The 144179-nt window shown below is 37.0% G+C and overlaps 1 protein-coding gene and 1 pseudogene across 5 annotated transcripts; one reads left to right on the top strand and one right to left on the bottom strand.

Annotated features, from left to right (window-relative positions):
* Positions 1 to 26559: 26559 nt before the first annotated feature.
* LOC110193817 (large ribosomal subunit protein eL36 pseudogene) lies at positions 26560 to 27133 on the bottom strand (annotated as a pseudogene).
* Positions 27134 to 30791: 3658 nt separating this feature from the next.
* On the top strand, positions 30792 to 128167 carry ZFAND6 (zinc finger AN1-type containing 6). 5 transcript variants are annotated; one of them, XM_078151116.1, is made up of 8 exons: positions 30792 to 30806; positions 57062 to 57108; positions 100073 to 100206; positions 110429 to 110599; positions 112472 to 112580; positions 114098 to 114198; positions 125516 to 125629; positions 127232 to 128167. In XM_078151116.1, exons 4-8 carry the CDS (start codon positions 110446 to 110448, stop codon positions 127378 to 127380), a joined length of 627 nt encoding a protein of 208 aa, XP_078007242.1. In that variant the 5' UTR covers positions 30792 to 30806; positions 57062 to 57108; positions 100073 to 100206; positions 110429 to 110445; the 3' UTR covers positions 127381 to 128167. The 5 variants fall into 5 exon arrangements, with proteins under 5 accessions (XP_078007242.1, XP_078007243.1, XP_078007244.1 ...); XM_020965817.2 differs by lacking the exon at positions 30792 to 30806 and adding an exon at positions 83132 to 83292 and having other exon boundaries at positions 57078 to 57108; XM_078151117.1 differs by lacking the exons at positions 30792 to 30806; positions 57062 to 57108 and adding an exon at positions 33918 to 34062.
* The last annotated feature ends 16012 nt before the right edge of the window (positions 128168 to 144179 follow it).

Here is a 144179-nt window from a genome sequence, read left to right as displayed (position 1 = left end):
TTTTTCAGTAATTTTCTCCAATTTAGCCTCCAGTTGGTAATCAACTACTATTTTAAGTAAGAACAAGTTTCCCCTTATAAACATACCCTCATATACCAAATCTTATAAACCTCATAGTACATAAAGCATTGTCGCTGATACTGTATAACTGTAAGGCAATCACTTAAGTAATCTCAGCCTGTTTCCTTATAAAGGAGGGAAATGGGGTAAATTGTACCTACTATATAAGGTTGTTTGAAGCTCAATTAACGTAATATATGTAAAGCACTTTATAATTTGATAATCCATGGATGTCTGCAAGGGTAGAAGTATCTATGGGCCACATAATGGTGAAATTGTCTCTGCTGATAGAACAGAAGGATGCAGGGATAGCTTAAGATCATAGAATTTAGAGCTGGACCTAAAGGATTATCTAGATTTACCACTTCATTTTACATGTGAAGAAACAATTGTCTAAAGTTATGCCATGTTTTATTATGAGACAGATCAAAACACAAAACAATAAAATATATCAACTATCAACTTGTGTGGTGCAAACTAGCAGTAGTGTAGAATTTCAGAGGAGAAAATAACAGAATGTTAAGCTCCTTGAGGTCAGGGATTATTTTGTTTTTGTCTTTATACAATAAGTACGACATAAGTACAATATAAGCCCTTATTCATATTTGTTGAATTGAATTGGATTCAAAGAAGCTAGAGTATTTAGGAAAACCTAATAGAAGAGTGAGGCATTATGAGGAGACTTGAACAATAGCCTGGATTTGGGTAGGCAGGAAATAGGTAGGGAACAATGTGAACCAAGTCATGAAGACGGGAACAAACAACCATTATCAATGGGAAGAGAGAATGAGGAGGCCTGTCTGGGGACCACAGAGGGTGAGTTTGGGGAAGAAGCACGAAGCAAGTTTGGATGATCAGAGTGAGTTAATTATTGTGGAGGGCCTGGAAAACCAGACAAAAGCATTTTAGCCAGACTCTAGGAAATGGGAAACCACTGAACGGTTTTGTAGAAAGGAATGGCATGATGAAAGAGGCACATAAAGCGTATCTGATTCATGAAGGGAAATTGTTTAGCTTGAGCTGATCCTTGGATAACCAGAAGGAAATGGGAAAAAAGACGCGCAGGCAGGGGCGACAGTCTCAGCCAAGAGAAGGCTACACGTAAAACCATTAGACTTAAGGTCTTTAAACTAAAGTGTGTCTGGTATATTCCTATTTATCTGTAACCCTCACTGGAGTAAAAGTTGTCATAGGGCTCTGGGTATCTTCAGGCAAATGACACTGTCATTTATTCTTTTAGTTCTGGCTGTGGTTCAATATGTAGCCTGAGTGACTTCTATTGAATAATGCCAGGGCCAAAGGAGCACAAGCAGATACAAGAATATATATGAGAATATATACCAGACAATACAGAGTAAAGAAACTCTCCTATTAGGAACAAGGTAACCCAGCTCAATGGAGAGAAAGGATTCCAGATGTCACCAAAGTGGAAATTCCCTGAAGTCTCTAGTGTTAACAAGCTGGGTATAGGGACATGATGGAGACTGTCAGCTCCTCTCATGTCAGTTTCTTCTTATAATCTTTTCCTTCATCAGCTTGGAGTGAGGTTGGCATCTTCCATCTTCTCTCTTGAAGCCAGAAACATCCAGTTTGTTAAAACTTCTTTTGAGTATGTCAAGTACAAACCTCCCCCCCAAAAAACAAAAAAAGTTCCTCATGAGAATCATAGTACTGGGACCTCACAGATCATCTCATTCAACCCCCCTCATTTTATGGATGAGGAAACTGAGCTCTGGGCAGAAACTTGCTAAACGACTTGCCCAAGGTCACATAGCTAGCCACAAAGAATCAGGACTGGGTTAGAATTCTGGTCTCCTGACTTCCAGTCCAGTGGATTTTCTGCTATAGCACACACAAGTTCACCTCAGAATGAATGCTGTAATATGGTGGCAGAGAAAAGGTATGGAGAAGAGACAGTGTGATGTAGCAGTAAGGTTACTTGACTTTGGAATCATCAGAGACCTGGGTTCAAACTTTGTCCCTAATACTGTGTAACTGTAAGGCAATCACTTAACTAATCTCAGCCTGGAGGGAAATGGGGTAAATTGTACCTACTGTATAGGGTTGTTTGAAGCTCTGTTAACATAATGTATGAAAGCACTTTGTAAACTTCAAAGTGCTACATAAATGTCAGCTCTTCTAGAGTGAAGTCCTAGAAGAAGAGGGATGTATTGACTATCAGTCAATCAACAAGAATTTATTAAGCACCTACTATGTGGCAGACACTGGCCTAAGCACAGGGCATATAAAGAAAGGCAAAAGAGAGTCCTTGCCCTGGAGGAGCTCACTATCTAATGGGGAAGTAAACACGTAAACAACCATGCACAAACAATATGTATGTGAGTGTGTGTTTAGAATAAATTGGAGACATTCAACAGAGGGAAGACACTAGAATTAAGACAGATGAGGAACAACTTCTTCTAGGAGGTGGGATTTTAACTGGGCTTTGAAGAAAGATGGGGAAGCCAGGAGGCATAGGATATTTCGATATTTCAAATGGTTCATCTGTGTGGGCATTCTTTCCATTAATGAAGATTGAAAATCTTTTTACACCAAGTTGAATTGTGTCATAAGTTGCTAGAGCCAAAAAAATTCATTGCCTGTTGGCCAACCTCCTGGCAATGAGCCTTTCAGTACTTGGCTAGGCAGACATAGAGTCTGTTGCAAGCCCATCTGTACTCAAAGCCTTTCTTTCCAGCCTGGTAAGAATGGGCAGAACTTAGACAGGGTCACCTTCACGCTGTGATGAGACATGAGGGTAGGTACTTCAGTGGAGAATAGTGAGTATTATCACTGAGGAAGAATTATACTGACATCTTGCTAGAATTCCTTTTTCAATAATATATATTAAGTATAGGGTAAGTTTATGTTGAATTCAAATTGTTTTTGAGGCAGCAAGGTGATATAGTGGATAGAATACTGGGTTTGGAGTTGGGAAGAATGGAATTCAAATCCTGCCTTAAACAGTTATAACCTCCATGACCCTGGGCAAGGAATTTAATATGTGTCTGCCCCACGTTCATCTGTAAAATGGGAATGATAATAGCACCTATCTCTCAAGGTTGTTGTAAAGATAAAATAACATATGTGAAGCATTTTGCAAACCTTAAAGCACTATAAAAATTTTAGCTATATTTGCCTTCCTGAAAGCAACAGTACTCAACCCATTTTACTCCTGTTCACAGTAGTACATATATCCCATAAGTTACTTGTGCAGCTTTTGGATTCAACCAGCAGAAGTCAAATTACAAGGCACTGTGGTGCTTCCTATCCCAATTTTAAACTCAAGACTGGGAAATTTCAACATATTTTTATTGTCCTTTGCTCTGAAAGCTCAATGTAGAATTATTGTCCATTGAATAGACTTCCCTGCAAAACAGGTTTGTTTTGTACCTTCATTTAAAGGAGTTTAGCCATTAAAGAGGGATTGGGAGTTAGGGAATCTAGATTCTGGTCCAAGTTCTGCCTTGAATAAACTGTTTGACTTTGCATAAGTCAGTTTATCAATCTGAGCCTCAGTTTCAGGCCCTATAAAATGAGGAGTTGAGTTAGATGATCTCTAAGGTTCCTTCAAGTATGTCTGCTACATAATAGCCAGCATTACAAATATATCTCATATTTCCTCACAATCACCCTGAAAGGGGGGTGCTATTGTTGTCCCCATTTTACAGATGAAGAAATTGGGACAGACAGAGAGAAGTGACAGCTAATAAGTATCTGAGGCTGGATTTGAACTCAGATTTCCTGACTCCAGGTTCAGCATTCTATCCATTGTACCACCTAGCTATCCCCCCTCTAGTGGATAATAATAGCACCTACCTCTGAGGGTAATTGTGAGAATAAAGTGAGATAAGATTTGTAAAGTGCTTTGTAAACCTTAAAGTGCTATAAAAATGCTATTATTACATAGTCAGATTCACTGCCAAAATAATCTTCCTGTAAAGCATTTTCACTTCAGTGTTGCAGAATGGAGAGAGTTCGAGGCCTGGAATCAGAAAGACCTGGAACCAAATTCACCCTCAGACATTTACTAGCTGTGTAATTGCCACCTAATCTCTCTGAGCCTTACTTTCCTCTGTAAAATGAAGATAATAGTAAAGGTATGTGAGGCTCAAATATACATAAAGTGCTTTGCAAAGATATAAGTGCCATGTAAATGTCAGTTATTATTATTAAAAGATGATTCTACATTATGTACCCCTCACTGTGGTAGGGTATCATTTATACTTTGACGTCAAAGGAAGAATTAAGAAAGCTTTTGGGCATCTTAAAATAACTTGGAATAGTATCATTTTAGAGCAGTATGGCAGGGAAGGGAGAAACCAGTTGAGGAAAGTATGACATGCTCCTTTAACTGCATCTTCTCCAATTGTGTCTTCTAGATGATACGAATGTAAGTTCCTTGAGGGCAAGAACTATTGCATTTTTATCTTTGTGTCTTCAGTACCTAAAATAATGTCTGATGCAAAGTTAGCATTTAATAAATGTTTATCGAACTGGATCAAATTGACATACTGCTTTTCTAGTTAAGTGATTCTCTGAATTAAAAGCATCTGATGAAAGGATGTTGAAGGAGGCTATGATATCTCTAAATGGCGTCTTGAGGAGGAAAGAATAGGAATAGGGATCTTATTATTTTAGTCCTAATTAAAGTTGGATATGGGGGCAGCTAGGTGGTGTAGTGGATAGAGCACTGGTCCTGAAGTCAGGAGGACCTGAGTTCAAATACGGCTCAGAACAAACACTTGACATTTATTAGCTGTGTGACCCTGGGCAAGGCACTTAACCCCAATTGCCTAAAAAATAAAAAAATTTTTTTAATAAAGTTGGATATGAATTGATTGGAAAAAGCATCTATGTTTAATGGTCTCTATATAATAATAAGAAGATACTGTAATACTGAAGGATGATTTGGGAATTAACCAATGTTTAAGGCTTCATAAGTCACTGCTTTTCTCTGCCCTTAACAGGCTACAGCAGTACTAATGCATCAATTGAACTCAGACTGTTGGCATTCTTGCAGTAAAGTCACTGTTCCTTGCTGCTACCACCACATTTATTTATGGAGGACAGTTCTTTGGAAAACTGAAAAGCACTTACAAAAGTTAAATCCTAGAACTGGCAATAAGCGTCATACAACCATCACTATATCTAGCTGACTTTGGAACCAAGCTATTGGTAATTAAGGCATAATAAAGCAAAAAGAGGAAGGATCTGGAGCCAGAGGACCTGGGTTTTGTTAGAAACGGGGGTTCAGACACTCCTTGGTAGAGATAGGGAGGTACAAGCGAGCTGTCGCAGCCCATTGCTTCCCTAGCTGCAAACCGCCAGAGTTCTGTTCTCCTTCAAGAAACAAAACTTAAACTGAAGTAAGTGAAGGAAACATTTATTTAAGGTTCAGTTCTGCAAGAAGCTGGTGTATGGGTGCCCCGAGGGACAGGAGCCAGAGCAAGCCTTTTATGCAGGTAGTTCCTTCTTGTCCCTCCCTTCAGAGCCAGAATTGGTCCCTGCTCTTCTGGGTTACAATCTTCCTGATACTCCCACTTCATATTACTCCTTAATATGTTTCTCCTCCTGTTAACATATGAAATGTGCCTAGTTTTGTGCTATAGCCCCCCCCCCAAGTTAGTATTAATAAGCCCATTATTCATGCACACTCTAAGTAAAGCTTAACCTTTGTCCTACTTCTGGCCTCTTTAACCAAACAACCAGTTTCAGCCACTTTTAGCTGGTTCTAGAACCTCTGACCTAGAGCTACCTTTTCTCTCAATTTCCTTACGTGGAAATATAATCGTTTCCTACCTCTCACAATTCCCCATCTTTCTTTTTCTTAGTTTTCATGTTTCCATAGCTTGCAAACTTCTCTAGGCAGAGCACAAGCCTCCTCTCATTGGTCTTGTTCCTTCATTAGGAATAGATTATTCTGCTTGTACTGAATTAGCATTTGTTTGGTAGGGGTAGTCTTTGCACCAGGGCCCTTACACACTTACACTTACACTGCCATTCAAACTCCAGCTACCACAATTAGGGAAGTCATGATGGAGACCACCATTCCCTTTCATTTGCCAAACCATGATTCTGTGTGGGACAGCGACCCCAACCCAAATTAAACTCAGAGACTTCTCAAAGTGGAAAGCAAAGGTTACCTTTATTACAATCTCGGGAGATGGCTGTCTGCTCCTCCGATACACGTGGGGGGAGGGAGAGGGAGGGAGGGAGGGAGGAGAGGGAGAGGGAGAGGGAGAGGGAGGGAGGGAGGGAGAGAGGAGAGGGAGGGAGGGAGGAGAGAGAGGGAGGAGGGAGGGAGGGGAGAGAGGGAGAGAGGAGGAGAGAGAGAGAGAGAGAGAGAGAGAGAGAAGAGAGAGAGAGAGAGAGAGAGAAGAGAGAGAGAAGAGAGAGAGAGAGAGAGAGAGAGAGAGAGAGAGAGAGAGAGAGAGACCACCTAACGGGGGCCGCCTTATAAAAGCAAGTCTCTGCCCACCATGAAAACAAGTCTCCACCCACCACTATCCCTTACCCCTTTAACTGGGGGTGGGCTCACATTCTAAGCTTGAAAGTTTCTTCCTATCACCTTAACTGGGAGGTGGGGCTTACATTCCAGGCGTGAAATTCAAAGCCAAGGACAAATGGCTCAGGTTGGGGGTGGGGCAGGGCTTATTCTGTCTGTTAAGTGCTTAAAAACAGGGTCTGAGTGGGGGAGGATTTTGAAAGTAGTAATCGAGAATTATTTGACCCTTTGAGGAACCTTCACTTCTGAGAGTTCATTTCTCACACTACCTTCTGAACTCATTACCTTAATTACACTGAGAAGTCTTCACTGGGACATCCCATTCAATTCTAACCATCCCTTTAATTAATTATCTATCCCACAATTCTCTGCCAATTCCTCAGCGAAAGTGGTTAAACCTTGCAATGCCTTAGTTCTATCTGGGGCTGTGCTACTGGGCAACATTTCATCAAGGGATTTTGGGGACTTATAAAAATATGGGAGGAGGAAGGGAGAAATTGACCAATGCATTGACAAATTAAAAAGGGGGCAGTCCCCTTATTAAGTGCAGATAGAGAGATCCAAAAGTAATGATAAATTGTCCATTTAAGGTTTCTGAAGTCTCTTCTCATACAGCTCTCTGGTGCTCTGGATATCATCTGTTGAAGTTTTCTGGTCTAAGTGCTATTCAAGCAGTGTCCAGCAGACTGTCTTCTTGTAGAGATCCTCCTTCTTGTCACTTACTATTTGTATATTCTTTGGAAAATAATTTAACTTTGTTGCACCTCAGTTTCCTCATCTGTAAAATAAAAGTGTTGGACTAGAGAACATTTAAGGATCTTTCCAGTTCTAAATATATGATCCATTTAGAGTGAATCATAATGTTTGCAAAGCTAAGAAACAGAATTGGAAGCAAGTTATTAAAGATGGGTTTTTTTTCCCCTTCAAAATAATACAATTTAAAAACCAGTTAAACTGTTCAAAATTTCTTTTTTTTCCCCCTAGGCAATAGGGTTAAGTGACTTGCCCAGGGTCACACAGCTAGTAAGTATTATGTGTCTGAGGCCAAATTTGAACTCAAGTCCTCTTGAATCCAGGGCTGGTGCTCTATCCACTGCACTATCTAGCTGCCCCTAAAATTTCTAATAAAAAAAGAGAATGAAAATTAAAGCAATCCTGAATGAACAACTCACAAATATCATGCCAGCAAATATGGGAAAATCCATGGGAAAGATTATGAGAAGAAAAGTATAGTAATTCACAACCAATATAGCTACAAATTGTTTCAACAGTTTTGAAAAAATAATTTGGAATTATGTAAGCTACTGGATTTTTCCTAATTTTTGACCCAGAGATCCTACTTCTAGGATTATTTCCTAAGGAAGTTACTTATATTAAGAAAAGACATATTTATATGTGTATATACGTATATGTATGTATTACGTATACATATGTAGTATAAGTACATATTCTAAATGATTTGTATGATATTAATGCATAATTAATGAAACAGACTTTACATATTAAATATTTTCTGGATTAATCCCCATCCATATCACCTAGACTATCATTGAACCTAGTGAAAGAATTTACAAGGTAATGAGCCAGTAACAGATGACTGATGAGAGTAAGGTGGGTTTCTCCTTCAGAGCACCTGAGAGGTATTCACATCTGCAACTCATACCCATACATCAAAAAGATTTCTACCTATGGGATCTTATTAATGGGCTTTTTTTTTATGTGAGTAAGCAAAAACCCTGCTACATATACAAAGAAAAAATCTCATAGCAGCATATTTAGGTTAAAAAAAGGTGGAAACTAAATATGAACCCAAAGATTAATGGCTGAACAAATTCTGTCATAAAAATGTAATGGAATATTATTGAATCATAAGAAAGGACATATGTGAAAAATTTAGAGAAACATAAGAAGATTCCTACGAAGTCAGGAGGACCTGAGTTCAAATCTGACCTTAGGTACTTGATACTAGCTGTGTGACCCTAGGCAAGTCACTGAACCCCAATTGCCTTACCAAAGAGAGAGAAAAAAAAAAGGAGGGCCAAAACAGAAACAATTGCTATTTACATTCACTCTGAGCTAATTAAGGCCCAAATAATGACCAAATTGGGGCCTGGCCTGGGACCTATGGTTGGCCAATCAATAGAAGCCTGAGTGGGTTTAAGGTGGGGTCCTTAAGAAAAAAAGGTTTCAGCAATCAAAATTTACATTCCTTTGGCAAAAGCACCACCAGGTAAGGATATGATATGCTATGTGGACCAAGGGAAAAGGAAGAAAAGGAAAGGAAGGAGGAAAGCAGGGAGGGAGGGAGGGAGAAAGAGCTATGAAAAATGATTTCTCTAGGTAATCTGTATCTTGGAGACTCAGAGTTCCATCCTGCCAGCCTTCTGTCCAAAGTTGTTCAGAAGGACATCTCTGATAATGAGATTGTATTGAATCTTCTTATCTTGGTCAAACTCCAACTCAGGCCTGAATTGATTTTATTCTACTCAGGTTTGGGTAGAGATAGACTTTCAAGACTGAGAGTGGCAGCTGATATTGGCCCCTGTGGACTGAGTGATTTCAGGCACATACTCAAGACTTCATTTTGTTATGACCCACCTTCTATTGACCAATCACAGTTGATTGGCACCCCTTGGAAACACCTAGTCTTCAAAGGGAATATAAGGTGGTACCCCCTAATCACAAACTGAGCCAGTTCTGAACTGTCTCCCTTAGGGGGGCCCAGTTTTGGACTGAACTCCCATGCATGTCAAGCCTGCTTGAGAGAAAATTAAACTGTGGACACATGCACCCAATTTCTTTTGTCTCTTTCTTAGAATAAATAAATCGGGGTTCACAATTTGAAGAGCTGTGTTGCCCAACTGGCCAATTCCGGTTGGGTCCCCAGTGAGGAATTCATAGATTGTTGTTTGTCCTTTGTTCTTGAAGAGGACCATGATATCAAGGTGGTGATGCCATTTCATGTAAGTGAATTATAAAGTCTGGATTTAAACTCAAGTGTTCCTTACTTTTATGATATCCCTCTATTCATTAAAATATACTGTCTAAATATTTGTGACTATAAATTAAAAAGCACATATTCACATAGGTGGTATTTTCTTCTAAGCTACATGTTCAACCCTGATGTCCCTATTCAAATATTTATTCAGTGGCCCTAGGAATTTCTGCCCTAAGTAAGTTTTACAAACTGGCTAGTTTCTAGTGCTTCTGAAGCAATCAGCCTGTGATTATTTATTTTAAATTGGCTTATATAAATTACTTCTTTGAAAGAAACCAGCTTCATGGTATAACTTTAAGAGAACCATCAATAAAGATATTTTTATAGCAAAATTAGATTCAATCACTATCTACAAAACTGATTTAAACAATCCTCACCGTAAAACTTTTCTCTTTTAGATAAATGAAATAATTTTCTTGAAAGGGTCATAAAAAGTCTAGAATAGTTATGTTGAGGTTTAGGGGTGCTGGGATTCCAATATCACAACACTCAGGTCCTGTCAGCAAGAATTCAACCCAAGCCTTCTTTCAGCCAAAGACAAGGTTTATTACAACATCTGTCACACTGGGCAGACTCTTAAGGAGTCTGAATGTTCCGCTAGATTGTAAGAATCTAAGCACCTTAATGGGGACAAATGGATCTTATATACAGAAGGACTATGGGAGGGATCTAGGAGTGGCCAAGTACTCTATGAGGTAATAGAACTCCAGGGACCTGGACCACATGGCCAAGAGAAAATGGAGCCTAGATAGGATTAAGGGTGGGAAGTGGCCTGGGGCCATAGGAAGGTCTAGGCTAGGTTAAATAGAGAATTAGGAGGTTGGGTGTAGGCAATAAGAAAAGGCCAGTTGATGAGATTATAGCCTTAGGCAAATGCCAGAGATTTGGCCATGTGGGAAAGTTTTTCCTTTTTTGGGGTTTAGATTCCATCCTCATGAGCTATATCTAGAGTTTCATAAAAATTCATGTCATATAGTATAAACAATTGTTGTTCAGTCACCTGACTTTTCATGACCCCATTTGGAGTTTTCTTGGCACAGATACTGGAATGGTTTGCCATTTCCTTCTCAAGCTCATTTTACAGATGAGAAAACTGAAGCAAATAAGGTTAAGTGACTTGCCCAAGGTCACATAGCTAGTAAGTTTCTGAGGCTAGATTTGCACTCTTTAGATTTGGTCTCCCTGACTATAGGCCAAGCACTCTATCCACTGCACCACCTTGCTAGGACCTGAGTTCAAATCCTGAATGTGACGCTTCTTGCCTGTGTTACCTTTGGAAAATCAACTTCTCTAGGCCTCAGTTCCTTCATCTGTAAAATGAGTAGGTGCAGCAATTACTCAATAAATACTTAATAATTCAGGATGGAGTACATAGTAACATATAAAGACACAAATTCTAAATCCATGATCCTAAGTACGGAACTTTTATCTTTAAATTATTTTCCACTTTACCTCACTTGCTTCATTCTGATTTGGTGCTCTCCTAAGTCTTCAAAGCGTATAGCTGATCTTATTTATTGGGGGGGATTGGGGCTATAGGATATAAAGAGAAAAGACATTCACAAACTTTGAAAACTTCTAACATTGGGGAAAAAAAGGTTCTTTGCCTGATTTTGGGGATGCTGAATTGGCCTTATATTTATTTGTAAACAAGTCTTTCTTATGTACCCAACTAGATTGTAAGCTCTTTGGAAACAGGATCTCTGACATCTCTTCTCATATTCCTTACAGTGCCTTGTACAAACAGGGATGGGGCTGGACTTGTGATCACATTGGTATTGGAATACCATTACCAATACCAGGGGAACCTCCACAACTGAAACAAGTTGGCATCTCTGCAATTTATAATCTTAGAGAGGTTCCTATAATACTGAAAACTGAAGTGATTTGTCTAGGGTCACACAGTCAGTCTATTCTGCAGATAAGACTTGAATACAGGTCTTCTTCGCTTTGAGGCTCACTATCCACTGTGCCACACTGCTTCACCACACTAATAGGCATTTAAATATTTACTGAATTGAAATCAGTAAATTAAATACCATGGGTACACTGTTTTAAAACTTACTGATAACAGATCTCATAATGAAGCATGCTTCTTACCTCCTGACAGAAGGAAAAAGACTCAGGGTGTAGAGTGAAACATATATATTTTTGGACATCACCAATGTGGGTGTTTGTTTTGCTTGACTTTACATTTCTATTACAAATTTGTTTTTCTTTCTTTTCCAGTTGAGGAAGGTGAAGGAGGTGAGAAGGAGAAAAGGCTAGACTATAACTTTAAAAAATTAAAATTTAATTGAAAAAATTAAATCTTGTCACAGGATTGTTATAGGAGTATTGAAGTCTTCCTGGGCCTCAGTTTCTTCAACTGTAAAATGAGAGGGTAGATTAGATGGCCTCTGAGGTCTCTTCCATTTCTAGATCTATGCTTCTGAATAAGTTATACCCACCCTCTGAACCAATGATTCCATTAATTTAGAAGGGATAAAAAATTAGTATATATGGTTCACTGAGATAAATGAATCCCTGGCATCTGTCTTTTGTGCTTTTCTGATAGTCCCCTGTCCACACTTCTTCTACATAAGCTGCTCTCTTCTGTTCCCCTCCTCTGATTTCACATTGTACGTATGCCCTATAAAGACAGAGCTAAAGCTACTAATTATCTGACCCACTTTCCATAAGAAATCCATTTGACCTGACCACTATGATGCCTTTTTTCATCTTCTGAAAACTTTCTCCTTCTCTTCCCATAGTTCCCTACTTAGGTTCCCTTTGTCTTCTCTGTTGTGCTTAGTATGGGCATTCTTTCCTTGTTTATTTCCATGGTTTTTTTTTTTGTCTTGGGTTCATGCTTATTTCAATCTCAAAACTGAGTAAAACCCTTCAGGGGAAAAATGGATATTTAATGATATAGAGGACGTTCAGGCTTTCCTGATGAAGAGACCAGAGATGAATAGAAAATTTGACTTTCAAACACAAGACTGAAGAGAAGTATAAAAAAGGCAAAAATGAAAGAGAAATCATAAGGGATTCAGAAAGTTAAACTGTTTACATTTCTATATGGGGATGATGCTTGTAATTCCTAGGAACCTTATCATTCTTAGGGCAGTTAGAAGGAGTACACATAGACAGATGGCACGTTGGCATGTTGTTGACTTTGTATAGAATTCACTGTTGATTGGGGTGTTGACTGTGATGGGTGATTTAAAAAAATAAAATTAAAGGATGAGAAAGAGAGATGCACTGAGAGAAGGGGAAAGGGAATGGAAGAATAGGAAAAATTATCTCACATAAAACAGTATCTAAGGAAGAGCTTTTATAGTGGAGGAGAAGATGAGAGGTGGTAGGCAAACATGAATCTTATTCTCAACAGAACTGGCTCAGAGGGAATAACATATATACTCATTTGGGCATAGAAAATTATCTTTCACTTTAGGGAGGTGGGGGGAAGGGGATAAGAGAAGGCACTGGGAACACTGATAGAAGGTACAGCAAATTAAGTGAGACAGTAGTTAGAAGCAAAACAAACTTTTCAGAAGGGAAGAGAGAGAGAGAGAGAGAGAGAGAGAGAGAGAGAGAGAGAGAGAGAGAGAGAGAGAGAGAGAGAGAGAGAGAGAGAGAGAAATAGGAAAAAAATAGATAGGACAGAGTGAAATGCACAGTTGGTAATCCTAATGGGATGAACTCACCCATAAAATGGAAGCAGATAGCAGAATTGATTAAAAACCAGAATCCAACAATATGCTGTTTACAAGAAACATACTTGAGGGGCAGCTAGGTGGCACAGTGGATAGAGCACCAGCCCTGGATTCAGGAAGACCTGAGTTCAAATCCGGCCTCAGACACATAACACTTACCAGCTGTGTGACCCTGGGCAAGTCACTTAACCCCACTGCCCAGCCAAAAAAAAAAAGAAGAAGAAGAAGAAGAAGAAACACACTTGAAACAAAGAGACATACAGAGGAAAAATAAGGGGCTGGAGCAGAATCTATTTTTACTTCAGCTGAAGTAAAAAAAAAAAGGTAGGGATAATATCATGATCTCAGACAAAGCAGAACCAAAAATAGAGCTAATTGAAAGGGATAAGCAGTGAAACTACATTTTGCTAAAAGGTACCATAGACAATGAAGTAATATTAACATTAAACACAAATGCACCAAATGGTGTAGCACCCAAATTCTTAAAGGAAAAGTTAAATTAGTTACAGGAGGAAATAGACAGTAAAACTATACCATTAGGGAAACCTCAACTTTCCCTTCTTAGAACCAGATAAATCAAACCAAAAAATAAAGAAGAAAGGAGTCAAGGAGATGAATAGAATTTTAGAAACATTAGAAATGACAGACCTCTGTAATAATTACATGGGAATAGAGTACACCCTTTCCCTAGCGGTACATGTTACCTCTACAAAAACTAACCATACATTAAGGCATAAAAATCTCACAACCAAATGCAGAAAAATTAAATGCACCCTTTTTAGACAATAATGAAATAAGAATTACATTTAATAAAGGGCTGTGAAAGCACAGATTAAAAGTTAATTGGATACTAATAATCTAATCCTAAAGAATGAATGAGTCAAAGAACAAATCATAGAAGCAATCAATAATTTCATTAAACAGAATGATAACAACAGGACAACATACCAAAATTTATGGAATGATGTGAAAACAGTACTCAGGGAAAATTTGTATCTCTAAGTGCTTACATCAATAAAATATAGAAAGAGCAGGTTAATTAATTGGGCATGAAACTACAAAAAAAAATTAGAAAAAGAACAAATTAAAAATCCTCAATTAAAAACAAAATTGGAAATCCTTAAAATCAAAGAGATTAATGAAAATGAAATTGGACAAGCCACAAATGAGCTCCCTAAGAAGAAAAACTCGGGACAAAAATCAATTCACAAGTGAATTCTACCAAACATTTAAAGAACAACTAATTCCAAATACATCTATTTGGGAAAACAGGCAAAGAAGAAGTCCTACCAAATTCCTTCTACAACACAAATATGATGCTATACCTAAACCAGAAAGAGCAAATATAGAGGAAGAAAACTATTAACCAGTTTCACTAATGAATATGCTAAAATTTTAATAAAATACTAGCAAGGAGATTACAGCAGTAGATCACAAAGATCATACACTATGACCAAGTAGGATTTATACCAGGAATCCAAGGCTGGTTCAGTATTAGGAAAACTATTAGCATAATTGACCATATCAATAATAAAAATAACAAAAATCATTATTATCTCAATAAATGCAGAAAAAACTTTTGATAAAATACAACACTCATTCCTATTAAAAACTCTAGAAAACATTGGAATAAATGGAAAATTCCTTAAAATAGTAAGTAGCATCTATCTAAAATCATCAGCTAGCATTATCTGTAACAGGGATAAGCTAGAAACCTTCCCAGTAAGATGGCAGGTGAAACAAGAACATCCATTATCTTCATTGTTATTCAATACTGTACTAGAAATGCTAGCTATAGCAATAAGAGAAGAGAAATAAATTGAAGATATTAGAATAGGCAATGAGGAAACAAAATTATCACTCTTTTCAGATGACATTAAAGTATACTTCAAGAAAACTAGAGAATAAATTAGAAAACTAGTTGAAACAATTAGCAACTTCAGCAAAGTTGCAGGATATAAAATAAACCCACACAAATCATCAGCATTTTTGCTGATGTCCAGCAGTAAAAGACAAAAAGAGAAATTACATTTAAGATGAAACACTTGGGAGTCTACCTGCCAAGACAAATCCAGGAAGTATATGAACACTTTTCACACAGATAAAGTCACAGCTAAACAATTGGAGAAATAATAATTGCTTATGGGTAGGCTGAGCCAATATAATAAAAATGACAATTCTACCTAAATTAATTTGCTTTTTCAGTGCCATACCAATAAAACTACCAAAACACTTTTCATAGAGCTAAAAAAAATAGAAACAAAATTCAACTGGAAGAACAAGAGGTCAAGAATATCAAGGGAATCACTGGAAAAAAAATTGTATTACAAAGTGGTAATCATCAAAACAATCTGGTTCTGGCTAAGAAATAGAGTGAAGGATCAGAGGGCTAAATTAGATACATAATACACAGCAATAAATGACCATAATAATCTAGTATTTGATAAATCCAAGGTTCTAAGAACTCACTATTTGACAAGAATTACTGGGAAAACTAGAAAGCAATTTGGCAGAAAAGAAGCATAGGTCAACATCTCACACCATATACCAAGATAAGGTCAAAATGCATACACGGTTTACAAATAAAAGGTAATACCATAAGCAAATTAGGGGAGTAAGGAATACTTTACCTGTCAGATCTATAGATAAGGGAAGAATTTGTGACCAAACAAGAGATAGAGATCATTACAGTATATAAAATGGATAATTTTTATTACATTACATTAAAAAGTTTTTGTACAAACAAAACCAATGCAGCCAAGATTAGAAGGAAAGCAGGAAACTGGGGCAAATTTTTTATAGCAAGCTTCTCTGATAAAGGCCCAATTTCTCACATATATAGAGAACTGAGTCAAATTTGTAAGAATACAAATCATTCCCCAATTGACAAATGGTCAAAAGATATGATATGATATGGTAGTTTTCAGAAGAAGAAATAAAAATTATTTATAGTCATATAAAAATGCTCTAAATCTCTATCGATTAAAGAAATGCAAATTAAAACAACTCTAAGATGCCACCTCACACTTATCCCATTGGCTAGTATGACAGAAAAGGAAAACTACAAATGTCAGAGGGAGCGTGGAAAAATACGGGATATTAATTCACTCTTGCAGGAGTTGGGAACTGATCCAACCATTTTGGAGAGCAATTTGAAACTATGCCCAAAGGGCTATAAAATTGTGCATACCCTTTGACTTAGCAATACCATTACTATGTCTATATACCACAGAGATGAAAACAAAAAGTCCTATGTGTAAAACAATATTTATAGCAGGTCTTTTTGTAGTGGCAAAGAATTGGAAATTGAAGGGATACTCATCAATTGGGGAATGGCTGCAAAAGTTGTGACATGTGACTGTGATGAAATACTATTGTGCTATAAGAAATGATGAACAGGATAGTTTCAGAAAAACCTAGGAAGACTTATATAAACTGATGCAAAGTTAGATGAGCAGAGCCAGATCATTGTACACAGTACTACCAATAGTAGATAATGATCAACTGTGAATGACTTAGTTATTCTCAGCAATACAACAATCTAAATCAATTTCAAAGGACTTATGATGAAAAATGCTATCTACCTCCAGAGAAAGTACTAATAAAGTCTGAAATGTAGATCAAAGCATACTTCTTTTTAACTTTCTTTACTTTTCTTTTTCTTTTTCTCTCTTCTTTTTTTTTTTTTTGGTCTGTATTCTCTTTTGCAACATGGCCAATATGGAAATTTGTTTTGCATGGCTATACATGTATAATTTATATTAGAGTGATTGTCCTTTCAAGAACGGAAGAAGGGAAGGATTTGGAAAAGTATAACAATTATAAAAAATGGATGTTAAAATTAGTTTTTACATGTAATTGAGAAAAATCAAAATACTCTTTTAAAAATGTTTAATTCAAAGATATTTTTCAAAGTAGAAAATACCAAGAAATTCTTATATAAAGCTATAGTCTCATAACAAATGGGTACAAATTGGGGTATATATGTGTAACTGCTGTAACATAAGAAATAATGAACATGAAAAATTAAAGGAGGCACAAGAAGACTTACATGAACTGAATCAGAGTGAAATAAGCAGAACCAAGCAGGAAAGCCATATGCACAGTGACTTGACCAATGTAACTGGAAAGCACAAAAATAAAATGAAACTGAACACTTCGTAATTATAAAGACCTCACTTAGCTCTAAAGAAGCAATGAGAAAATCAACCTTCTATATTTCTTCTTACAGGTGAAGGATCATGAGTGTGGAAAATTGCAAATACTTTTAGATTTGGCTGATATTTTGTTAAGTTTTGCTGAATTCCTACCCAAGTTGCGGGATGGCTTCTGTGTTTTCTCCTGACACTGAGAGGGTATTGGTGGAACATTATGGACATATATCTGTCACTCCTCACCATCTGACCAGCCCATCTTCTCATTCTATTTTACATTCCTTGATGACAGCTTTTATTCCTGTTCTTCATTAGTAATATGGTACAGGCTGCTACTATTCACCATGTTCTTCTCTATTACCCTCTGTGTGATAGCTATTTTTAATTCTTCAAACACTGCTGTATTCTATATTTTAATTATACATAATAACACTGGTATAATGTTGGTATTAAAAATATGAGCCTTTGTTTTCATGGGAATCTTGGGATCATTAAAAGAGAATTACAATTTCCTGAAGACAAGTCCATCTTCTTCCTCCTGTTTAATTCCAACTCATTGTCCACTTGCACTCTCTGTTCAGAGACACTAACAGACAAGTTCTGTGGATTATCTATCTCAATGCATGTTGCCATCTGGACAACAGGCATTTTTCACTTGGCCTTTCTTGTATGAATGGGCAGGCCAAATTCCTTTCAGTTATTACAGATTCCTTCTAAGAGGTTCTGCAGTGTTTTGTGGTTTGATACAATCAAGCAGAATGTGGTCCACAAACAGGAGCATCTTGAGGACTGCACCGTCCACAGGGAATCTCTCTTCAGTTTGGACTCTGTGTTGGATCTCCTCTATCACAATGGTTCACAACTTTGGCGAACATACATCTTCCTATTTTATGCCTGATGAGATCATTGAAGAGGGTCATTTCTGTTACAGCTAGGTGGTGCAGTGGGTAGGATGCTGGGCCTGGAGTCAGAAAGATTCATTCATAAGTTCAAATCTGGCCTCAGACACTTACTAGCTGTGTGACCCTGGTCAAGTCACTTAAGCCTGTTTGTCTCAGTTTCCTCATCTATAAAATGAGCTGGAGAAGGAAAAGACAAACCATTCTTATATCATTATGAAGAAAAACCCCAAATGAGGCCACAGAGAATTGGACAAGACTGAAACAACTAAACAATTTCTGTTGCTGTACCTCTTAAGAAAACCTCAATAACTTTGACACATGTCTAGGAGAAACCTTGTTGTAAAGAGCTTACAAGGTAGTATTTTGTTCTACTATATCAAATACTTTTTTCATAATCCACAAAAAATAAATATAGTTATATCTTATATTTCCCATATTTTTGTTTAAAGTGCATTATTGTGCAATGGTAAAGATGTCCATTGTTGAATATTGCTTGCAAAAGCCTGTTTATTTCCTACTAATACCCACAACTAATATGCTCTCTTTTTGCATATAGATGATTCTCATAAAATTTTGTATAGATGGGAGAGTAGGCATATATGTCAGTTGTGAATGATATTCTCTCGATTGCTTTTTTAAAATCATATTAAGGTCTGAGATTTTCCCCATGATGTTATTATCTTCCCCTCCTTGAATATTTTGAATATCAGTCCTTCAGTACTCTCACAATTGTGTCATTTGCAGCATGAATTTCCTCTATGTGTCTTTTGTTTAATCTGACTACCTTTCTTGTCTTTGTTCTTTTTTTAGTCAGGGTCATTTCTACTTCCTCTCTAAACACATCTAGGATTGTGATATTATCATCCAAGTATGATGGTTCTATTGTTGTGGGTGTTGTTATAATGATTACAAATCTTTCCTTCTTTTCTTCTATTTGTTGTCCTCCTTCCATTTTCATCCATAAATGCCCTTGGTATGACTTTGTAGAGTCAGATACTTTGCCAAGGTTTCTTTAAACTGGTTTTTCTCTCCTTTGCTTCTCTCTGCTTTATGAGACAAAAATGCTCATAATCATCCATCATCCTTCTTTGTAGGATTTTACAAACGAGTTTATATTCTAACCCTGTGTTGCCTTTGGCAGCCATCTCTCTGTTTGGCAAGTAAGTCAGATACTTGCTGACTTAGGTGCTTCCTAGGTACTTTTGGTCTGCTGTTGTGACAATTCTTTTACCTTTATCAAACTTCTGGATAAAATTATTGTTCTACAATAATTTCCCTTACATCAAGCTAAAATTTTCTTCTTTAAAACTTACCCATGGCTCTTAATTCTGCCTTCTGGGACCAAACAGAATAAATATAAATTTTTCTTATGCCAGATTTTCAACACAGCTATCACTCCCATCTTCTCTTCTCCAGAAAAACACCTTTACCTATTTCCTTCCACCATTCTTTTTATAGCATCATCTCAAGAACCTTCTCATCCTAGTAGAACAAGTTAAAAAGTAGAAAACAGAGATAATATTTTTCAGGATTCCAAAGCAGATTACTTACAGGTGAGGACTGGGGATGAGAGGGATGGAACAAGACTTCATGGAGAAAACAGCATTTGTGTGAGGTCTTAAATCAGCAGTCCTTAACCTATGGCCCATAAAATTATTTAAAAATATTACGATAACTATATTTTCATATAACTGTTTTCCTTCCTAATCCTCTGTATTTTATTGTATGCATTTAAAAACATTAGTCTGGCAAGGGGTCCATAAGCTTCACCAGAGAGCCAAAGAGGCCAATGACACAAAAAAGCTTAAGAACCCCTACTTATGACTAAGATTTTAACAGGTAGTCATGGGTAGAATTTCTAGCAAAGGGAATAATGTAAACAAAGGCATAAAAATGTGGGTGTTACTGTTAATAATCCCAGAGAATGGATGGATAGTGTCCAACAGTGATGGCATCACAGATGAAGACCTAGGCAAGAAGGAACTAGTATTTTAGACTCAGTTTATCCTGGAAGATTGGTCCCCAGGCAACGTAGCCTCATTAGACATTATTACAACATAAGACACCCTAGTGAAGAGCTCAACATTTACATCTTTCCTGGCCACCTTTCCTGGCACTAGACTTGGGGGTGGAGTATAATGCACTAACATATTTATGTATCAGACAGTTCTTCCAGAGATCCTAACACTCATCCCAAACCCTGGAACTCACTCGAGTCTAAATCACCTTCTAAAAGCAACTTATACTATGCCATAATAGCCAATCTATAACTATTAGCAGTTTCATCCATTCTTCTTGCTTAAAATCTCCAGTACTCAACACCCTGGCACACTCCTAATGGTGAAGGAATGCACTTAGAATGTTTACAGGGGCATGGTGCTGTCCTCTGCAAAGTGCTGACTCCCCTTACAATTCCCAGGCACCCCATTACCCCTGGCCATGGTGCTGACAGTGAGACACATCTAAGAAACGGTGTGTAACCAGGTAGGTTAGAGTATAGATTGAGTAAAAAGAGAGCACAACAAGATAAAGCTGGAAATACAGGTTATATACTAGAGGGTACTGAAAGTCAGGTTAAGGAGCATGAATTTTTTTTTTTCAGCAGGTAATAGGGAGCCAGTGATGGACTTCGACTAGGGGAATGGCATATTCAAAACTATTCATGAATATGAGTAATCTGATTTTGGATTGCAGAATGGATGGGGGGGTAGAGAATGGTAATTAAGAGACTACTATTTTTACCCTTTAGTAAGTGACACTGAAGGGAAGAGAATATGGTACTGTTACTCTAATACAAGTTCAGTGACCTTTTAACTTATTCAACTATTATCTCAATGCTAAAAAAAAAAGAGACTGAACTGATTTATTTGGACCCCAAACCTTTGTCACATTCCTATGCCTATTGCTGTGCACTTCTCACTAGAGAAAGGAGAATAAATTCAGTTTGCAGAATTATATACAATTGCTTGTCAGCTGAATCTGTGCCCTAGAGGTTACCTCCTGTATCTGGTGTACATAGAGACTGGGTCCTAAAGCAGTGTAAATGTGGAGTCATGGACCAATGCAGACACCGGGAAGTGCATATAAACTGTATACTAGTATTTATATAGCACTTCAAGGTTTGCTATTCCAGTTAAGGTTTACCTTCACAAAAATCTTACTCCAGTGCAACATTATGATGTCATTCCTGAAGGCTATGACAATGGAATGGCAGTTTCCACTGTGCTGAAAAAGGCTTAAAGTATAACCCCAACAAAAGATTGTGTCTGTTTTCCTAGAACCAGCCTAGCTAAGTGTAAAGAGGCCCATCAGCAATATGCTGACCACCAGATGATGAATTATTTGATCATGGCAATCCATGGAAAAGGAGGGAAAAGGAAAGGAACAAACATTTTTTTACCACTATTATTTAATTTGATTCTCACAACAACCCTGTGAGGTAGGTGCAATATAAAAAAGAAAACATACAATGTTTCTCAGGTTCTCTAACTCCAAATTAAGCATCCCACAGACTTTACTCATTTTCAGTTAATGTCTCGGATAGTCTAAAAACTATAAAATTCTAAGCAGCCCCTCCCCTTGTTTCAATCAACATGCCACCCTCAGTATAGAAGTGGAAGGGGACCCTATGGGATGAGGATCATTTTGTATTTTTGGTTATTTCCTTCCCTAGGTTGTCAAGGCCAAAGAATCACCAAGAGGACCGCCTACTGGTGATTAGGTACTCCACAGTTAACTAGTCTAGTCCTTGAAAAGCAGATACAGTCTGTTCCCAGGACTACACTTGAGTAACATCTGCCAGTTCTCTGAAAGGCACTAGGGACTGAACTAAGCTTCTCACATATTTTGCAAGGAAAAATAGGTAGACATCCTCAGCAGGTCAGGAAAGACACAGCATTATCAACAGCTGCTTTCAGCTTCCCTTACCTCTGTTTAGAGATGACTTGGCTGAAGTATCATGAGGACCTGTTATAAAAACAGGATATGTCACACCTTGTGGGCCTGCTTGTGTCAAAACTCTCTGTCACTCAGTGGGTAACTCAAATGTGAATGCTGCCTTTTACATGAAAATAAATCCCTGGGTGTTTCTGTGAAAGGTATGGCTACTAAACATTTTGTCTTTACAGCAAAATCCAAGGCCTACTCAGAAACCTTTTGCATTTTTGTTATTTTTTAACAAAGATGGGTGAAGTGCCAAGATGAACAACACCCAGCCTATTTAAAGCATCAAATGATATCTCAATAAATTCTGGCCCCTGATGATTGACTTGTATCCCACTGCTGGGCAGGAATAGATACCTTTAACAAAAACTCAAATTTACACAGCTCTTTGCAACTTACAAAGCACCTTCCTCACAACATTGTAAGGTACGTCGTTTTACTGCCTCCAAGTTGGAGATGAGGAAGCTAAGGTTCAAATAAGTTAAGTCACTTGCCAAAGTACTTAATTTGTAAATGGAAAAGCAAAAACTTAAATTCATGCCCTCTGACACCCCAGATTATAAGTGGTACAAGGGCTTGAACCAACTGAGAATTTTCAAGGTTTTTTTTAAACAAATTTTATTTATATTTAAGTAAAAACATTAATCCAAAGGAGTAAGTTATTACAGATTTGTGAAATCAGCATTATTTACAGGTGCTTTATCTGCATCAAGATGAAGGCTGACTTCTTTCATTCATGCAATTGCTGGCGGGGAGGGGACAGAAAAGTAGAGAGGAAGGAAAGAAAGGAAATTTATTAATCTAAGAATAAGGTTTTAAAAAGTTTAACTAAAATAGGGAATCACAACTACTCATTTCCTTTTAAAACTTTCCATTAATTCAAAATGCTCAACATATATATATATATATATATATATAATACATAATGGCCAGCCCAGTGTGCTGAATCAGTCAGTCAGTCAAGTAGCATTTAGCATAAATAGCATAATGCTGGGGATACCAAAAAAAAGGGCAGAAACCAGTACCTGCTCTTAAGGAGCTCAAAGTCTAATGGGGGAGATGACATGCAAAGAACTGTGTGTGAACAAGATAACATACAAAGTAAATTGGGGGTAATCTCAAGGGAAGGTGAGAATATCAAGGAGGATTGGGTAAGGCCTCTTGCAGAAGGTGGGACTTTAGCTGGAACTTGAAGGAAGAAGCCAGGCAAAGCCAGAGTCAAAGGAGGAGGGAGAGAATTTCAGGCATGGGGGATGGGATGGCCCGTGAAAACACTTGAAGTTAGGAGATGGAGCACCACATTCTAAAAATAGCAAGGAGGCCAGCGCCATTGGATCCCAGGAAATATGGAGGGGCACAAGGTGGAAGACTGGAAAAGTAGGGAGGGGCCAGGTTATGTAGGGCTTTAACAGCCAGAGGATGTTATATTTGATTCTGGGGATAATAGAGAGTAAATGGAGTTTATTGAATGGGGGCTAGAGGGAAGTCCTAAAGTCAGACCTGCATTTTAGTAATACCAATATGGAGAGAGACTTGGGGTAAGGAGATAAACCACTAAGCCATTACAGTAGTCTAGGTGTGAGGTGATGAGGGCCTGGACCAGAATAGTGGAAGTATCAGAAGAGAAACCATAGGACTTGACAATGGGATGGATAGCAGGAGTGAGAGAAAAGGTAAGGATAACACCTAGGTTGTGAGCCTGGGTGACTGGGAAGATGATGGTACCCTTGATGGCAACAGGAAAGTTAGGAAGAGGGAAGAGTTTCAGGGGGAAGAAGGAGAGTTCAGTTCTGGACATTGTTGAGTTTAAGATAGCTATGTAACATCCAGTTCAAGATGTCCAAAAGGCAGTTGGAGGTAGGAGACTGGAGGTCAGTAGAGAGGTTGGGGCTAGATAATTAGATTTGAGAATCATTTGCCTAGAGATGATAATTGAAACCATGGGAACTGATGAGATCACCAAGTGAAATATTCTAGGGGAAGAAGAGAAGAAAGTTCAGGACAGAGTTATAGAGGACTCCTACAGTTAGCAGGTATGAGGTGGATGCAGATCCAGAAAGGAGACAGAGAAGGAATAGTCAAACAGGTAGGAGGAGAAGGGGAAAGAGTAGAGACACAAAAATCTAGAGATGGTCTTTCTATTGCACTGCTGTTGCTTCTCACCTTTCCCAATCTTCCCAATTCACTATCAAGACTGTGTTCTTTTTTTTTTTTAATAGACTTTGGCCTCCTTCATTAACTGACCCATATGTCAACTTTCTCATCCCTATAAAATATTTATAAAATAATCCAAACACAAATTGAAGGTATCCTTGATGAAAAGATTTGAAAGAATTAGGGATATTTTTACAGATGTATTTCTATAGCAGATCATATCTTCATAGTATATAATAGAGAACATCATCCTTTTTTTAAATTACAAAAAAGCATCTGATCTGGTAGAGCAAAACACAAACTTAAAGGAACTCTGACAACATGATGTCTTCCATTCAACTGGGATTTCTTTGAAGGTACAACCACAAAGATAATCTTGTTCAATGATTTCTTTGAGTATTAATGTCAAGTGAGGCATTTGAAAGGGGGTTAAGTATGCTAACTAAAGCTATCAGCCACTGTTATATAGTCTATGTAACCTTGTACTGAAACATTCCTCAACCTTTTTGGCCCCTTTCCCACATTGGCAAACTTCTTCCAGGACCTCCATTTTGAAGAAGGGTCCAGACAATCTATGCTTCATTCCTTTCCCATTCCTGTTTCTGATTCTCTGGACTTTACTGCTTTCCTCAGGCTAGCTCCCTCAAGCTCCTTTTATATATCGTCATTCCCCCAAGACAAAGTAAAATCCTCAAAGGTGGGAACCCTTTCTTTTCTCTTGTATGTGTGATCCCAACATTTAACACAGTGCCTGGCACATAATAAACATATAATTTAATAAATGCTTCTTGACTTAACCTGACTTGACAATCTGTACAGAGTCTAAATGGAAGAAGAGGTCTTTTAGCTACTTTTGTTTGTAGAGGACATTGTGTTGAACGATTCAAGTCACAAAATGCTATAGGGCTTTTTCAATAAGGTCCACAGACACTCTAAAGAGAGTGGTCTAGAAATCCACATAAGAAAAATCAAGTAGATAAAAAATAGCAACAGTCTAAATTATGACCTGTAATTAGATGGGCAGGCAATTTATCTATCTATCTATATATCTGTCTATCTATCTATCTATCTATCTATCTATCTATCTATCTATCTATCTATCTATCAGGGATCTATACTCAGAATTGAATAGGAGTCTGGATTATATCTCAGAAACTATTCTAAATTTCTCCCTGGTAAATACTAGTCCCTGGACATGCCTGGTGGTTAAGGCAGGGGTCAGTGGGGTCCTGGATGAATTGAGAGAAGTATGAAATATTTGCCCTCAAACCACCAGCATTGCTAGTCCTTGTGGTTGAAAGATCCTATGGACAACCTACTAATGAGCCCTGTTGAATTTAGCTAGACTAGCCCTTGGAAACTCAACATAGAAACCATCATCAGGCCTTTGCTGAATTCCTTAGGGGGAAAATTTTTTGTATTTCAAGACAAGAAGCCTTATATATTAGAGTCACTTCTTAATTCTGGGGGATAGTTTTTTAAAAATGAGATTCCTATAGACTATTCAAAAGTCATTATGATTTGAGGATGTTTTTGCTTTGTTTTTGAGGAATCAGTAGCAAGGCTAATTCTGTTGAGAGTATCTGGCAGAACCATTTCCTGGTAAGAGGGAATAGCATGCCAGCCCTAAATCACCCATGGAATACTGCAATTTTATGAAAGTGTGAAATTAGAGTTCAAGGTTAGATTATGGTATGACCTTGGCATGTTGAATTACTTGCTTCAGACTATTAGTCATTGGTAGATTATGCATTGGCTACTTCCTGATGACATAGATAAGCACCAGGCATATCATCAGTAAAGTATCTCTAAATCTTGCTGTAGAATGGGTACTTCCACATTTGCTCAAAATGATAGTTATTAAATGTCTAGTGGCAGCGAAGTGGAGCCATGGTGCTTAAAGCCCTGGACCTGGAGTTGTGAAGACCTGAGTTCAAATGTGGCCTCAGACAACTCAGTAGCTTTGTGACCCTAGGTAAATTACTTAACCTCTACCTGGTTCAGTTTCTTTATTCTTAAAGTGAAGATAATAATAGCATCTACCTACTAGTGTTGTTTGTGAGGATAAAATGAGATAATGTTGGTAAAGTGCTATATAAAAATAGTAGATATTACTGTTATGCCTGCTGCTGGTCTGTTGGTGAATATAAAACACAAAGATGAACAAAACATATGGTCCTTGCCTGCATGGAGCTTATAGAGCCAGGGAAATAAATCAATTATAAATATAGCTATTGGTATAACACAAGGTAATTAATATAAGATGTAGAGTCACACAGTGATCTGTTAGTTTAGCAGAGAGAGCATTTACATTGCGTTTGGGAGCAGGAAAGGAAGACTTTTTTTTTTCTATTTGTCAAATCTTTATTGGATAAGTGGGGAAGGTTGGCAGGGTCCAGCTTAGTCCTTCTTGGCAGCAGCCTTCCTCATGGCAGCTAGGACTTTGCTGAGCTCCTCTCTCTTCCTCTAGGCCCAGATTTGAGTTCCCACCCTTTTTTTTGATGAATTTAAGAGCTCGCTTATCCTTGGAGACTTTTAACAATTCCATGGCCCACCTCTCATAAGGGGCAAATCCACACACCTCCTGAATTATATCTGTCACAAACTTGGTGTGTTTGGTTAAGAGCCCATGGTGGCAGTGTTGCTGCTTGAAAAGTTTTTTTGGTAACTTTGGGACCTTTGTTGAGACCTACGGCCATGGGGTATCAGATGGCCATGGCTGCGACACTACTGTATAGCCCCAATGGCAGCCACAGCAGAAGGTGAAAGGAAGACTTCTTGAAAGAGATGATATTTGAACAGTCTAGAAGGATGGGCAGGTTTTCAGTAGGAGATGTGGTCTTGGCAGGGCAGGTAGGACCTTAGAGACATGCTGAGGGAATAAACAACTAGTTCTGTTTGGTCTGTGTATCTGGGGCATGAAGAAGTGCTGTAAGTCAGTCAGTTGAGGTCAAATTAGAGAGATTCTTGAATATTACTTTTATGAGTTTGATCTTTATTTGCTGGCAATGGAGAATATCATGTTTGTTTGGTTTTTTAAAGAAGGGAATGACATTACCAGAACTGTGCTTTAGAAAAATGTACACACACAAAACACACACACACACACACACACAATAGATTAGAGGGTAAGGGTGTGAGGAGAGAATTGAGGGAAGACCAGTCAAAAGACTATTTTACGATTTTATTGATAACTTTTCTTTTTATATCACCTTCATTTCTCAATCTATCCCTTTCCTGTCCCACCCAGAAAACTATCTCTTTAAAATAACTAAAAGAAAAAAATTAATAAGCAGTTTAGCAAAATTGATCAATGTCACCAGCCCCTTTATTTTGATAAAGAAGAATGGTGGATTGGGGGGTATACTCCTGCATTGGTCATTATAATTACACAAGTTCAGCATTAGTTTTATTGTTATGCTTTCCTTTTACATTGCAGTAGTTGTCATGCATATTGTTTTCCTGGTTCTGCTTACTTCACCTTACTTCCATTCACATACCAATCAAGAGGCTATTATAATTCTAGGTGAGCCAGGAGGACCTAGCCTTGGGTGGAGGAAGTGCAATTAGAGAGAAGAGGGGGTGATTCACTGGGAAGGGTTTGAGCTGAGGCTGGATGACCACTAGCCAAGAATGTTATAGAGTTGGTTCCTATTTGCGTACAGGTTGAACTAGTTGACCTACGAGGTCTGTGAGATCTAGGGTGATTCTGTGATTGGGAAAGAAATTGAAAAGTTGGATATAGGGCTTAGTGAATGACTGCGCGTTGGAGGGAGAGGAAAAGGACAGTCAGAGATGACGCTGAAGTTTTGATCCTGGGTTACTGAGAGGAAGATGGATCTACAGAAATGGGTGGAAGGGAAGGGGATAAATAAGTACTTGTACAGAACCTACTATGTGCCAGGCACTGAGCTAAATTGCTTTACAGATATTATCTCATTTGATCCCTATTTGAAATTGGGAGGAAGAGGGGAATGTTTTGTGGGAAAATGATTTAAATTTCAGATATGCTGAGTTTGTAGAGCAAAACAGTTGAAAAATGGAAGTCTAGCTCAGAAAAGAAATTGGGACTGATTATATTAATTTTTGGGTCATCTTTATGTACTAATAACCAGTTGAAACCTAGGGTAGATGAGCTCAATCAATCAACAAGTATTTATTAAGCATTCCAAAGTGCCAGGCTCTAGGCCAGGTGATAGGGATAAGCAAGTAACTTAAGGAAAAGAGAGGTAAACTGGAAGAGTGGATAAAGAGTTTTCCTTGAAGACAGGCCCAACTAGTGGATTCTAATACTGCCCCTGATACATACTGATTATAAGAACCTGGATAAATCATTTAACTTCACAGTGCCCTCAGGCAACTCTATAAGACTAAAAGTTTCAGATCTAGTTTGGTAGAGGATTTTCCTCACTAAAGAGCTCCCTACACCAACAAAATCAAAGATCTGAACAAAAACAAATAAAAAAACAAAAAACTGTTGTAAAGTACTTTTTATCTCAAAAAGTGGAGGGGAGGGAGGATTATTCCCATTTTACAGATGAGAAAACTAAGGTCAAAGAAATTAACTGACTTGTAAAAAATCAAAACTAATAAGTCAAAGAAAGACCATATCTGAACATAAAGTCTTCTGACTCCAGGGACTTTTCCTTTTTATATTGTTGTCAATGGAGAATGTAGAGGGAGAACTTAATTTTCTTTAAATAGACCAATCTGAAGACGTGTACAATTGCTCATTGCAATCATTAAGGGTGGGAATTTACTGACTTGGTCTCTAGATTTAGCCTTCCCTCTTACTTTTGAGCCTAGAGACCTCTTTGTCTATGATGACAGTTTGATTCTCAGTAATACTTAGGCCCTGTGTAGTCATGCAGTCAAGTTTCACCAATATAGCCACAGCTAGGAATCAATCTCAGGAGTATATTTTAAAATAATGTATAAATTTCTATTAAACTAAAAACCTGTAAAATGTTGATTGGTTATTCCAGTTTCACAGATGAGAAAACAGGATTAGAGTTTTGTGGTGACTTGCCCAAGGGTCACTTGGATGAACTTGGTGGCAAATCAATTTCAAAAGGCACTGGATTTGTTATTAGAAAGCTGCAAAATGGACAAGATACAGATTAGAGGGCAACTAGGAAGTTACCTTATCTCAGCCATTCATTCAATCATATCCAGGTACTGACTCAAGCTAGAAGTATGGATCTAGGCTTGAAGTGTGAACAAAAAAAAGTCGGGGAGGGGGGCTTTCTTTGCCTTCAATATGGGCAGAAACACTCTCCTTAAAGTGAGTATTCCAGAATTTAGGAAGAGCGGACTCCGACTTGCAAAATATCCTACCTCCCTATGCAAAGTAGTTTTGATCTAGACTCTAGAGTTTGTCCAAAGGCCCATCCGCCTCCGCACACACACGTGTGGGTGGGGTTTGTCACCAGCAACTCCTGCCCAGCTGGGGACAAACTGCAAGCATCTGGAGACAGTGTGGAAAGAAAAGCATCCCCTGACTTTACACTTCAACCCGTAAACTAGTATAAAAATTTGTTTTCGGACAGAATCCCCACTTGGGGATCCCTGGTGCTATTCTGCCCTTGCCCTTATAGATTTGGAGTAAGTAGGCACTGGAGAAAGGTGATTGCTCAGCAGCCGTGCTCGCAGGTGCAACTTCGGCAAGCTCCCGGCACTTTATTCTTTGCGTGACCCAGGGAAAGAAACGCCCCGCCCACCTCGCACCGGCTGGGTGGGAGGTGGAAGGTGGTGCCTCTGCTGCGCCTGTCCCTTTAAATTTTCACCTCGCCTGGGAAAGCCCAGCGCGTCACGGCCACGCCCCTCTCCGTGCCCGAAACTATTAGGTGCCTGGAACGCAGCTGCGAGTGGGGGAAGGAGTAGGACGTGAGGGTGAGGAAGGAGTGTGGAGGGAGGAGCTGAAGGGAAGAGGGACCGGAGAGGGGGTGGGGACAAACAGGGAGGGGGTGGAGACGAAGAGGGGGAGGGAAAACGGAAGAGGGAGGGCGGGGGAGCGACGCTCCGCAGGTTCGGCCCAATGACCGCGCTCTCCGAGCCGTCGCCCCACCCCCAACGCCCGTCCCCCGTCTCCCGGCTCCGCCTCCGCCGGTAATAATTAGGCTGCGGGAGGGGGGCGCCGCGTCAGCGCCGAGCGTCGGCCAATCCCAGGGCTCCTCCCGGCGGTCGCGTCACGGGCCGAACAACCAAACAGAAAAGTTTAATAAACAGCGGACGGAGGGGCCGGCGGTGGTGGCGGCAGCGGCGGGGCCGGAGCCGGAGCCGGAGCGAGCGGGGGGTTGGACGGCCTCACCTGTTCCCATTCACCCGCGGCGGGGGCGGCGGCGGCAGCGGTTGTGGCGGGCCGTGTCCGGCGGAGGGAGCCGCCGCCAGGTGAGAGTGGCCGGGAGCCCTAGTCGGCTAAAGCTGTCCCCTCCCCCCGTTTGGGTCGGCCGGCCGGCAGGCTGAGAGGCTGGCGGGCGGCTCTCGAGCTCAGAGTTAGGCGCCTCCCTCTGCCCCTCCCGGCTCTGGCGGGGAGGGGGGAGCCGGAAGCGCCCACGCAGCAGGTGGTGGTGCCGGACCTCCCCCCGCCTTGTGGGTCTCGCACTCTTGGGGGGTGGGGAGGGAGAAAGAAGAGGAGGGAGCGAGAAGAGGGGACGTTTGTGGGGGAGGGGATTCCTGGCCGAAGAGATAATGGGGGGAGGGGAGAGCAGAGGCGGGGGTGGGGGCGGGATGGTGGGCGGAGACTTGGGGAGGCCGCGTGTGTGTGGGGTGTCCGGGGGCGGGGCGAGCTGTGGGGTGGGAAGATTAGGTTGGGGCGTGCTGTGGCCTCTGGGGTGGGAGAGGAGGGGAAGGAGACTCGGGGCCGGGCCCGGTTAGGGTGGGGTTGGAGTGTACTTTGTTTTCTGAAAGCTAGATCAGGTCCAGGGCTTTGGATTCTGAGGGTCGGGCCCTTCTAGGATACACAGGCCCTGGGCAGCGTTTCCCCCGGGGGGGGCGGGGTAAGAGTAGGCTTCCATTGGACAACTGATCCCTAATCGACCTGTTTACCTTTTTAGGTCGCTGGGTAACTACTTTCTGGCCCGGGATGTTCCCCGACCTCTTGTTGCCCTATTAACCCCAATTTTTATGTTACTGTTGGTGGTGTTGGGAGTTTCTTTAGACGCTTGGCGTGTGTACCACGTTTTAAGCACCTTTAAAACTGATCCTGTACTGTTCACGACTGTTCCTGTATAACATCCCGAACTATTTAGTGTTGTAAAAGTTATCCTTTTGGGGTGTCTAGTCTAAAGCTTTGGTAACATCTCTTTCTAGAGGATGGGAGAGGACACATTTTTATATCCTCTGGCATAGAAGTCTTCGGTATTTGATGATTCCCTCTTGGTTATCCTCTTCGGGAGGTAGTAACTTTGGCATAGAATGTGAATTTGGTAGATCGATCGTGTAGTTCCTTAGACACAACTGCTCTTTTAGCTAGTCTACTAGGAATTTTCTGATGCTAGTATTAAAATACTGTTTTTCCAGGTCACAACATTATTTTAGGCCTCTGATTCTAGTTGGATAGGTTTAGTATTTTCCTCTCTTGGGAGAAGCAAGGCTTTTGACTTAAACATTGATCAAGATAAAGTTTCGAAAATTTCACTATTAAATATTGTCTAGATCAAAATTGAACTTGTAATGGAAAGGATGTTGTTTCTGTAAGAAACTCAAGATTCTCCCACCACATACGTCCTAATAAGTAACCGTTATTGTAATCCACATAGTTACCATAGTTTGAAAATGTTAATAGCTGGAATTCAAACATTGATTCCAGATGAAAAGTAAATTGAGTTAACAAATTAACTGTAAAAAGTCGTTTCTAATAATACTACAGATTTAGTCTTGGGTGCTTTAAACTAAATGGGTACAAAAATGATTTTTAAAACAATTGTATTCTAGGGGCAGCTAGGTGGCACAGTGCATAGACCACCAGCCCTTGAAGTCAGGAGGACCTAAGTTCAAATCAGGCCTCAGAGCAGACACTTGACACTTACTAGCAGTGTGACCTTGAGCAAGTCACTTAACTCCAGTTGCCTTTAAAAAAATTGTATTTTGAAAAGGAATTTTAGCTTGGGTGTTTTTAGTAGCCAGGAGTAAAATGGAGTTAGCATATAATCTTTTCTGAATTTTAAAAAATAAGAATAAGAATTTTTTTTATTTGCATCTTTAGAAGAAAGCATCATAGTATGGAAAGGATACTTGAAGACATATAGAAAACTATATTAACTGTTGTGATCTTGGCAAGTGTGCTGCCTTGTTAATTTTTTCAGTATATAAAATGGAAATAACCCTTCCCCCACCTCCACCCCCAGGCAACATGAGTATTAAGTAAGGGTCTGTAACTTGAGGGAAAAACTTGAAATAGAGTCAACAAGGTGACTTCTGCAAAATTTCCTAGTTACTGCTGGAATTTTTTTGTAAGGAAAGCTAGCTACAATGACAGATATGATAGGTAAAAGAATAACACTGCAGCTTGATTTAAAAAAAATGTTACTTTTAAGATAAGAGGCGGTATCTAAATAAGGAAGTCTTCTTGACATACTGGACTGTGACCTTGAGCTAAAAACACTTAATCTAGGCCACTTTCCAAAGCATAAATTACAGAAAACCTGCGTTGGTAGAGGTAGTTTACTTACCTGGCAATTTCCCTATACTATTGAAATCCATAGGTCCAATCTCTGGCCATATTCATAAGGTAGAAATAGCCTAAACCGTTGTCAAGACTAAGAATTGCCTTTCTGTTCCACCCTTATTTTTCTACCACATGGGGGTTGAGGGGGGAATGATAGTGGAAAATTGCTCAAATTCATAAAGATAACATGTACGTGTAAAATAACCCACTTTTGTCTTTGATTAAACCAAATAACATAAAAGTAGAGAGAAGACTTTTAACTTATAATTTTTGAAAGGAAAGAAATCCCGGGAGTACACTTGTAACATTATGTTTTTTAACTTTTAAAAAACTTTTTTAAACATCCCATATCCCCTTGCAGGTTCATTCAAGAAGTGATTTGCCATAATGTTATAAATAATGTAGAAAATTAATTTTATATCCTTTTTCTCTTAAGCCTGATACTGTTTGTGGGCAGTGGAGGTGGTTCTTCAGCTTTGTTTTTATTAATGAACTCATTGAGAGAGCTTTTTTTTTGTAAAGTGTCTCCTTTCCATAATTACCCTTCCTAGTAATGATTTTTTTGGTTCCAACATGATGATCTAGTAAGGTCTGTCTAGGCTCTCTTGTGATTCTGAATAATTTTAAGAAGTGTTTTTGGCAGACCTGTGTCTTCTGGGAAGTGGATTCTTTAGAAAAATCTGAGTGACTTTAAGTCTCTTCTTCAGCCATAGAAATTGTACAAAAGTTCTCTTTGCTCCATTTATAAATTAAAGTACTTTAAATTTAGTGTTATCAATATATTTGCTCCTATTTTTCTTGTTAGGATCTTGATCAGCAGAAAAACTGGATGTGGCTTATTCTCAGATTCTTTCTAAAATGATCATATGGGAAAACCTCTTGGATATACGGGGTGAAATATGCATTCTTAGGATGTGAAAATTTTGTTCTTCCGGAGATAACGTCACATCAGATTGGAGACCTGATTTCCTTGTTCTGGTAAATGTCTTCCACATTGTTGGTTAGTGGTTTGTTTACTAATAATGGATTTCTTCGTGTGTTCCCATTTAGTTTTCCCTGCAGCTTTCTAAATTGACCTTTCTGAAGGAGATTTCCATACTGGGATAATCAGCTTTTTATGCCTGGGAGAACTTTTGGCGTACAAAGCATTTTTCTTTCTTTCTTTTTTTTTTTAGAAAAATAAATATTTGGATTTTTATTTTATGAAATTGAGTTTATCTTTATTGAATTTGATGTCCTACTTTTCTTTAGTCTTTGTTTTCTAACTACTGGTTGCAGGTGTGTTGATGACATCCTGGTTGTGCAGGATTGCTGAATTGTAACCTATATCTTATGTTGCTTGTGTCTGTTTCATACCAATAATTAACTTTTGTGGGTGAAGGCTTGTGGTCAGATCAAAGGTTGTTTTGTTGTGTAACTGCAGCTATTTGCTTCCAATTTCATGCCTACCAAATTTGGTGTTTTAAAATCTTCTTGTGACCTCTAAAATTGACTAGTCACATACACACACTATACCACATCTGCTGTATTAGTTTTCTGTTTATTGCTTCTGTTGTGTACCTGCTACTTTGGTGGCTTTACTTTTTTCCAAGAACAAATGGGAAGTTAGGGGAGGAAGAAAACCTGATGAACTTTACTGTTGTAGTGCTGTGCATTCAAAGCACTGAGTTCTTGCAAAGCATCTTGGGACTAGAACTCTGTGAATTAGCTCTTTCAATTTGTACACTTAAACAGCATAATAGATTATGCAGCTGTCTGGGCTTCTTGGGTTTAGCTTTTTTCGCCTTTTATTGCCTCATGTTTGATCCTTAGAGACAAATATGTGAATTTAATTTAATTTTTTAAAAAAGGCCGTCACTTCATATTCAAAGCACCTTTTATGTGTTTCTTTAAAATTTCATACTATCACAAAAGAATTGTCTTGCAATGGCATGATTACAGGAATCATGTATATAATTTAGTTCCTTGAACCATTAAAAAGAATGTTTGGTGAACTGTTAAGTAGCAATCATTGAAAACTTTATAAGACAATTTTCAACATTGATAAATTATATAAAATTTTAAAACTTACTCTAAAGACTCTTTGTTGACAAGCCCATTTAGCAATATTTTCTGAGTGTAATTCCTTTAGCTGTCTTTAGGACCCAGAGATATATAGTACCTTAAAGGAGGAATTTTTGAAAGGACTAAAAACTTTCTATTGATCAGACAAAAAAAATAAACTTGGTTACTTAGGTTATTAGGAACTCGGTCTTTGTTTACAGTAGATGCAGTAACTTTAGATAGAATAACTTTATAAAAATGACATATAATGTCAGGCAGACTTCTTAAGGTATAATATGGAACTACTGTTACTCTCTATAACATTTTCTTCTGCAATTGAAAAAAATGCAGTTGAAAACCTTATGATAATTTTGTGATATTGTTGGCAAACTTGTCAAAAAATGTTAAGAGATATCCCAGAAACAAATTTTTAGTACCTTATGATGAATGATAATTACAAGTTTTAGCGGATCTTCAGGATGACTTTCTGCACAGTGGAAACCGATTTAAGGGTATCCAAATTAGTTAAAAGGCATGAACGCTAAGAATGTTGCTGAATCATTTCCGAAGTTAGTAGACTGAAACTAGTTGAAACTTTTCAAAATAGCATAACCTACCTGTTATTCACCACCATTTCAAGTGAGCATCATCAGTTTTTAATTTCAAGTTAGTATCTTATTTGTGTGATATTAATTCTCCCTTTTAAAAGTTCTGACAGCAAGAATTGATGGGGGAAGGGGAAGGTACATCTTAATTTTTAGACAAAGTGAAATCCAGTGAAATCACAGTTAAAAAAAAAAAAACTAACCTCTTTTCCAGGGCTGATTCCAGCCACAGTTAAAGCATTGTATTCTGAATGGTTTGATAGCATGAAGTTGCATCAAGTAAGTTTTCGGTCCTGCATGATCTTAATTGATAGGCCATGCAGTTTTATTTTCTGAATAGGTAGAAAACAAATTCGATAGGTTGGAGGATACTGAACACTCATTACAGACTGTTTCTTTAAGGAGGCAGCTTTTTCAGGGTGTTTTAACATGCTTAACCTAACCTGCTAGCTGGGAAAAGTTCTTTAAAATAATGGATATTAGCCTTAACCAATCAAAACGAAGAATTTGTTAAAAGAGGTGGAGATCTGACTCTTCAGCCACTAACCTCAAGGAAGGCGGGGTTTGGTGTTCAGGGTTGGTTGCTTTGGAGTACTGCTTCAAGTGAAGTTAATCTGAGGTGAAGCAAACAGAAAATTGGGGAGGTTTTGGTAGGATTTTTGTTCTCATCTCATAATGTTCCTCTGTTTCACACTCGTGCACCTTTAGGTTTCTGTGTATGCCAGATTTTGCCATTGTTTTTTTTCCATTGTTAGCTGAACACTAGAATTAAGCAGGGAAGCAGAACAAAAGGGCTGTTTGGACAGGAAATAGGGTGCAGAGAATCCAACTTGACTTTCTGTGACGATTTAATTTGGTGTAGTGTCTGTCTTTTATTTAAAACTAGACCCCCTCCATATGAGAATCTTGTCGTGTATTGCTTATGTGAAGAATAATTCTTGAATAAAAAATGAGAACTTTAGGAGGTCTGCTTGATTTTTAAAAATGCTAATTTTTTGAAGAGATTAAGTAGCTGAATGAGTATCGAATAGGTTCTACCTGAAAGTATTGAGATATTGTAGTTGCATTTGTATTCTAACATCATCTTTAACTTTTAATTACATGTAAATACTAAAATGGGAAATTTAGATTTTAAAAAATATATACGTGGTATAATTTGATCGTCTTGAAAAGGGTCATTTATTTCCTTTTGAACAAAAGCGAAGCGAAACAAAACTGCTTTCACCTTGATTCATTTAAACATCTTTATTTCTTTGAAAGGTAGAGATTGAAACGGAATTTTTTTTAAGCCTTGCAAGCATATGATTCAAACTTGAGTTACATTTCAAAAAACATTTTTATTAGGAAATGATACAGTAGTCTTTTATTTAAAAATTATAGTATGTTTTGGTTATTTGGCATTTCTTTGTTAAAGGAAAAAAAATTTTTTTTAAAAGATTGTTGCTGCATTACAACTGTGAATCCAGGGGCCTATTTACTTTAAAAAGAATGGCTCCCTTGCTTTTAAAGTAACACCTACCCAGGGGGCTTAAATTCTTAAGTAGTTTGCGGACTCAGATTTGTTAAGGTACCTCAGTAAAATTTCACTGCTTTTAAAACTTTTAATTTGGAAGTTAGAAATTGAATATTTTGGGGGATATAAAAAGAATTAGGAAGACTGAATTAAGTGTGAGACTACTTTGACTGGATTTGTTTTCTGTAGTTAATGCTCTTGGTCTAAAGTTCCCTTTCTGTGTTTTTAAATAGTTTTCTTGCCATGTCCACCTGAAGGAAACTGAGAAAATACTTTCTGAAAACCAAGAAACATCTCCACTATACATTTTTCAGTAGTAGTAGGTCATTTATACTTAAATTAACTTTGCTTTTATTTAGGCCTTATCTTTGTATGCTTTTAAATATAGAACTATTTAGGACTTTAAGATATTTTTATTCTAAGTAACTGGAAGTATCACTAAAGGAGTCTAAAGAAGCAGTGTCAGTAACCTTCCATTTGTTTATCTAACAATCCACTCTACATATTATAGTTCTCATGTAGCTACTGGGAGTGTTTTTTATATGGACTTCAAGAACAGCCAAAATAATGTTTAGTTTAAGTAAATGATAATATTAGGTCTAGGTTTAAAAGTGATATCAGTACCCTTCAGTGTTTTATTGGTTTTAAGGACCCTGGCTTACCCTTAATTGTATATACTATATATAGACAAGTAGTATATATCTCTTTGCCTTTAATAGCATTCTTTGTTTCCTGATGACTTGCTGATTATATGTATTTATCACTACTAGACTTTCTGTGCTAAATGAGCTAGACTAGAAACAATTTGGATTCTTAGTCTAGACGCTTAATATTGATTCTTCTTCCGACCCTGTCCCCCCACACCCCCAAAGCAAAATGCAAAACAAATGTAAGTAGTATTTTTAAAATGCTAGTTTTACCAGTGAAGGTCCAGTGATACAATATTTGTGAATAGGAATTAATTATCCTTAAGCCAAATATTTTATTAAAACATTCTAATCCATTTTGTAAGTCAAATACTATAACTAGTCATTCTGAAAAGATTATTAATTAGTTGCAATAATTCTCACTTTATACTACTTGCAGCTTTTAGACTTCATAGTAGTGATTGTGTATTTTGTATTTGATGGTTTTATAGGTGGAAATTTTTTCTGTCACGACTGAAAAGTTCTATTTTCCTCAATATTTGAACTTAAGTTCAATTTTTATACCAGAGGATAGAAATTTAGCTTTCATTATTGAAAATGTTACTCAGTCATTTTTACTTAGTGAACTAATTTCTTTGAGGATCTGTTGTACACTTGTATTTTAAGTTGTTTCTTAATGTGTAAGAATATGAGTACTTTCTACCTTTTTATGAATAGAATGGTTAATTGACTTTTCATTTGAATAACTGAATCCAAATTTTGATTTAGTCTTTTACCTATCATATGAAATATTTACCTCATTCAAAATTTATGAGAAAATGAATTTGATTTTCATTGATTTTCATTTCTTTAACTTTTAGACAGGATTATTTTATAGCTCTTTACAGTTTGTTTTGTATATGGAATCCCGAGTAAGGACTGCCAACTTTCTCTTACACTATAGGAAAATCCAAATTGGTGATTCTTGGTCAGTCTCTTCAGATTACCTGGTTACAGTCTCTTGTAGACATATTGTACAAAATAAAGGTTTATGGTTGAGTCTGGAAGCAAAATATGAATAATTTTGTTTTCTTAGGGAAGAGGTCTTAGGAATAAGACTCTAAAAGTTTCTTAGTTTTTTTATGGATGTCAGATGTATTTATTAGTAACTTTTTTGATGCTTTTTAAATGAATGGATCAAGGAACATAAGTAACCTTTTAATAGTGCCAGTTTCATATTAGGTGCTTAATAAGTGCTAGGTGACCAGTGTATGAGATGAATATTTGTCACTTTTTATAATCCTGTAGATATGGCATGCAGTATGGAATTAGAGATTTAGAGCTGAAAGAGAACGAAGAGGTTTTAGAGTCTAACTGCCTCATTTTACAGTTGAAGAAACTGAGGCATAGAAAGGGGAAATTGATGTGTCGTAAGGATAGATAGCTAATTAGTGCCTTGACTAAAAATCTGAACTCGGGTCTTCTTGGCTCCCAAGTCCAGTGGCCCCATGCAATACAGTATAGTTTGCTATCCTAAAGTCCTTTACTGACTAGGAATTGAACCCAGGAGTTAATAAGTAGGGAAAGCACAGAATCCTAACCAGTAGACCATGGGGAAAAGAATCACAAATTACTAGTATATTTTCTTCCTATTTCCTACTGACAATCATTTTGGAGGCCAGCCATCGCTTTGGATTGTGACTATCATAATTCAGGATTTAAAAAAATAGCTATTATATTATTATGTTACAAAGTAGTCATGTAGGTTGCCTTTCCTGTTTGTATTCTCTGTGAGAGCCGGTAAATGGTTTAGTATAGGTAACTTTTGTTCCTAATTCTTGAGAAGTGTATATACCCAAACCTGTTTTTGAATGAATCTGTGTTTTCCTATATTCTAACCATTAAAAACGAACTGAAAGAAATATTTATATCTGAGGTACAGAGGGAGCTAGGGGACGGTGGAAGAGCAGTTGGAAGAAGTAGTCAACCCCTATTAATACTTGGTTAAAAAATTAGCTTAAAGCTACCTCATTATGATGTGATTTTTCAGGTATCATTAACCTTTGGCATGCACTGAAAAGTGTCATATAAGCAGGTAGCTGGCATGAGGAATAGAATCCTGGTGAGGATTAAATGATATACCATGTAAGAGCACTTTGAAAACATTAATTGGCTATATATATTCTATTACTACTTTTACTAGTACTACTATTATGACTACTACTGTTACTACTGCTGCTGTTCCTAGCACTAGTACTACTACTAGCACTGGGCTTTGAAGTCTTTTTGAGTCCAAGAACCGGGTTCAAATCTCTTATTCTCATTTGACCCTCAGTTTCCTTATTTGTAAGGGTTCAAGTCTCTTATTCTTATTTGACCCTCAGTTTCCTTATTTGTAAAATGAGGATAAGAATGTTTGTACTACCTTTCGGTTAGTAGTGATTTGATTCAAATGATATAAAGTGTTAGGTATAAGGGCTAAAAAAATCTAAGCTATTATTACTTTTTTTTTTAAGGCAATTGGGGTTAAGTGACTTGCCCAGGGTCACACAGCTAGTAAGTGTCAAGTGTTTGGTCTGAGGCGGGATTTGAACTCAGGCACTCCTGATTTCAGGACTGGTGCTCTATCCTCTGTGCCACCTCAGTGCCCCTATTATTACTTCTTTTAAGGCTGCATTGAATGTTGCTTCCTTAAAGCCCCTAAATGGTTCCAAAGGTACTTTTGACACTTTTGAAATGTTATAAAAAGCATGTTTTTCTGTTTGTTTTGGAATTAACAGCTACTCTGTTACCTATTTAAGTGACTGAGTCCCAAGACTGAAATGGTGTAAAAAGAGATTAGGCAAAAGTGTAAAAGCAGTTTATGCAAGTCCCTCTACTGTTTGAAATACTAATAATGTCTTGGAATTCACACCTAGTCACTTCTACTTTCAGGTATGGGGCTATATACCTCAGAGATATTTTGGGTTGGGTTTCTAAAGCAGGTCACAAATTTTTTGATTTCCCATTGCATATAAAAGTTATGTTTACGGTATACTATTGTGTATCAAGGGTATAATAGTATTATGTCTAAGAAACCCATGTATGTACCTTAATTAAAAATACTTTATTGCTAAAAAAAAATGCTAATCATCATCTGAGCCTTCAGTGAAGTCATCTCTTTGTTAAGGGAAGGTCTTACTGGCTGTTGAAGATAGTGACAATTTCTTAAAATAAGACAGCAGTGAACTTTGCTTCATTGATTGACTCTTTCTTTTATTTTTAGAGGTATTAATTGGCCTAATTCGGTATTGTTGTGCTTCAGGGAATAGGGAGACCTGAGGAGAGGGGGAAGAGAGAAGGAACTGGAGGTCAGTGGAGCAATCAGAACAACACACATTTATAGATTGTTTGCCATCTTATATTGGGTTTATGGCACCCCAAAAGCTAGTAACATCAAAGATCACTGATCACAGATCACCATAACAGACATAATAATAATGAAAAAGTTTTAAATATTGCTAGAATTACCAAAATGTGACACAGACACTGTGTGAGCACATGCTTTTGGAAAAAGGGCACTGATACACTTGCTTGGCACAGGGTTGCCATAAACCTTCAATTTGTAAAAAATGTAATATCTTTGAAGCACAGTAAATCGAAGTACAACAAAATGAGGTATGCCTCAATAAGAAGTATCCACCTGTGAATGAATACAGCATCTTTGAAAGTAAATTGAGGGTAGCTTTTAAATAGCTTAACCCAGTTACTTTCCCTTGCCCCCAGCCTTCAACCTAATTTAGACTTTCTTATGCCATCCCAATCTCCCCTCCCTCCCCTTCCTCTAGTGCAAAGTACAGTACCACATCTTATGCAAAGTGACTCATAGGATGAGAAGTATGATTCTGTAAACTTCTGGATGGAGACTTATAAATGAAACTGAATGTCCTTGCTGTCCTCTAAAAACACAATTGCTTGTAGATGTGAAAACTCAACTTTTCTCACTATGCCAAATCCCTGAGAAAAGTTTGAATGGACTAACCTCAAAATTAGAAGTTTGGGTAAACCCTTGACAGTTTATTTTCAAAAAGGTTTTAAATCTTTGCCCAAAGCTTTGAGATTATAGGCATTTTAGCCCTGTTTAGACTTGCTTTTTAAAGACATAAAGCCCTAACCTGCTCTTCAGCATTTGTGTAAAAGGCATTTTGGTAAGTGCTGAGGATACAAAAATGTAAGCATAACTAGTTCTTGCCTCTAGGAGAAAGAAATACAATATGGTGGGAGGAGGGAATAATACATATTAAAAAATAACATGTGAGGTAAGTTATGGTAAAGACAAAGGAATTTATACACAGTGGATCCCTGCAGGCTCCATAATATGACTGTGAAAACCACAAATTAACATTGTGTTGTATTGTATTTTTATTTATTTTGTTAAACTTTTCTGCATTATATTTTAATCTGGTTCAGGCCACACCAGGAAGTTTTGTAAACCCTGAATAGGACACTGATCTAGACAGCTTGCCATTTGGAAGTAAGGAAGAGTCATATCCCTTTTTATGGGAAAAGAGAAGGTGTGGGAGGCTAGAAATTATAAGGGGTTGAATGGAGTTAAAGTAGATAAACATACACATGCGGAACACTGCTCATCTCATACTTCTGAAACTTTTTTTTTTCCTTAGGCAGTTGGGGTTAAGCCCAGGGTCACACAGCTGGTAAGTGTCAAGTGTTTGATCTGAGGCTGGAGTTCAAACTGGGTCAAAGGATTGCAATTTAATAACATTTGGGGCATAGTTCCAAATTGCTTTCTTGAATGGCTGGACCAATTCACAACTCCACCAACAGTGTGTTAACATACCCATTTGCTCACAGCCCCTACGATGTTAGTCATTTTCCTTTTTTTGTCAGCTTCGTTCATTTGATCAGTGTGTGGTAGAGTCTGAGTTGTTTTAATAGGCATTTATTTCTGGAATAATGATTAAGAGCATATTTATATGGCTTTTGATAGATTAGATTTCTTCCTCTGAAAACTGGCCTTTGATAATGGTTTTTAGAAATTTTTGCTTCTGAAAAATAAAGAAAATGCAAATGAGCAGTTCTTTTATAGCTTTAAGTGTCTGTTTCAATTAATAAAAATTAACAGATTTTCTAAATGATTGGGAAGAAATCAATACTTTGAGAATAGAATATGTCACAGAACATCTTTATTCAATGAAAATCACTTTTCATATGGAAGAATTATTTAGATCCTGTTGATTCTACATCTGCCATACTAATAATTTTTCTTTTCTTCAACTCATACTACATCTACTCTGGTTTAGACTCTTGTAGCCTTTCCTCGGACTATTAAAATGACTTTCTAGTAGCTATTGTTGCCTCTAGTGTCTGTTCACCCATGACATGCTTGCCCAAGTAATCTTCCTGATGTACTGTTCTGTTGAAGTAAGTTTTTCTTAAAAAATGTATGGTGATTCCCCATTGCCTACCAAATAAAATACAGATTTCTTAGCTTTAACATTCAAAGCTCTCCACAGGCTAGTTCTAACTTCTTTCTTTTTGTATTCCATCTAAATTAAACCAGTCTCTATTCTCTGTTCTCTTATCCCCCTCTCATCTCACCCTTCTCCCTCTGTTATCACTAGAATTGGTTCCTCTTCCTTCTCCCTCATACCTTGTCAGTGCCTAATTTGAGCTTTATTCTCTCTATGAAGCCTTGTATGATTTACTTCCCTAAGTTGGAAAAGTCATATCTTTCCTCTAGTTTGTTTCTGGGACTCTCCTCTTCACTAGGTAAGTGCAGTAATAGAGTGCTGTGCTGGAATGTGACATCAGATAATAATTGTGTGACCTTGGGTAAGTCATTTAAGCTTTGTTTCAGTTTCTCTAATTGTAAAATGGGAACAATAATAGCACTTTCCTCCCATAGTTGTTTTGAGGATCAAATGAGATATTTGTAAAGCACTCAGCATAGTGCCTGGCACATAGTAGGTATTGGTACAAATGCTGGCTATTATAATTTTCATTGTTATTATTCATATTCACCTTATGTTTTCTTTTTTTTATTGCCAAGTTCAAATTTATTTCGAGTAATAGTTCTTTTTTAAAAAATCTTATTATTTTGATTTATCAATAATCACTTCCATATGCTTTTTTTGTTTTGTTTTGTTTTTTTGACTTGCCCAGGGTTACACAGCTAGTAAGTGTTATGTGTCTGAGGCTGGATTTGAACCCAGGTCCTCCTGAATCCAGGACCAGTGCTCTAACCACTGCACCACCTAGCTGCCCCCCCATATGCTTTTGAGTTTAAAATTTTTCTCCTCCTTCCTCCTCACCACCCTCCCCAAGACGACGCACAGTCTTATATAGGCTATACATTTACATTCTATTAAACATATTTTCACATTAGTGATATTTCAAGTAAAAATTAAAACAATAGGAAGAACCATCAGATAGAGGAAACAAAACTCAACAGAAGAGGAAAAAAAAATAGCAATTCAACTTCCATAGTTCTTTCTTTGGATTTGTATGGCATTTTCCATCACGAGGCCTCTGGAGATGTCTTAGATCCTTGTAATACTGAGAAGGGTTAAATCTATCAACATTAGTCATCACACAAGGTGGCTGTTACTGTGTACAATGTTCTCCTGGTTCTGCTCACTTCGCTCAGCATCAGACCATACGGGTCTTTCAAGGTTTTTCTGAAGTCAGCCTGTTCATCATTTGTTATAGCACAATAGTATTCCATTACATTCATATACCACAACTTGCTTAGCCATTCCTCAATTGATGGGCATCCTCTCAATTTCCAATTCTTTGCCACCACAAAAAGAGCTGCTATGAATATTTTTGTATATGTGGGTCCTTTTCCCATTTGTATGATCTCTTTGGGATATAGCCCTAGAAGTGCTATTGCTGGGTCAAAGGGTATGCACATTTTTACAGCCCTTTGGGCATAGTTCCAGATTGTTCTCCAAAATTCACCTTACATTTTCTACCTCATGTTGTCATATATCTTGTTGAATGTACTACCCCCATCTATTTCTTCCCTTTCATAGCTAAAGTACTAAAAAAAAAGCTGCAAGTGATTGTTGCCTATATTTCTTCAATTCTCTATCTTTTACAATTTGACTTTTTATCAGCAAAAATTTGTTAAGGGCTTACTGTGTACCAACCACTGTGCTAAATGCTATAGGTATAATGACAAAAGTGAAATAGTCTGTGCCCCCAAAGAGCTTATATCCTTATGAAGGAAACAATATGTACATATATAAATATGAAAATAATATATACAAAATGAATCGAAGATAGTTTGTGGATGGGGAGTACATGAACCTTTGAGGGGATCAGGAGAACATCAAAATATTGTGTATTTTATGCAGCTTTGACTTTTCAAAGTGAAATCACTATTAATTTGAGGATCTCGTACATTAATATGTTTCAGTACTTGGTTTAAAATAACCACTAAATATGCTATCTTTATTTTTATATCTCCTTTAATTTCCAATATGTCTCTTTCCTTTCCTCAGGCATTCTTATTTATCTTTTATTTTGTTAAATATTTCCCAATATGTGTAAAAAAAATTAACAGTAATTTTAAAAAATTTTGAGTTCCAAATTCTTCCCCTCTTTCTGTCCCCTTCTCCCTTCCAAGCAGTTTGATTTCAGTTATACATGTGAAGCCATAGAAAACATGTTTCCATATTAGTCATGTTGCAAAAGGAAACAACAAAATAAAACGGTAAAATAAAGGAAGTAAAAAAAGTGGTTCAGTCTGCATTCAGAGTTCATCATGTCTCTGGAAGTAGATAGCATTTTTCATTATGGGTTCCTTGGAATTTCTTGCTCAGAGTAGCTAAGCTTTTTGTATTTGATCCATTATAATATTGTTATAATTGTGTACAATGTTCTGGTTCTGCTTACTTCACTTTGCATGAGTTCATATAAGTCTGAGGTTTCTTGTAGTACAGTAGTATTCCATCACAGTCACATACCAGGACATGTTCAGACATTCCCCAATTGATAGACAGCTCCTCAAATTTCCAATTCTATGCACTAGAAAAAGAGCTGCTAGAAAAATTTTTGTACACATATATCATTTCCCCTTTTCTTTCATTTCTTTGGGATACAGATCTAGTAGTGATGTTGCTGGGTCTAAATGTATGCACAGTTTGCTAGCCCTTTGGACATAGTTCCAAATTGTTCTCGAGAGTGGTTGGACTAGTTCACAACCCCAGCAAGGTATCTCCTTTAGTATTTGTCATTTTCCTTTTGTGTTACTTTAATCAGTCTCATAGATACGAGGTGGTATCTCAGGGTTGTCTTAATTTGCATTTCTCTAATCAGTAGTGATTTACAGCATTTTTTTCACATGACTATTGGTAACTTTGATTTCTTCTGCAAACTTCCTGTTAATGTCCCTTGACCATTTATCAGTTGGGGAAGTGGCTGATGTTTTTGTCAACTTGTCTCAGTTCCCTGTATATTTGAGAAACAAAGCCCTCAGCAGAACAACTTGTAAAATTACTTTCCCAGTTTCCTGTTTTACTTCTGTCTTTGGCTGCATTAGTTTTGTTTGTGCAGAAGCTTTTTAATTTCATGTAATCGGAATTATTTGTTATACTGTCTGTGAACCTCTCTACCGTTTTATTTAGTCACACAGTCTTCTGTTAGATCTGACAAGTAAAATTTACATGCTCCCCTAATTTGCTTATGGTATCACCCCTTCTTTCTTTCTTTTTTTTTTTTAAGGCAATTGGGATTAAGTGACTTGCCCAGAGTCACACAGCTAGTATGTGTCAAGTGTTTGATCCGAGGCCAGGTTTGAACTCAGGTCCTCCTGATTCAGAGCCGGTGCTCTATCCACTGCGCCACCTAGCTGCCCCTGTCACCCCTTATTTGTAAATATATATATATATATATATATTATATATATATTATATATATATATATATATATATATATATATATATATATATTCATATACAGTGTGAGATGTTGGTCTATACCTAGTTTCTGCCAAATTGCTTTCCAGTTTTCCTAGCAATTTTTGTTAAATAGTGAGTTCTTACCCTGAAACCTTGGCTCTTTGGGTTTAAAAAAGACCCAATAGATTTCTATGGTCATTAACTACTGTGTACTTAATCTGTTCCACTGATCTACCACTCTGTTTCTTAGCCAATGTCAAATTGTTTTGATAATTACTGCTTTGTAGTATAATCTGAAATCTGGAACTGCTGCTAAGCTGCCTTCTTTAATCTCTTTTTTTTTCTTTTCATTGATTACCTTGATATTCTTAACCTTCTTGTTCTTCCAGATGAATTTTGTTAAATTTTTTTAGCTCTAATTATTAATTGAGATTAAGATTTTTTAATAGGAAAAAATTCATTCAGAAATAAATTCTCACAGCTTCTTAATACAGTCAGTCTTTGAAAGACCTTACTGACCTTGCCCACAAATCTGCCCCACTTAGATCATCTTATTTAGGTGGAATTCTTATTCCACCCAACTAGAAGAACCTTATTAAGAAAAACCTAATCTAGTTGAATTCTGGCCCATCTTGTTCTACTCTGGCTTAGGTGGGGCTAGATCCTTTGTTTAGATTGCCTGAGGCTGGGGTGGTCTTCAAGTGTAAGTGACCTCCTAATCAAAGTCACTGGTCCCCAGCCTCTCATTAGAATAGGTCCACTTATCATTGTAATATTCATTCTTATTAAATTTTTAACCCATCAGAGTTGATTGCTGCCTGTTGGGAACATCCACTCTTCCTAAGGTATATATATATGTGAGAGTGAAGGGGCTTCCAGGAGAGATTTACTAGAGACAACCAGATAGCTATCCTTTTATTAGTAAAATTATTAATTACCCAGAAACTAATTCTCTCAAACTTTTTATTTGTTACAGCTCTATAAAAATAATTCTTTGGTAGTTTGGTATGGCATTAAATAACTAAATTAACTTAGGTGGAATTGTTATTTGTATCATATTGGCTCTGCCAACTCATGAGCAGTGGATGTTTTTAGAATTGTTTAGATCTATCTTTATTTGTATGAGAAGTCTTTTGTAATTGTATTCATGTAATACCTGGTTTCGTCTAGGTAGAGTCCCCAAGTATTTTATATTATTTTAAATGGAATTTCTCTATCTCGTTTTGCTGGATTTTGTTGGTAATATATAGGGATGGGTTTATTTTATATCCTGCAACTTTGCTAAAATTGTTAATTGTTTCAACTAGTTTATCGATTCTCTAGAGTGCTCTAAGTATGCCATCATGTTTTCTGCATAGAGTGGTTGTTTTGTTTTGTCATTGCCTATTTTTATTCTTTCAATTTCTTTTTTCTTGTCATTGCTATAAAATAGCATTTGTAGTACAATACTGAATAATAGTGGTGGTAATGGATATCCTTGCTTCATTCCTGATCTTATTGAGAAGGCTTCAAGTTTATCCTCATTATAGTTTGTTTTTTAGTTAGATACTACTTATCCTTTTAAGAGGTTCCATTGATTCTTATGCTTTCTAATGGTTTTAATAGGAATGGGTGTTGTATTTTGTCAAAGGCTATTTTTGTGTCTATTGAAACAATCATAATTTTTGTTGTAATTGTTATTGATATGGTCAGTTATGCTGATAGTTTTCCTAATAGTCAACCAATCCTGTATTCCTAGTATAAATCCCACCTGGCATAATGTATTATCTTTATGGTTTATTGCTGTTATCTGTTGGTGTTTTATTTAAAATATGTGCCTTGATATATAAGAAATTGGTCAATAGTTTTCTTCTGTTTTTGCTCTCCCTGGTTTAGGTATCAAAATCACTCATGTCATGATGAATTTGGTAGGCTCTTTCCTTTATTATTTTTTCGAATAGTTTATATAGTATTGAGATTAATTGTTCTGTAAATGTTTGGTAGAATTCACTTGTGAAACCATCTAATCCTGGGAATTTTTTTCTTGGGGAATTCATTGATGACATATTCAATTTCTTTTTTTGAGATAGGATTATTTAAGTATTCGATTTCATCTTCTGTTAATCTGGGCAGTTTACATTTTTGTAAATATTCACCTACTTCATTTAGATTGCCTTACTGGCATATAATTGGACAAAATTAATTGTTTTAATTTCATCTTCATTGGTGATGAATTCACCTTTTTCATTTTTGATGCTAGTGATTTGGTTTTCTTCTTTTAAAAAATCAAATTGATGTTTTATCTGTTTTTTTGATTTTTTTTCCTCCGTAAAACTGTCTCCTAGTTTTATTTACTCAATTTGGTTTTTTTGTTTGTGGGGTTTTTTTTTTGGTAACTTTTATGTTTACTTATCTCTTGATTTTCAGGATCTCGGGATTGGGGAATTTTAAAAAATGAACAAATTAAAATTTTTTCTATTTTTTTCCTTTTGTTTTATTGTTTTTTGGTGTTTCATAGTATGTTTCGTAGTCATTAGCTTCCACTTAACCAGTTCTAATTTGTAAGGGATTATTTTCTTCAGTGAGCTTTTGTACCTCTTTCTGTTTGGTCAATTCTACTTTTTAAGGAGTTTTTTATAATTTTTTTTGTGCCTCTTTTACACAGATTTAAATTGTCTTTTCATAATTTTTTTCCTTTGGTCAGGTTCTTTTTTTGTTTGCTCATTTTCCTACCTCTTGATTTGTAACTTTATTTCAGTATTGAGGGCAAAGGGGCTCTGTCTCAAGCTTCAAATGTTTTCCACACTGCTGTTTTCAGACCTAGTTTTGGGGGTTTGGAAGTTTTTGGTGCTTCCAAGGTGGTGTAATATTTGGAAGAGGTGTGGTCATTGTTGTCTTTGTTTGAACTCTGGTCCTTCTTACCCAGGAAGGGCCCCTGATCCCTTAGGTTTGATACTGTTCCTCAGGCTTCCACTGCCTCTTCACTGAAAATACTCTTCTTTGCCCTTGAACTATGATCCCTCAGTGGATATTGGCAGTGGAGTTGACAAATAGTTGACCCTTGGGACTTCTCCCTGGACCGGGGGCGGGGTGGGGGGGTTGGAGAACCTGAGGCTTCCCTGCCACTTCTGGCCTTCTAGGTGCTTGGGTGCTGTATTTTCACTTTTATTAAGGGAATTTGTTCTGTGAAATGTGGATTCAGTCAAAGGGCCGCTGGTTACCTATCCCTGTCCTAGACCATAAATGTTCTTCCCTGCCTGGAGGTGATGTAGACAGTGGAGTTGCCAAACAGCATCTGGTCCTGGGTCTAGTGCTGGCACAGAGGATACTCTGTAATCTCTTTCTGTTCAGTTGCCAGTTACCCATACCGTCTCTGGTTTGAGATCTTTCAGAACCTGCTGCTGATTCTTTTACCATCATCTAGTCCCACCACTGCTGTTTCATCTACATGGACTCCAAGCTAGCCTCTTTCCTCATATCGCAGATCTCTCTGATCTCCTATGTTGTCTTGGGCAGCAAGACTATCTTACTCTGACCTTTTGTTGGCTCTGCTACTTCAGAATTCGATTTGAGGAGTTATTTTAAAGTTTTTGGAAAGGAATGTCGGAAGAGCTCAACTGAGTGCTTCTTTATACTGCTATCTTGATTCCTCTCCCCCTCCCCCTTCCCATTCTCATTTATTTATATAACCAACCTGTCAACCAAGTCACATATTAGGTGCAATACTGTATACCCATGGGGATACCCCCATACACACACATTTTTTGCTAAGAGAGAGAAGTACATTTTTATGGTTAGTTGGGCTGTGATTGGGCATTAAAATTATACTGTGCTTTGTTTTGCTCTCAGTTTTTCCATTTGCATTGTTGTAGTAATTGTGTATATATTCATGCTTTGTTTTGCACCATATCATATGTTTTGCAGCTAAGTGGCCTAGTGGATAAGAGTGCTGAACTTGTAGTCAGGAAGATCTGGTTTCAAATCCTCACTCGGACACTTACTGGCCTTATAACTCTTGACAAGTCACTTTAATTTGGGCCTCAGTTTTCTCATCTGTAAAATGGAGCTAATAATAGCTAAATCTCAGGGTTGTTGTGAGGCTCAAATAAGATGCCAAGCATCTTGAAAAGCTCAAAAAACTATAAATGCTACTTTTTTAAATAATATTTTCCCCCTGCTTTTCTGAATTCTTCATAATCATCATTTCTTACAGTATAATAATATGTCACTATGTTTGGATGGTATACTAAATCTGTGATTTAATTTGGGTAGTATATTTTTTATTGCAGTAGCTTAGGTGTGAACATTAACTGTCTTTCCAGATTTTTAGGTAATTTCTTTTTTTACAGTGTGTATTTGTAACTATATCTTCATAGGTCTTAAGTCTGACTCTGTTGATCAAATACGAAATATTTTATGCATTTTTTTAGTTATTTTGAATGGGGCATACCTTTTTATTATTTCATAAAATAAAAAGAAATTCCTTTACCTTTACTAAGAAAAATGTTGATTTTTTTTTCCTTTGAGGTCAATCATCTTTTGAAGTACTTTGATTCAAAGCTAACATATTTTACAGTAATATGTAAATGACTTATGCTGTCCCCCATATTGTCACATTTTTGCCCCCCCCAAAATATTATTGAGGGCAGTGAGGTGGCACAGTGGATAGAGCTCTGGCCTTAGAGTCAGGAGGACCTGAGTTCAAATCCAGCCTCAGATACTGGACACTTAGTAACTAGCTGTGTGACCCTGGGCAAGTCACTTAACCCTGATTGCCTCACCAAAAAAAAAAAAACCAAAACCAACCGTTATTGGACTGTTGTTGTAAAGTTGATTTTCCTCATAATTTGAAATACGGTATAATAACATTTTGCTTTTTTCTCAGTTAAGCAATTATGAATCAAATCATTCAGTGTATCTACATTGCTTTTAGACCAGTGCTTTGTTTTCACATCCCTTTAACTCTGTCAGTACAGAATCCATTATGATTTATCATCATTCTGTCAATGTGATTTTGTTTTTTAAGGCAGTTGGGGTTAAGAGACTTGCCCAGGGTCACACAGCTTAGTGTCAAGTGTTTGATCTGAGGCCAGATTTGAACTTGGGTCCTCCTGACTTCAGGGCCTGTGCTATATCCACTGCACCACCTAGCTGCCCCATGTCAATGTGATTTTTGAAAAAAAAAAATCTGTTTTAAGTTTCAGGTTTACCTCCCTCTACTTTACCCATTGAGAAGGCAAAAATACAGAATTCATTACAAATATGAAGTCATGCAAAACAGATTTCCATATTAACAGTCTTCCAGAGATAAGAAAGAAAGAAAAAGATACACTCCAGTTTTACTTTAAGTCCATCAGTTCTCTTTTTGAAGGTGGATAGCATGTTTTATCTTGAATCTTGGAATTTTGATGTATTTTTACATTTGCTTACGCTATCACCCTTCTTGTCTAAATAAGTACCCATTTTGAGCTTATCTTTGTATACAGTGTGAAATGTTGGTCTTACCAACCTTACCTCAGACTGCTTGCCAATTTTTCCAGTAATTTTGTCAGATAGCAAGTTTTTGCCCCAGTAGCTGGGATCTTTGGCTTTATCAAGCACTAACTGAGTTGTGGTCATTAGCTTTTGTATATTATGTACTTAATCTGTTCTGTTGATCAACTGATTCTTGATTGATCTGAAATTCCATTAATCTTTTTTCTTAATACCAAATTGTTTTTGATAATTTATAGCTTTGTAGTATAGTTTACAATATGGTTCTGTTAGGACTTTTTCCTTCTAATTTTTTTTTTGTTACTTTGCTATTCTTGAACTTTTCCCCCTCCAGATGAATTTTGTATTTTTTCCTAGCTATGGCAGTGAATAAGTAAAATTAGTTAGTATTGTCGTTTTTATAATATTGACTCGGGTCTGTATGTGAGCAATTACTATTTCTCCCAGTTATTTAGATTTGTTTTTATTTGTATGAAGTGTTTTGTAATTGTGTTCGTATAATTCCTGTATGTGTTTTAGCAGTTAGACTCCCAAGTATTTTATATTGACTATAATTATTTTAAATGGATTCAGTGTGTTTTTTTAAAATGTCAATTGTATTGAAAATTTATCCTAATGTAGCAGTGCTATATTAAACTGCAAAATAACAAATTTTTCTTTAACAGCATAGCATGCTATATCTGTAGTTTTCTGTACTTGTGCACAATAGGAAGATTTCGGTTTCTCAGTTAATGGATCACATAGTCTTCAGACATGTGGAGGAATGATTTCTCAACCTATTTGAAAATGGAACCATTTGAAACTTTCACATGATGTATGTGCTAAGCTTTGTTTCAGCTCTTAAGAAAGCTGAAGGTAATGTTTCTCTCTGATGAGGCCTTTCATGCTTACACATTTTCTAAGTGACCATATATGATTGAGTCTTTTTGCCGTCAAAGACGTATCTTTGAAAGAGTTTTGTTAAAAGTATTTAATTTTCTCTGTAAATACTCACCTTGTTAACCTGCTTGTACACTGTCAAGATATTAGTCATTCGTGACACTCTGTCCTACTTCTCCTACTTTCTTCTGATCCTTCCTGCTCAGGAATTTTTGATAGATCATCTTAGATGTTATGCTCACTAATTGTGGGTATATGCCTGAAGCTTTATCCTTTCCCTTTTGTTTCTCTGTGCTCTCTTGGGAATACTATCATTTGTATGGCCCCCAGTTCTGTTTCTGAGTGCCAGTCTTTCATTGCCAATTGCCTTTTGGACATTTCAAACTAGATGTCTTACGGATAACACCAACAAGATTCTGCCCCAAACAATTCATCGCCACATTGGCCTCATTTCATCACCATTTTCCAGTCATTAAATCTTGACATTAAGACTCCCACAATACCCCTTCCTATCTGACCCCTTCACAGTAAACCAGCTTAGTTCAGACCTTCACCACCTCTTGCCTGCACTATTGCAATTGCCTCCTAAATGGTTTCCCTTTTTCAAGTCTTTGCCTATTCCAGTCCATCCTCCACACCATTTCCAAAGCAATTTTCATTAAGTTCAGGTTGACTATATCACCTTCCTGTTTAATCAACTACACTATATCCCTATTGTATAGTCTCTAGGATGAAGCATGAACTTTTCTGTTTGGCATTTAAAGCCTTTTGCAACCTGTTCACAATCAATTTTTCCAGCCATACTGGCTTTCTTACTGTTTCTTATTTACTCACAGACTTGACTTCACCTCTCCTTTTGTGCCTTTGCATTAATTTTGTTTCTCATACCTGGCATATACTTCCTTCTCATCTGCACCTCATAGAATCACTGTTTTTTTTTTCCAAGTCAAGTACCGCCTTCTAATGAAACCCTTATGTGTTATTCCCTCTCCTTTGTATTTATTCGTGTGTACATGATATATACTTTTACTTTCTCCTCTACTACAATGTAAGCTTCTTGAGAACAGGGATTATTTCCTTTTGGTTTTGTTTCCAGTGCCTAGAGCATAGTAGGCACTTAATAGATGCTTGCTGATAGGTTTTATGCTAAATGCTTTTAAAGTGTATAAAGCAGACCTACCATGTGTTTCTTCTCCATCAGTACCAGTACTTGTGAATCGTAGTTGTAAGTATAGTGGATTATATTTCCTAGATTTGAGCTTCTTACTTTTTTTTTTGTCTTGTATTTCTGCTGGTTTAACCCATCATTAATATCTTTGCTTCTTAGTTACAGCTGTTCTAGTGGATTTTCTCTTCATACTGGTTTTGTATTTGCCTCTCACAAAAGATTATTATCTATCTTTAGAAAATTTAAAAAAATAACGGTTTAACTTATTAAATTTCAAACATAACTATAACAGAAAATTATAATACTTGATACTTCTACAGAAAGATTAATTTTGAGTTGATGCTTTATGTTCCAGGCAGCAAGCAGCACTCAGAACACTGATTGATGGCATATGCATATACCTACCAACTAAGATTTTACTTTGTTTGCGTGTGCCATTCAGTTGTTAGGCTGGATTCTCAGTCAATGAGAGCAAGTTCAGATGTTTGACCAATCTTTGTTGATTTTGACCTTTGTTTTCTTTGGGGGAAAAAAAACCAATTTTTTTGGAAGTTGTCCTTGAAAATTGCCAGTCGTTTTGGCTATTGCTTCTTATACATCCGGATCATAGTTTGGAAAACTCTGGGTTAAGATAGTTAGAAATGGGTTGCTAGAGATTACTAAGGCCTACCTACTGTTATCAGAGTGATGGTATGAAAATTATAGTATAGCTTAATACACTTTTTGCTAGGATGTATATGCAGTTTTTATATAGATAATTGGGAATTCAATGCCAGGCAAAATGTCTCCATGTTAAATTGGTCTTCCTCTAATCCCATGTAATGTGTATTGGGGAAAACTTTTGGAGGATTGGAGAAGAGGAAAAGGTGAACTTGTTTATAGTCAGTGAGAAAATAGTTTCTACAGTACTGGTACTTTGTTCGTCTTTACTCTTAGAGTAAGAGTAGATGAAAAGGAATTTAGTGAGGTTGAAAGCACCATGGAATATGGGCAACAAGAAATAATTGTACCCCAGGGTTCTTCTAAGTTATTAGCAACAGCTGAGTATCTTTTTAAATAATCCCTTGAGGTCTAATTATTTTATAGCATCCATAGTTGTCTCAATTAAGCAAAATTGAGAGTGAGGGGTGTCATCTTCATAAAAACTTAGTACTTAATTGAAGAACACTCATGTTTGAAATTCTTCTCTGTTCTTGTCAAAACTTCGGCAAATTTTGAGCCATTCAGGCTAATCCATTCATGATTTTATCATTATTTAATCTCTGAAGATAAACCTTTTATTTGTTTCAAATGTTTAATGAAGAAAAATGAACCATCTGCCCTTCCCTCTGCCCTTCCCTGCTCACCAGATTCCAGGACAGCCCAGAACCCATTTATTGGCATTTGAAAGCTCTTTAGGTGCTTCAGAAATGGCCTGAAGTATGGGGGCAGCTAGGTGGCACAGTAGATAGAGCACCAGCCCTGGATTCAGGAGGACCTGAGTTCAAATCTGCCCTCAGACCAAATACTTGACACTTACTAGCTGTGTGACCCTGGGCAAGTCACTTAACCCCAATTGCCCAAAAATAAATTTAAAAAAAATTTAAAAAGAAATGGCCTGAAGTAGGGAAGCCTAAGCTGCTAGGGAAAGATTTTCTGGAGAACATATGGGGAAAGGGAAGGGAAATAAATAAGCATTTAGATAGCAGTGCCTGTCATAGTAGGCATTAAGCGCTTTCCAGATATTGTCTCATTTGATCCTCAGAACAGCTCTTTGAGATAGGTGCAGGAAGAATGTATGAAAAGAAAAGAAAGGCTGGAGACAAATTATAGAGAATTTTAAATACCCAAGGGACAGGGTAAAGAAACACAAACACTCAGATACACTGGTAGATGTGTAAATTAGTCTAATTTCTTTATAACTGTTTGGGAAACCAATTTGGAAATATGTTAGACCATTAAACTTTGACTCAAGAGATCCCCTTGCTAAGTATGTACTTCAAAGAAGTTTAAAATGTATTAAAAAAAAAAAGGACCCACAAACACCAAAATGTTCATTTTAGCACTTTTTGTGGTAGTAAAGAACTGGGGCCAAGATAGATACCCTTCAGATGTTATGGTACACAAATGAAAAGGCATATCACTTCACTATAAGAAACAGTTAATATATAGAATTCAGGAAGGCATGGAAACTGATTCAGAGTAAAATAAACAGAGCCAGTAGAACAATTCATAGAATGAATGAAAAGGCATTAAGTACTTACTGTGTGTCAAGCACCCTACTCAGTGAGACAACACAAATAGAAAAAGTGAGCCCTTTGAGAGCAAGACTCGATTTTGGGGGAAACAACATCTAAAAAACAGTTCAGTTGTAGAGCAGATGAAAAGTTCTATATGTCCTTAAAGGTTCATCAGTACAATCAAACTCAAATAGAAATGGGCCACTGAATGGTACTAGGGCTGCATATTGGCTTACAAACTGCAGTTGATATTAGGAATATTCTGTTATTGTTCTTATTTTGTTAAATGTTTCCCAATTACATTTTAATCTTGGCATTTGATACTTCTGATCTATTTCACTAGAAGAAATAGAATCATTGACTCTCATTTCATTCAAGCCATATGAGCCTTTAAACAGCAATGGAAAAGGACACTCAAGTGGTGGCAGATCCTTCTATTTTGCCCCTATGGGTTCTGGGCTCTCCTGGGTCCTGGTGAGTAGAGAAAGGAGGATCTTCTCACTACTTGATTATAGTGACCAAGCTTGGCCCTTCCTCCTTCTTTTTCAGGTATTTGAGACTGTCGATGTGGGAAACTGCATATGCTGTCAGACTTGGTGATGTATTAGTTTTGTTGAACTACTTTTTCTTCTTTTTTTGTTACATGGGATAGCTCACTGGATAGGGCAGGGATGTATTGAGAAATGAAAGTGATAATAGAAAAAAAGACAATTTTTTAAAAGAAACATTTCCAAAAAGGACAAACAGGAATTAATATTTCATTCTAAACAAAATGAGGAGGAGAATTCTTGATGGAGGGAGAGGCTATATGCAAGGATGCTATTGCAGGAGCATAGGTTTGATAAAGATCATGAAGGTCTAGCCCTGAGTTGTAGGTGTTAGAGAGAAAGGGGAGGGTGGAAGAAATGTTGAGATGAAATCAACAAAACATGGCAAATTATATATAAGGCAAGTTGGTAAGAATGAAGAGTTGAGAATGAACTTGCCTCAAGATGGTTGAATGAGTGGAGGGAAAACTGTTCAGCTTTATTGCAGTTAATCCAATAATATTTTCTTAAAAAGCGCCTCACAGAAAAATGATCAACAACTCTTAAATAGAAAATATATTGTGTTTTGCTAGGCCAGGCTAGAGCTAAGAGAAGGTCAGAAGCCTGTGGGCACTAGGGATGAGGTCCAGATAAAACAGCCCAGCCCCAAAGCATAGCTCATTAGGAGCCTTCCATTTTGGGGATTAGAGAGAGGGGGATGAATAGCAAGCCAGAGACACCTAGAGCCTAAAGCTATTACAAGGAGATATAGTTTAGTCAAAGGTTTCTGGAGCTGTGTCACCCTGACTAGAAGCCTGTGGGGATGGGAAGGGAATATCATGCCACGTTATCATAGTCAATCTCACATGCACTGCCTCAGTAATTAGGCTCCTAGTTCCCTTTATATCACTTTGTGAGTCACCAGTAACCTGAAGGAAACCCCAAAATAGTAACTTCCATGAACATCATAACCAAAATCTGGAGCTTTCAGGTTAAGGGAGTCCTGGGAGGTAGGTACTATTATTATCCTCATTTTTCCATTGATATTGAGGCAGACAGATTGAGTGGGCCAGTCGGCCCAGGGTGACACAGCTAGTAATGCCCAGAGTCGGTCAAACAACTAGGAAGTGTCTGAAGCTGGATTTGAACTCAAGTATTTCAGACTCTGGACCTAGCAGTCTGTCTACTTTGCTGCTTAGCTACCTACCTACCTATATACAGTGGACCTTTAATGAAATAGGGGATTTTGAAATATCCCAGATGAAAAGACCATTCCTGAGTAGATACTTTGAAATGCAAGAGAAACATAGAAGGGTAAATACGTTTGAACAGTTAGAAAGAATTCCAGATGGTCAAGTGTTTATATTCTAGTAAGGAGAGGGAAAACATTGAGAGCCCTGATATTTTCTCAAGCATCATAAAAGAAGTCGGTAAGTCTGAGGAAATGGGAGTAGTTTAGTTACATTTTGATGATCTTAAGAGAAAAAAGGAAACCCTAGGGAAGAAAGAAAGGAAGGAGGGAGAGGGTGGAACTTACTTCATGTAATTTAAGTGTGGGAGGAGATGATCCAAATATGGAGGAAAGGGTACCTGGTGGGGGAACAGGTAAATTGGACAGAGTTGAACACACACAGAATTTAGTGTGGAAATATATTAAATTCAGCAGGGAATTGAAAGAGAGAGTATTAAGAAGTAGTGTATTTTGAGGGAATGATTAGTCATAAGCAAAACAAACTCCTCTCTTTGGAGGACGGATCTTGAAGGGGAGAATAAGAGGATGGAAAGAAAGGGTAAGAACCTGTCAAAGACTAGTAGAGCAGAAGCAAATTGGATAAACTATAGATCAGTAGTGTTGAGCACACTCCTCAAAACCTTTGTAAAGAGGGAGTTGGGAAGCAGAAAGAGGGGAAAAGATAATAAAAAAGTATGGAGGAAATTATGCGCTTAAGGCAGTGAAGCTGAATGGGATGAATCAGGCCATAAAATGGAGGGGGAAAGTAGGATGGATTAGAAAGCAGAATCCAGCATTTTTTGTTGTTGTTTATACGAAATTATAGGATTGTAGTTTTTGGGCTGGAAAAGATAGTAGAGGCCATTGAGTCTAATCCTTTTTTTGCAAATGAAACACTTGAAAACACAAAGATTCACACAGTTAAAATAAAGCATTTCAAATAACGTTTGGAAAAAAAGATAGGAGTCATGATTTCTGACAAGGCAACAATAAAAATAGACTGGATTAAAAGATAAATGGGGAAAACGCATCATATTTAAAGGGTAACCTAGGCAATAAATAAATTAATGTCAAAACATGCATTGAATAGAGTAACATCTAAATTCTTAAAGGAAAACTATTTACAAGAAGAAAATCAATTATAATAGTGGGGGGAATCTCAGGGTACCTTACAGTGTACCTCAGAGACAGATAAATATAACAGCCACCACCCCAAACCTGAAGAAGACAAAGATCTGAACAGAAAGTGTAGGTTTGATGGCTCTTTAGTGATAACTAAATGGGGACAAAAACCAGTATATACATTTTCTTCATTTTTGCATGATGCTTTTCTAAAGAGTTAAAGATAACTTGTAGGTTGTGACTCTTGGTGACTAGAAGATGAGTGGTATCTTCAACAGAAATGGAGAAATCAGAAGGTGTAGGTTTAAGGGGTCTTCTCTTTGGATGGTATGTTGAGTTTGGGCTGTCTGAGATTTCTTTACATAAAGTTCTCATCATCTCCCAAAAATACTCCCTTAAGATGTGGCAGATTGGAGATCATTCTTAGAAATTAGGACAAAAATAAAAGGGATGGTCGCTAATAGCTGACATTACTGAAAAATAACATGTTTTTGCAGCTATCAAAAATTAAAGCAATATTTCCTAAATTTCTAAGTAGGAGTTTTCCTGAATTTTAAAGTAAGAAATTGCCATTTTTCACTTAACTCCCTGTTACTAATATGTTTGTTGTCCTCAGAAGACTTGGAGGGGGAAATATGTTAGAATTTATCTTGTTTGTCTGTGAAGGGATCCCCTGAACTTGGTTTTTTGAGTTGCCATATTTTCCAGAAACTCTGGACCCAGAGCTTGTAGGAGACCCTGAATGTGTCAAGGATGAAGCTCCCTTTGAGCTGACATAATTTTTTTGTTACACCCCAAGCTCGACTCCCTGTGTATGCTTAGGAGGCAAGATAGGCGCTAGCTAGTCTGTGCCAGGCTAGCATAATGCTTGTGCAGCTGGGTTCCTTTGCAAATAAACAGACCCTCCTATCTTCATAGTCTAGAAGTTCCTGAGGAAAAAGAATGAGGCTTTTGCCATTACCTTTCACCACTGTGGGGAGTGATCTTGTCTTTTTTTTGCACCCTTGATGCACCATCCCCCGTCCTATGTCACATCCCTTCCTGGTATCCTCCTCCTCCCTTTGTCCTGCTGTAATAAAAATGTAGACTTCTGCAATGACTGGGAACCCTTTGGGTTCCACATGCATGTTCATTTCTCTTGTAATAAAGCTGGTTTTTGCATAAGTCTAGGGACGTTGTGATTGCTTGTTGACATTTCCTAATTCTCCATCTAGGGGATTCCCCCTTATATCTTGGATTTGTTTGGAATTTTGAGATTATACTGTCCAGTTTTTTGATTGGCAAGCCAACCTAGAACTCCCTTGAATAACTCTGGGCTTTACTTTTTTCATCTGTAAGAGAAATTTGGACTAGATGAATTACTAGAATTGAGGTTATCAGGAAGACCTAAGCTCAGATTGTATGTTGCTAGGCAGGTCACTTAACTTTGCTTTGCCTCAATTTCCTTATGTATAATATTAGGGGAGGTGGATTCGATGGCCTTTCAGGTCCCTTTTAACTAAAAACTCTGTGCTCTCTAATGTATTTTCTGCTTCTAAATCCTTAAAGTTGAGTTTACCCCGTGAGACCTAGGGTGCTCATTGATCTTGAGGTGTGGCTCATATGTTTGGATACTTGATGGTTAAATTTCTTTATAGGAAGCTGAAATGTACCTTTTTGTCACTAATTTCCCTACCCTTAGTTTTTATTTTTTTATTTAAATAGTATTTTATATTTTCCCCAGTTATATCAAGAAAATGTTTTAGCATTCATTTATAAGACTCCTGTTGCAAAATTTTTTAGCATTCACTTTTACAAGATTCATTTTAGCAATATTTATCAATTAGAACTAATGGGGAGGGGGTAGCTAGGTGGCACAGTGGATAGAGCACTAGCCCTGGAGTCAAGAGGACCTGAGTTCAAATCTATCCTCAGACACTTGACACTTACTAGCTGTGTGACCCTGGGCAAGTCACTTAACCCCATTGCCTGGCCAAAAACCGAAACCAAACAAACAGACAAAAAAAGGAACTAATGTGAGTGAACCAGGAGAATTGAAGCAATAAAACAGCAAAGAAAAAGGAGAGCAAATAGGATACTTCCATCTGCATTCAGACTCCATAGTTCTTTCTCTGGGTTGTGGATAGCAGTTTCCATCATGAATCTTTTGGAGTTGTCTTAGATTTTTGCATTGCTGTGAAGAGCCAAATCTATCAAAGTCAGTTATCCTATAATGTGGCTGTTACTGTGTACAATGTTCTCCTGGTTCTGCTCATTTCATTCAGCATCAATTCATGTAAGTCTTTCCAAGTATTTTTGAAGTCTGCCTGCTCATCCTTTCTTATAGCACAATAGTATTCCATTACATTTATGTATCAAAACTTGTTCAGCCATTCCCCAGTTGATGGGCATCCCTTCAATTTCCAAATCTTTCCCACCACAAAAAGAGCTGCTATAAATATTTTTGTACACATAGTTCCTTTTCCCATTTTTATGATCTCTTTGGGATACAGCCCTAGAAGTGATATTGCTGGGTCAAAGGATATGCACAATTTTATAGCCCTTTGGACATAGTTCCAAATTGCTCTCCAAAATGGTTGGATCATTTCACAACTCCACCAACAATGTATTAGTGTTCCAATTTTCCCCACATCTTCTCCAACATTTTCCATTATCCGTTTTGTCATGTGTGATGTGGTACCTCAGAGTTGTTTTGATTTGCATTTCTCTAGTCAATAGTGATTTAGAACATTTTTTATATGAGGATTAGATGATTTCTGAAGCCTTTTCTGATAGATTCATTGACTTTAGATAGCTGCTTATTTCACATTATAAAAATTTATAGAAACTTCTCTGCTTATCTGAATTCTTATTGTTTTTTTTACAGCATAATAATGTTCCATTTCATATCATGTACCCCAAATTATTTAGCCATTTCTTAATCCTTTGCAAACTACTTTATTTCCAGTTTTGTTATTGAGAGAAAAAAATCTCAATGTGAACATTTTGGCAACTTCATTTTTTAGAAAAAGAAGCTAAGGTCTAAGAGGTTAAGAAATTGGCTGGTGGTCATATAGCTGGGAAGTAGGACTAACATTTAAATTGAGACCCCCTTAATTCCATTTATGATTTAATGGAGCATATTTAAGAATTTCAAAATAAGGTTATGAGATCAGAGGGGCAAGGACATAGCTAAGTATCACTGAAAGCTTTTTGAAAAGATGACATTTCACTGTGGTTTTATATTTGAATATGAGGCAATAGGTAAAAAGGAGAAAGAGAAAAGACACTTTCATCTGTAGAGAACAGCATGAAAAAAGTATGGTGGTATTTAAACTCAAGTCATATTATTTTGAGGGTAGTGAGTCTATTGTGACTGGAGTATAGAAGAAGTAAATAGGAATTAGAGGAAATGAAGCTAGAAAGGTATAGTGGCACTTGAACAAATTACTAAAGAATCAGAATCACAGTATATCTATGTTGCTAATGGTAACTTGGGGAGGCTTCCCAACTATAGTCTATCCCAGTTCAATACACAATTCCTTCTCCCAAATGCCTGACACATGATTATCTAGTCTTTGATTGGGGAACCCATGACTTATAGATTGGCAGTCTGAGTGAGGAGCTAATAGTTCTGAATATTAAAAGACTCATTGGAAAATTTCCTCTATGTGGGTGGATCCTACTTGGAAAATTTATCTGGAGACATGGACAAGAAAGAAGTTGTGGTTGATTTGTCATCTACACTAATGAAAGGAATGTGTGGGGTAATGAAATATCAGATACAGTGAAATAAGTCTATTTATATAGTGCCATTGTGTAGGGACTTCTTACACTTAAAATTTTATTTAATCTTAACATATTTGCATATTGGACGTGCTTGGTTAGAGGAGAGCATTTAAAGACAGTTTATGCTACAAAATCAAAATCTTTTTTATCTATTTTTTGTAATTAACCAGACAATTGACATGGGTTTTTTTGTTCTTTGCCTTTCACAGGCATTTGTGTAATTGTAAAGCTGTCTTTTTTTTGGGGGGGCAATTGGGGTTAAGTGACTTGCCCAGGGTCACACAGCTAGTAAGTGTAAAGTGTTTGGTGTGAGGCTGCATTTGAATTTAGGTCCTCCTGACTTAATAGGGCCGATGTACCACCTGGTGCCCCCCAGCTGTCTCCTTTAAAGGAATGTGATGCAGTGGAAAAACTACTGGTTCAGAGACAGAGAAATTGGGTTCTAAAATTGGCTGTCCCGTACTACCCTTGTGATTTTGGGCAAGCCACTTCACTTTTCTGGGCTTTAGTTTCCTTATCTGTGAGGATGATTAGATGTCCTCTTATCTTAACAATCTTACAAGACCACTCATTCCAGTTTTTTTATAGTTCTTATTGTTAGTCATTCCTTACCTCGAGCCTAAATTTGCTGCACTCTGGATATAAATTCAACTTGGTCATAATGTATCTTTCTTGTATGTTATTATAACCTCTTAAATCCTTTTATGTCCATATTTATTAGGGAAATTAGTTTATAGTTGCTTCTTTGCTTTGTTTCTCTATATTCTCGGTGTTAAGAATGATTTTTTATGGTTTTATAGAATGATTTTTGATAAGATACCTCCTTTTCCTAGTTCTTCAGTTTATGTAATATTGTAATTAGCTATTCTTTGAATGTTTGGTAGAATTCACTTGTAAATGTTTTTCTTCTTGGTTCTTCACTTCTCTCCCCCTTTTTGGGATTTCATTTATATACTTGTCCAATTACTTTTTCTAAGAATTTAAATTCTTTCCTAACGTTTTAATCTATTTAATTTTGTAGCTATTCATCATTTTCATTAAAATTAGTTTTTATTGACATAATTGGGCAAAATAGTTTTCTAATTTCCTTGTGTTTCCCCTATTGTGAATTCTTTTATTTTTGTTTTTTTGCCAGCTTTGTTTTAAATCATTTTAAAAAATATTAGCCATTGCTTATGATTTGCCTTTTTTTTTAATCTCCACTAATTTTCTGATTTTATTTTTGACTGTGGGGTTTTTTTAATGGATTTTTTAGATTTTATTTCCCCTCTTATTGATCAAAGTATTCAGAGCTATAAATTTCCTTTTCAAAGCTTTGGATGCATCTCAGATGTTTTGCTTTGTTGTCTTATTCCTATCATTCCCTTTGATGAAATTCTTTGTTATTATTTCAGTTATTTGTCCTTTGATCCGTTAGATTTTTAGTATTAAATTACTTAGTTTCCATTTAAATATTACTCCTTTCTTCAAATGCCTTTTATGATCATAATTTTTATTGTAGCATTAGTAAAGAATATTTAATTTTGTACTTTTCATTGAGTTTTTTTAATGCCCTAAATTTATGGTCAGTCTCTTTTTGTAAAGGAGCCAGGTACTACTGAGAATTAATGCTATTTTTTCCCCTCAAAATTACTGTAGAGATCTATTATATCAAGCTTTTCTGAAATTCTGTTTAGGATTTTAACTTTCTTATTTATCTTTAAAAATAAAGTCTAAGATCTGAAAGTGATACCTTGGGGTCCCTGAATATTAGTTTTGTTGTCTATTTCTTCCTACAATTTATTTAGCTGTTCCTTTAAGTACTTGGATTCTATGCCATTTGATGCAGATAGAATAAATATTGTTATTCCTTTTCTGTAGTGCATTTGGACATAGTATAGTTTTCCCCTTTTTAGCTCTTCTATTTTTACTTTTACATTATCTGAGATCATGATTGATATACCTCCTTTTTTGAGTTTGCCTAAAACATAAATTCTACTCTGTCCTCATTTTTTAACTGTGAATCTTTATTTCAAGTCTATTTCTGGTCAAAACAAAGCATGTTAGCTGGTGCTTTTTAATCTTTTATATCCCTAGTTTTTAGCACAATGCCTGGCAAACATGTATGTACTTATTAAATGTTTTTTGATTGATTCTTATATTCTTTTCCATTTTATGAGTAAGTTTATCCTATGCCCACTTACTGTTAATTGCATATTTTCTTCCATCATATATTCTATACTTTTTTCTCTGCCTACCTGCACTCCTTTTTGTAAAATCAATAAGCAAATACTTATTATGTGCCTGTTGTGTACCAACCACCATATTCGATGCTAGGAATAAAAAGAATGAAATAATTCCCACTAGCAAGGTGCTAGTGGGAGAAACAGTAAATACTTAAATATATAAATATAAAGTTAATACAAATATATACATTATTTAAAAAGGAGAGCACTAGTAATTGGAGGAATTAGTAAAGGCTTCATACAGAATTTTGCATTGTAAAGGAAGGGAGGGAATCAGAGGCAGAGGTAGTAGGATATGCATTCTAGGCATTGAGGGGGTGGTTAGTGCAAAGACACTGGTGGGATATGGACTGTCATGAATGAGGAACATAGAGGAGGCTAGTTTGGTTGTTTTGCAGTGTGTGCAGTCAGTAAATATTTATTAAATATTATGTACTAGGCCTATGCTCTGGATTGTTTTCTAGGAGCTTACAGTTGAGTGGAGAAGATAGTATGCAAGTAATTAAATGTAATCAATTGAAGGAAAACACTAATATTAAGGGGGTGGATCAGGAAAGGCTTCTTGCAGAAAGTGTTTACCTGGAATTTGAAACCAATATTCAGAGAAGAGGAGGGAGAGAATTCTAGGCATGGAAGGGCAGCTAGTGAAAATGCCCAGAATTCCAAGATGGATTATTCTGTACAGCAAACAGTAAGGAGACTATCACTGGGTGACAGAGTATGTTGATGGGAGTTAGGTCTAAGAAGACTGGAAAGGTGAGGAAGTGCCAACTTATGAAGGGCTTTACAAGCCTAACAGAAAATTTTATATTCGATCTTGGAAGTCTTTCCAGGTTTTTCTGAAGTCTGCCTGATCATCATTTCTTACGGAACAATAGTATTCCGTTATGTTGATAATGCCACAATTTGTTTAGCCATTCCTCAGTTGACGGGCATCCTCTCAATTTTCAGTTCTTGGCCGTCACAAAAAGAGCTGCTGTAAATATTTTTGTACATGTGGGTTCTTTTCCCATTTTTTAAAATTAATTTATTTTGATTTATAAGCCTTTGAGTTTTAAATTTTTCTCCCCCTCCTTCCCCACCTCCCTCCCCAAGACAGCATGCAATCTGATATAGGCTATACATATATTCCTATTAAACATTTTCACATTAGTGATGTTGTAAGGAAGAATTAGAACCAATAGGAGGAACCACAAGAGAGAGAAAACAAAACAAAACAGAAGAAAAGAAATAGCAAATAGTATACTTCGATCTGCATTCAAACTCCATAGTTCTTTCTTTGGATGTGGATGACAGTTTCCATCATGAGACCTTTAGAGATCCTTGCTTTGCTGAGAAGGGCTAAGTCTGTCAATGTTAGTCATTGCACAGCATGGCTGTTACTGTGTACAGTGTTCTCCTGGTTCTGCTCACTTCACTCAGCATTAGTCCATGCAAGTCTTTCCAGGTTTTTCTGAAGTATGCCTGCTCATCATTTCTTATAGCACAATAGTATTCCACTGCATTTGTATACCACAACTTGTTCAGCCATTCTCCAATTGATGGGCGTCCTCTCAATTTCCAGTTCTTTGCCACCATAAAAATAGCTGCTATAAATATTTCTGTACATGTGGTACCTTTTCCCATTTGTATGATCTTTTTGGGATACAGACCTAGAAGTAGTTGTTGATGGGTTAAAGGGTATGCACAATTTTATAGCCTTTTGGACGTAGTTCCAAATTGCTCTCCAGAATGGTGGATCATTTCACAACTCCACCAACAATGTATCAGTGTTCCAATTTTCCCACATCTTCTCCAACATTTATCGTTGTCCTGTTTTGTCAATACCATGACTTCAGCCATTCACCAGTTGATGACTCTCCCCTCACTTTCCAGTTCTTTGCTATCAGAAAAAAAGCTGATATAAATATTCTTGTGTACATATGAATCTTTTTCTTTCTTTGATCTCTTTAGGGGCAGGGGTGGGGAACCTGTGGCCTTGGAGTCTCAGTTTTACAGAACAAATCTTTTTGTTAAGGATATTTGTTAAATTTGGATTCAGTCAAAGAGGGCTTCACTGGAAGACTTAGAGGACCACAGGTTCCCCACACCTTGCTTTAGAGTATTGCTGGGTCAAAAGGTATACATAGTTTACTAATTTATGGGCATAGTACTAAACTGCTTCCCAGAATGGTTGGACTAGTTCGCAGCACCCTTGTCACAGTGCATTAGTGTACCTATTTTCTCACATCCCCTTCAGCATTTGTCATTTTCCTTTTCTGTCATGTTAGCCAGTTTGATGGGTGTGAGGTGGTACCTCAGAGTTGTTGTTACTTGCATTTCTGTATTAGTGATTTAGAATATTTTTTTTTTCCGTATGACTATTGGTACCTTTGACTTCTTCATGTGAAAACTGCCCATTCATATCTTTTCACCATTTATCAATTGAGGAATGTCTTTTATGTTTGAAAATCTTACTCCATTCCCCATATATTTTAGAAATGAGACCTTTATCAGAGAAGCTTTCTATAAAGATTTTTTCACCCCATTTCCTGATATTCCTTTAATTTTTAGCTGCATCATTTTTTGTTTGTACAAAACTTTAATTTTATGTAATCAAAATGATTCCTTTGAAACTCCATCTCTTGTTTGGTCATGAACTCTTCCCTCATCCATAAACCTGACAGGTAATTTCTTCTCTACTCCCCTAATTTGCTTGTATCACCCTTTCTGGCTAAATCACGTAACCGTTTTGAACTTATCTTAGTGTATAGTGTGAAATGTTGGTCTATACTCAGTTTCTGCCGGACAGTTTTCCCAACAGTTTTTGTCAGAGTGAGTTTTTGCCCCAGTAGCTGGGATCTTTGGCTTTATGAAACACTAGGTTATTATGCTTATTTGCATCTATGGATTGTGTACCTAATCTGTTCTACTGATCAACCTCTATTTCTTACCCAGTACAAAATTGTTTTTGATAATTACAGCTTTGTGTGTGATAGGTTGTGATCTGGTACACTAGGCTGTTTTCCTTCTAATTTTTTTTCCCCTTGTTCCCTTGATAATCTTTGACCTTTTTCTCCTCCAGATAAATTTTGTTACTGTTTTTCATAGCTCTTTAAAATAAACTTTCTATAGTTTGATAGGTATGTCAATAAAGTAAAAAATATAAAGGAAAATTTTATAATGTTTTAATACCAAATCAGTTAATTTTATGTTTTTAAAAGTTATTAAAATTTTATTTAATATTATTTTAAATATTTTTATATGTTTAATAAATTTATATAAGCAATATAACAAGTAAATTGATTTGGATAGTATTATCATTTTTATCAAATTGGCTCATCCTACACTTGAACAATTAATATTTCTCAGTTATTTATATCTGCCTCTTTGTGTGAAGAGTGTTTTGTAATTATGTTCTTATTTCCTGTATGTTTCTTAGCAGGTAGACTCTCAAATATTTTATACTGTCTTTAGTTATTTTAAATGGAATTTCTCATTCTGTCTTTTCCGGCTTGTTTTTTGTTTTGTTTTGGTAATATACAGAAATGTTAATGATTTGTGTGGGTTTATTTTATATCCTGTAACTTCGCTTAAAGTTATCAATTATTTTACTCAGTTTTTTAATTGACTCTAGGATTTTTTAAGGAAACTATCATACAAAAAATGATAGTTTTGTTTCCTAACTTCATATTCTTATGCCTTCCATTTTTTTCTTACTGTTACAGCTAGTATTTCTAGTACAATATTTAGTAATAATAGTGATAATGGACATCTTTGTTCATCCCCAATCTAGCCTATCTAGACTTTTAGGTTATTCCCCATTACAGATAATGTTTGCTCTTATGTTTATATAGTTACTACTTAGAATTTTAAGGAAAGCTTTATTTTATTCTTATGCTTTCTAGTGTTGTTGTTTTAACAGGAATGGGTGTTGCATTTTGTCGAGTTTTTTCTACATTTATTTTTGTTATTAATGTGGTGAGGTGTACATACAGTTTTCCTGATATTGAACCAGCCTTGCTTTCCTAGAATAAATCCAGTCTGGTCATAGTGTTATCATTTTTGTGATATATTTTGGTAATCTCCTTGCTAGCTTTTAAGAAATATTTTTGCATTAATATTTATTAGGTATCCCCATTTGGGTATCAAGATCAGTAGGACTCCTTTACCATTTTTTTCCTCAGACCATTTATGTATTACTGGTCATAATCTTTTAAATGTTTGGTAGAATTCACTTGCAAATCCAGTCAGTTTTGGAGTTTTTTTATGTCTTTTCTTTTTTTAAAAAAAAGTTCTTGTGTGTGTGTGTGTGTGTGTGTGTGTGTGTGTGTGTGTGTGTGTGTGTGTATAGCAGTTGGGGTTAAGTGACTTGCCCGGGGTCACACAGCTAGCAAGTGTCAAGTGTTCGAAGTTGAATTTGAACTCGGGTTCTCCTCACTCCAATGCCCGAGCTTTTTATCCACTGGGCCATCTAGCAGCCCCCCTAAAAAATAGAGTTCTTTAAATAGTTTCTTTCCAGTTCTGTTAATCTAGGCGATATAGATTTTTGTAAATGTTTGTCTGTCTCACTTACATGTCAGTTTTGTTGATATATTGTTGGGCATAGTAATTCCTAATAATTGTTTTTATTTCTTCATTGGTTGTGAATTTATCTTTTTCAGTTTTGATAATGGTAATTTTTTTTTAAAGTTAGCTAATGGCTTATCTATTTTTTTATTTTATTTCCTTCAAAAACCCAATTCCTAATTTTATTTGTTAGTGTTTTGTTTTGTTTTTTTACTTTTTAATTTTGTTACTGTCATTTGATTTTTCAGGACTTCTATTTTGGTGTTTAATTGGGAATTTTTAAATTGTTGGTTTTCCAGGTTTTTTAGTTACATTCCCAATTCCTTAATCTGCTCTTTCTCGTTTATTGATGTAGGTGTTTAGAGATAGAAATTTTCCCCTAAGTACTGCTTTGGCTGTTCTCCACAAATTTTGGTATACTGCATTTTTGTCATTATGTTTAATGAAATTGTTTCTGTGATTTGTTCTTTGACCTACCCGTTTTTTCGGGTTAAAATATTTAATTTCCAGAGCAGCTAGGTGGTGCAGTGGATAGAGCACCGGCCCTGAAGTCAGGAGGACCTGAGTTCAAATGTGGCCTCAGACCAAACATGTACTAGCTGTGTGGCCTTGGGCAAGTCACTTAACCCCAATTGCCTCAGTAAATGGGAAAAAAAATTATTTAGTTTCCAAGTAACTTTTAATATATGCTTCAAAAGCCCTTAATTGAATGTAATTTTTACTTCATTGTAGTCAGAAAAAAGTATTTAATTTTTCTGCATGTGTTTGTTAGGTTCTTGTGCCCCAGTGCATGCCCAATTTTTTATGAAGTTTCCATGCACAGCTAAGAAATAGGTATGCTCCTTTCTTTTCCTATTCAGTGTTTTCCAGAGGCTTATGATTTCTAAGTTTTCTAACATTCTATTCATTTCCTTAACTTTCTTGTTTATTTTATAAATCTGAGTCTAAGCTTAGGTAAATTTAGGTCCATTCTCCTTCTCTTCCCCCCCCCCCACTAGCTAGTTCATCTTATAAACTCATTTAAGTTTTCCTTTAAGAAGTTAGATGCAATGCGACTTGGTACATATATGTTCAGTATTGATATTAATTCATTATGCTTGGTACCTTGTAGCAAAATGGAGTTTCTTTGTTTATATTAATTAGGTCCATTTTTGCTTTGTCTGAGATTGTGATTGCTACCTGTGCCTTTTTTATTTCAGCTGAAGCATAATAGATTCCACTCCAGTCTCTTGATTTTACTCTATGTGTACTTTTCTTTTTCAAATGTATTTCTTAAACAACATATTGTTGAATTCTAGTTTCTAATTCATTCTGAAATCTTCCATTTCATTGGATGAGTTTATCATTCTCATTCACATTTGTTGCTTAGCTATGTGTTTCCCTCCATCTTGTCCTCTTATATGTTGTTTTCTTTTATTTTTTATGCCATTCTGTCTTTAATAATCTGTTTTGATTCTGACCAGACTCCTTTAAATCACTCTTTCTAATCCCTACCTTCTTTCTTTTAACCCCTTTCCCTCCTACTTTCTTTCTTGGATAAGATGAATTTCTGTACCCAACTGTGTATTGTTCCTATCTTTAACTGTTTCAGATAAGACCAAAATTGTGTACCTTTTGCATCCCATTTCTATGAAATAATTTTCCCCATTCTTCCTCTCCATTTACCTGTCTCCCAGTGCATTCTTCTTTCATACTCTTCCGTTCTTCTTTTCAGATCATCCAAATATAATCATGCCCATGGCCCTCTGTTAAGATCCCTAATGGTTTAGAGGTTACATGTATTATCTCCTTGTATCAGAATATTAACAGTTTAACCTTGCTTAGTCTTTTATGATTCTTCATTCACGTTTACCTTTTTATGTTTCACTTAAGTCCTGTGTTTCAGTGTCAGGTTTTCTTTTCAATTCTGGCATTTTTATCAGGAATGTTTGAAAGTCCTCTATTTTACCAAATGTCCATTTTTCTCCCTCTGTAGGAATGTAGTTAGTTTTTCTAGGTCATTTATTCTTGGTTCTAATGCTAGATCCTTAGCCTTCCAGAATATATTCCAAGCCTTGTATTTGTTCAAGGTGGTAGCTGCTAAATCTCATGTGATCCTGGCTGTGGCTCTGTGGTAATTTGTTCCAAATTTTATTGAATTTGTCAATTATTTCCAAGAATTATGTGCTTTTAGTGTTTTTGGTCTATTTTCTAGTTTTTAAGCAGAACACTGACACAGTTGTAACCTTTAGTCCCACACGTAATATGCTTGGAGTGGAATAACCAGGCCAGGAGACTTAGACCAATGAGGAGCCAGTTTTAGTTGCTCTAAACCTGCAAAACCTCTCAGCAAGATAACAGTGACTAAGTCCAACAGCAGTCTATTGAAACTCAACTACACATAAGCCAACAGATCCAAACCTGGGTCAGGAATTTGGAGATCTCAGACTACAAGGGCAGTGAACACATCTGGCCTAGATTATATCACCCTGGAAGCACTAGAAACTTCCAAGGCCCCAGACTGAGCTATGAAAGGAAGAGGACATAAAAAGACAGCAGCTCAGGCCAGGTACCTGCCCCCTCCCCCTAGAGGGGAGCAGAGCCCATAGCTAAAATAAAGTCTAAGTCAACAAGCAGGCTAAAAGAATATGCACACGAAGATGCCAAGCATAAAGAGCTACTGGAGCGAAAAGGATGCTCAAGAAACAGAGATTACTTGAAAACATCTACAAGTACAGTGTCAAAGAAAAATGCCTGTAAGAATTCCTGGAAGAGTTAAAAGAGAGGGATACTGTTTTGGTAATGTCATCTCTATTAAAAGATTTTCCTTGGCTTCCCAGATTAAGTATATATTAATTCGTTATCTTGACATTTTAGGTCCTTCATAGCCTACCTCAAACCTATATTTTTAACCTTTCACACTATTCCTTCTTTTACTCTGTTATAGCCAAATTGGACCACTCAGTTTTTACCATTGTTATTTTGCCTTTCCCAGTTGTCTTGTTCATAACTATCTCCCTTGCCTGCCTCTGCTTTTTAATGTGTCTCTGGCTTTCTTCTGTCAAGGCCCACCTCCTTTTCAATAATGCTTTCTTCTGACTCCTTATTCTCCATTGTACCTATCATATTTTTCCTTATCTCATAGTGACTTTCTCTTACTTTCTCCTACTATATCATATTGAAATCTTCTTGAGAAACTGAGTCTGATTTCTCTGTATTGTCTTTGTATCCTTAACCCTAAGCAAAATGCCCTCTATGTAGTTGCTCTTAGCAAATGTTTATGGAATTGAGTCTAACAGTAATAATAATGATAATTGTCTTCCTCATCGTCCAACAACTGCAGGACCCCAACCTAACCCAGTTCCACTTTCCAAAAATTTCCCTTGCTGTTGTTGTGAAATATAAAGAGCTTTAAGGGACCTTATAGATCTGCTGATCTAACCCTTTTGTTCTATAAGTGGAATTAAGGCCCAGATTATATCACATATTACATTAGCCATTCAGTCAGGTAATTGTAGATGTTATTTTATTACTTCATCAAGATGAACATGGGGTAACCAAAGTTTCTTTCATTTGTGTAGTATTGTCCAGTTTTCTCCCCACCTAGGATGATTAGTGAACTCTTACTCTGTAGTTTGGCAGCAAATTAGGCTTTTCTTGCTTGGTTTTAGTTATGACCCTTTCACATCAAAACAACCATCTCTGTAATCTTCTAAATCCATGCCTTTTAGCAGTTGTTTGGTAGTATAGGCAAGGGATTAAACCCTGGTCTTAAGTTTGATTCTTGCCTCAGACAGTTACTAGCTGTGTGATCCAGGGCAAGTCATTTAACCTTTCTGAGATTTATAGTTCCCTCATCTGTAAAGTGAAGGGGTAGAAGTTAATGGCTTCTGAGGGAATTTCTAGCACTAAATATTTCATCCTTCTTGATCTGGTCTCTCTCTTTCTTTATTCCTTTCTGGCTTAGAGAAGTCCTGTTGTGTGGCTGTTGATTACCCAAAACCTTTTTTCTTAACTGATTTACTTTTATCAAATCCTTTTTTTTTGTTTTGTTGTTTTTGTTTTTGTTTTTTTTGCTTAGTCAGTCGGGATTAAGTGACTTGCCTAGGATCACACAGCTAGTGTCAAGTGTCTGAGGCTGGATTTGAACTCAGGTCCTCCTGACTCAAAGGCCAGAGCTCTAGCCACTGTGCCACCTAGCTGCCCCATTAACTGATTTTTTTTTGAGTACATTGGATGGTCACTGTAGCCCTGTTAACTTGAATCTTAATCACCTTTTTGAATTCTCCCCTCCACTTAAAAAAACATATATATATATATATATATATATATATATATATATATATATATATATATATATATTTATATATATACACACACATATATATATTAACATAACTTTTTCATTTCTTACCTCGTCAAAGTCACTTTCATGAGACTTCAGTGGAACTTTAGAGGCGAAGGCTTATGAAGAGGTTAGCTGTATAGCATACTGTTTTCAGGAGCGCATGTAGGTATAGCTATATTTACAACTATGGTGAATTGAGTACAGTTTCGGCTAATATTTGTCTTGATTCTTGCTCCTCCCTTTCTTACTGAGTATGAACCAGAAGATGAATATCTAAATCTGAGAACTTGGAGTTATTTCAGGAAAATTGGTCTGTAATCCAGGAAGTCTCTCAGCCTGCAAATTTCTGTAGAATCTAGTCACACTGTTGATTTATAATGCTATTGGACTTAAAGAGATAGTTTCGAAGCTCTTGTTACCTTTTTAAGAAGTGGCATCACACTACTTCTGTGATTGACTTGGAGCCAACTGAATTTCATCCAGGAGTACATTTCACACAGAAAAATGGGACAGCTAGTATAAGGCTTATTGTTTCTATAGAGATGAAATCTACATCTGGGTGTCAGCTGTAGATTGGTGTCAGTGAATTCCATGGTACTTAAACAATCCTAGTATGTTCTCAGGATGCCATAGTGGTTGTTGATGATTTGTTTTACAAACCACACCAATGCAGGTCTGATGGGTTTTTAAATAGTTTTGGAATTTACTTTCTTGGATCTTTTTAGTCTCTTTCCTAATTAAGAAATTGGAGAAATAGCCAAATTGCTAATAATGGAAATTAAGATGTACGAATTTTTAAGAAAATACTCAGGTGAGTACTACTGAATAAAAGTGACCCTAATTCTGCATGAAAATCTTGAAGGCAATCTACTTCTGTAAATGAGAATTTAGGAAAAGAAAACTTGGGGCATCTAATGACCTATTTTCCCATCATCACGTTGCTTCACTCCATTGCCCTAAGTCATAGGGTAGTGGAATAAAGAAGAGAAGTTAGAGAGGCTTGGTATGTTTCCATTGTAAAGAGTTTACTGAATTACCTAATAAAAATCAAAGATGTAGAAGACTATATTACAGGTGATTTTTTTCTATAGCAATTCCTTTTTGTTCCTTTTTTATTACTGAATATCTTTAAAGTATCTTTATGAACAATTTTGAGTTTCAAAATTCTTTCACTCCCTCTGTCCCCTCCCTCAATCACCAAGAAGGCAAGCGATATGATACCTATTTGTTCATGTGAAATCAGGCAGAACATATGTCCACATTACCCATATTACAAGAAAAATAAAGTGAGAAGGTTATACTGTGATTTATGCTCAGAGTTCATCATTTCTTTTTCTAGAGGTAGATAGCAGTTTTCATTATGAGGTCTTCCAAATTGTCTTGAATCACTGTATTAATTAGAGTAGCTAAGTTTTTCATAGTCACCATCAGAACGTTGCTGTTACTGTGTATAATGATGATCTGGTTTTGCTTGCTTCACTTTGCTTCAGATCATACAGGTATTCCAGGTTTTTCTGAAACCATCTTCATCATTTCTTATAACACAGTAGGTTCCATCACAATAGTATACTATAACATGTTCAGCCATTCCCCAATTGATGGTCATCCCTTCAATTTCCAATTCTTTGCCACTGCAAAAAGAACTACTATAAATATCTTTGTATCAGTAGGTCGTTTTCCTTTTTCTTTGATCTTTTTGGGATATAGACCTAGTGGTATTTTACTGGATCAGAGTGTATGCACAGTTTCATAGCCTTTGGGGCATAGTTCCAAATTGTCCTCCAGTATGGTTGCAGCAGTTTTCAACTCCACTAACAGTTCGTTAATATACTTATTTTCCCACATCCCCTCCAGCATTTGTCATTTTTGATAAGTACTCAGTGGTACCTCAGACTTCCTTTAATTTGCATTTCTCTAATCAGGTGATTTAGAGCATTTTTTTATATGACTGTAGATAGCTTTGATTTCTTCTTGTGAAAATTTTCTGTTCATTTTTCTTGACCATTCATTAATTGGGGGATGACTCTTATTTTGATGAATCTGACTTCTGTACATATTTGAGAAATGAGGCCTTTATCAGAGAAACTTGATGGCTGTTATTACTCCATTGTCTATGGTACCTTTTAGCAAATTGTGGTTCTCTTGTTTATCTCTTTTAATTAGGTTTGTGTTTGCTTTTGCTTTGTCTAAGATGATTATTGCCCCTTTTTTTTTTTTACTTCAGCTGAAGCATAATAGATTCTACTCTAGCCCTTTATTTCAGTTCTGTGTTTTTCTGTTTCAAGTGTTCTCTCTTGTGAACATCATATTTTTGGATTCTGGTTGCTAATCCATTCTGCTACCAACTTACATTTTTGCTTAAATTTTTTTAAATGTATTTCATTAGATATTTCACAATTATATGTAAAAATATTAAATATTTTTAAAAGTTTTGAGTTTCACTTTTTTCCCTTCCTCTTGGCTGTCCCCCCTCCTTGAGAAGGCAAGCAATTTGATATCAATTATACATACAAAATTAATGTAAAACATTTCCATGTTAGTCATGTTGCGAAATAAAATAAAATTAAAGTTTGGAAATTATGCTTCGATCTGTATTCAGAGTTCATCAGTTCTTTCTCTGGAGAGGGATGTAATACAGAACATTATTTTGCCATTTAGGTAGTAGGGCCCTTTAAGCCATGGAAAGCAAAAGTTGGTGCTTAATCTTGCCCCAGACCTCTTTCCTCCTAAATCTAAACAATAGTGTGTACTCTCGCATAGCTCAGCATAGCCCCTACCTCCAACGCAAATGGATAAGAAAGCTTGCAATATAATTGCTTTAGATAATTATGGTTATACCAGAGACCAGGACACCTGGTCTGGTTTGTGTGATCTCTGATCCGTAATAATGGGGTGCTCAGGTGCTTGTGCTTGTACTTGTGCCCCAGTTTCTCTCTAGTCTCAGAAACACTGTCTCTGACAACCATTCCCCAGCCCAAGGACACTGTGCCTAGCAGTTATTCATGCATGGGCCTCAGCATGACCCTTATCTCTCTCCCTGGTACAGCTACACAGAGCTGGGCTGCTCAGGCCCCAGCCCTCAGATCATGTCTCTGGAAGCCTCCCAATTCCTCAGTAAGTTCCTGTGTTGTGAGAAAGCTTTCCCTTGTTGCAGAGCATTCTTTCATCAAGACAGAGGGAGAGGGGTGTCCTTGGCCAGCCCAAGAACTCTTCCCCCTGCCAGACTCCAAAGATCCATCCCCCTCCCTGTCCTGTATACTCCCTGTACTTTCCCATCCATAGCCCCCAAAGACACCTGCATTTTTGGATTACCTCATCAGTGTTCCTCGCATTTCTTTCCCATGCTCTTTTCTATATAAACCCTAGCTCAACCTCTGATGGGGGCTGCTTGATTTGGATGTGCATACCCCTGGCAGCCGCGTGCTAATAAATCCACGTCTTAAATTGCGTCTGGATCTCACTCGCTGATTTCTTGGTATAGCAGGGATAGCACTTTTCATCATGGATTGGTTGGAATTGTCTTGGATCATTGTCTTGATCAGAGTCTGCTTCCACAACTAAATGGGAAGGGGTTAGGTTAGATGATCTTGAAGGACTCTTCTGCCTCTAAATCCTAAGAAGGAGGATAGGACTGACTGGAAATATGATTTCTTTAAACCAAATAGTAAATGAGCTTTTATCAGGTACCTGCTGTGGACCTGGCACTATGCTAGGAACGTGCAGATTGAAACTGAAAAGAGAGATCCTGGTTACTGACACTAAGCAATTTATATTCTTTTGGGGGGACAGAGATGGGTTGGGTAACATTTAGGAGCAGACAAAATAAATCCAGAGATTTGTGCTTATAAGTACACGCTTGTCTGTATGCACAATTGGGGGAATCAGGAAAGGCCTTTTGAAGGATTTAGCACTTCAGCTGATCTAGAAAAGATCTAGAGCATTTCAGAAGTATGGACAACCTATGCAAAGACATCTTAGGAGGAGTGATGGCATGTTGTAAATGAGAACAGTGAGTCAGTCTGGTTGCTGCATGAAGTGTGGAAGGGAAAATACTAAGTAGCCTAGAAAGATAGGTGTGAGCCAGTATTAAAAAGCTAAGCATGAAATTTGTATTTTATTCTAAAGACAATGAACCACTGCTTTTTGAGCATGTGAGTGACGTGGCTAAACTTAGATTTCATCGTAACACTGATTGCACAGATCTGATGAAGTTTGGGGACAGCAGAAACTACGAAAGGTCAATTGAGAGGCCATTGTATTAGTCCAGGCTAACGAGGATCTTTTGTGTAGGAAAAAAGGGACAGTTGTGAAATGAGGGACTGGAACTTTGGAGAAAGATGAGGACAGGATATGTAGATTCGAGGAGTTATCTGTATCAGAGATACAGATTTTGTCCATTTGTAAGGTCACTAATGATGCTCAGGACAAAGCTCTAGGTAGTCAAGGAGAAGAGCATAAAGAACAAGATAGGGATTGTACCTTACTGTGAAAAATCTGTTTAAGTATTACTACAACTTTACATGTAGGTACAAATGTACCTAACATTTATGTTTGTGTAACTTTAAAACATTCCAAAGCCAAATAAAAGCCAATTTTAAAAATATTTCTATAATATTTGTAAAGTAATTTGCAAACCTTAAAGTGCTTTATTTATATAAATGTTAAGCTACTTAGAATCATCGATGCCACTGCTGTCCATTTTTTGCAAGTAAGTGGAATAAACACTTTAAGATAATAGTTCTTAACCTTTTTGTATGTCATAGACTGCTTTGACAGTCTGTGGGCCTCTCAGAATAATGTTTGGGGGGGATGGGTGTGTGTCTGTGTGTCTGTGTCTATCTGATAACAAAGGAGACCAATTATCTTGGAATGTTTATCAAAATAATTAGTCTGTGGAGCACAACTTAAGAACCCCTGCTTTAGGACATGAGTAATTGACAGGCTTTATCTCATTTGGCTTGATGTTGATTAGTATTGGCCTCAGACCAAACACTTGACACTTGCTAGCTGTGTGACCCTGGGCAAGTCCAACCCCAATTGCCTTGCAAAAAAAGAATTTTGATAAACATTTCTATTATATGTGCTTCAAAATAATCTTACATTTGGTTGTTAATAGTGTGCAATTCTTTGTAGACTGTTTATAAAGTTTGACCACTTATTACCTCCCACCTAAATGAAAAAAACCCTTCCTTTTATATTCGTAAATAGAGGTCCAACCTCTCTACTTTAATCCTTACAGCACTGGAGAGAGTTCACTACCTTTCACAGGAAGCTTCTTCCAGTATTGGTTAGTTCTAGCTATAGAAAGAATAGATCTTATTACTCTTTTTCTATGTGATCAAATAACAGGAATGTTTGAAGGCTGATGTCACATCCTTCTCTCCTTTCTCTGTGTCCCAAATCTTATCACTTGACTAAACACATCAGCTATTCCTTATACAGTGATCTCTAGATGCCTTATTAGATGCACTTTAAGTTGTCAGTTATCCTTTTTAAAATGTGTTACCCACAATTGGACACAATACTGCAGATACAGTCTGACTGGCATGGAATGTAGTGAGATTATTATTCCTTCTTGTAGTCTGGAAATTCTATTTCTTTAATGCAGCCTGATTCTTAAATTCTTTAGAAGTTGCTTTTTGACATAAGAGCCTGTGATTAATCCCCCAAATTTATTTCACAAACACTAGGTCTTCTCTGTTATGTATTTAAACAATAGAAGCAGCAACTGTAAACAATTGTCTTCTCGGTTTTTTACTTAGACTTTTCATTATCCCTATTATGGCTTAACTGTCATTTTTAGCTTTGTTATCTTCTGATTTAATAAATATCTTCTAGTTTTTTTAAAAGTGATTGATAAAAAACAATTGAGCTGGGTAGGGACAGGAAAAAGGCTGTTGTAGCTTGCTAACACAGACCTCTCTCCTGACTTGGAGCTGTTGATAAGTTTTGAGTACATTTGTTCAGCCAGCTGATACTTTTTCTTTTAATCCTGCATACTTGTTCTTATTAGAATGATATTCCCCAAAGGAGTAACAAGATATAAGACTTTAAAACCCTTAAACACATACTCTTTGGCTAGAGAGTCCCTGATTGTCTTTTTGGAATAATTTGAGGGTTTAGAGTTCTACAGTATCTGACGAATTTTTGAATTTTTTCTCACCTCCGTTGAGGGAGGGTAGAAGGTGTTTATAAATTGTTATTGCATATTTTTAGTCAAAGTTGAGTACTTTGATCAACTCTGTGGAGAGTTTTACTGCTTTTCTTTAATTCTTGTAAAAAGCCAATGAAGTGTCTACTAATTTATAGAGAGCAACTAAACTACCTGTATTTGTGGTACCTTTTCTAAAGAACATAGAAATACCAAGAATTATGAAACTTGGTGTATAAAATACCCATTCTACTTGGATTTAATAGTGTTATTTTTTAGTATCCTGTATTCTGCATTGAGTAAAAGAAAGTGTCAGGTATGTGAAATGATAGTGTGTACTTACTGGTATGACCTAGAATAAAGTTAGCATGTTGTCTTACTTTTTTTGAATCAGTAAGACATGTTGAAATCTCCTGTTTGCCTTACTGTTATACAGAGAACATTTTTAGGTAATTTACCAAATATGAAGTGTAGAGAGTGAAGGGAAGCTTTCTTTGTAGGCTTAGCCATTTAATGAATATTCTGTACAAATGTAGGGCAAATTTTTTTTGGTTTATCAGTGAAGATGGAGAGTAAAAGTCAAACATATATTTGAAATTCAAAAGATTTTAATGGATATTATATGTCAGATGCTGCAGTATAAAGTAGTATTTGATTCTGATTTCATGATTCTGATTTATTTCAATTTGATGATACATTTAGTGTGGAAGAGATGAGGAAACAATTTTTTCCCCCATAAAATGGAAAAAAAAACCCCTCTTAAATCTTATTAAAAATCCCCATGGCAAATACTGAATATATAAGACAGAGCTGGAAACCAAGAGTCTTGGGGTCTTGTTCCAGCTATGCTTAAGCTGATAATCAAGTGGAACTAGATCTTTAAGCACCTCTCAGTTTGAGGCTCATTTAGCAACAAGTTGAAGCAGTAAGTAGTAGTGTGGTGGTGTGGATGCAGTGCAGGACCTGGAGTCAATGAGACATGAGTTCAAATCCAGCCTCAGATACTTAGTATCTGTGTGACCCTGGGGAAGTCCCTTAATCTTTCTTATCCTTAGTTTCCTTATCTGTGAAATGGGGATAATAATAGCACCCACCTCACACAGTTTGTTGTGAGGATCAAATGAGAACATAATTGCAAACTATATTGCTCTGTGTAAATGTTAGCAGTTATTTTTCATGATCATCACTCAGCTGGAGAAAACATGAATTCAAAAGGCAAACAGATTCTTATTGGCAGTTGCTATAACTAGAGAAATCTCTTTCTCATCTTGGAGATACTGGTATTCTTGTCCATCAGTGTGGTGTCAGAGGCAAACTGCCTCTTTTTGTGATGTTAATAGGAATTGCTGGATTTGGAGTTAAAGGCCTTGAGTTTCAACCCCACATTTATTTAGTATGCTTGTGACATTGGACAAATCATTTAACTTCCTTGGATCTCAGTTTCCTCATCTCCAAAATGAAGACCCTGGACTAGATCTTTGACAATTTCCAAATCTAGAACACAACTTTATTATACCACTTGAAAATAATATGAAAAGAAAACCAAATCAGAACATCTTGACCCAAAACTTGACCTCAGCTGGTTGATCTAATTGATTTACTGTATGTATATATATGTGTGTATATATATATATTATATATGTAATAGCATCTACTGTTTGAATAAGTAAAACTATTGTAAGATTTAGTGCCGAAATAATTAAAGTCAGGTTGTTGCCACTATGATTTAAAACTCTACTATACTTTCAATATTTAAATCTCTTGTTATTGGTACATAAACTCCTGCCCTCCCCTTCATTTCCTTACCCCCCAAAAAAAAGAATATTGGGAAGTTTCTTTGGAGAGTAGGGGAGAGCAGAATGAATTGAAGGCTATATTTTTCTTTAATATGTACTGTTAAAGATATTATAATACCAAAATATTAGGCATAAGGAAGGAAAAGTAGAAAAGGAAATGTTATGTTGTTATTATAGGGCACTTACCAAATTTGCAGTATGAGCAGTATGAAGTTCGATGTTTGAAATTCAGAACCCATTTGAACTTGTAGAAACTACATGAATGATATGGTTAGGATCCCAAGGCAATCTAACCCCCCCCCCCCCAGCCTATTTAACTTATAACGGACCTTATAAAACTTGCCATTTTATAGCATGAATTGTTCAGGAAAATAGATTCCAAGCCCTAGTATGGCATATCTCTGACCACTGTCTCTCTCATCCCTTCATTCCCACTCAGGGTAGAAAATTGATTCCCTTCCTATCTGTAGCGTGCAAACATACACACCAGCAAGGGCAGGTGGAATGGGAATTTCATGCTTCCCGGTGATGGAGAACTCAGGATTTTTGGTTCAAGGTCTAGTACTTATTTGGATGATGAGGTCTTGCAGATGTCAGGGACTTTCTGTGTTAAATAACTCAAATAAATGTCCTTTAGGAAAATAAGAGAGATGATCTGCTTATTTTAATATTCACCCAAAGCTGGGGACTGGGGAGTGCGGGAGGTAGGAGCAGTTATGGAAAGGGTTGAATTAATTGCCTCGTGAAAAGCTTCTGGTGGAATATGTTTCTTCTTGGGTTTTTTTTAAAGAGTGTTCACAACAGATCATTTTTTAATGAATATAAATAGTAATGAAACTGTTTCTTAAAATTTTAGAAGATTTTTTTAGAATGTTCATAATGGATTTTAACTGTTTCAACTCTTTCATGTTAAATGTGTTACAGGAATGAAACTGAAGTCTGCTGCAATAAAACACTGAAGGCTTTAAAATGTTTTCTTGCATAAAACTCAAACTTTAAGTAGCTGCTTGTGAGGATAGGGAAGTCAGAAAGCTAATGTCTGTCTCAAGATACAGGACAGCTGTTTGTTCATCAACCTCAACTGTGTGAGTAGAGCCTTAAGCTTGTAACTCTGCTTAATTGGACATAGTGAATAAATTTTTTTTCTTGTTTGTGTGAAGCTATAGTGAAATCAACATGATTAAATATTTTAGAAAACTTGCTTTTCTTCCCTTCCCCCTGCCTCCTCCCAACCCTGCCATGGGTAGGATATTGAGGGTGAAATGGGTAGTGATTAGTTTTAAGAATAATAGAAAATTCTTGGTATAAGAATTATGAGCATTAAGACTCGTAACTAAATTTCAAGTGTGGCAGTGTTTCTTCTTTTATTTGAAATCATAGAGATTCTACCTCTTATAAAAATAACCTAAATCATAGTTAGAGATACGTGATTGATTTTTCATTTAGCTTATGCTCCAAACAAAATCGACTGACTTAAAACGTGTGTGTGTTTTGTATAGTTTATATCTTAAAATATATGTATACGTGTATATACTCATACATGGCAGTGAAAAATAGGATTTAGGGTAATAATGGTACATATTCCAATTTGGTATGCCTCTGAAAATAATAAATCTTTAGTTAAAGAAACATTGATTATGTTGAAGTGGTTGTTTATTAAGTACAGTTGGAATTATATGTTAAACTGCTTGTTAGGATGCTTGTTTTTAAAGTATGTTTTAAATTGCCTCACTCTTGAAAAGCAAAATATTAGCCTTGCATATGGATTGATTTGTACAGTTCTACTTTTTCTACTCCGTCTTTTCTTCATAAATTTAGCAGTGAGACCCTCGAAGAGGAATATGGCATTTCATAGGATGTTGTTCAAAAGGCATTGTTTTAGAACATAAACTGTTGTCTATTAAAAATAGTGAAATCTTATTACGCTTATTGAGTGAAGTTATTACTGTTACACAGCTGTTACTTATGAAACGATGATACTCTAATTCCAAGTCTAGTGCCATTCCACTTTTAAGGATTTATAAAATGATATGTCCTATTTTCACAGTATTCACGGGAAGGGAATCATTTGTTTAGCAACTCTTACCATGCAGAAAATCTGTACCTTGGAATTTATATTCTATCTCTTCTGCTATTGTTCGGACCTTTGTTTTGTAATCAGTGAATATCAAGAACAAATAAATGGTCACAAACCTTCATGTAGTTATATTCACTGGATCCTATGTGAATCTGGTTGGTGTGCCTTTTTCAAGAAATTGGCTGGAGACAAATTACCTTTAAACTTTGGGAAAGATTTTTCTGCATGATTCATGCTTAAAATTCTACAAATAAATGTGGATCTGAGTTCTAGTGCTAAAAATTGAGAAGGCATAGAAAGTACATTTGTATCACTATCTTCTCTAGCTTTTCAAGTTTCTTGATGACTTACCTGTATGTAGTCCACTTTTTTTGCACTTAAAATTTATTTTTTCTCAATTACATGCAAACAAAACTTTTTAACTTTCACTTTTTAAAATTTTGAGTTCCAAATTCTCCCTCTTCCCCCTCCTTGAGAAGGCAAGAAATTTGATATAGGTTGTACATATGTAGTCATGCAAAACATTTCCATATTAGCCAAGTTGCAAAAGAAAAAAAGGATTAATAAATAAACTTTGATTTAATCTGCTTTCATACACCATCAGTTCTTTCTGTGGAGGTGGATAGTATTTTTCATCATAAGTCCTTCAGAATTGTTTTGGATCATCGTGTTTCTGAGAATAGCTAAATAGCTAAGTCATTCACAGTTGATCATCATACAGTAATGCTACATCAGTATATGTAATTCTTTCCAGGTTTTTCTGAAACCATCCTGCTTGTTTCTTAGAGCACAGTAGTATTCCATCACAATTATATATCATAACTTAATTCAGCCATTCCCCAATTGATGGGTATCCCCTTTATTTCCAATTCTTTACTGCCATAAAAAGAACCACTGTAAATATTTTTGTGGATATAGATCCTTTTCTTTTTTCTTTGATCTTTTTGAGATATAGATCTAGCAGTGATGCTGCTGATATACCCTTTGGGTATAGTTCCACCTACTCTGTAGAATGGTTGGATCAATTCACAACTCCATCAATAGTGCATTAGTATCCTTATTTTTCCATATCCCCTCCAATATTTGTCATTTTCATTTTCTGTCATATTAGCCAGTTTTATAGGTGTGAGGTGGTACCTTAGAGTTGTTTTAATTTGCATTTCTCTAATCAATAGTAATTTAGAGCCATTTCTTCATATGACTATAGATAGCTTTGATTTCTTCTGCCTGTTCATAGCCTTTGACCATTTAACAATTAGGGAATAACTTGTATTCATATAAATTTGACTCAGTTCTCTATATATTTGAGAAATGATGCCTTTATCAGAGAAACTTGCTGTAAAATTCCCTTCTCCTCAGTTTCCTGCTTTCCTTCTAATCTTGACCGCACTGATTTTGTTTGTGCAAAAACTTTTTAATGTAATATAATCAAATTATCCATTTTACATTCCATAATGTTTTCTTTCTCTTCTTTAGTCAGCAGTCTACTTTTAGAAAGGTTACTTGTTTTTTTCTTTCCCTTGAACAATTTTGACATTTACTCTAAAGTCAAAAGAATTTGCTTTGCTGTTATTTTAATAGCTGTCAAATTTCTCTGGCTTCACTTCTTGTATATGTTATTATTGTCAGGTTGTATGCCACTATACAAAACTGTAAAACTGGAAAAGAGATTTAAAAATGTTTCAAAATTAGTTTAGTTCAGGTTGCCAGAATTGATTTAAGTATTTCTCTTCCTCACCAGAGTTTGATTGAGACAACATATAATAAGACCTGGAGAAAAAGCAGTAATGCATTTGAATGTATTTCTTTATTTCTTGTGTGTGTGTGTGTGTGTGTGTGTGTGTGAGTGTGTGTGTGTGTGTAAATTTTTTTTGGGAAGGCAAGTGACTTGCTTAGGGTCACACAGCTACTAAGTGTCAAGTGTCTGGTCTGAGATCAGATTTGAACTCCTCCTGACAACAGGGCTGGTGCTGTATTCACTGCACCACCTAGCTGCCCCATTGAATGTATTTCTTTCTGAAGCTTTTGTGATTCTCTACTGGTTTCAAGGAGACAGATTCCAGTATCATGATATCACAAGTTTTAGGGCTGGGAGGTACTTTAGACATCACCTAGTCAGACTCCTTTCTTTCTGGTGGCCTTGTAGCACAGCTCAGTTGGACCCATGGTGGCACTATTACTTGGAGTTGTACAAATCAGCTTTTTTAATATGACCCTTACTGACCTAGGCAGTATCAGAGGCATTACCACCCCACCAGTTCCAGTCTATTAAATGTTTGCTTCAAATATTCTCTCTGGGCTGTGTGTCATATAATGGCTAGAGTACCAGACCTGGACTCAGGAAGACTCAGTGAGTTCGAATCTGATCTCAGACACTTATTAGCTGGGTGACCCTGGGCAAGTCACTTAAACCTATTACCTCAGCTTCTCATCTGTAAAATGAGCTGGAGAAGGAAATGGCAAACCACTCCAGTATCTTTTCCAAGAAACCCCAAATGGGGTCACAAAGAGTCAGACATGACTGAAATGACTAAACAACAACAAAAGAACCTCAGGCTTCTAGCATAACCCCTTAATTTTACCAATAAAGAAACTGAGGCTCAGACAGATGAGGTGAAAAAGGTTGAACAGGTAATTATAGGAAAAGTCCGGGACTAAAACTAAGGTCTTCTGTCCCTCAGACCTGTGTGTTCTTGCTTTGTAAGAGATGACTGATGTGCTGAGTAGAGAGCCGGCCTTTGTGTCAGAAAGACCTGTGTTCAAATACTGTTTATATCCATATTGGCTGTATGACCCTGGGCAAGCCATTTGATTCCTCAGGGGCCCCAAACATTTTCTTAAAACTCTTTAAGTTGCAGATCCAGCTGTGGATCTACATTGATGGAGAGAAGAAGCTCTCACTAGAAGCTCCTTCCAAAGATCGAATCACAAGTGGTGTGAGTATATACCCACATACATATAAAGTATCTTTTAAATAGTTACATTGAAAACTCTCATTTATATCCAGGAATTCGCTAGTTACATTCTAACTTTTTAAAGTTTGTTTATGGTTTTACTAATTTGAAAGTAGTATTTGTTCAGTTCCCTTGTCTTAAGTTAAGAAACATTTGCTCTTAAAGTTATAAGAACTTTAAGTTCTTATTTTATTGCTTTTTACATAGAATCATTTTTTCTTTAATATACAATCTTGGATATTTGTAGGTTTTTACAATAGCGTGATAGATATGTGTGTTAGTTGGCAAGCTATGTAGTTCAGTGGCTAGATCAAGGGGCTGGAAATCAGGGAGACCTGAGTTCAGTGTCGCCTCAGGCACTTAATAGCTGTTTGACTCTAGGCAACTTATTTTGCCAAAGATGAGGATAATAATGGCACTACCTCCTAAAGTTGTAAAGATCAAATGAGATAATAATTATGAAGCACTTAGTACAGTACCTGGCACATAATAAGCACTATGAAGATGTTGTTGTTATGGGACTATTTTAGATTTAGAGCTATTTTCAGTTCTTTTTTTTTCCTGAATATAAATACTAGGTTTTCTTCACAGTTGTCCTGTGAATATTTATGTTCTAAATGGTTAGTTTTAAATCATGGAGAGGTTAATTTGTTGATTCACTGGTCTCTTCATACACAATGTTTATACACAACTTGATAAACGTTTGTTTTGATTTAACACCCTCTCCCAAAGAAATAATTATAGTCAGCATTATATATATTATATGTAATAAATGTGCTGTATCATGTATATCATTATAATCTAATATATAATTTACATTACATATTATGATGTGTATAATGTTATGTTACATAGCTTTGTAAACAGTAAGGTTAAAAATTAGAAGTTTGTGTGATAACTAAATTTGGAATTGATGTCAGCTGCATTTTGGTAATGTTTTTAAAAACTGCGTTTTTCAGAGGAAATAGGCATGCATAGCTGTATATTTTTAAAACCAAGAACTTAAATGTCATATAATTATTCAATTAGTTTATGTATCAGCAAGTCCAGTGGGTTTATTTTTTCCTTTATCAGCTGCATTTGAACTTCATGACAGGAAAAGCCTAATGCAAACAATAGGAAAATGAGAGGTTCTGATCCCGTTTTTTTACCATAAACTAGCTATTGTGACCTTGAGAAATTCGCTTTTCACTTTCCCATTTCTGTACACTAAAGGAGTTAGACTAAAGCCCTTAGACCTTTCCAGCTCTGGAATTCTGTAATGACTTAGATAATTTAGATATATGCCTTTCAAGTGTTTAAGAGACAGGAAAAGAGTCCTTTTAAGGAAATGTATGAAAGGAATATCGATTTAGCATTCCCTTTGACGTGAAAGTAGTGGAACAAAGTAAGAAATTGGAGGGTATATAGCTGGGTTTTAAATTAGATGGATTTTTTTGGGGGGGGGTCTGGGTGTGTGGGCTAGATGGAAGTGTTGGGGATCCTAAATCTTTATGGCCCGGTTATAATTAGTAGGATCAAGTTCATCCCATATATATACATTTGGAGAAATCCTTTCTTTTGGAATATAATTCCATTATGTTTTACTAGACAGAAACAGTATACTTTAAAAGTCCAGTGTCTCTTTCCAAAGACATTGAGCAGGAAGGTCAGCAGATGAATTGAAAATAGTTACAGGCCCTGCAAATGATGACAGTTTTCAAACCAGTCTTTATATGTGGAGAGGAAAACACTATTGATGATCTGAGTGATCCTACTTGTTGAGATTATGGTCATTAATTCAGTTCAATAAACATTTATTAAGTATCTGTGATGTGCCAGTCACTGTGCTTAAACACTGGGGATACAAAAAAGAGGCAGAAGACAGCCACTGACCTCAAGGAGCTTAAAATCTAATAGGGAAGATGAATATGAACCTATATTTTTTATATCTATGTATATATATTATACATATATATATGTGTAACTCAAGCTATATACAGGATGAATAGACAATAATTAACAGAGGGAAGGCATTAGCATAATCGTTAAACATAGTAAACTATTATATATATGGTATAAACAAGTGGTAGTGTCTTTGAGCAAACACCAAATATTTGTGTGTTTAGGTAAGGAGGAATGAGAGCCCACAAAGTTGGTTTCATACAGTGAGGCTAAAGATATTTGGCCCTTTGAGTGTCTGAACTTTGGAGTTTGTTTCAGAATCTTAGGTTTAAACATAGGTTTAAAATAAATCAGAACATAGGTTTAAAATAATTAAATATTTGTTGAACATTTAACAAGTTTCTATCAGCCTGTGATATGAGAAATATGAGGAATTACAAAATGCAGTCTTTGCCCTTAGAATTTTATAATCTGACTAGGGAGACAAGTTGCAGGCTTTTGAAACAATTAGAGAATAACTTAAGTGTATGTTATGAGCTATACATGCAAAAGCAGTTCAGATAGAGGAGAAATCATAGGTAACTAGAAGGTAAAAATAGAGACTTTTCTGGAGGAAGGAGGCTTGTGGCAACAGTGGGAGCTAAGTCTTGGAGGCAAGAATGGATATGGTTATGTCAGAGTGACCTGAGTAAACAGAAGGGTTTATATTAAAATGTTACACTTTTAGATTTTATTATAGAAATTACTTAGATTTTTATTACAGAAAAGTATATTATTATAAAAAATTAAATAATTATGACAAATAACACTGGACCATAATTATGGAGAGCATTAAAAACTATGTATAGAAGTTGAGTTTTAGTGTAATTGGTAATAGGGAATTACATAATTCTTTGAGCAGGAAGTGATGAAAGTAGCTTTAGAATGTTTAGGGCAGAGGTATGTAGAATGAATTGCAGGATGAAGGAAGGGGGAGAGACCTAAGTGTATTGCTATAATCTGTATGAAGTGAATAGGGCCTATATATTAGGTTGCTAGTTGGAATTACAAAGAAGAAAGGACAAAGGAAAAGAAAATGAGTAGACCTTAGTGACAGAATGGATATAGAGGACAGAAAGGGAGAGAAAACGAATCAGAAATGATGCCAAGATTTCCAGCCTGGAAGGCTGGTGAGATCATCATAGAGATATTAATGTGTTTATAAAGAGACACTAGTTTAGGGGAGAGCACTGAGCATAGTATCTAATGCCTAGCATAGCACAGAGCGGTGCACATAATGGATACTTAGTTTTTTGTGGGGGATGGAAGGGTATCTGGATTGAATAATGAGACATGTTTTGTACATGTCCTGAAGAAGAGGGGAATGTTTCTCGCCAGTAGGTTACTGATTAGCTTTATAAAGTAGCAGATAAATGTCTTTCTAGGGGCTAGAGGAGCAAAGATGTATCGAGCAGAATAAGGGGATGGGAATTATGAGGGAACTTATTTTGTGGGTAGCCTCAATCTTTTCTAGAAACTGGAGAATGAGGACATTTATAGAAAGTGAGGGTATTGGGCATTTAAGGAATTTAGAGTAATTCTTAGATTGCTGTGTATGTATTTGATACTCCAAAACAATTGAATACATGTATAAGAATTGCTGATTCTTAGCAAGAGCCAGCTTTAATGTGTAATTGACCACTTCTTTACCTAAGGGCAGAATTAGAGAAAGCATGTATGCTGAAGTTTCCAGAAATAATAGTAAGATACAGGGTAAAGGGAAAAAAAACCAAACTGTGAGCCAAGTGTTAGAGTCATGTAGGGAAGAAATTAATGAAGCCTTGGAAGCAGTGATAATTTCGATCAGTAGTGTGGTGGATAATGGTCACGTGCATAGATAGCTGTATAGAATCAAAAATATCTCCACACTTATGTTGCTAAAAAAATTAATGTACCTAATATAACTCAGGCTCTATCCTGTGCAGCCCCTTCTGGGCTCTTGTGTTTTCTTCAATGTGAACTTCAAAAAAAGATAGGGGAGGGATCAGCTCCTGCCACCCCCACCCCACCCCCTCCAGTGGATTTCCTCATCTAGCACAGTGGTGGAGCTATAGGATACTTCTCTATAATTGAGTCTCTTTTTTTGTTCTTTCAGAGGAAGCAGGAATTCTGTGCCCTTCAACTTTACCTTACCAAACTCTTTTTCTTTTCTTTTCCAAGAATATGCAGTAACTTTAGGCTACTTTCATACTGTCTTCAGATTTTTCTATCCAGGTATCCCACCTAAGCCCTGTCTTTTCCTCTGAAGTTTTCCCACATTTTACAATGTCTATTACACTTCTTTCCTGTAACTTCATTAAAACCCTGATTAATAATAATAATAATTAGCATTTATATAGTACTTACTATGTGCCAGGCACTGTGCTAAGTGCTTTATAAATATCTCATTTGATCCTCACAATATTCTTATATCTCCATTTTTATAGATGAGGAAACTGAGGCAAACAGAGGTTGAGTTACTGGCCCAAGGTCACACAGCTAGTAAGTGTCTGAGATTTGAACTCAGGTCTTCTGATTCCTGCTCTATCCACTTTCCACCTAGCTAGCTACCTGTTGATTCTGTCAGTACTATTGGTCTCAGTTTGATGTGAGGGAAAGTATTCTAATTAAATTTATTTTGCTTGGCACTTATGTGTAAAACACCGTGTCAAGTGCCAAGGCTATAAATGGAAAAGTCAGAAGACCCCTGTTCTCAAGGACCTCACATTTTAATGTATTGTCTATACATGGAAAATTTCAGCTGCAAATTAGGTAAAAGATTCTTGGGGTGCAGTGGCAAAACCAGATGGTAATGCCTCTTTTTTATTGTCATTTCCACAGATAAAAGCATATCAAGTTTCTGATCTGGTGTTGAATCATCTTTACAGTGTCAAGGACTTTGACAAGAACTTTCTTTTCTTCCAAATGTTCTTGTATTCAGAGTTCTGAGTTGTCCCCATCAGAGTCTGAGAGAAGATGGTGAAGGTGGAAGTGGTGGTAACATCTTCACTTCCAGACCCAGCTCCTTACTCTTTTACTTGGTTTTCTTGGAGGTTAGGATGTGTGATTCACTCCAAGTTATCTGTTTACTACACTAAAATAGACTTGACAGTCAACCACAACCTTTTATTAAACACTTACAATGTGCCAAGTACTGTGCAGGAATATAGAAATAAGTAAAAAGACTGTCTCTGCGCTCAGGGAGCTTACATTCTAATGGAGAAAGATAATACATAAAGGAAAGCTAGAAGTCAGGTGGTGGCATTGTGGGCAGAAGGCAGCCTTGTGGTAGAGAAAGTCCAGAGGATCAGGGCTGGAGCTTGGGGAAGGAATGAAGACATTGTTGGCCTGGGTTCCTTCCTTAAAATGGAAGATCTGAGAGGAACTAGCCAATCTGAGGAAGGGATTACAGGGGCAGAGTGTGTGATGTCCAGGGGTGAAGTGAACTTCAGCTTGAGGAGGATAGTGCCACCTTTTTCCCTTGGCTCTCAACCTTGAGTAATTGGTCTCCAGGCTGAGTTCTGTTGTATTGAGCTGATTTGAATATTAAGAACAAGTAGGAGAAGGGGTAATGGAAAGGGGTAATGGGAGACACATCAATTTCTATTTTTTAATTTTGTTTTAACACATTTTATTGTATCTTATGTTTTTATATAATCTTCATTTCCCATTATATCACTCTTTTACATCCTCCCAGAGAGCCCTAAGAAAAAATGAATGAAAAAATACAGAGAGGGAAAAGTAAATTCAGTAAAACTAACCATAATATTGGAATATCTGAAGTTAAATACAGTGTCCCACACCCATAGTCCCTACTTTTATAAAGAAACTTTGGAAGGAATGTCTTCTCGCATCTCTTCTTTGGGGTCAAGATTAGTTATAATTTTGCAGCATTCAGTTCCAGTTTTTTTTTTATTCTCTCTGTTTACATTTCTGTTGTTCCTGTGTATGTAGTCTTCCTGGTTCTCTTTATTTCACTTTCTTTCAATTTGTATAAATCTTTTCCATGCTTCTAGTATTGTCTTTATGAGGAAAAACTGAATTGAAATAGCTTTTTTGATCAAGAAAGTAATTTGATGTGTTGGCTTTGAAAAATTCAATTCGTCCAACAATTATTAAGCACTTATTGTTAGTTCAGTGTGTTGTACAAAGACAAATAATGATCCCTACCCTGAAGGAATTTAATATTTTATTGGAGGGACACAACAAGTACACAAATAGTACTGTACAAAATAATTGAATAAAGAAATGAACACTACCAATTGAGGGGAGGAGAGGATGAGGTGGGTATCAGGAACGAATTCTGAGAGGAGATGATGAGTGTATCATATCAGATAGGCAGAAAGTTAGTGAAAATCTGTGGAGGTGGGAGATGGAATGAGCCAAATTCAGAGAGTAGCTAGCTATCCAATTTGGCTAGAACATAAAGTGAATGAAGAGGGAAGTAAAGGGAAGTACTAAGTAATAAGGTGACGATGATGCCTGACAGAAATAGGGAGTTTGAAGGGAATTGGGGGGTTAGAAGAGAAAAATGTTGATATATGTTTTGGAAAGAACTTGTTATCTTTTGAAACAAAAGTGGCTTAGGTAGCCTGTTTTGGTGAGGTTCTGTGTATATAGAACCAGATGTAAAACAGTCTTGGATTGCATGTTGGCATGTCGGATATTTTCTAGAATCTATTTATTTGGCGCAGGGGATAGAGCACCGGCCCTGAAGTTGGGAGGACCTGAGTTCAAATCTGACCTCAGACCAAACACTTGACACTTACTAGCTGTGTAACGCTGGACAAGTCACTTAACCCCAATTGCCTTAAAAAAAAGAAAGAAAGAAATAGAATTTACTTATTAAATGGACTCCAAAAAACTTTCCTATAAAATCAAAGGTACCTGAAAGGAACATCGTATCATTAGTTCTCTGTATTCTATAACCATATACTTTTTGTGTTAAAAGGGTACTTACAAAGTCATAATTTGATGGATTCAGTGTATACATTACTTAAATATCAAAGTGCTTAATAAAATTTGCCAATCAGCACAGGAGGAACCATCCTTAAATAATCTGGTATTTTAACTTTATTAGAATTTGGTTATTAATTTCACCAAATTAAAAAAAAAAGCCCCAGTATTTTTCATGATTCTTTTGGGAAAACTGGCAAAATAGAAAAGGAAGTTCTTTTGTAACTTTACATGGACTTAGTCGCATATAATTTTGAAGGCTTATTGCATTAATTTGGGGGAACATGTTGGAAACCATTCCTTATGCTGTCAATCAGTAAAGATTTTCCCCCCTGCTCCCCAAGTAGAAACTTAATTTAAGAATGTCTACTAACAATAATTGTTGGCTATGTGGGTGGGAATTGCTGTTACATAGCCAACTGTCTTTGTAGTCTGTATACTTGTTCAAATTTTAAAAAATTTGTGGTTGCATTGTCTTTTTGCAGCAACTGTTAAACTGTAAATCATCATCTTGTGGTTGTTACCTTTGTCAGCCATGTCATATAACAGACAGATCTGTCCATCACTGTTAACCTGGACTATTGCTAATATTTATACAAGTTTTCACAGAGACACAAATGTGAGTTCTTTAAAGTATTTCTCTGGCTCCCTTGCTTTCATGGGCTGCCTTGAGCTTACCAAAGAACAGCTGTTCTACTTGGGTGTCCAGCTTTAGTTCTGTATCTATTCTCTAAACATCTCCAGTCTAAAGAATCTTTTGTAGTAGTAGTACTGGCTTACATTTACAGAATGCTGTACTTTCTGATTTCATCCTCAACATGATCTCATGAAATAGATAGTGCAAGTATTATCCCTATTTTACAAGTAGAAGAAACTACGGTTAGAAAGGTAAAATGATTTGCCCAAAGTCACAGTACTTAGTGACAAGCCTGGGGTTCAAATGTAGGGCTAGTTCCAAATCTAATGCTCTTTGCATTGTATTGTACTCTCAAACCTGCTGCTTTCCAGAATTTTATTTTCAGTCATCATGACCTGTTTGACAAACAACTCAAGGCTTCAGATTTTGCTGAAGACTTTGCACAAAAAATTGGACACAGACCCTTCTTTTATATACTTTCAATGTAATCTGGAGTTTGGTACTTCATCCTTTGAGGAATTTTTCCTAACAGCATCAGCAACATTTGGATATAATTTTGAAGTCTACAAAACATCTTAATCATAATACTCTGGTGAATTAGGTAGCATATATTTATTGTCATTTTATAGCTGAAAATCCTGAGGCTCCAAGAAGTGAATAGGCTATAGGAAAACTTTCACAGAAATGGATTAACAATGTAAACCATGATATGCATTTGGATGGAAATCTTATAGAACTGGTCTGTTAATACGTATATCTTGGACACACACCTCAAATGAATAACATGCTTGTTCCAGAAAAGAAGAAAGTAAACTAGGTTGAAATTGGGGAATGATGTAACACTTTCAAAGACCTCAAACTTCTTTATGAAACAAAAACTCATCTTTTTAACACTGTTGTTCTTCCCACAGTGCTACATGGCTTGAAAATAGAATAATGTAATCTTTCAAGAGATACACATAATGGCTATAGACTATAGAATTTTACCTAAGGTGAATTTTCATGTGAGGGGCAGAATTTTAGAAGTATCACGAAAGAGAAATATGTCTGGAAAAGAAAGTGGTCTGTCAGTGTAGCAAGAGGAAAGGCTAGTAGATAAACAGACCATGTGTTACATGGGTCAGCATGTAGTAATAAGAGGTCTAGATGAAGGGACCCAACATGGGGGGGTGTATAAATGAGGCATTTGTGAGAGAACATGTTAGTGCCCCTCCTCAAAAAGTTACCTGGCATACATTTTGCGTGTACTTGTATTCAAAGCTGTATGTACATGTTGCATTCCCCACTAGACTAATCTCTTTGAAGGCAGGAAACTTTTCATTTTTGTCTTTGTATTTCCCCAGTTGACAAACATTTATGAATTCTGTATGTGCTAGTCACTATACTGGGGTGTTGGGAATACAGATATAAAAAATGTAAGCTACACTTGAAGAGTTTACATTCTGCTGGGACAGATAACATGTACATGTATAAGTAAGTACAGAATCAATGCAAGATAGTTAAGGACAGAAGGTATTGGAACTTCTTAATTGGGGTGGGTAGGAGCTTAGCACATCGGGAATGATTCGAGGAGATGATATTCCTTGAGCTGAATCTTGAAACCTGGGATTCAAAGGAGCATTCCAGGCCTAGGGGACACCCTGCAAAGGCACAGAAATCGGAGTTAATGGAATGTCGTGTGTGTGAAGAACACAAAGGCCATTTTGGTGTGCTATAGAGTACTGAAATGGAAGTGCTATGTAATCAGGCTGGAAAGGTAGGTTCTGTCTGGTTTTGAAGGGTTTTAAATGTTAAACAGAAGAGTTTGTATCAGAGAGGGAGCTGCTGGATTTGGAGGAGAGGAGTGACATAGTCTGACCTATGTTTCATAAAAATCATTTTTGTAGCTCTGAAAGATGAATTCAAGAAGAAAGAGACCTGAGGCAGGGAATGAAGAAGTAAGCTGTTGCCATAGGCCAGTGGAGAGGTGTTGCTAGAGTTGTGGAGGTATAAACGATAAGATTCTGCAGTTGAATGGATATGGAAAGGAGGAAGAATGAGGAGTAAGGGAAATATGTTGTGAGCTTTAAAACCTGAGTGACTGAAAGGATTTTCCTTGACAGAAATAGTTAAGAAGGGGTGGATCTGGGGAGTTGAGCAGGTAGAATATGTTTCATTTGGGCCATGTTTAGTTTGAGTTGATGACAGGCCATTCAGTTTTAAAAGTCTAATAGGCAGTTTGTACTGTGGGACTGGATCTTAGGAGAGAGACTAGAGCAGGATATATAGATCCAGCAGCTTTTTGGCAATATAAATCATCATTAACACCTGGGGACCTGAAGAAGTCACCAAGAGAGAAGAGAAGACCTGCAGCATAGAATTGGGGAACACCTGTTGGGTTAATTAAGCTTCAAACTGCACTAAACTTTTGGGACACTATATGAACTTACACAGGAAAACAAGCCATAATAGCAAAAGGAGTTTTAAGGAGAATTGGGGGGGTGGGAAGAAAAGCGCTGGCTGAAAAAATCACAAGCTAAGAGGAAATCAGTTGGGGAATGGCTGAACAATTTATATGAATGTAATGGAATATTACTTTGCTGTTAAGAAACAGTGAAAGGCATGTGTGACTAGAGAACCTTGAGCAATATTTAACTGATGCATAGGAAAATGAGCTGAATTAGGAGAACAGTTTATACAAAAACAGTGTGGTAAAGGAAAACAACTTTAAAGACTTAGGAAGCTTGTCACTAGGGGCAGTGACCAGCTTTGTCTCCAGAAGATTTAGGATTAATCTTGTTATCTACTTTCTGACAGAAAAATTGTGAACTCCAGGTGCTGAAAGACATACATGTCTAGATATGGCTAATGAGTGACTTCTTTTGCTTCATTATGGCTGTTTGTTACAATGTGTTTTGTTTGTCCTTTCAGTTTTTAATTGGAGGGGGAGGGTAATTGTCATGATGCCCAAAAAAAGGATGACCGCTGAAACATTTTCAGAAATGCACAGAAGAAAATAGAAGGAAATTCAGAAGGAAGCATAATTAGTATAGTTTAGAAAGTAATATATAATTTTGTACTTTGAAAAGCACATAGTTTAAAATGGAGATTCACAGTTTTGTATAATACACTCGTTGTTTTTAGATGTTTATATGGAATGGATCTTTTTGGTTTTTAATAATGAAACATAAAAGTTTAAAAACTGTGCATTTATTTGATCCTGGAGATAATGGAGAAACCCTGTGGTTTCTTAGACAGGTGAGATAGACAGATATATGCTTCAGGAAAAACAGTTGAGAAAACTGTCGAGTTTGGATTGGAGTGGGGAAAGACTTAAGGCAGGGAGATTAATTAGAAGTCTGTTGCAGTAGTTCGGGTGAGAGGTGTTGAAGGCCTGAATTAGTTAATGAGTGGGATAAGAGGATGTATGCTAGAGATGTTGTGACAAATAGATACAACAAAATTGGGCAAATTAATTGGATATATGAGAATGAAGAGTTGAGGATGACACAAAGTTGTGCACCTTGATGACCAGGAGGATGTAGTACCCTGGACAGTAATAGGAAAATTTTGAAAGAGTAAAAGGAGAGATTCCTGGGGAAAGATTTCTGTTTTAGACTTACTGAATCTGAGAAGCTTACTGGACATTACAGTTGGAAATGTCCAATAGGCAGTTGGTGATAAGTATTAGAATTCAAGAGAGAGACTGGGACTGGGTATATAGATCTGGGAATTACCTGCATAGAAATGGTATTTGAATTCACGGGAGCCAATGAGAGAAAAGGAGAAGAGGGTCCCAGTACAGAGCCTTGGAACATGCATAGTTATTGGTTGAAGGTCTACTCAAAGAGACTGAGAAGAAGCAGTTAGGTAGGAGAATCAGAAGATATAGTCCTGAAAATCTAGAGGGAACAGTATCTAAGTGAAGAAGGTAGTCTATAGTGTCAAATGCTACAAAGTGGTCAAAAAGAATGATGATTAAGAAAAAGTCACTGGATTTGGTAGCTAAGAGATCATTGGTAATTTTGTAGAGAAAACCACATCTTATTGCCATTATTTTTATAAATTGAAGTGATGCTGGCTATATGCTTTGCTGTTAGAAGAAATTTGGCTTTATTGTTAAACTGCTAGACATAATAAATAATCAGCAAGTGTTTAGTAATGGCTTTATAAATAATTGTTAATTGATCACTTCCATTTGGCACCTTGTGTGTAAAGGATATCAAATAATCCATTTATCTTTTTTGGATGACACAGTAACTGTGGAATCTTTTCACCAGAATAAATATATTCCTATGTTGTTGTTGCTCAGTTGTTTTTCTATTATCTGTCTCTTTGTGGCCCCATTTGGGGTTTTCCAGATACTGGAGTGGGTTGCCATTTCCTTCTCCAGCTCATTTTACAAGAGAGGAAACTGAGGCAAACAAGGTGAAGTGACTTTCCTGGGCTCACCCAACTAGTAAGTGTCTGAGGCTAAATTTGAACTCAGGAGGATGAATCTTTTTTTCTTTTTTTTTGGCTAGGCAGTGGGGTTAAGTGACTTGTCCAGGGTCACACCGCTAGTAAGTGTTATGTGGCTGAGGCCGGATTTGAACTGAGGCCCTCCTGAATCCAGGGCCAGTGCTCTATCCGCTGCGCCACCTAGCTGTCCCAGGAGGATGAATCTTCCTAACTTCAGGCCCAGCACTTTTCTGCTTCACCATCTTAGCTGCCTGTACTATTCCTATGTAGGCCTGCTTAAATATTGAATCAAGTAAGTAATAATATTCCTAAGTTTCAGGTGCATTCTGCTTAGAGTTTTAGAAATCCCACAACTAATAGCTCACATGTTTGAGTTTTTCCCATATTACTTGATTGCACTAGGCCATGTCAGAACTAACTGGGAATATGAGTGTCCCTTCTCCAGTACAGTCTTTCCTTTGTACCTTGTTCAGCAGTAGGTAGCTGCTGTGTCCTTATACGTGGAACATGATATCAAATATGCTGCTATGGCTTTGGGGTCTTTACTACAAACTTGATAGCAGGGTGGAGAAGGGAAAAGGAAGTTATTTTCCTAATTATAAAATGAGCTTTTGTTTTGTTTTTGTTTTGGCTAGGCAGTGGGGTTAAGTGACTTGCCCAAGGTCACACAGCTAGTAAGTGTCAAGTGTCTGAGACCACATCCTTCCGACTCCAGGGCTGGTGCTTTTTCCATTGCGCCACCAAGCTGCCCCATAAAATGAGCTTTAATGTTCTCATATACTTTGTGTGATTGTGACCTAAGATTTAGGGAATGAGTTGATTATCATTGAGTAAGGGGGGGAAAATTAATAATGAGTCTTCTACCCATGTCAGCCAGATGTAAATCTTTTGTCTTTCAGCCCAAGTTGCAGAAGGAAAGACAGCCTGACATAGGGAAGTGGGGACAGCTACACAGAGAGAGAACTGCAAGACATCCTCAGTACAGTAGAAGGCCTGTACTCCAGATCCAAAATCCCTATACTTTTTCACCAGAGTGAGTAATGTCTTTCCCTCCTTTGTTAAAGCAAAGTATTTTTGTTTATCGTTACAATATTCCTTAGCTGTTTCTATTACAGGTTTTCCTTTCTTTCACCTCAACAGATAATTTCTTGCCCTCTGGATCATCCTTCTTTTCCCCCATAACACATCTGTCTCTGTGTCTCTCTGTCTCTCTCTTTCTCACTCTCTTTCTCTCTGCCTATCTCTGTCCCATGTGAAACTTTAACACGAAATGAGTTGCTGGCAAACATCTGTGGTTATTTTCCTTTAAAAAGACGTTATTACTCTGCTCTCTTCTGGCTTCAAGAGGCTACTGCACATCATAAGTTGTCAAATAAGTCACTACTTAATTGGTTAATTTGTATCAGAAAAAATGTGACTCCTATACATAATAAACAGTGTGATTATAATCTTCAAATTTAAAGTAACTTCTAGTTTAGCTTTCCTAACATGCCTACTACCAGTTTTCCCTTGTTCTCTGGAAGATCACATTGTAGAAAAGTCTGTTTGGATACCAAATTGAAAAGAAGAGATCAGTTTTACCACAAGGTATTCTAGTCTTATAATTAAAACAATTTCCCATCCTATTTTCTCCAGGAAAAACACAAGTAGTAGTAGTTAGTATAATCTGCATTTTTAACTGTTTGCCTACCAGTCAGTAATCCTTCTATTTAGATAGACATCTACCTGTACAGTTGAATTCTTAAGATATAAGCAGAGGAATATGTGCTAGTTTTCTTTTGATTAATTTGTCTAAAGAGGAAAGGCTTTTGCTCTTATAAGTAAGATGAAAACTTAAATGTTTTTATAATTGAAATAAAAAAGGACTTTATTTCAAACATGACATTAGCACTAATCTCATTTTTCATTCAGTGAATATTAATGGAATACTTAAGATGGACAAGCATGGTGGGAATTTCTTTGTTGGGGAGTACAAAGGAAGTAAGTCTTGTTCTCAAGTATCTTATAATGTAATTGGAACAATAAAACATATGCTTTCATTTAGCAAACATTTATTAAACACCTTTGTGCAAGCTATTCTGCAATCTGGAAATAGAATCATAAATAAGAAAGGTCCTTGCCTTCATGGAAGTTTTACTTTAAATAGAAACATACAGATGTTAAGTAACCATGCAAGGTACATCATAAGGTGCCACATGTGAGTGGTGTAGACTGCATTTGGTTTCGACCTGCAGTTTTAGAAGTTCTGAAGGGGTCTAGAGTGGAAAAAGTTTAAGAAGCCCTGATAGACGACTTTTTTCAGATGGATCTGTGATTTCATAGATTTTTGAATTACCCTCCATTGATGCAAATAAAAACCCATCTATACCTGCTCATCCTGGGTAACTTTGGTCTATGTTTTCCTGTAAATTCACCACTGTGGGTGAAGTGTCTGTCTTTCCTTCACCTGATAACTACAAAAATACTAGTGTGGGAGCAGCTAGGTGGCACCGGCCCTAGAGTCAGAAAGTACTGAATTCAAATCTGGCTTCAGATACTTGATACTTACTAGTTGTGTGACCCTGCACAAGTCACTTAACCCCATTGCCTAGCAAAAAAAACCCAAAACCAAAATATGAGTGTGTACAACCATGACTACAGGGATTCAGGTGGAGGATACCAGAATGAGCTTATGCTGTCATAAGCTTTACTTACAAGGTAAAAGTCTCGGAATTTCAGGCAGCTAGGTGGCGCAGCGGATGGAACTCCGACCTTGAAGTCAGGAGGACCCGAGTTCAAATCTGGCCTCAGACCAAACACTTGACACTTACTAGCTGTATAAGTAAGATGTATAGAATGGATTTAAGCAAGGTGAGGCTGAAGATAGGAAAACCAGTGATGGCATCAGTTGATAGTGGGTTAGCCTATAGTAATAGTCATTCTGAACATAGGTGGGGGGATGATGTCAAGGAAGAATTGCTAGAAACTAGAGATGGCAAAGAGAAGTAGCTGTAGTTAAAAGGTATTTGTATACTAATTGTCATCTCTCGTATGTTCCTCTTGAAAGTACATGGCATATGGAGTCAGGAAGAGGGATTGAATCTCAGCTCTGCTATTTACTTCTTGTGTGACTTTGAGCAAGACATTTAATCTCCCTGGGCCCTTAGTTTTCTCCTTTGTAAAATGAGGGAGTTGTACCTTCAAGGAGACCTCCAAGGTCCCTTCAAGCTCTGTATTTATGATCCTAAATTATAAATTTTAAAGCATTTTTTGTAAAGACATTTGAATTTTCTTTTTAATATCATCCTAAATCATACTTGAAATGAGCTAATGGTTGTGACTCAAGAAATAAAAAAGTTAGAGTAGCAACAAATTTAACAAGCATTTATTTTCTTCAGAGTTCTAAATTCTTTAAAGCTATAAAATCACCTTAGAATAAACACAAAATTTTAAAAGTCTTTTAGCATGGAGTTTGGAAAGAAGAATATATTTTAAAACGTACAGGAGTGATGATTACTAAATCATATTATCCTTTCATTTAATGGCTGGGCAAATTAAGGCCCAGAGATATTAAGGGACTTAGCCATGTTCCTACAGATAGTGGCAGAATGAGGTCTGTATCTTTGTTCTCTTGATTTCTAGTCTCTCCCATGCTGATGAGTCATTGATTTTTTTTCCCCCTCCTTACATGTCATTATTCTTTTCCTTATTCTCCCCCCCCCCCCCCCCCCCCGGCTTTTGTAGCTATAAATACTAGGGAAAGGAATTGGACTTGAGGTTTCATTTATATAGGAAGCTTCCTCTTTTGATAAGTGGAAACCTCTGCATTTTTGCCTAGAGCAAGGGTGGGGTCAGATTTATAGAAATGTGTACTGTTGGCTATATATTGACTTAGAAAACCACATATTATCTATATTTCATTGTCTTTTTTAAAAATGTTTTGTTAAACATTTCTCAGTTACATTTTAATCTGGTTTGGGCCGCACTTGGAAGTGTTGTGGGCTGTATGTAGCTGCAGCTGCATGGACTTAGCAGCTACAGGACCTAGAGGTTCAGTGGCCTGTCCAGCCTTGCATTGCAAGATTGGTTAGGCAGAAATTGAACTTTAGTTGTATGGATTTAAAGCCAGTTCTCTATCTACTTCACCACCCTGCTTTTTAAATATAACAGGATTGCAATTAAGGACTTAAGTTCCCTTCTTATTCTCTTTTACCTAACTTCCTCCTTGGAAATGCCGGATTAAATTTCTTTGACATGATCAGTCATCCACCAAATGGTTATAACATAGGAAATGTGTTCCTTTCCTCCTTTCACATTCTACCCTATCCCTTCACTGAGGTAGCCTGATTTATGCTTAGGGGCTTGTCAATTCCATACAAGGTATTGGTCTGCTTATAATTTCCATCCTCGATACTTATTAATCTGCTTATTAATCTATTTCTTCCTACTTTATGGTCCCCCCCCCCAAAAAAAAAGCTTAGAAAAGTGCTTTTAAGTTACCAAAATTAAGAGTCATAGCCCTCTATCCCTTCACTTAGAACAAAAGAATAAACTCTGAGGCAGGCATTATCGGTGGGGCCATATCTCAGCCTCTGGTGAGAAAAGGCCAAGACCTTTCCCCTTAGAGCATTATCTTTCTCTGGACATTTGAAAGTAAAGAAGTCAAGTCAAACCAAGAGAAAGAGTTCAGCCACAAAAGGAAAAGGCTGAGACTGAGGCCTTTTAGAGGATGTCCCTAGTTCTGGTTTTATACCTGCAGCCTAGTTAAAATTTAAGGCTGCTGTTTACCACATGGTCAACAATCTGGAACCAGTTACAGAATGTCCAGAGGTGGTCCAAAGTCTCTCCAAGGTACTTCCATTATGTGTCATGACTTGGTACTAGGAGCAGGCCTCCTGTGCTTTCTTCCATATGAGAAATTGTCTCAAAGATACTCTGTGCAGATGATAGGCCCTCATTACCTTGATAAATAGAGTCACACCTGATTAGACCCTTGTGAGTAAAAATGCAGATTTGAGAATCCGTCAGATAAAGACCATAGCCCAAAATGGAGGGAGCAGATTAGATGTAGATTCTTTTTTATTCTTTTTTGATTTATCAACAATCACTTCCATAAACTTTTGAGTTTTAAATTTTTCTCCCTGTCCCTCCCCAAGACAGCACGCAATCTGATATAGGCTGTATACATATACATTCCTGTTAAACATATTTTCACATTAGTGATGTTGTAAGGAAGAATTAGAACCAATAGGAGGAACCACCAGAAAGAGGAAAGAAAACAAAACAGAAGAAAAAAAAGAGCAAATAATATGTTTCAGTCTGCATTCAAACTCCATAGTTCTTTCTTTGGATTTGGATGTGGATAGCATTTTCCATCATGAGACCTCTGGAGATGTCTTAGATCCTTGAGAAGGGCTAAATCTATCAATTTAGTCATCGTACAACGTGGCATTCTCCTGGTTCTGCTCACTTCACTCAGCATCAGTCCATCCAGGTGTTTCCCAGGTTTTTTTTGAAGTCTGCTTACTCATCATTTCTTATAGCACAATAGTATTTCATTACATTCATAGACCATAACTTGTTCAGCCATTCCCCAGTTGATGGGCATCCCCTCAATTTCCAGTTCTTTGCTACCACAAAAAGAACTGCTGTAAATGTTTTTGTACGTGTGGATCTTTTCCCCATTTTTATGATCTCTTTGGGATACAGCCCTAGAAGTGATATTGCCGAGTCTAAGGGTATGCACATTTTTATAGCCATTTGGGCATAGTTCCAAATTGCTCTGCAAAATGGTTGGATCATTTTACAGTACACCAACAATGCATTAGTGTTCCAGTTTTCCCACATCTCCAACATTTATCATTTTCCTGTTTTGTCATGTTGGCAAATCTGATAGCTGTGATATGGTACCTCAGAGTTGTTTTGATTTGCATTTCTCTACTTAATAGTATTTAGAGCATTTTCTCATATGACTATAGATGGCTTTAATTTCTTCATCTGAGAACTGCCTGTCCTTTGACCATTTATCAATTGGGGAATGACTTGTATTCTTGTAAATTTGACTTAATTCTCTATATATTTTAGAAATGAGGCCCTTATCGGAGAGATTGGTTGTAAAAATTCTTTCCCAGTTTTCTGCTTCCCTCCTGATCTTGGTTGCATTGGCTTTGTTTGTGCAAAAACTTTTCAATTTAATATAATCAAAATTATCCATTTTTGCATTTTGTATTGTTCTCTGTCTCCTGTTTGGTCATAAATATGTTTATGAAACAGGCCATAAACCTGTTCTCCATAAATCTGACAGGTAAACCATTCCTTGCTCTCCCAGTTTGCTTGTAGTATCAGCCTTTATATCTAAATCATGGACGCATTTTGACTTTATTTTGGTATATGGTGTGAGATTTTGGTCTATGTCTAGTTTCTGCCATACTCTTTTCCAGTTTTCCCACAGTATTTGTCAAATAGTGAGTTCTTTAGATGTACATTCTTAAAGGATATTCACATCCATTTAGAGTAGTTAAGATATAGAACTTCATTGAAAGCACACATTATTTGGAGGTTATTATCAAGGAAGAGTAAGTAGTTTACATCAAAAATAGGTGGTTGAAGATGGATGGAGGTATGAAAAAAAACACTGCAAAACAAAGAAAAATTTTGACATGGTTCAGATGGAGTGAATGTAGCAAAAGATGAATTTGAGAGTTCATGGAGAAGAGGACAAAATAGAGTCAATAAAGGTATACTACTATTTCAATGAAAAGCTTGTAAATTTAAGGAGGACAATGGAGATTTCATATTAGTAGATGAGTTCTTTTGTGCTTTTGAATTTAAGGCAAATGTTTAATAACTCGAAAGTCAATTTTAATAGTACTTGAAAAATGTTTTTTGAAAAGTACTGCCTCTACTTAATTTCCCCCAGAATTTCCATTCTTCAACTTCCTCCATTTCCCCTTTAACAAAATTGTCATGTCAATTTCTAGAAATCTTGTATTTTTAGTGTCAAACATGTTTTACCTTCTACAAATCTAATGTTATAGTTAAGAATATAAAAATTTTATATGAGACTGTAATCATAATTCTTATGTTTGACATAGACAATTAAAAAGTCTGTCAGTCAGCTAAAATTTATTAAGCACCTACTATGTGCCAGGCACTTTGCTGAGTGTTAGGAATAGAAAGGAATGTGTAAGACAGCCTTTACTCACCTGGAGCTCATAGTACACAGTCTCACAGATAACATGCAAAAAACAATGTGCAAACAAGTGTATGCAAGAAATTTGAAAAAACCAACAGAGAGAAGGCACTAGAATTTAAGAGGATCTGGAAAGGCTTCCTGTAGAAGATATGATTTTTAGCTAAGATTCAAAGGAAGCCAGAGGGCAGGAATGAACATTCTGAGTATAGGAAACAGCCAATGAAAATGTCTGAAGTTAGGAAATGGAATGTCTTAGTTGAGAAACATCAAGGAGGCCAGGGTCACTGGATTTCAGAGTATATGAAGGAATATAAGAAGTAAGAAGACTAGAAGGAGGAGTGGGGGTTGTGGAGGAGGAAAGGTTAGGAGGGCTTTGAACACCAAACAGAGAGTGTTAAATTTGAACCTATAGGAGATAGGGAGCCATTGGAGTTTATTGAGCCAAAGGATGATGTGGTCAGACCTGTACTTTGACAGCTTAGAGTAGACTGGAGTGGGGAGAGACTTGTGGTGGGGAGATCGCTCAACTGGCTGTTTCAGTAGATGGAGGTGTTTATACCAGGATGGTGACAGTGTTAGAGGAGACAAGGGGACTCAGGCAAAGATGCCGAGTAGATACAGTCAGTAGATTTTGCAGCAGATTGGATATGAAGATGAGAGAGTAGTTGAGGATAACATGGTGGTACCTTTAATTGTAGTAAAGAAGTTAGGATGTGAGGAGACCTGGAGAAATGGGTTAATGAGTTCAGTTGTGGGCGTGTTGAATTTAAGATGTCTATGAGAGGGGCAGCTAGCAGACACAGTGGATAGGGGACTGGCCTTGGAGTCCAGAGGACCTTAGTTCTGATTTGGTTTCAGATGCTTACTAGCTATGTAACCCTGTTGTTTGCCTCCAAAAAAAGTCTACAAGACATCTAGTCTGTGATGTCCAGTAGGCACTTAGAGATACAAGACTGTATGTCAGCAGAGAATAAGGCTGGTTAAAGTGACTTGAGAAGCATCAGCCTAGGTGAGAACTGAATTACATTGGTGCTGATAAGATCACCAGTGAAATAGTATAGAGAGAAGAGAAGAATGTGGAGGACAGAGCCTTTTTTCAAAACTCCTAGTTAGTAGGTGTGACGATGAAGATCTAACAAAGCAGGCTGAGGAATGGTCAGATACATAGGAGGAAAACCAAGTAAGCGTAGTATTATGAAAATTAGAGAAGCAGGGTGATTAACAATGGCAACAGCAAGTCAAGAAAAGGATGTGGACTGAGAAGATACCATTTAATTTGGCAGTTGAGAGTTTCACTTGAATGATGAGATTGAAATCAATGTAGAGAATGAAGAGCTTAAGAGGAAAGGAAGTAAACAGACCTTTTGTTGATAGTTTTCTTCAGGAGTTTAGCCAGAAGAGGGAGAAGAGATATAGGATTACTTATAGCTTGCCAAGGTGGATGGATCAGTTAGATTTTTTTGAGGGTGAAGGAGACAAGAACATATTTATAGAATATAGACAAATAACCAAAGCTAGTAGTAATGATAACTTGGGCAGTCTCTAGAGAAGATGGAATAGAATGGCATCATTTTTGCATGTAGAAGAGTTTGCCTTGGCAAGGAGAAAGGATCACCTTAGTATGTGAGTCAGGAGTGAAGGAGATGAAAGCAACAGTAGGCATCTGAGTGATGTGTGAGATAAGGAAGATAAGAGAAAATCTCTCACCAGCAGTTGGCTGGGTTTTTTTTGTTTGTTTTTGTTTTTTGTGGTTTTTTTATATATGAGGTTTTTTATAATATGAGGGAAGGCTGAGAGGATAGGAGATGGGGAAACCATAAAAGGATGAAAGGATTTGGAAGAACTGCTGTGGTTAAGTGGAATAATGAGTTAATTAGGGAGTGGTGAGGGTGGTACGTAAAAAGATTGCCTTGCAGCATTGAGAGCCCAGGTTAGGTTATATCAAATAAATTTGTGGTGGATCTACTCAACACCATTTCATCATCAGTAGCATATAGTAGTGTATTATGTAACTTCAAATTTATTAAAGTATTTTAAAGTAAATTTGATTTTTGTTACAAATGGAAATACAAGCAGCTGAACTTTAAGGATCCCATTGTTGATCAGTCAAGAAAGCTTTTGTTTTTTTTTAAATTAAACAGGAATTATGTGCCAGGTACTATACTCAGAAAAAAGCAAAACAGTCTCTGGCCTCAAGAAGCTTATGTTTCAAATAGGCAAGAACTCATATTAAGAAGTATTATAACAATAAAACAAGGTTATTTTTAAAAATTTTATGTCTCCTACAAAGTTCAGCAAATAGAGTACTAAGAAGAACTGGAGAAGGTGAGAGAGGAGGGAGAAGGGAGAAATTGTAAGCCAGTCGCTCTAATTGAATAAAATTATTGCCATGTAAAACTTCGTTGACTTAGTATAATTTTCTGGGATTTCAGTCTTGAGTAGTTTCTGCTTCTTTCAGTACTTTGCTTTCATCTGTTGGACATGAGAATTGAACATTTGTCTGGATTGAGACAAATTTCCCTGGCCTTTTATATATTGATATTGGTGTAGTGGAAGTACTTCTAAATAGAGACATATTTCTTTCACATGCTACCTAAAATGTAGGGATTTGAACTAGGCAAAAGGCTAAGAGTCAAAAACTGTTAAACAAAGATTATAGGATGTGCTTTACTGAATTTCTAGCCTATCACATGAACTTTTAGTATTTTACAGCAGTTGATAGTACCTTTCCATGTCAAGTCTTTGTATGTTGTTTGAATTTTAACCCAGTGAACTGTAGTGAGGATGCTACTATTAAGTAATATTTTTTCCTTTGATTCTTTGACTCAAAAGACTTGAAGCAGTAGATTGTAGGTAATTATCCAAGAAAAAAATCTTCCTAAGGTGTAGTTTGGGGGTTTTCTTGTTTGTATTTTGTTTTTAAATCAGTTATGCCTATGAAATTAAGTGTTATCCGAGAAGTACTTGCAAGAAATTTTCTTGGATAATCTTTATAGCACATAGGTGGCTTGGATGATGATGGCGTTAGAAGGGCTGACCCAGAAAATAACCAGAAAATAATTTACCTCCATCTAGAGTCTCTGCCTTTGTTACATAGCTTCTCTCTGCCTTGCCTGGATTGTCCAGGCATTTGGACCAGCTGCTGTTTTCAGATTGTTTAAACTCATTGATTCAGGATTTCAGGGGAACATAAAATTACTTCCCTTGCAGCTGCTAGGATGTAGGACTTCTCACTACTATTCCTAACTGTTGTACCTCAGGGATCTAGAAGTCAAACGTCAGAAGTGATGTGAATTGATAGAGGAAGTTTCTTCACCTGGTAGTTACTTAAACCCTATTCCAGTAAAATTACAGGTCTAGCACCTATTCCTAGCCTAAAGTGTAGGTAATCATATGTGAACATTTTCCTGTTTGTTCCAAAGAATTTCATAATTTTGAATTTTCAAAATTAACTTCTCCCTCATATCTTAGTTTTACTTTAGCATAAATTTATCTTTAGCTATGACTATCAGCGTACGAATTTTTTTAAGGATCCATGTAAGAATTTTTGCAAGCATGGGGAAGAAATTGTATTACTATTTTTTGTCGTAAGTCAGGCATGTTAGCCATTTGCTTTATGGGAGAAAAATGACACAACAGGGCTTTTTTTCCACTCCCTACAATTAATGATAACCCTCAGCTAAATGGCATTATCATTCTGCTACTACATCATTGGGCTGGAGAAGACCTGGCGTCTACCTTCATGGTTTAGAAAGCTTCATTGTAATCTAGGAGAGTCCAGACAAAACTGGTTTGCTCTAAGACTTCCCACGGTTCTCTGAAACATAAGAGCCTGAGGTTTATGATTATGGACAAACTTTTTACAAAATACCTTAATTCCTGAGCCACTGTAGTTCTCTTCTGACTCAATGTTTGGGACATAAGGGACTGTGAATTTTTATCTTGTTTGTGGGGAAAAATCCAGCTTTGTCACCTAAATAATGTGCTTTTAAAGAAGTAGAATTTATTTATTTATTATGATATAAAACTAATTTGGAGAACACTTAGTATTATCTCTCAATGCTCTGACTATAATTTTCAGGTGCACAGAAGAGGAACATGGCTCAAGAAACTAACCATAGCCAAGTGCCTATGCTTTGTTCCACTGGCTGTGGATTTTATGGAAACCCTCGTACAAATGGCATGTGTTCAGTATGCTATAAAGAACATCTTCAAAGACAGAATAGTAGTAATGGTAGAATTAGCCCACCTGGTAAGTAGTTCTTATGAGTGGTATACCTATTTTAAGTAATGTGTATAAACTAGAGTCTTTGCTACTGCACACATTACAGGCATGCATGCATGCATTATGTGTATTGTATGTATGCAGCTGAACATGTATGTGTATAATATGTTATACACAGAAACACACACACACGCACGCACACACACACACACACGCGCACACACACACACACACACACACACACACACACACACACACACACACACACACATATATATATATATATATATATATATGTCCTTTGGTAACTTTTAACTATTCACTCTGGATTATTATAGAATATATTGCAAATTTTTATGCAGACTTTTGAAAGTATCATTTAATCTGCAAAGTGTAGGAAGTGGGCATGGAGGAGTAGGAGATTTTTCCACTGGAGGGTTTTTATTTCCAGCTCATAGAAGTTGTTTTCTGTCTTTATAAGTAGAAGAGGCATATGTTGGGGAAAGAAACATCTGCAAGGTTTAATATGAATGGCTGGTAAAAAAAGTCAACAAAAATTCATATGCCTTTTAGCGAAGAGTGTCAATTTATCTTTTACAGCATCTAAAATACTTGTATGTTTTCATATTGTGTTTCATGTTCTAAATCAAAGTCCAGAACCAAATTAATTAAAATGTCACTGATTTTTCTTTGAGCTAAGATCACATTTAATGTATTTTCTTACTTGCTTCAGTTTCCCAAGAGGCTCTAAGTTAAGTGAGTAAACAAGGGCTTGTAATAGAATTGTCACCTCAAGATTAAATGCATTTTTTTGCTATGGATGATAGAACATTTTTATGGTTCCATATTGATATTTCCAAAAATGACCTTATGACACTTAAACACATTAGTTTTAAATGACTTCTACTTGTGATAAAAAATATCTCTGATATTTCACATTCATAGCTAAAGCAAATCATTTACATGGATGTGTATCTCTCACACACACACACACACACACACACACACACACACACACACACACACACACGATCTCATTAAAAGTAAGTTATTTAACCTTTGCCTTGGAGGCAGCTAGGTAGTTCACTGAATAGAACACTGAGCCTGGAGTCAGGAGTTAAGTAGACCTGAGTTCAGATGTGATCTTAAGCACTCACTAGCAGTGTGACCCTGGGCAAGTCACTTAGCCTCTCTTTGCCTTAATCCACTGGAGAAGCAAATGGCAAACCACTCTAGTATCTTTGCCAAAAAAAAAAAAAGAAACCATATGGGGATACAAAGAGTTGGACACAACTGAACAACAACACTGTAACATAAACAAGTACGTTTTTTTGTCTTTAACTCCTGTGTTTATTACATACATGAGAACTGATGATTAGAAGAGATCTTAGAGTGGAATGATACGTAAGTTCATTAGAGGAAAAATTGCTAAAGAACTTAAGTAAGCATTAGATATAGGTATTAGAAATGGCAATAATGTCAGTACACATTTAGTGTCTTCATACCTTTTATGAAACTCCTGGAAATATAATTTGCTAGACTGACAATGACATTTAATTCTCACCTCAAACTGTCAAGTATGTTTGACTATAGACCATTTTAAAACTTATTTACTGACCACAGATGTGTGTACTTACAGTAGGCAGTTGTGGATTAAATGATAATAAAATTGGCGGATTTTTCTTCCTAGTTTATCATTCTAGCCTCAAACTATTATTTCACTTAAAATAGTTCAGTGGAGATCTGTTGAGAGAATATGTATATGGTAATAAGTATCTCTAAATTAGGTAGTAAAACAATCTTTAATGTTTAGTGGAAAACTAACCTTGATTTTTATAAATGAACTGTTGGATTTACCAAGGTATACACACTTTAATGTGAAATGTGATATTCTTACAGCAACTTCTGTCAGTAGTCTGTCTGAATCTTTACCAGTTCAGTGCACAGAAGGCAATGTCCCAGAAGCTCAATCATTAGACTCCACATCTTCCCCATCTATGCAGCCAAGGTAAGGTCTCTTCAGGTCTCAATTAAAAAGATAATTAAAAATAAAGCTTATAGTACCTATGTTTGACCCATTTGCTTTGTGAGGAATGGTGTATAAAAATGACTTTTGAATGAAAAAGTGAGTTTCATTCTGGTTGTTTCTGTCCAGGTAGCTGTAACTTCTATTGTCTTCCTTTTACATAAAAAATAATTTTGTTTTTAAGTCTTTGTTTTTCCTCTGGCAGTTTCCTTATTCCTTAGATACTTCTGCAATACTATTGACTTACAGCTGATCAAGTTTTCAAGTATTAATTTATCAATAAAATTATCTTGTGTTTTCTCTGTCCCATGTTCATGTACATGTTCATGTTTGATGATTTGCTTTCTTCCTATTTGTGAATTGGATGTTGTAGTGCACATAGTACTAGAACTTGGTTTATGAAGTAGGAAACTGATGCTTAAATGTTCAATGACTTGTTCCCCAAGTCTCAGGTCTTCATATGATCATAGATCTAGAACTCAGAAAGACCTCAGAAGCCATATAGTCCAACTCTCTCTCATTTTACAGATAAGGAGACTGAGGTCCTAATAGATCAAATGACTTTTAAAGGTTATACATGTGACTGATAGTCAACCATGATGACATTTTGCTTTCTTGAATCCAATTCCAGCCTATTTCCCAATATTAATAAATTGTTTGTTTCTAAAGAATGTAAGTCTGTTCCAAATTGTCTTTTGCACTTAGTGCAGTGCATTGAGTGAAGATTAAATAAATTTAGTAAGACTGCATTCATGTCTGCGTTCACATATTTTAACTTTGAATTTTCCGTCGGTTTAGAGACTTGAAACAGATTTTATTGCATTGTGTTCTTACTCCACAGTTGATATATTATGACAAAACTAGTTTCCTACTTTCCTAGGTTCATAAGACCATAGATTACTTAGAGATGGGAAAAACTATAGAGGACATAAATTCAAACCCTCTCATTTTCCAGATGAGGAAACTAAGGTGCAGAGGTTAAGTGATTTGTCCCAGATCACAGTTAGTAAATGTCTGAGGCAAAATTGGAACTCAGGTCCTCCTTACTTTTTAGTCTCCACTGTGCTCCTTATCATGGCTGTTTATATTGTATGGTGTACTGGTTGATTATTTTGTAATGAGAGGATGTTGTAATAAATCACAAATTTACCTTAGTGTTTCTTAAGCATTTATTTATCACATCATTCATATCACCTTTATATGGTACCTGAAGCGTGTTACAGATGTGCCTACTGTACCTTCTGGTGGAAATAATTGCTTAATGGGTCATTTGACTTTTATTGATGAAAATTTTCTAACTGAAGTACTTGGTTTGAAAAATATTAATTTTCTAGTACCATTTAGATGTGCTAAAAATTACTATTTTATTGATCCCACATGTTGTAATAATCTACTGCAGTTAGCTGGATTGTTGCCTGATTATCTAAAAGCACTAAATAATTGAAACACAACACAAACTTGAACTTTTTTATCTAAAGATTTGTCCTTCTCTCTTTTAGCCCTGTATCAAATCAGTCACTTTTATCAGACTCTGTAGCACCTACCCAAGTGGAAAGTACATCTGTGGACAAAGCAATACCTGAAACAGACGATCTGCAAGGTGAGTAAGTGACTAAGCAGGCACACAGATATGTCCCTTCTTAAGGCCCTTTTTTATTTAATAACTTCCTGGGGCCCCTGCGCATACTGCATCACTAAATGAATGTGGCAGGCTGACTACAAGGTTGAAAAAAGCTTTCCTATTTAAGGGTGCTTCAGATGGTAGAGTATTATATAAAGTATTTGTTTGCTATGGAGAGAGGAAGCTCAAAGGTGAACAAAATTGGCCAACTGGCATTTGCTTAGTTTATAACTTATAAATGACAGGAATTTGATTTGCTTTGCATAGTCCAGGGGTTTCATCAGAATCATTAGTCAGTCTTGAAGCTTTACTTAATTATCATTAAAACCAGCTGCCCCTGCCACACTCCTTTCTCCAGAGTTTGGGATTCCTTTGGGATAGAGGAGCACATGTAGTAACTATGGTTTCCTTCCACACCAGTGATATGCAGCATCAGTAACTCTGGTCAGCATTTTGCATATTCAGCACACTCAGCACGTTATTCATAACTTAATGAAAGTTCTGTTTTATGAAGATTTGTTCATGATCATTATGGAGGATAGATTTAGTGGGAAAAGTCATAGTGGCTGTACAGGAGGCTATTGCAGTAAGCCAGTTGAACTGAGGTATGGGAGTGGAACGGAAGGGAAAGAGACATTTTAAAGGATAAATTACTAGACCATATTTACTTAGTATAAAAGATTAACAGAAATATGAAGCAAAGATGACTTGAAGGGGCAGCCAGGTGGCACAGTGGATAGAACACTTAACCTCAATGGCCTCACCAAAGCAGGAGAAAAAAAAGATGACTTGAGGTCATCTTTAGACCTTAGAAGAGACTTTTTTTCTTTTTCTTTTTCCTTTTATTCTTTTTTCGGTGAGGCATTTGGGGTTAAGTAACTTGCCCAGGGTCACACAGCTAGTAAGTGTCAGGTGTCTGAGGCCGGATTTGAACTCAGGTCCTCCTAACTCCAAGGCCAGAGCTCTGTCCACTTGCCACCTAGGTGCCCCTAGAATCGACTCTTCATGCAGTTGACAGGCAAGGAGGGATCTTGTTTCAGAAGAAGGATATTAAATTTAGAGAATTTGGCATCCAAGTAGAAAGTTTTAATATATAATTGTACTTAGAGAGATAGAGAGTGAGAGATCAGGATTGAACATAGAGATTTGAAAGTCATCATCATAGAGAGATGGTAGTATTAAGGCAGAAATGTACAAGTACTCCAGTGAGATTGGATATAAAAAGAACTGAACTTGAGAACTCTACTGTAGTTGAACAGATTAAAGAGGAACTAGCAAAGAAAGTGGAAAATAATAGCATTTATGCTAGATTTGTTCCTGGAAATCATGTCATCCAACTCCACCATTTTAAAAATGAGGAAATTGAGGGCCAATGAAGTAAAGTGACAAGATTTTTCAAGCTTAGGGATAGCCTGACATCTCTGAAAAACTTAAGCTGAAGTTTAAACCAGGGCCCTACCCATTGAGACAGTTAGAGAGAAGACCTACATGTGAGAAGTTTAGATAGGAACAGCCTAAACATATATAGAGTAAAAACCAGAACAGCAAAATATCTTAGAAGTGAGATGGTGGAGATGCCTAGCAGTTATGCAACAGAGTTGTTAAGGAGAATGAGGACAGAGAAAAGACCATTGAAGCCAGAAATAAAGGGGCCTGTTGATGACCTACAAAAATAGTTTCAGTACTGGGAATTAGTTAGGTTTCCAGGGTTATTATGAAGGGAATGGGTACAGTCAGTAAGTTTGTATACCTTATCAGGAAAGGGTGTGATTTAAAGGAAGGAGAAAAATCTGTGAACTAGCATATTTTAAATTTCTTTCATACTACGTATGATGAACGGATAAAATACAGGAATATTATTTCCCAGGTGATCTTTTTACCTCCGCAGTCTACCTAGAACTAATTATATACATCCAGAATAGGAGTTCAGAGTACAACATAAATAAGACTGGGATGAGGTTCTGAAATGGGCTGTTAGATATGGGCTACTGTACCTCATAGATGGCTCCCTCTTTCCTTTGTCCAGTGAAATTGTTTTGGGGTTAAGTCAGCCCTAACTGTAAGTACTTGATTGTTATGTTTATTATTATTAAAGGCCTGATTCATTTAAGGAAAAACACTATAGGGAAAATTTACAGTGTCCTCTTTAGCTGGTTCACTAACCCTGTTGATCTGAGGAGATGGTATTTAATAATGGAGGAGGACTGAGCTTTGTGTTGATTTCCACCCTTTCTCTGTTGATGGATAGGAAGTAGGAATTAGATCTGCATGGGAGTCCTAAGCAATAGGAGCGGGGAGGAAAGTGGGAAGTTTCCTTTAACAAATTGGACTCTATCCTCATGTGGAAGTTTCTTTTGAGTCATGTGCTTGCTCCTTTCTTTATACTGTCATTCAAAATGAAATAATGATAAAGTGTTTAAGTGCCCTAACAATAGTGCTAAATGAATATCCTTGTTTAATAATTATCATTTCCATGATAATTGGATCACATTCATTGACACTTTAGTTTCTTCTCATATCTAGAGATACTTCAAGATGAGCTTAGATATAATAATTCTGTATAGCCTTCTAACATTTAATGCCAAAGGAAAAAGCAAATTGCCTGTGAAAACTGTTGAACTTAAATGATAGTGATACTAAAATAGTAAATTAGTAAAATAATTTTTTAAATGTTTAAGACTTAAATGTATAAGTATTCCACTCAAGGTAAGTTGTACCATCTTGACCTCATGAGGGATTCCAGTGTTTAACATTGCATACTGGTAGCTGTTTCTTAATTAGAGTTCTAAAAAACAGACTTGATTAATTACTAATAAATAAAACTTTTTTAAAGTCTGTTTGAATTTAACTATTCAGAATTTGTCAACAATGATTGTTAGTGTACTTTTAACCTCACCCATACCTTTAGATTTAAATTAGTGTGGTCTTTGTTTGAATGCCCCCCCATCTAATTGCTTAATAAATTATTTTGAGTGAAGAATGAGAATTTATACAATTTATGTTTTCACAGTAGCATTTAATTTCCCTAATACAATGGTGTTTAACATGTGATTCTCTAATAGACATGGTCCATGCCAGCTGCTTGTTTGCAGTCAGATGAAGTTCAGCTTCTACTGATGCCACTTTGCTGTTGCTGTGCTGCTTCTTTGAGACTAAGGACTGAAAGGAAGGGGAAGGCCAGTCTTCAGACTTTCATCTTGGCCTGATGTCCTATTTTGTTCCTTACTTTGCTTTTCCTCTCCTTAAGTGACAACAGAATGGCATTTAATAGGACTATGTGCCATTTATAAAATTGCATACTATTTTTTGCATTTCTCGTAGTCTTAATTATTATTGAGATAAAAGGGGGCATTTGGCCATAAGTTTCATACCGTCATGCCATCACAAGACAATTACTCTATCATGGGAGTTGGTGTTAGGCCCTTTGGTAAAGCTTAAGTCAGTAATATTTCAGAACTTATTTTGTACAGAGCCTTGTAATAGGTGCCACAGAAAGACACAAAAAGAGTTTAAGGTGTTCCATAGTTAGAGTAATGGATTATCATAAATATTAACTACATTGTGTGTCTGTTAGTGTAGCTATTGTGTAGTAGGTATAGTCCCTGCCCACAAGGGCTTTGTAATCTTAATTAGCCATAAAAGACAGCACTTGCTTGCAAAAGACTTACAAAGACAAGAAAATGAATATAATGTTTATGATGGCAGTTGAAGGTGCAAATGAAGGAAAAGGAGGCTTCATGTAGCTTAGTCTTTTCAGTAAGTTTTTGAAGGTAAAATGAATGTTTTTCCAGCAAGAATGAGGGGTGAAGAGATTGCAAAGTGATAGAAGGAGACCGATAAAAGGAAGACTACTAGGAGCTTTGCTGGTTAAAGCAGAATCTGTAGTGAGGAGAAATGAAAATAACATTACTTGCCATCAGGAAAGTAATTTGGTCACAAGACTGGCATTGGTTGAAATAGGAAATTTTTACAGAAAAGAAGATAGATGAGATTTGATGAAGAACTAAATAGGGAGGAAAATGTTAAGTTAAAGGGATATTCTCTTGTGTGCCTAATTAAAAAGAAAATCCCGTGTTCTCTGCATATTTTGGCATTTCTGAATAAGAAGTATTTTATGTAAAATATAGTTGCTTTAAAATGTATACAAAGGAGTCACCAAAAAAGTCAGTTCACTTATTTCTTTCTGTTGTGATTTATGGTTTCCTTCAACCTTCAGTTTTTGGTTCTTCTATCTATGTATTTCCTGGGCCAATAGTATTTTAATCTTTATAGAATGATTAAAAAGTGAAGCGTATAATGCTAAAAAATGCAGATCAGATGATGTTTCTCCATTGATAAAGAATGTGCTTACTTTCAAGACAGGGTCTTGGAAATCAAAGAGTAGAACTAGAGCAGATAATCTGAAGAACAGGGTCCAGGTCTGGCCATTTTAATGATTAGACAGAAACATTTGGAGCCTGGGTGGGTAATAGGGTGGTAGAGGAAATCAGTAAAATAGAATAAGATTTCACAGAATTCATCTGAGTTTTCAAATGAAGTGTTTAAGATAAAGTTCAGTAACCCTGAACAATTCAGTTCTTTTTCTTAGATTCTGTATCTGTAAAACAAGTGTGTTCCTTCTGTCTTTAACCTTTTATAAGGATAAGCTGGAATAGGAGACAAAATGGGGATTTTAGGAAGAAAAGGAAATTGATGGTTATATTAATCCGGGAAGTCCTAGGGACTTCCTCAAAAACTCTTAATTTCTTAAAGATCAGTTTACTTTAGAAACTGAGAAGGAATGACCGTTTAAGGAAGAAAATGAGTTCTCTTTTCAACATGTTAAGTTTAAGTATCAGTGAAACACCTAAGTAAACATTTTTCAAGACAACTGAACGTTTGGGACTGCGTAAGGGATACAAGGCGAGACTTTAAGAGATTTGGGTATCATCTGTATAGGCTATTAATGCTGGTTGAACACATTCGAAATGTTTGATAATGGTAGCTTATAACATAGTCTTTTATGCCCATAAATAATGATTGCATGAAAAAAGGGAAAAACACTTGTACGTTACCTTGTAAGTCAGCTCTGTTTCTGGCTTTTTTCTCAATTTTCCATTCCCTTTACTTGACTGAAATGCCTTTTGATATCAGTTGTAAATTCTCTTCCTGCTCTTGTAGAAAAAGCCGTATTTTTCTAGTCTCAAGGGGCAGGTAACTAGTTTGGGATGGAAGTGGGAGGTGGAGGATCAATTTGTAGAAACAACATTGGGCTTTAGAACCAGAAGACTTGTATCCACATGCTTTGGATCATCAGCCACACAAGTCCCTGAGCCTTAGTCGTCCCATCTTTAAAGTAAAAGTACTTATATTGCTTACCTTATATTTTGTAAATTGTAACTGTGTAAATGTAGGTGATCCTGATGCTTAAGGCCTTACATCTCAGGTTAACTTGGTGCTTGTTGTTTAGAAATTATAAGGTAACATAGTGTAGTGGATAGAGCCCTTGGATTCCAAGTCAGACCTATGTTCCAGTCCTAGTTCTCCTACTTAATTTTCAGTATGACTTTAAGATGGTTACGTTATCTACAAAATAAAAGAATTGAGTAAATTGATCTTTAAAGTCCCTTCCAGTTCTAGATCTTAGTATTATTCTGTGAGGAAGGAGTTTAAGGTTGGAGATGAACTTGAATTTTTAAACTTTAAATTTATGGGTAGTCCTAAGGTTTTTATTTTCCTAATTAAATGAAGTAATATACTTAAAGTATTTTGCCAACCTTAAAGCACTGTACAAATGTCCACTGACATTCCAGTGATTTAATTGAATACTGAAGGAGTAATAACACTATATTTGTATGGTTTTCATTTAATCATAGTAACATACCTATAAAGTGGAGAAGTACAGAAATTTTCCTTTCCTATGTATGGCCTCACTATTTTTTGATGAAGGAAAGAGAAGCACAAAAAAGTTAAGGTTTCTTATTTGATGTCACACTTTTATTTGAGCTAGAATTAGAACCCAGTCTTCTGACTGATAACCTACTGTTCCTACCACTAAGCTACTCTCTCATGTCTCCTAAATTTACAAATGTGACACTTGCTCTCACTCTGTATTTTGACTTGAAAAACTGATAGGGAGCTGTTTGGTTTTTTTTTCTTCTCCACAGTCACTTTGCCTTTGCAGTAGTACTTTATTAATATTAGCAGGTGCATTAGGCAGAATGTTAGTGGAAAAAGATTTTGAGCTAGAGGCCCTTGGTTCAAATTCTGATTGCTATTTTATTTACCTATAAGACTTTGGGCAAGTTCGTTTAAATTCAGAGGAGGCTCAGTTTTTTCATCAGTAAAATGAGGCTCATCATGGCCTTTTCCATCTAACATTTTGTGATGATGAGTAATTTCATATTATTGGGAAATGAGAGATCCCACATAAATGAATAATAAATGCAAAAGTATCTAAGAGTTTGAATACATAAAGTTAAGCTGCAGTTATCTGGAAAATTACATTAAGCAGACATTAAGTGCCTACTACATAAATATAAATATGCCTTTAAAAATATTATGTTGAACATAACAACCAGCCTCTCAGTGGCTTAATCATAAATATGCTTAAGAGTCTTAAAGAATGTAGGGCTGTTTGCCTTATTTTAGTGATCCCAGTTAGCCCTGTAGTAGATGATTCTGCTGCTTCTGCTGTTTCTCCCTTGTCATGATATGCCCACTGCTAACATTTATCCCCATTCAAGCTTATTTATAGAACTGTAGATAGAGAGCTGTAAGGGACCTCAGCAGCTATATAATCCGTTTCCCTCATTTGACAGATGAACAAACTAAGGCTCAAAGAGACATGACTTCACCAGGGTCACAAAGGATAGGATATGTGAGGTGGGTTTTAAAATGAGATTCCTTGATTCTGGTCCTCTTTCCATTGTATTAAAGACCAGCAAGCTTATTTTTACACAAATTAGTGAATAAACTAGGACCAGAGTGTGTTTCTACTACTGAGTAAAAGCACGTAGGTCTTTTCTACCCATGCCTTTTGGTCAGTCATTTTCAGAGGCAAGAGCCATCTTAATGCTTATGTGCTGTTTTCAAGGTCACACAAAATACTGGCTTTGGGCATATTTTGTTATTGTGATATTGCCACCTCCATTTAATAAACTGAGTGGTAAGAGAAATATTTGGTATTAAGAGTCAAGTTTACATTTACAGAACCAATAGTACACTTAAGTTTGTCATAGTGATGTCATGAAAGCAGCTGGTCTGCCATTTACAGGAGAAGAAATTGAGGCCCAGAGAGAAGTGCCTTGCCCCAGGCAATATAGGTAGTAACTAGCAGGGCCATGTTTTGAACCTAGATTCTTTAGCTCACATCCAGTGCTTTTTTCACCATACCATGCTGTACCCCTATGAGAACAGGTCTTAAAATGGCTTCCTGGTTCTCGACCATGAGTTTTTTTCATGAAAACCACCACTGGGAATATTGTATAATACCAGACTTTCTCTGGGTATCATAAATAATGAAATATTTTCATTTAAAAATAACAGATTTTTGCTTGAAGCTTCTGGTTTATTGTGTACTATTTCTAATGAATGCTGTTTAGTTTTCTGCATCATTTTTTGTTATAACTCAGAAGTTTTTTATCTTGTAATAAGTCAATAAATACATATTTAGTGTTTCTATGTGCCAGACATTGTATTAAAGTGAGAAATATGAGGGATGGTGTTGTATAGCCTCTGCCCTCAACGGATTGCAGTTCTGCTGAAAAGATACAAATGGAAAGAGTTAAAAAACAAAATAAGAGAAGAGTAAATCTAGTATAATGCAGGAAATGTCATGGTTTGTGAACATAAGAAGAAACTCTTGATTGCTAGAATTTTGCGCAGAGGTGACTTTTGAGTGTTAAACTGACCTTTAGTTAGATCCATAGAGCAAGTAATATTGTAGACATGATGTATCTTGATTTTAGCAAGCTGTTGGACATAGCTCTCACCTTTTGGATAGGATGATGTGACATGGACTGAATGCTAACTGTAGGGATTTTAATGAACTTAGACACAAGCTAACAGTATAATGTGTCTCATATAAGCTGATGTGATCTTAGGCAGCACTAAGAGGTATAGTATCCAAAATGGAGGCAGTAGCCTCTGTACATATCACCCCTGATCAATTCAAGAGCCATATTTTTATGAAGGCCATTAAGTTGTTTTTCATCTAGAAGAGAATAGTGAGGGAACTCGATAGTGAGGGAGCATATACAGATGAGTTGAAGGTACTGCGGATATGGGATGGTAAGCTTAAAAGAAAAAATGACTTCTTGTGACTATCATCTTTTTCTTCCTCCTTACACTCACCATCCCCCTTCCCCACCTCCTCCCCAAGATAGCTATTTGAAAGAGAAGAGGAATTAGGTGGTCAAAATGTTGCTTTAATAAGGGTAATCCGCTGGCAGTTCTTTATATAACAAATAGTAGAAAATCCATAAAGATTCATTTGTGTTTTTGAAATGAGATGGTATTACTTTTGAAGTATACATTGTGATTTGTTTCATTTTTATTAAGATTCACCTTATCCAGGAAAACCATACATTAATATAGGTACAATATATACCTGTTATGCTTTGCATCCTTTACTACCCTACCTTACAGACTTGTAAAAAAAACTGTAAATTATGATATATAAGTATACATTGTTATATTCACCATTGTCCACTCTCCTAAAATATTAAGATAATGATGTGTCTGTAGTTTGGGTACAAGTGATATCTATTCCACTTAGTAATTTTGCTTATCTGAGTGCACCAATAGATATTAAAGAATTGTCTTTACGAGTGCTAATAATTTTGTGTACTTTATTTTTATTCATGCACTTCTTTTTTTCACAGGACCCAGAGCAGAGGGCTTTGTTCCTCTTGAGTGTGATCCTCCATGTGGATAGTTAATTTAATTTTACCTGCCTGGTGCTTTTTTTAAACAGTTATAATGGCTAGTGGTTAACAGAGTCTAAATTTGATGCCCCCAAATAATGGAAGCTGCTGAACATCAAAACCCTGTTTTCCCCATCACAGCCTTAACCTGTTTCAGATCTCTTTGCTCTCCTACTCTCCCCTCTCCACCAAAATAAATAAAGTGGGGCTTAAGGAGTATAATAAACCAGGTCAACTAACACCTATGTAGGCTTGCCATTGACAAATAGGTGACTTTGTAAACCTGATTTGAGACCTCTATTTGTCACCAAAGTTAATAGTATAATTAGTTCTCATTTTTGATCCCAACTTCAATAAAAGGTTTTGCATGGGATATCTGTTGAACTTGTAGGCTCTTTAAATCAGGTTATTTGCCCCCAAATTAAGGCAGACAGCTTATTTAGGAAATTTGTTTCACTTAACTTTTATTAGCTTTCTGTTTTATACTTTCACCTAGAAATAATCATTCTGTCAATCAGAGATAATAAAGTACATGTCATGTTGTCTACTGGCCCAGAGCTTAGCTTTCTCATTACATACAGTCGTGACAGATGTGTTGGCCTTTAGAACCCCACATTCATTTTTTCATATACAAACTACAATCTCTTATGCTCATTTTGAAAGTACTTAATGCAGTAAAAGCTTATTACTGAAGTTTTTAGGTGTGATGATGATCCATTTTATTACAGATTAATTCCATTTTTTCTTCATGTAAATACTTTTAAGAAATGTGCATCTACTCTGGCTAAACCAGTTTTCATGTTTATAATTTGCAGTCATTCTTGAAAGAGTCTTGTAGCCCCCAAATATAGTACTGGATGTTTCAGGTTGTTCATCATATTTTTATGAATGTAAAGAGAACATACTTATTAGACATGATTTCTGACCGTCAAGGAAAATGAGATTGGATTTTCTCGATGGTCACAGCCTAGTATTGTTTGATCACTTCCACACACAAAGTTTTTGCTTATAGTGGGGCCTCTTTTCCTTCCTCCTAAATAACTGTAACTAAATCTCAGTTTTCCAAAGGGGATATATTTTTCATATTCCATAAAACCGTCTTCAAGTATCACTTCCTTTTTATACAGAAAATCAATTTAGTAGAATGAGTACACTATTTGAAGTCTTCAGTATCATATTTTTGGCAAGTTAAAGTTGCTTTGACCTCAGTCATATTTGGTTCAAGTAAAAAAAACTATTAAGTCAACCAAGAAAACTTTTAAAAATAAGTAATCATCATCACCACCACCACTAAAAGCTAATATTTATTGAGCATCTATGTGTAGCATACTTTGCCTTTCATAGGTGAGAGGGGAAATAAAATCAGATACCTGCCCTCATGGAGCTTAAACTAATTAGGAAGCCAAGTCAGATAACTCAGCTATTTATTAAGTGCTATGTGAGTGGTGCAGATGGTTAGTGATATAGGAGATACAGTTAGGGAACATTGCTGAAAGGTTAGGGCAATAAATAGGAGTCTTTATGGAAGAGATAAAAACTCTTAAACTTGAGGCTAACTTTGAAGAAAGAGTAGAGCTTAATTAAACAAAGATAGGGATGAAGAATAGACATGACAATGAATAATAGAATAGAATATTCTTCAAAATAGAATAAACATTCTAGACATGAGAATACATTGACTTAATCTGTGATAATAGGAATAAATGTTATTTTGGGGAAATAACATATAAATGAATTCAACAGGAGCAAAGGCTTTGAGTTAGGTGTTCAGTAGATCAATTGGCAGATATAACCTTTGTCCTGTAGGTGGTAGAAAGCCATTGAAGCTGGGGCTAGGGGCTGGGTGGCACACAATTTTTCTACAGCTGTACGTATAGTTGTCGTAATTCTAATCTTAACATTTTTTTAAAAGTGCTTCCTCCTGGAACCATTTCTATTCATTTTAGAACTTATGTCTTCAGACCTATTTATCTTTCCCAGTCCTTAAATTATGTGACATAAATTCTTGGCCTAGGCCAGCCTGTCATTTTAGAAACGTCATTGAGATTTTAATTTTTAGTATTTCTTGAATGACTGGGCTCAGAGAATCCCTTTTTTTGCATGTAATTTTTTGTTTTGTTGCTGTTTTTAAGTTAAATCTGGTAATGAGAGCATGGTATGGTATATTGAGGCATGGAACTTGGAGTTAGTTGATCTGGCTGTTGATCTGAACTATGAGCTCTTCCAGCTTAATCAAGTTGCTTCAGATCCCTTCTTTGGGCCTCAGTTTCCTTACCTGTTTGGATGTATATAATATCTAATGTCCTTTTCTAGCTTTAATATTCATTGATTGTGTGACACCAAGATTTTGTTAAGTGATCATTTCATCATCACTTTCCTATTTTTGTTAGCTTCAGTATCGGATACTGCACAGCAACCCTCTGAAGAGCAAAACAAGTCACTTGACAAACCAAAACAAAAAAAGAATCGCTGTTTCATGTGCAGGAAGAAAGTGGGACTGACTGGTAAGAAAAAGAAGGACATGCATTATCTAAGATTAAACTGGATACTTACATAACAGGTGTCTAAGTGTGGTTTCCTATGAGTGACTTCGGTTCGCATTGTTTTTGTGCCTTGAACTATTGCCATAAGAGGGAGCAATTTCCTGGAGTGATCATGATATCTAAACCCCCATTTAATGACGTTCATAGAATTGATAATGAAGATTACCCTATATGCTCCCTTGAAAGCCTTTTCCATTTTAATAGTCTATCAAATAATTATTTTTTGAATTGAAAATATTTTTCTTTAAAGAATACCAAAGTGAAATACATGTATGGATCTGTTTATATAAATGCTTACTATTAAATATATGCAATTTTGGCTATTATGATTAAACTCACTTTTAAAAGATATTGGTCAGAGCAGCTAGGTGACGCAGTGGATAGAGCACCGGCCCTGAATTCAGGAGGACCTGAGTTCAAAAGCGGCCTCAGATACGTAACACTTACTAGCTGTGTGACACTGGGCAAGTCACTTACCCCCATTGCCTAGCCAAAAACAAAAAAGACATTGCTCTTAAATTAATCACATAGACATACAAAGGAAGGCTAATTCCAGAGATGAACTTTTTATGTTGTATTTTCCAGTTGATTTCTTTGGTTCATCTTCCAGAATCTGACAGCATAAGAACAGGTGGTGAAATTGCTAGCTCATAGCCACTGGGAGAAATTAGGCATAGTTGTAAAGACCATATTTATTTGTGGATTATCCACAGTTCCTTTTTTTTTTTCCCCTTTCTTAAAGCTGCTAATCATTTGGCCATTTCTTTCAGTAATAATTAGCACCTCTGCTGGAGGCTGGTTGAGGGAAGCAAGAAGATGAAATACAACATCAGTCACATGTTGTTTGTTATAGTTTTTATAAAGGTTTGTTTTTTTAAGGGAGGAAATTTAAGCTTAGGATGTAATAGTGTGATGTAGTAGAAAGAGCACTGGATTTGGAAAGGACATAGTTTTGAATTCTGGCTCTGCTACTGACTCCCAGTGTGATCTTGGGCAAGTGACTCTCTGGACCTCAGTTTCCTCATCTGTAAAAATGAGAAGATATGACTAATATATGAAGTTCCTTCTAGCTCTAAGTCCCATGATATCCTAAAACATTAGGATCTCACTTTTTAGTTTTCTTTCAATATCACAGATAATAGTTTTCTGCATACTTGTTTCAGTCTTCATTTGACATTGAATTTGAGAGGTATTTTACATTGTCATTTCATTCTTTCAGCAATCCTGTGGGATCAATCACACAAGATAGGTGATGCCACTTAGACATGGAGAGTCGTACCAATCAGAACCAGAATTGGAGCTCTCAGAATATAGTTTTCAGAATATCATTTGACTCATTGAGTCATGCCTCCCGTTATTTTGATTAGTTTAGCAATTGGGATCATACTGCTTGCCTTAAACGTGGGATTTGGCTTGAGATTTACTCATGTTGCAAAATGGTTGAAGTGTTGATATGACCTGTTCTTATTGTTAAGTCTTTTCGTTCAGCCATCACAGCCATGATGTTTTAGTTCTTTTGGCTAAGATCCTGTGCCTCTAATAGGCTGATGTTTCTGTTTTCAGGGTTTGAATGCCGGTGTGGAAATGTTTACTGTGGTGTGCACCGTTATTCAGATGTACACAATTGCTCTTACAATTACAAAGCTGATGCTGCTGAGAAAATCAGAAAAGAAAATCCAGTAGTTGTTGGGGAAAAGATCCAGAAGATTTGAACTCCTGCTGGAATACAAAAATCCTTTTGACCATCTGCAAACTAAATTGACTTGAGCTTTTTTTTCCTAGTCATTGGGAATGTAGAGCAATGTATCTTGCATAGACCTTTTAATCATGCATGTCATCAGAAGAATAGATTTTTGTTTTTGTTTTGAAAATGACTCTGAACATTTATTTCCATTGCAGTTTCTGTGGCTGAAAAGACTTAAGTAAACTTTACAAGTATTATCCTTTTAAGATCATTTTAATTTTAGTTGAGTGCAGAGGGCTTTTATAACAAACATGGAGAAATATTGGAGGGCTGTGCTTTTCCAGTATTAAACATGCATGCATTAACCTTGCAGCAGTTTATTTTCTCATTGTGTGTGTATCTATAGCTTTTCTCTGCAGCACGATTTCTCTTTGGATAATGCCCCTTATGGCACAACTAGTTATCAGTAACTGAATGTATTTTAATCATTATGGCTGCTTCTGTTTTTCATTAACAAAGGTTATACATATGTTAGCATATTAGCTTCTTTGCACCCACAACCTATTTATGTATGAATCATTTGTAATGAGAGAGTGTGTGCCAATGAGATTATAAGTTTGTGTGGTTTTTAAAAATTCTTTTTGAGTGAGGGGAGGAAAGGCTGTATGCACTTCATTGCTGACTGCAGATTTCACTGGGATTAAGTTCATCAGTCTGTATGTACACAAATATGAAGAATGATCTGAAGTAATTGTGCTGTATTTATGTTTATCCACCGGTCTTAACTTTGATTAAATAAAAAAAAGGCAAAGCAACTCCCATTGTGTTTCAGCATTTCTCAAGACACACTGCCAATTGATTTTGACTCTTGTCTCTGATTCTGATTTTCTAGTGTAGTAGAATGACAGATACCATGACAACCAGCTTCCCCCCCTGGAAGAACAATGTCTTACCTATATTTATATGACTAGCCAGGTGACTGAAAATTAAAATAAAATGTAATTATTAACTGTTCTCCTATGAATTATAAATGATAAAATTCTGAACATCGGAGGACATTTTCTGCTTTAAAATGCATTTTAATTCAATGAATTCGAAAATATTTAAAACACTTTTTTTCTCCCTCGACTTCTGACAAACATTTCCCAACTGTAGTTTTTTTGTGACCCTGGGCAGTTATCTTTTTTTCTTCCACTATTTAAAAATCTTTTCACCAGAGTAATGACTGGTAATCTGTTAATACTTGTTATGTTATCTGGGTATATTTTGTGTTGCTCTGTATTCTTAGTGTTGCTAGAGCCAGACATAGGAGATAAATAAATTTGTTGGGAGAAAATAATTGAGAGTACTTCTTCCTCTAGCTGTTTTTACAGAGATTGAAAACAAACTGACAGTTGCATGCATTCAGCTTGATCTTAAGGAACACAAGGAGAATGAAGTTCTCTTGGTCCACCTTCAAGTATACAACATTCAGTTGGATTTTTCTGAACCCTCCATACTCACTGGAGGGTGGTTTGGGCATGGGGTATGAAGGGTGGGACAGAAAACTTGAAATTGCTCTCACAAGTTTTTGTTACATTAATTTATGACTTTGAGTTTTTGGTTCATCTGTCAGGTAATTTTAGTGTTCATAAGTTTAGAAAGGTTTTTCCTCACAACAACCAGGCCAAGGGAATTAGTGCAAACATCGTTGCCATTTTATGGTTAATGAAACTGAGGGTCAATGAAATAATGAGTCGCCCAAGGTTACAGGTTTGATTAAAACTCCTGTCTTGCAACTCCAGGTCCAGGGGCTCTTGCTACCTCCAGTGACAGTCTTCTAAGAAAAGTGTGAAAGCAGATTGAGCCAAGTAAGGGGAAAGAAATTATGAAGTAAGCAAAATAGCTCTTGAGGAACTAAAGTGAATATACCACAGTTCATGCATATTACTCATAGGATGGTTTCCAGTTTCTTGTTCAGGGTCCATTTACTCTTTATTTGAGATAGATTAGAATCAGCTTGCTGGTGTGGTTTTCCAGCCTGCAGCTATAGGCAAGCATACTTAGATCATTGTGAAGTGACAGCCAATGAGCCTCGCAGTATGGGGTCATTTAATTGTACAGGCAACTTATATTTCCTTCGGCAAATTCTGAGGATATTGCAATATTACAAAATAGCATGACAATTGATTGCTTATGCAGATGACCAGTCATCACAAAAAAAAAATTAGGTTATGCCTGCTATATTGTTTAAGAAAGTTAGGAATATTAGTAATACATTTGAGAAATCTTCCACATGGTTAAAATAAAAAGTTGTGGCACTTAAGAAGTGGTAAATTTTTGTTGTCTGGAATATTCACTTTTGTGGAGTGATTTATCAAAACCGTTAAAATGTCAAGTAAATGATATTCTTTTTTGTTTCGTGTACCATGATATGGTATTCCAGGATAGGTAATATGAGAAACTTTTTAGTGTTTAGGAAACTTGGAACAAGGTTGGTGGTTGGGAGAGAGAATATTTCATGTGTGTTCAAGGATCATGGTATCTGAATGTGAATATTGTCAGTGCTGATGTTTTGCTGTTGGTGTTCACATGTTTACATATGCCCAAAACCTCCACAGGTGCTCAGTAAAGGAAGTGACTCCCAAATTCTGTTCTCTAGCTCACTGTTGTGCCCCTCCCCCTTCCTTCCATGATTGTGTGTTGTATGTGTGATGCTGAATGTTATTAAAATCCATTTAGCAAGACAAGTGCTTTTACATAGTTATGGATAGGCACACTTATCAGTACTATGACACATTTATCTATGTTAAATGACATTTGTTATTAAGTTATATTCATTTGAAGAAGATATATTCATTGAAGATACATTCAGTCACACTGAGCATGGATCCCTGTCTCCCTTCCTCTGTGCTTTGCCATTTTTATCCTCCCCATTGACAAATCCTTCCTTCTTCCCTGGAAACTTTCTTGTCAGATTAAGTCCTTTTTAAACACATGCATGATTTTGATAGATACCAAACTACAGGTATGTATTTTCCCACTGATTTTTTGTGTATCCTTAAGACCCTCAAGAGTTGTAATATTACAGCATTCAGCTCTGAGTAAGACTGGCTACCAGGATCTCTGTTGTCACTTCTACATATTAGCTCCACTTCTACATATTAGCTCCACTCATTTTATTCTGAGTAATTTCTTTATCTCAGATCTTCGTTATATTTTGGTGATCTCCACCATCCTAGCTTCTGTTTCCAAGCAAATGACTTCCAAATCTTCATAGCTATCCCTAAATTTCTCTCCTGTGCCTGAGTCCCACATTGCTAACTGCCTGCTTGAACATTGCCAGGATGGTGTCATATTCTAGATGCTTCTTTCATTAAAAAAAAGTTTGCAATTTTTCTTTTGGGAGTCATAAACTAAATTATCTACTCCCTTTGACATTTGTCATCTCTTCCTAAGTTTGAATTTGCAAGCTCTTAACCATAGCTTGTTGTCTTTTAGAGACCAGATAATCTAGGTAGCAACCACCCAAGTGAATGATAGTCCTTGCTATAGCTATAGTTTAGATGTATAGACTTTCCCCATTTAGATATCAGTAATTGAGTCGGAGCAAGCAGCATTTGCTTCCATACCTACTGTGGATTTTTATGAATAAAATACACTTTTTAAAAGAAACAGATACAGAATATTTCTCATTTTTATCTTTATATCCCTATATCCCTAGTACCTTGTACAAGGCTGGGCATATGTAAATACTTAATAAATGCTTATTGCCTTGATAATATAGAATTTAAGATTAAAATTTTTAAAGTAAAATTTGGTACCTAAGATATAATTTGGTTCATTTTTTTGTTTGATTCAGTTTCTCTCGAGTACTCACAAAAATATTATGGTTGCTCCACAGATGTAGATCACATCTTTTCCCATTAAACTTTAACTCTTAAATCACTACTTTATGTGTAATCCTGGCTTTATATGTAAGGGCTAAGAAGGAAGTAGTTTGTATGACTGCACTTATCTTGCTTCTGTGCTTTGGGCCTTTCAAGGAACTTTTGTATCAGATGTTCTTAACTACTTACAGCTTTGAATTATGAAAACACTCATGTGCCTTCTGAGTATATCCAGCTGGCTCTGTCTGTACTATAGGGCTCTGTTTTCACTAGAAATTAGAAGCAGTTTATAGAAGCACCTAATACTTCTGCAGGAGATGTTTTTTCCAACACGATCTGCTTTTATGTCTTAATGTCTTATCCTTTTGTAGCTGTTTTTGTATGTAAAAGCTAAATTATATCAGTTTCCTTAAAATTTTCACATTAACCCCCATTTAAACAGAACATTTTAAAAAAATGTAGCACTCTGACCCTTTAACCACTTCTACATATTAGCTCCACTCATTTTATTCTGAGTAATTTCTTTATCTCAGATCTTCGTTATCTTTTGGTGATCTCCACCATCCTAGCTTCTGTTTCCAAGCAAATGACTTCCAAATCTTCATAGCTATCCCTAAATTTCTCTCCTGTGCCTGAGTCCCACATTGCTAACTGCCTGCTTGAACATTGCCAGGATGGTGTGCTCATAGAGTGCTGGACTCTATCCAGTTTGAGTTGGGAAGACTTGGGTTTGAATCCTGCTTTGGACACTAGCTGTTTGACCCTGGGTTTTGCAAGTCACTTATCCTCTCAATTTCCTGACCTGTAAAATGGGAATAATAGCTACCTTCTAGGAAATTATTTGTGAGGATCAAATGGAAGAGCCATAGATAAAGTGCTCTGTAACCCTTAGAGTCTTCTATAAATATTAGCTATTATTGTTAAGGTAACCTGGAAAGAGGAAATAGGCTTGGGAAATACCACAGCCCCGACAGAGATAGAATATAACAGTGATGGACATCTTAAGTTATCCAGACATTTTGCTAAATCTCCCTCTACCACTTCTTCCTCAGCCCCCTTAATGATTTCATCCAAGAAGAAATTCTATTCCGGATGTAATTCTCACCAACAAGGAGCAATTGGTTGACAACATGGAAATGGTGGAAACCATGGGAGGGCATCTTAGAATTGTGGTAGAGAAGAAAAAGAATATCCTGACATGCACATTAGGATTCACAGTAAGGATAAGAAGTAGCCTATGTACTAAAACTCTACAGGAGAAACTGGTTCAGAAGGCATGTGAAGCTGTTTGACGAAATTCTAAATACACAAATGGAATTCCAAGGAAAAGGGAACTTGTCTGAAAAGACAAATGTTGATAAGTGCATAAGGAACTAGACAACCAACTTGTATTTTTAAAATCTGTAAAGGATGAATACAAGTGTGACACAGGTTTGACAATAGTGTCTCAAGCGCCAAAACTTAGAATGAGCAGAGGTTGAGGAAAGCTAAGAATGACAAAAGGGTGGATGAGCCTAGATATATTGGGGAAAAGTGGATCAAAAAAGGGATTGACCCACCACTTGGTGTGATCACTGATGAGAGAGGATACGTGGCTGCTCGACTTTTATGTTGCCAATGAGAATAAAATACACTCATCCTTTTGGCACTTAAAACCTTAAAATCTGAATCCATATTTTGTATTTCTGAGTCTATTATGCCTCGTTCATATTGATTCTAAATAAACTGCCTTACATATCATTCCCCTACATGATATTCTAGTTTCTATTCACTAGATGCAGAAATCAGGAGGAGAGGGGGGAAAATGTCCCTGTGATATGAAAAAAACATGTTTAAGAGCAGCTAGGAGCTCTGGCCTTGGAGTCAGGAGGACCTGAGTTCATATCTGGCCTCTGTGTGATCCTGGACAAGTCACTTAACCTCAGTTGCCTCAGGGTGGGGGTGGGGTGGGAGGAGAAAGACAAAAAGACGTGTTAGAAACAAGGGCTACCGTACAAATACAGGTCAAGTTAGAAGGTTCCCGTGTCTCCACAATTATTTGACCACAGTTCTAAAAATACTAGCTATAGCAGTAAGACAAACCAAGAAAAGTAAAGGCAGAGACACAGAAGAGGAAATGAAACTATTTTTATTTGTCAATGATGTCACAGTGCACTTCGGAAACCCCAGAGAATCAGTAAAGAAATGTTGAGTTGATTAATGATCACAGCAAGGTTTCAGGATGAACCACAAAAGTCACATTCCATGCAATAGTATTATGAAGAATTGAGAATATATTCCATTCAGAGTTGCTATAAAGATTACAACATAGCTGGCAACTAACCTACTGAGCCACAAAATTTATATAAACACAATACATTTTAAGGGAATGAAGGGAGATAACCATGGGAAGAGCTTTGCTGCTCATGGTAGAACACCAATATAATAAAAATAAATGATACTTTTCTATATCCTTTGCACAGACTGGCCCTCATTTCTGGAATGTTTTTCTCATTGCCTTGTTGATCTCTTAGCATCCTTCATGGCTCACTTAAAACTATTGTTTTATTCTGCTTATCCCTGAAGGGCAACCTATAAGTGATTTGAGGGGAAAATTTCAACTTGATTAAAGTTTCCTATCAAGTAGAGCTCTCCAAAAGTGGCAATGAGCTGTGTTTAGAGATAGAGGGTTTCTTCTCAGAGGAGGTCTCTTAAGCAAAACCAAGCATCCACCAATTAGTAATGTGAAAGGTATTTTCTTGTTCAGGTTGCAGTTAGAATAGATGGTTTCTTAGTCCTCTTGTAATTTTATGATTCTGTGATACATCCCCACTCTGATGTGACTTCTAATCTCAAACTCATTATGTCTCAAGCTGAATTCAGTATCATCGGCTTTATGTCCACCACTCATGCAGTTAGCACGACCTTCGTCAGTCACCCAAACTAACTAACTCCTTCCCTTATAGTTAGTTACCATCTAATCAATCAATAAGTGTTAAGTAAACATCTACTATATATCAGGCACTGTGGCAGGTCCTGGAAGAGACCAAAAAAAAAAGAAATCTGCTTTCAAGATTATTTTCTGTTAGGAGAAACTAATCACATAAATATATACAGAATAAATGTAAAGAGAATACAAGTGATATGAAGCAGTTAAATTACAAGGGAGGAGGACACTAGCAATTGGGGAGATCTTGAAAAGATGTTTCCTGTAGAAAGAAGGTGGTGCTTGAATTGTCTTGACATAAAAGAATGAATCTATGGAGTTGAAGGAATGAATTCCAGGAAGGAGGGCAGTAAAGGAATGGAGAAAGGGAATGAAGTGCCGTGCAAAGAACAGAGAAGGCCTATTTGACTGGATTCCAGAATAAAGGATGTACAATGAAACTGTTAAGGGTAGATTAGGGTCTGGTTGTGAAGGGCTTTAAAAGCCAAATGGGAACTTATATTTTATCCTAGAGGCAATAATAGGAAACTGCTGGAATTTGTAGAGTAGTAGCATATTCAGATCTGTACTTCAGGAAGAAACGTTTTAATAGTTATGTGAAGGATGATGTGGGATAGCATAAGATATTTGAGGCAAGGAGAATAATTTGGAAGCTGTGGCAATAATCTAGGCAAGAGGTGATGAGTGCTGAAGGTGGTATGTATGTGATTTGAGACAAAGGGTCTCATGAGAGATGTGGTAGAGATGGAAATGGTAAGGAGTGTGGGAGACTGGAAGAAGAAGGATGCTTCAACAAAAAATGGAAAGTTTGGGAGGAAAGAGAGTTTAGTTCCGTTTGGGACATGTTGAATGAGTGATACCTCTGGGGCACCTAGTTTAAAGTTTTCAGTGGGGGAATTTGGAGATGTGGGATTAGTTCTCAGATAAGAGCCGGGGGCTGGAGATACATGAGTCATCTGTGTCGAGACAATAATTAAACTTGTGTGAACTGATAAAAGTCTCTAAAAGAGAAAGTATAAAGGAAGGAAGGTCCGGGACAGAACTTTGAGGAATATGTACAGTTAAAGAGTGTGATATAGTTGATAAACCAGCAAAGGAGACAAAGAAGGAACAATCAGACAGGTAAGAAGACCAGCAGAAAATGGTATTACCAAAAAAAAAACAAAACAGAGAGGAGAAAGTATCCAAGAGGAGAGGGTGATCAACAGTGTCAAATTCAGACGTTCAGAAGGATAAGGACTGATAGAAGATAAACCATCAGACTTAGAAATTAAGAGATCATTGATAGACCCTACCTAGTAAACCTTTTGTAATTTCTCCTACAGATGAAGGAAAAGAGATTGAATAACTTGTCCAAGATCACGCAATGTAGCATAGACAGGATTTCAGTGCAGACTCTTCTGCACTCATTATATTGTGTCACGCTCATTAAGTGCTGTTATTCATTTATTCATTCATTCAATCACAACAACTATTTGTATTATGAAGTTTGCAAAGCACTTTGCTCAGAACAACCCTATGGTTGTTTTACAGATGAGGAAACTGAGGCTTCAAAAGGTTAAATGACTTGTCCATGATCACACCGCCTGAGTGTCTGAGGCAGGATTGATATGAAAGAAAGGTCACTCACCCTATCCACTGTGCCACAGCTTTTATTAATGCTTAAAGCAATGAAAAAATAGGTAATGCAAACTACCAACAAAGGCATTTCTCCTGCTTCTCACTTAATTCTCCCCCATCTTAATCCCTTTGGAAATTACATCCCTTTTGCCTTTCCCAAATTTAAAAATAAAGAAAAATTAAATAGAGAGGGCGAAGAAGTAGGGAGAGAAGAGGAGAAGAGAAGAAAATATTGGTTACTTTGAAGAAATCAGGGCAGGGCACGTGTAGAAGATTTGGTCTTGGCAAGTGGAAAGGCTACCTCATCACAGATTGAGGGAAGGGAGAGAGTAGAGAGTGATGTCAAAGGGTTTTGAGATGAAGAAAAGGGGAGCAGAGGGTGCTTATAATGAATGATTCCACTTTTCACAGTAAGTCATGAGGGCAAGATGAAGTGTGTGAGAGGTCTTCTGAGAAGGAAGACTTGGGAAGTTCTAAGGAAAGTGGTGGAAGAGAGGTGATCAGGTCTTGAAGGAAACCAGGGCAGCCACATTCTCATTGGTAAGGGTGAATAAGAAGACTCATTTTCTCCTAACTGGCCCTTGTCTAATTTTAGCAAATAACACCATTGCCCCAAAGTTATCTGGACTGTTAACTTGGGTATTTGTGCAACTACCTTATCCTAGTGATTGTCCTTGAACTTGTCTGTCTTAACAGTGGGCACACAATCTCCTAGACTTTACTGTTTCTGATGAAAGAACAAGTCTTTTGGGTTAGGTTTGTGGTGTATGAATCATCTGCCATGTATTCCTGTATCCTGTCAGCATCACAATACATAGAGTGCTGGACAGCAGCCACAAAGACTTCCTGCCATTGGCATTTGTTAGCTCAGAGACGATGGACAGTTCACAAGCTTTCGGAGCATATGTTTCCTTATCCATAACATAAATATAATTATTCCTTTGGTGCCTACTTCACGGTCTTTATACAGACTCTCAGAATCATCTCCAATGAGATCATACAGGTAATGAGAGCTTAGCACAGCCACGTAATAAATGTTTATTGACTGAGAGCTTTGGGGGAAGCTTTTGGGGTTAAGTGACTTGCCCAGGGTACAGCTAGTAAGTGTCTGAGGCCAGATTTGAACTCAGGTCCTCCTGACTCCAAGGCCAGTGCCCTGTGCGCTGTGCCACCTAGCTGTTCCCTTTATCTGTTTCTGTAGTACATGAGAGCTGGCTTTGGAGCCATAACCTGAGTTGAAGTCTCACTTCTAAAACATACTGGCTGTGTGACCCTGGGCAAAGCCCCTAAGCTTTCAATGTTCTAGACAACTCTGCTTTGCAGAGAAGATGTCAACTTGTGAGGGCACTGAGGCAGCACAGTGGCTAGAGCACCAGGCTTGGAATCAGGAATTCATGAGTTCAGATCCGTTCTCAGACGCTTACTAGCTGTGTGACCCTGGGCAAGTCACTGAACCCTGTATGCCTCAGATTCCTCCTCTGTAAAATCATGTGGAGAAAGAAATGGCAGACCACTCCAAAATCTTTGCCAAGAAAACCCCAAGTGGGATTGTGAAGCGTGGGATACTCCTGAAACAACCAAACGACAGCACGTCGTTGTTAGGGGGAGTTTCCTCACCTAGGAGTTCCCCATAGAGACAGTTCGGTGGCACGGTGGATAGAGTGCTGGGCCTGGAGTCAGTAAGACACGAGTTCACGTCTGACTGAAGACACTAGCTAGACCCCAGACAGGTCACTTCACTTCTGTTTACCTCAGTTTCCAAAGCTATAAAATGAGAATTATAATAGTATCTTCTTCAAAGGGTTGTGGTGAGGTTCAGATGTGATATTTCAGAAGTGCTTAGCACGGTGCCTGACACATACTAGGTGCTATACAGATGCTAGCTATCATTGTTATTATTATTCATGTTGTTGGCTACTGCATGACCCTGGGCAAGTAACTTAACCTTTGCCTCAGTTTCCTCAGTTCTAAAGGGTATAGTATTATCACCTATCTATTAGAATTGTTATAAGGATCAAATGAGATGATATTTGTAAAGTGCCTAACCTAATGGCTAGCACATAGTAGGTGCTTAAAACATGCTTATTTCTTCCTATATAAATAAAATCATACAATGAGATCATATATGTATATGTATATTTACATATATGTTACTGTTAGCATCGTTATTGTTATATTGCTGGGTTGTGAGGCACTATACTATACTGTAGGTTGTATGTATCTTTAGCTGCTGCTGCTTTTCTTTTTTTTTTTTTTTTGCTTTTTGGTGAGGAGATTGGGGTTAAGTGACTTGCCCAGGGTCACACAACTAGTAAGTGTTAAGTATCTGAGGCTGGATTTGAACTCAGATCCTCCTGACTCCAAGGCCAGAGCTCTACTCACTGTACCACCTGGCTGCCCTGTATCTTTAGCTTCTTAACCTTTCCAAGACTGTCCAGGAATCTGATAGACTGGTAGGGGAGTGGTTTTCCCAGCTCCTTCTGACATCCATTCAAACTTCTGGAGAACCCAGAAACCCACTTAGGTTGGGCTACAGTTCAATTCAACAAATAATTATCGAATTCGTTCTTTTCCGAGACCCCAAGTTTGACCAGTCCACACTTGCCTAGCACCTTCAAACATGGCTCTGGACTGAGTAGATATTTAGGGCAGAGGCACCTTACTCTGAATCAGATTGGTAGATAGGTGTAAGGATTCCCCTGTCTAGGAAGCCCTGTACCTCCCCCCTAACCATGGGGTGTTCTTGATACCAAAGGAGGAGGCCAAGGAGCCTTAGGTTGATTATGGAGTTTAATCAATCATTCTAATTACTTACAAAACAGGAGTAATCTCAAGTGGCTGCCAGACAGTTTAGTGGATCCCCGCAAAAGAACCCCCCAAATCCTGGTGGTAAATGAGGAAAACAGACAAAGGGAGGAGGAAGATCTAGAGAGTTCATCACTACTGATTGGTGGATATTTTGGGTTTCTGCTTAGTAATGAGCTCATTTCCAAGTTTTGAGGTTAAGCCAGTGTTGATGGGTAAATGCCCAAACACAAGATTGTGTATTGATCACAAAATGGTTACCGTATTCTTATTATGACTTTCACCAGTCACAGTATATAAGTTATGATTCAGTGCCTTAAGTTATGATTTTTAACAGGTCACCATGTCCGGGCTTCTACCTTTCACAGAATTTTAGTTAATGGCATTTCACTTCTTACTGTGTATTATGGCTTTTCTTCAATTGGGACCCCACAATAGGCTAAGTAATCCAGATGAATTTCCTAGAGCATTCACCTGGATGTCCGATGCCAAGACCTTCAAACCCTATTGGGATTCACTGCTGAGACTCAAAGAAGAGCCAGGGAGCCAGTCTGTGCTAAAAGCAGTAGGGCATTGGGACCAGAGCCGTGACTCCACTGGCACAGGGAGCTCCCAAGTTTTAGCTCCCAATGTAGGCCCCAGCCATTCTTCAACCATAGTCCTAGAGAACTGCCTAGATCACTGAGAGGTTAACTCCCTTTCCAGGGTCATGTAGCCATCATGTGTCAGAAGCAGACTCAGGTTTTCCTGTTCCCAAAGCCAGCTCTCCATCCACCCTGGCACGTTGCCTCTGGGCAATGGGCTCCTCAGTCAATTGAAGGCCAAGTTGTTGAATCAGAAGCTCCCAAGACAGGGACTGAGGGACAACAAAGGAAGTGCCACCTTTATCTGCCAAACTAGGACAGGAGCCACATCTCCATTAGACAGTTCACATACACATTGGGGCTAGAACTAACATCTCTGAATTGGGTTGGAGGAAGACTGGAAGGAGACAAAACCACTAAGCTAGAGCTTGGAATGCTCTACCACAGTTCGGGCACAAATAGTCCATTCAGGGGTGGAGAACCAGGAGCCTCTAGGCCACATATGGCCTTCTATAAAATCCTTTTATTGAGGGGATTTGTTCTGTGAAGTTTGGATTCAGTCAAAAGGCCTCACTTGAGGACCTAGTGGGCCACATGTGGCCTTGAGGCTGCAAGTTCCCCACCCCTGGTCCATGTGAATATTTGGGGTGGATTCTCTAAATTTGCACAGCTCAAGTTTCTTTCTTTCTTTCTTTTTTTGAGGCAGTCAGGGTTAAGTGACTTCCCCAGGGTCACACGGCTAGTGAGTATCATGTGTCTGAGGCCAGATTTGAACTCAAGTCCTCCTGACTCCAAGGCTGGAGCTCTATCCATTGTGCCACCTAGCTGGCCCTCGAGTTTCTTTTAAGCTACTTCAATTCTGTTTCACTCATAGAGCACAGCACCTTCTCTGATGAGGGCACACCATCCTGTGTGGTCCTGTGCTAATGTCTCCCATGTCACACAATTAATTCCAGAGTTCTGAAGAGAGACCTGGAGAGTGTCACTTTTTCTGACCGTCATGTGAGTACTTGTCCTGTGTGAGTTCTCCATAAAATTATCTTTTTGGCAAGCTTACATTTGGCATTCTGAGGAAACAGATTAAATGACTTGCTCAGAGTCATACAACTAATAAGCCTCTGAGGCCACATTTGAACTCTGATCTTCCTAACTACAGGTCCAGACTTCTATCCACAGCACCAATCCATTGGTCCTCAGGCTAGAGGGCCTAAAGCAATTATCTTCAATGTAGAGTTCTTCACAACACAGAGTATTCTCACATGGGTCTCTGTTTGCTGGATAGCCATAGGTAGTTTACTCATTGATCTCCTAGGAGTGGGGGGATGGAAGGGTGGGTCCTCCCAAGTTAGCAGTCCCCTCCTCTAGAGCCATCATCAAAAGCACCACCAGAAACAGTCAATACTGGTTTGTATTCCTCTGCCAAGGGGCAGCTAAGTGGCGCAATGGATAGAGCACCGGCCCTGGTGTCAGGAGGACTTGAGTTCAAATCTGGCCTCAGACAACATAACGCTAGCTGTGTGACCCTCTGCAAGTCACTTAACCCCATTGCCTCACACAAACAAACATTTCTCTGCTGCTGTTGGTACCCCTCTTTAGTAAGCTTATTATGTTCCAACCCTACACATGTTAGCCAATGTTTGACGATGTAACGAAATGAGACACTGGCAAATCATTCAACAATTAGCAAGAAGAGATTTACTTAGCCATAACAGGAGAAGGATGTTCAAACAGAATCACCCTTGCCTGAGTTGCCATTTAGGGAAGCACGAGAAGAGGGTACTGTGAGCCCCTATGGCTGTTTCAGTGACCAAGAAATGATGTCAATAGCCTGAGCCCTTAGTCTCCTGAGCCAGCCAAGTCTTGAGGATGATTGCAGTACTATTTAGGGAAAAGTAGCCTAATTTGAATGGGAGAAGGGGTTAATATTGGTCCTGCCTCACTAGGTTGGCACCTTCTCTGTAGAGAAGCTTAGAAAGTTGTCTGGAGGATTGCCTTGCCCAGGATCTCACAACCAGTTCTTGTCTGAAGTGGAACTTGAGTTGAGTCTGCTTCAGGGGCCAGCTTTCTATCCACTAAGAGTGGTGTTATTTCTCAGAATTCTTCATTTGTGGTTTTGAGTGGCATCATAATGTTCCTTTACATTCCTATACCACAGTGCTACAATGAGTGCTTTCTTCTCTGAACTTCTAGACGAGTTCAGTTCATCAAGCAGTTAATCAACAGGAATTTATGAAGTGTCTATTATGTGTTAGGAACTACGTTAGACAATGGTGATCAAAGGGTATGAACAGTTTCAGAAGAAATCAAGCCACCGATTACCATTTGAAAAAATGCTCCAAACAGTTAAAGAGAAATGCAACTTAAAGCATCTCTGAGGTTCTACATTACACTCATCAGACTGGCAAAAATAACAGAAAAAGAAAAATTACAAATACTGGAGAGTCTGTGGGAAAACAGACATATTAATCACTGTTGATGGACCTATGAATTGATCCAGCCATTCTGGAAAGCAATTTGGAGCCCTGCCCCCACAAAATCACTAAATTTCCTACCTTTTGAGCCAGCCATACTCCTTCTAGGTCTATATATCAAAGAAAGCAAAAAAAGAGAACACAAAAATGTTTATAACAGCTCTTTTTTTGTAGTATCAATGAAACAAAAACTAATGGGTGCCCATCAGTTAGGGGAATGGCTGAACAAATTATGTTACATGCATGTAATGGAATATTATCGAACTCTCAGAAATGAAGGAGTGGTTTTACAGAAACCTTGCAAGACTCGTATGAAGTGATGCAGAATAAAGTGAGCAGAACCAGTAGAAAAATTTATCCTACAACAACGTTGTAGAGACAAAAAACTTTGAAGGACTTAAGAACTGGATCAGTGATCAAACTACAATTCTAGAAGACTCATGAAGCATGCAACTCACCTTGGGAGAGAGAAGTAATGGACTCAAGATAAAAAAATGTGACAACTTTTTGCCTGTAGCTAATCTGAGAATTGACTGTGTATATTATAATGCTTTTCTTCTTTTTTGTCCAACTGGAGGGTAGTGGGTGGGAGAGAAAATAAATACTTTCCAATTGAAAAAAAAAGTTTTTTTTTTAAGTGGAACAGTCCCTCCTCTGAAGGTATTTACCTTCTATTTGTTGTACCGAGAAATCAGTGAGCAAGACCCAGACGTAATCTAAAATGTGGATTTATTAGCGCGCGGCTGCCAGGGGTATGCACATCCAAATCAAGCAGCCCGGATCAGGAGTTGTGCTAGGGTTTATATGGAAAAGAGCATGGGAGAGAAATGCCAGGAACACTGATGAGGTAATCCAAAGGTGCAGGTGTCTTTGGGGGCTATGGATGGGAAAGTACAGGGAGTATACAGGACAGGGAGGGGGATGGATCTTTGGAGTCTGGCAGGAGGAAGAGTCCTTGGGCTGGTCAAGGACACCCCTCTCCCTCTGTCTTGATGAAAGAATGCTCTGCAACAAGGGAAAGCTTTCTCACAACACAGGAACTTACTGAGGAATTGGGAGGCTTCCAGAGACATGATCTGAGGGCTGGGGCCTGAGCAGCCCAGCTCTGTGTAGCTGTACCAGGGAGAGGGATAAGGGTCATGCTGAGGCCCATGCATGAATAACTGCTAGGCACAGTGTCCTTGGGCTGAGGAGTTGTTGTTAGAGACAGTGTTTCTGAGACTAGAGAGAAATTGGAGCACAAGTACAAGCACAAGCACCCAAGCACCCATCATTACAGGCCAGAGATCACACAAACTAGACCAGGTGTCCTGGTCTCTGGTACAAACATAATTATCTAAAGCAATTATATTGCAAGCTTTCTTATCCATTTGCGTTGGAGGTAGGGGCTATGCTGAGCTATGCGAGAGTACACACTATTGTTTAGATTTAGGAGGAAAGAGGTTTGGGGCAAGATTAAGCACCAACTTTTGCTTTCCATGGCTTAAAGTGCCGTACTACCTAAATGGCAAAATAATGTTCTGCATTACATATTGGGGACAAGTAAATATATAGAAATAGTATACATACACACATACACACATGCATACATACATACATACATACACATTAATATATATAAATAGAGTGAATCTATACATAAATATGAAACAAATACCAGCTAATTTAGGAAGAGAAGATGCTCAAGTTTTGAGTATTGCTTCCCTCAAAAAATGGTTGAGTTGGGTCTTGACAGAAGAGGGGGATTTTATTAGGTTAGAAGTTAGGGGAAAGTGAGTGCAAAGGTTTAACCAACTTTTAAGAGCCCATGGTCAGGAGCAATATGTTTGATTATCACAAATAAGCTATACGTAAAGGTGACACAATTTTAACAATGCTAGCATGGTTTGGATTGTTCTCTGATTTTTTTGGGGTCACCTCCTGTCTCTAAATTATAAACTCAAAAGCAGCCAAGTACTGTCAAGAGGGCTAGATCTGAATCAAAGGACCTCAGTTGGAAGTCTACTTCTGTTTACTACTTCTGTAGCCTTGGGCAAGACATTTCATCTCTTTCTCTGTAAGAACTTTTCTGCCTTTGAATCTATAATCCTATAATCCAGGGAGGATATTTATTACTTTTCCTGTAACAGTTCCAAACAAGCCCCCCAAAGCACTGCCTGTTTATTGGGATCGTAACATTTTTGAATTGGAAGGGGCTTTGGCGATCATGTCCAACCCCTTCTCATTTTACAAGAGAGGAAATTGAAACGGAGAAAGGCAAAGTGACTTGCCCAGGGAAACCCAGCTCGTAAACGGTCCAGGCAGGATTATTATACTCTAAATATTCTACCTTCAAATCTAGCGCTGCCTCTCAGCCGACCCCCGGTTTGCACAAAAGTTTGTGGGCGCCTCCAGCTGTGCATGCTCTAACTTGGGCTCGTGACATGTCCCCCACAGAGCCAGCCTTCAAAGTGTGGGAGCGCAAAGGTCTCACAAAAGGAAGGCGGGGTGCCCAGAGGGGTGCAAAGTGGAGCAGATCCGGGTGCAGGCAATTGGCGGATTTTTTTTGTGAT

The sequence above is a fragment of the Phascolarctos cinereus genome, unplaced genomic scaffold, assembly GCF_003287225.1.
Source record: "Phascolarctos cinereus isolate Bilbo 61053 unplaced genomic scaffold, phaCin_HiC Scaffold_3;HRSCAF=262, whole genome shotgun sequence".
In the NCBI taxonomy this organism is placed as follows: Eukaryota; Metazoa; Chordata; class Mammalia; order Diprotodontia; family Phascolarctidae; genus Phascolarctos; species Phascolarctos cinereus.
This window is presented reverse-complemented; position numbering and strand designations above follow the sequence as displayed.

What these genes read in the sequence shown, in the direction of transcription:
- ZFAND6 (XM_078151116.1), top strand. Translation starts at nt 110,446, where the DNA reads ATGGCTCAAGAAACTAACCATAGCCAAGTGCCTATGCTTTGTTCCACT. An exon ending in TCCCCATCTATGCAGCCAAG is followed by an intron (nt 112,581 to 114,097) that starts GTAAGGTCTCTT and finishes TCTCTCTTTTAG; the next exon opens with CCCTGTATCAAATCAGTCAC. An exon ending in GAAGAAAGTGGGACTGACTG is followed by an intron (nt 125,630 to 127,231) that starts GTAAGAAAAAGA and finishes TTCTGTTTTCAG; the next exon opens with GGTTTGAATGCCGGTGTGGA.